This window comes from Nannobrachium achirus (assembly GCF_963921795.1).
Source record: "Nannobrachium achirus genome assembly, chromosome: 6".
NCBI lineage: Eukaryota > Metazoa > Chordata > Actinopteri > Myctophiformes > Myctophidae > Nannobrachium > Nannobrachium achirus.
Window position 1 is genome coordinate 58,734,024 of NC_137815.1, and position 128,247 is coordinate 58,862,270.

General features: G+C 40.9%; 10 protein-coding genes and 1 gene segment (V, D, J or C); 5 read left to right on the forward strand and 6 right to left on the reverse strand.

The window, feature by feature from the left end:
- The first annotated feature begins 201 nt into the window (after nucleotides 1-201).
- Nucleotides 202-12,838, forward strand: LOC308287375 (casein kinase II subunit alpha). Of its 2 annotated transcripts, none has more exons than XM_080728527.1 (13): nucleotides 202-310; nucleotides 3,586-3,886; nucleotides 4,172-4,283; nucleotides 4,991-5,092; nucleotides 7,213-7,263; nucleotides 9,020-9,079; nucleotides 9,210-9,293; nucleotides 9,778-9,888; nucleotides 9,974-10,075; nucleotides 10,249-10,349; nucleotides 10,567-10,715; nucleotides 10,835-10,924; nucleotides 11,258-12,838. In XM_080728527.1, exons 2-13 carry the CDS (start codon nucleotides 3,786-3,788, stop codon nucleotides 11,368-11,370), a joined length of 1,176 nt encoding a protein of 391 aa, XP_080584653.1. In that variant the 5' UTR covers nucleotides 202-310; nucleotides 3,586-3,785; the 3' UTR covers nucleotides 11,371-12,838. The 2 variants fall into 2 exon arrangements, with proteins under 2 accessions (XP_080584653.1, XP_080584652.1); XM_080728526.1 differs by having other exon boundaries at nucleotides 220-416.
- On the reverse strand, nucleotides 11,412-17,207 carry slc2a10 (solute carrier family 2 member 10; the record flags this gene model as incomplete). The annotated part of the gene is made up of 6 exons (XM_080728319.1): nucleotides 11,412-11,603; nucleotides 14,451-14,517; nucleotides 14,625-14,760; nucleotides 15,126-15,248; nucleotides 15,407-16,684; nucleotides 17,201-17,207. The coding sequence occupies 6 exons, from the start codon at nucleotides 17,205-17,207 to the stop codon at nucleotides 11,412-11,414; spliced, it is 1,803 nt and encodes a 600-aa protein (XP_080584445.1).
- A 2,872-nt stretch (nucleotides 17,208-20,079) lies between these two features.
- tp53rk (TP53 regulating kinase) lies at nucleotides 20,080-21,578 on the forward strand (the record flags this gene model as incomplete). Its single annotated transcript, XM_080728320.1, has 2 exons — nucleotides 20,080-20,323; nucleotides 21,088-21,578. The coding sequence occupies 2 exons, from the start codon at nucleotides 20,080-20,082 to the stop codon at nucleotides 21,576-21,578; spliced, it is 735 nt and encodes a 244-aa protein (XP_080584446.1).
- A 1,503-nt stretch (nucleotides 21,579-23,081) lies between these two features.
- Nucleotides 23,082-26,220, forward strand: LOC308287203 (Ig gamma-2A chain C region-like). The segment is given in 5 exons: nucleotides 23,082-23,403; nucleotides 23,823-24,140; nucleotides 24,615-24,839; nucleotides 25,164-25,481; nucleotides 25,883-26,220.
- Nucleotides 26,221-27,116: 896 nt separating this feature from the next.
- serinc3 (serine incorporator 3) lies at nucleotides 27,117-39,562 on the reverse strand. Its single transcript, XM_080728740.1, has 11 exons — nucleotides 39,386-39,562; nucleotides 35,989-36,150; nucleotides 34,563-34,756; nucleotides 33,440-33,519; nucleotides 33,030-33,167; nucleotides 32,148-32,317; nucleotides 31,782-31,872; nucleotides 30,654-30,855; nucleotides 29,862-30,095; nucleotides 27,489-27,802; nucleotides 27,117-27,413 (listed from the first exon to the last, which is right to left on the reverse strand). Exons 1-10 carry the CDS (start codon nucleotides 39,422-39,424, stop codon nucleotides 27,664-27,666), a joined length of 1,449 nt encoding a protein of 482 aa, XP_080584866.1. The 5' UTR covers nucleotides 39,425-39,562; the 3' UTR covers nucleotides 27,117-27,413; nucleotides 27,489-27,663.
- Nucleotides 39,563-42,590: 3,028 nt separating this feature from the next.
- LOC308287204 (CCN family member 3-like) lies at nucleotides 42,591-59,791 on the forward strand (the record flags this gene model as incomplete). Its single annotated transcript, XM_080728321.1, has 5 exons — nucleotides 42,591-42,614; nucleotides 52,173-52,205; nucleotides 53,890-54,106; nucleotides 56,986-57,155; nucleotides 59,510-59,791. The coding sequence occupies 5 exons, from the start codon at nucleotides 42,591-42,593 to the stop codon at nucleotides 59,789-59,791; spliced, it is 726 nt and encodes a 241-aa protein (XP_080584447.1).
- A 1,358-nt stretch (nucleotides 59,792-61,149) lies between these two features.
- Nucleotides 61,150-62,413, forward strand: LOC308286662 (P2Y purinoceptor 1-like). The gene has a single exon (XM_080727757.1). The coding sequence runs from the start codon at nucleotides 61,263-61,265 to the stop codon at nucleotides 62,130-62,132; it is 870 nt and encodes a 289-aa protein (XP_080583883.1). The 5' UTR covers nucleotides 61,150-61,262; the 3' UTR covers nucleotides 62,133-62,413.
- Nucleotides 62,414-72,556: 10,143 nt separating this feature from the next.
- On the reverse strand, nucleotides 72,557-77,567 carry LOC308287556 (serine/threonine-protein kinase 35-like). Its single transcript, XM_080728773.1, has 3 exons — nucleotides 76,892-77,567; nucleotides 75,321-76,066; nucleotides 72,557-73,311 (listed from the first exon to the last, which is right to left on the reverse strand). Exons 1-2 carry the CDS (start codon nucleotides 77,397-77,399, stop codon nucleotides 75,348-75,350), a joined length of 1,227 nt encoding a protein of 408 aa, XP_080584899.1. The 5' UTR covers nucleotides 77,400-77,567; the 3' UTR covers nucleotides 72,557-73,311; nucleotides 75,321-75,347.
- A 1,545-nt stretch (nucleotides 77,568-79,112) lies between these two features.
- On the reverse strand, nucleotides 79,113-92,103 carry helz2a (helicase with zinc finger 2a). The gene is made up of 19 exons (XM_080728323.1): nucleotides 92,091-92,103; nucleotides 91,878-91,985; nucleotides 90,662-91,182; nucleotides 89,932-90,573; nucleotides 88,383-89,172; nucleotides 88,190-88,265; nucleotides 86,353-88,098; nucleotides 84,573-84,792; nucleotides 84,107-84,196; nucleotides 83,871-83,983; nucleotides 83,556-83,708; nucleotides 83,311-83,455; nucleotides 82,844-82,960; nucleotides 82,508-82,694; nucleotides 81,394-81,528; nucleotides 81,014-81,229; nucleotides 80,546-80,702; nucleotides 79,728-79,895; nucleotides 79,113-79,453 (listed from the first exon to the last, which is right to left on the reverse strand). Exons 2-19 carry the CDS (start codon nucleotides 91,983-91,985, stop codon nucleotides 79,305-79,307), a joined length of 5,733 nt encoding a protein of 1,910 aa, XP_080584449.1. The 5' UTR covers nucleotides 92,091-92,103; the 3' UTR covers nucleotides 79,113-79,304.
- Nucleotides 92,104-103,630: 11,527 nt separating this feature from the next.
- helz2c (helicase with zinc finger 2c) lies at nucleotides 103,631-110,542 on the reverse strand. Its single transcript, XM_080729065.1, has 8 exons — nucleotides 110,313-110,542; nucleotides 110,092-110,211; nucleotides 109,806-109,998; nucleotides 108,775-108,921; nucleotides 108,413-108,622; nucleotides 108,062-108,212; nucleotides 106,740-106,907; nucleotides 103,631-104,892 (listed from the first exon to the last, which is right to left on the reverse strand). The coding sequence occupies exons 1-8, from the start codon at nucleotides 110,393-110,395 to the stop codon at nucleotides 104,771-104,773; spliced, it is 1,194 nt and encodes a 397-aa protein (XP_080585191.1). The 5' UTR covers nucleotides 110,396-110,542; the 3' UTR covers nucleotides 103,631-104,770.
- Nucleotides 110,543-110,550: 8 nt separating this feature from the next.
- On the reverse strand, nucleotides 110,551-120,413 carry LOC308287207 (3'-5' exoribonuclease HELZ2-like; the record flags this gene model as incomplete). Its single annotated transcript, XM_080728324.1, has 11 exons — nucleotides 110,551-110,752; nucleotides 110,839-110,976; nucleotides 111,623-111,708; nucleotides 111,835-115,240; nucleotides 115,377-115,452; nucleotides 115,574-116,372; nucleotides 116,519-117,142; nucleotides 117,242-117,756; nucleotides 117,869-117,976; nucleotides 118,158-118,341; nucleotides 119,044-120,413. The coding sequence occupies 11 exons, from the start codon at nucleotides 120,411-120,413 to the stop codon at nucleotides 110,589-110,591; spliced, it is 7,470 nt and encodes a 2,489-aa protein (XP_080584450.1). The 3' UTR covers nucleotides 110,551-110,588.
- Between the last annotated feature and the right edge of the window lie 7,834 nt (nucleotides 120,414-128,247).

Genomic DNA, 128,247 nt, shown 5'->3' on the forward strand with positions numbered 1-128,247 from the left:
AACGGTGTATAAAATATTATATTGTCTCGTTTAAAACCCCAATACATTTTTTTATTATGATTCTAAACGTAGTAATACTGAGTGGCGTTAGCGTACCAACCTTTCCTCTTTGACGTTCTTCGGGAACCTGTTGACGTCGTGCTGTCCCTCCACGGCATCCGTCCCAGCGCGCTCCGCCATATTGTCTCTGAGACAGCAGAAATCACACACCGGCGAGGCGAGGCGAGGCGGGGAGGGAAGCGGCTAGTCGCCAAGCTTTTAAAAAATCGGCTTCACGGGAACAAATTAGATCGTTTAATCGATCATATAGGTAAATATACACCACCACGGCAGAATCCCACTGTAGACGTTTCACCACCGTGTCTGCACTCTGTGGAACATTGCAACATTCGGGCCCAGGGAGGGAAGGAAATCGGGTGAGAGCTTCCGAGCTAACGCAAAGACAAACTTGGGCTTAATTTAACGTTATATTATAACGTAACATTTATTAATTCATAATTTATCATTTATTTATTTTATTTTTGTCGCGTTTCACGTCGACACTTATGTGCCCGTCGGAAATTGTGCCTTTGCACCAGCGACAGACGGGCTCGAGCGGTGATCTGATCCTTTTTTAGCTCGCGCTGATTATCTAGCCGATTCATACTTTAGTCGAACGACGGTGCCGCGCGCCGAAAACGGACGATCTGCAAGCCCACAAAGGGCCGGCCACGAGACGCGTTGTGAGCTTGTAGATCTGCTGTTTCCGCTGCGCTGAGCCGTCGTACGACGGGAGCCATTAGCCGTTAGCTTCTGCCATGGGCCGCACTTACAGCTTATCAAAAGGAAGACATAACGATGGCTGTTAAAGTTGTCCACATTACCACTGGCTTATTAGTGTATTTATTCGCTAATCGCTAACTATCAGAGACTGTGTATGGACTGTTTACATGATTTAAACGTTGTTTTCTTTACACCACCACAGGCTTGGTCACTGGTCAGTAGCTGTCGTTATAAGCTAGAACAGTGGTTTTCAACACTTTTCATATCAATGTCCAATATGTATTCGGCTTTTGAGCCACGGACCACTATTTGATGAGATCCTCAAATGAGAGCCTCTCAGACCCCAAAACGATTTTGTTCACACTTCCATGCTGCTGTATTGGTGTGATAGGAGAGGTAAGGGTCCGTTTGGTTTAATTTTACGCTCTCAAGAGTTAAAGATATATACGGGTCGGGTCCATTTGGTTACCAACTTCATCATTTAGCTGGGAACCACCTGGACCCCCTCAAGGACCACTGGTTGAAAACCACTGAGCTAGAACGATAATGGGTTCATTGGTGTGTTTAGGAAGGATATAACTGTCTTCATTAGATATCTGAAGTCACCCAAGAGATCACCTTATAAGCTGAGTTGGGTTAGCCAAGACAGTTGTTTGAACATTAGTCAGGCGTCTGTAATTCTTTGCTGTTGACGCAGTGTGCCCCTGCATCCTTACAGTAAATCATTCCCCAGCAGCCAAGCATATAGACATGGACAGACACCGTAGATTCGGGCTAATGACTGGCATCTCTGTTCCTATTCTGGTAACATTGGAGTTGAATTGTAACTAAGGTCCTCCTGAAGACCACTGATTAGCAAATGAGAGTTTTAAAGCCTACACAACACAACACGTCCTTGCTTAGTGGAATTAGGATGGTCTGAAGTCTGAACCCATGCTACAATAAGAGATATGTAAATGTAGACATGATGTTCAAACTCAGGTCTTTGTCGGGCAAAACTAACACGATAATTCTTTATTGTGTTATACATATTGTCACATGCGAGTTTTAAAGCCTACACAACACAACACGTCCTTGCTTAGTGGAATTAGGATGGTCTGAAGTCTGAACCCATGCTACAATAAGAGATATGTAAATGTAGACATGATGTTCAAACTCAGGTCTTTGTCGGGCAAAACTAACACGATAATTCTTTATTGTGTTATACATATTGTCACATGCATAGGGATGGGAGGCGACGTGACAATTTCATGTCAGGCCTATTGTGGGCTCTTGCATCCCAGCATCCATATTCTGGGGGGATGATCTCAATGTGTAAGGAGCCTGTAGATCTGCTATTTTTGGCGAAGAGATTTGGTGTAGGTGGGGGGGGGGGGGGGGGGGGGGGCTGCCCAATACAGAGCCAACTGAGTGTATGGACAATTTAACAATAAATTAAAATCTGAGATATGATTATTCTTTTTTTTTTATCACGATAAACTTTAATAAGGATTATCGTCTCATCCTCACACCTGCATGCAGTAGTAAATGTCCTTGATGTTTCACTATTTGATTTCCCTGAACTTTGCTGTTTTGAGGGTAGTTGGCATTGAATGATGTCTTGAGTCTGATAATTTGGGTGAAAACCAACCTTCCTTCTGCAAGGATCTAGCAGCAGCTCTCTTTCTGCTAGCAAAGATTAAAATAAAAATACTTGGTGATACTTTCTTAACAAATGCCTTTGCCAAAGATTTACAAACTCGCAGCACGCTGTGATGCCTTGTCTGGCCCAAGAATAGGGGAGTTAGTGTTTAAATTGTTAAATGGCAATAGCTATCAGAAATGATTCCATGTACTGTAACTATAAACACATGGGTCTTTATTTGTCAAGGATAAGGAATAAATCCAGGCTCTGCCCCTGTCATTTAACAGCATGTCACTGATATGTGATGTGTGAAGCACACAGAGGTATGTCTTTGGAACAAAAATATGCAGTGGTTGCTCTAGCAGCCAAACGGTCGTGTGACCTAGTGTAAATTAGCCAGCAAAAAAGTGTTTCCCATACCATGCAAGTATAGACAATTGCCACTCTGTTAGAGCTGGGTGACATGTATAAAATCAAATATCACAATATTTCGGATCAAATACCTCTACCGATTTCGTGACACGTAACGATAATGTATTTAAAATATATACGGTGTAGTCGGTGCCACATTGTATGCCCTATGGCAGGGGTCGGCAACCCAAAATGTTGAAAGAGCCATATTGGACCCAAAAAAACCAAAGCAAGTCTGTCTGGAGCCGCACAAAATTATAAAAGCCTTATATATTGTCGTTGTCGGGTGGAAACCTTGTATGTCCAAAACTTTGTTTTGTATTTATCATTTAAAAAATGAACTAAACTAGTGAAAACAGCCGATCTACAAGCACACAACGCCTCGCATCGCGAGGCGTTGTGTGCTTGTAGATCGGCTGTTTTCACTACTTTTGTGCGTCAGTCTTGTATGATGAAGCAGGGCTTTACTTTGCGAAAAAAAAAAAAAAAAAACATACAAATTTGAAAATTGGAGATACCAAGGTTTCTGCCCGTCAGTGACGATAAAAAAATCGTTAAAACAAAAAACAAAAATTCCCCCCATCTTTTTTTCATTTTCATACATTTTTGAGAAAGCTCCAGGGAGCCACTAGGGTGGCGCTAAAGAGCCGCATGCGGCTCTAGAGCCACGGGTTGCTGACCCCTGCCCTATGGCTAGCATGGAATAGGACTGTTTCCATGATTTTTTTTTTTCAAAGCCAATTTGTAGTTATGTATGTCTAACTTTGTTCTTGTCTCTGTTTTGTCAGCTGTCCAAAGGTGCCCCTGGTGGCCCCACCCCCCCTTGCCCACAGCCATAGCCCCCTCCCCCCCAAACCCCCTGCCCTATTTGGAACAACAACACAAAACGTCCCCCCCCCAACCTGTCATCCTTGCCCTCCCTCCCCATCTCTCACTCATCCTTGGTTGGCGTCAGCGGGTCCCCACCACCTCTGCCAAGCTGTCGGACATGTCAGGACCCGTGCCGAGCCGGGCCCGCGTATACACCGAGGTCAACACACACAGGCCCAGGGAGTACTGGGACTACGAGTCCCATGTGGTTGAATGGGGGTATGTACCGTACATCAGTTGTTCTCAAACCTTTACATGTCAAGGACCTCAAAATGACATTTATTTGGCTTCACACAGTCCACTCACTGAGTGGGTGGGGTCCATGGACTGGAGCCAGACTACTGGCAGACCCCCATCTAAAAGAATATAATATAGTTAAAGTGGTTGAAATTATAGTGAAATTAACACATTTTGATGGGTCCCAAAAGGACTCATAGAGATTTACATAGTAGATGCCGCTCAAACACTGTGTCCAACTAATATTTGGTTCCTTTTTTTAAACAGAAATCAGGATGACTTTCAATTGGTTAGGAAGCTGGGGCGTGGCAAATACAGTGAGGTCTTTGAGGCGATCAACATTACCAACAATGAGAAGGTGGTGGTGAAGATACTTAAGGTAATTACTACACAGTGAGATGGGTCTTAAAGGAACACTTAAACCTTTCTTCAAACATATCTCCATGCTGTATGTTTGTCCTCCTCACTAATGCTCATTGCTCACTAAAGGACAGTACCATTTCTCTCTAATTGAACCGTGTCAAAGAGGCAGACTATGGCTACCATTTTAGCATGCTAATGTTCGAAGAATTCCTGCCAATTATGTCATTAGCAGGTACATTTTCGAGTAGTGGTGTGCGATATACAAGAGAGATTGTATAGATCGTGATACAGTTTTGAGAAATGAAACCGTTGAAAATGAGTCTGCTCCAAATAGTTGATCAGCAGTAGTCCTAAAGTTGCAATACTCACTTGCAAATATTTTTTTCAATTTGTCCGATCATTAATCGATTATATAGTTGTATAAATATAATGAATCATCATATCTTATTGTAATCATAATAAAATAATAATAATCCTAAAAACCTAAATCGTGATAATGTTTTTGCCATATCGCCCATTCCTAATTTCAAGCTGTCCACAGTCAACCTGTGAGACGCACAGTGAGTAGACAGAAATGGCACCATCTTGGAGTGAGCTTAAATGAGGACTGATACTGTACATGTTAGGAAAAGGTTGTAAAAAAAGTGTACATGTGATTTCTAAGACTTGGTTGCCTTCCAACTTGTCAAACTAATTGTTTCTTGTTTCTTGTTACCAAATCAGCCAGTGAAGAAAAAGAAAATAAAGCGTGAGATCAAGATTTTGGAGAACCTGCGTGGAGGACCCAACATCATCTCCCTGATTGATATAGTTAAAGACCCTGTAGTACGTATACTTGATCAACAACACACATGATTGATGCTTTGTGTACATGAGTGGAAATGACTGGTCAGATTTTACTTTGTCAGGCACTGTAATTCAAGCATGCATTTTTGTTTTTTCATGTTAAGATGGCTGGTACTTTCTAATGACATTAAATATCCTTCAAATTGCTTGATCTCCTCAAAAAACTACTATACCAATAGCATGGGGAGCTCAACAACTGTGCAAGCTTATGGGGTTCACTTGGGCTTTGGAAATATGTGTATGTAAGTACCTAAAGCTGTAGCTAGCTGCTAGTTAAATACCAGTGTCTCCTGTGTACAAAGTTGTCTTCTTATCTGCTTGTAGATAGCAAGCTCCCTTATTTAAAAAAATATATTTGCATTATGAATTAGTGCAATAGACCCATTTATTCCGTGGCTTTTTCAGTTTAACATTACTTTTGCCAGCTCTGGTGGGCAGTAGGAATTTAGAGTTCTCAACGGGCCTAAAAATGAAGGCCCGGCCCTAACTGGGCGGCCCTAGGCCCGGCCTGGCCCTACTAGCAAGCATACATTTTAGGCCCTACCCGGCCCGAAAACATCGGGCATGGTCGGTTTTGGGAAGAATTTGAGAACTCTTATCACAGAGCAAAGCCCCGTTTTCACTGAGCAAAACTTCTGGGAGTTTTTTCAAAAATGACGGCAATTTTGAAATTCACGCCATGTGAAAACGGCCACTTATTTTGTGTCCCGGCAGTTTTGGGGGCCGAAATTTGACGGGAAAATACCTAGTAATTTTTACCTAAAGTACCGTGACAATACAAATTTCCCTCCAGTGAAAACGCATGCCGTGAATTTGCCGTTTTTTTGACAACCAGGTGCATGAAGGGAGCCAGTTAACAGTTTAAAACATTGTATCTGGGATTGAAAACGACCTGAATGTAAAGGAATATATAGAAATAAAGTAGGTCTACAGCTTCACCTTGAATAGGGGATTAATTATTTAGGCTAGAATCGCATTGACAAACACAGCAGAAGTCTATTTCTTTCGTTCTCTGGTCATCCATCGTTTATGGTGTCGCGTGAAAAAAAAACACAGCTAATAATCTACAAGCCCACAAGTGCAACACTTGCATCATGCAGCGATCCTTTCTGAACGGGATGCAATGCGCTCGTAATGATGAAAGCTGGAATCTTAACCAACTCAAAGAGCTGCATTATTAGTTAATAGTTTCTCCTCGTTGCATGATTAAAAGTGTTTTACAGAGCAGCGAGCATCGAGTCTGCATGGTCATCCATCGTTTACAGTGACGCGTGAAAAAAAAGCTAAATCTACAAGCCCACAAGCCACAAGTGCATGGGGGGAGCGTTTCGCTGTTAAGAGCGAGATTTCCCCCAACAGGTTGCATAACGCATGAGCGATCCTTTCTGAACCTTGTGTCGTTGCATGAAGAATATTTTGTTAAATCCATTTGTAGCGTTCAGGGTGAGAGAAGAGACGCACCAAACCGAACTGCGGAGACTGTTTTTTGCAGTCCGTGTGTTGCCATGTCTGCTAATTATAAGCGACTCTGGGCTTGATTTCCATAAAGTTGCTTGTATGTATTGATAGTGGCTGGTTGCGGTTTATTTGCTGTGAGCTTGTAGATTGGCAATTTTCAAGTAGCTAATGCGGCGATGCGTATAGTTTTAAAGTGCTCGTGTGGCTAGATAATATCACTTTTTGGGGCTTATTTTTGTACACCTGGTTGCTTATTTCTCTTGCAAAATCTGGCAACACTGGTTTTGATCCCGTCACAATGGCTTGGTGAAAACGAGCGATACCAGTATTTTTGCTGCCGATGAGGGCATGTGAAAACACCCAAAAAACTAAACTCCCGGCAAGTTATGCTAATTATAATTAATTTTTTTTTTTTTTTTTTTTTTTTTTTTTTATAATTAATATTTATTTTGCCGGGAAAATTCCGGAACTGCAATGAAAACATGCCTTAATAGTAATAAAATAAAAAATCAGCATACATTTTAGGCCCTACCCTAAATATCAATTCGGGTATGGTCGGGTTCGGGCAGAATTTGAGAACTCTAGTAGGAATTCCTTGAAATTGGATGCACTTGACATGCAAAACACATTTTCTCTTTCAGTCTCGAACGCCCGCCCTGGTCTTTGAGCATGTTAACAACACAGACTTCAAGGTAGGACCCACATGTTCTAAAACCATTATTGCAGTAATGGTGTTACCCTAACCAACTGAAACCTCCTTTCTTGGCATACACTCAATGTTTTCCACAATGTGTGTGTATGATTGAGGTATATAAAAGTAGCAGTACTCAAGTGAATGTCAACCATGTTCTTGTTCCATTCTTATTCAATTTCCAATTTTGGCATTTGGCCGACACTCTTAACCCATTACGAGACCAGTTCCACAAATATCCTCTAAAACAGTACTGTGTACAGTGAGCGGTGCTCACTTGGCATGGTATCGAATAGGACAGACTGCATATCTCCTTGTATGGGCTGTTCTGTCCGTGACGTTATTTATCTCCATACATGGAGTTCTGTGCTCATATGGACATTCCGTGCTCATACGAACATGGGGGCCTACACACAAAGCCAGACGTTATGGCAGACAAGCCTGTAGATCTGCCATTTTTGAATAGCCAAAGTATAAAATAATGCTTTTAGTTTAAATCTAAAATGACAGATGCTTTCCTGGTATTAACTGTTCTGCTGCTGTTGACGGCACTCACCGTCATTGAAAGGGTTAATACCATGGCGCCGTTGACGGTGAGGACTGTCAATCTTACTGTATATACAGTAAAGATATTATTACTTACTGTACGTCGCTCCGGTCCCGCCCGCATCGGTAATGTCCGCGATTTGTTTACAACGCACGTCGGGCGTGCACGCGAAGTTAACGTCCTCCATAGTAAATCCATTGAGAGGCCCATAAAGAGACCTCATTTTCTCCAAAAGGGACATTCTTATACAAAGGATGGTCTCCACTCTCCAGTACTGTACACAAACGCTGGGCGCAGCCATGTTCTCTTCTGGGCTCACACTGTCATGTGACTAGATGACGTAATCGTTGCCGTCAAGTGATAATCCAAAAAAACAAAAACAACCCCCTTCCAGCCCTTCAAAAATAATAGCGGCGGCCTATGGAGGAAACGGCGTGGCACCGAGGCACCAAGCAACCTTCAGATTAAGAGGCACTATTAGTGTTAATGGGTTAATCCAGAGCAATTTACAGTAAGTAAGGTAAACTCATACACAAATGCATAGACAGTGCCTCAGTAATCTAGGATCATAGGTAAACCAAGAACCTAAGATCAGTCTAAACGGTGTAATATCAAAACGGTGTAATATCAAAAACGGTGTAATATTGAAACTATACTAGGGTGACCAGACGTCCCAGTTTACCCGGGACAGTCCTGTTTTCAAGCTGCGTCTCCCAGTGTCCCGACAAATATCTCTAAAACACTGTGTCCCGGTTTTCAACATTCACTGCAAGATTGTCCCGGTTTTCGCCAGAATTAAAATAATAGTAGCTGTTTTCAGTGTTTGCATAGACATTTATCATGTTCTTTTCATGAAAACATGCCCACCTAACCAATCAGAAAACATGAACACATTTATTGCGTGTCTGAATTCAACGCTGATCTGTTTGTCAATCACTCACTGCCTGTTTGCAACCCTGCGGTGCGTGAGTGCGCGTGCACGAACGTTAGAGAATGGGCGCGCGCGTGCGCGATAACATGCGTATTGCTTTTAGGGTCCCGGTTTTAAGCAACAATGTTTCGCGTCCCGGTTTGAGTGGCTGAAAATATGGTCACCCTAAACTATACCAACTACAAACGTTATGGCAAATTTAAATCAAAGTGGATGATGCTGTCAGTCTATAGTTTATATGGCTGTAGAAATGCTAATGCAATTTGTTTTATTTTCCAGCAACTGTATCAGACCCTTACCGACTATGACATCCGATTCTACATGTATGAGATTCTCAAGGTGAGCCAGTATAATAATATATGGATATCTGAAGTGTCGGTTGTTTTTGATCCCCTTGAATACATTTAAACACCTGCTTTTCAAATGTCGAGTCTTGCTAACGGGAATCATTTTGTTTTGTATTCTGTAGGCCCTGGATTACTGCCACAGCATGGGAATCATGCACAGGGACGTAAAGCCACATAATGTGATGATTGATCATGAACACCGCAAGGTGAGGGTTTACGAGCAGTACTTGAGTGACAAGCATTTTGTCTTTTTTCTTTTTTTTTGGCAATGGCCAAGACTCAAAATATATTCTTCAATAATGGGAGGCATATAATTGACCTTTCGAAAACAGCCTTTTTATTACTTAATTTAAATCTTTACAGACCCAACATGTATGCATTTTGCATATGGAGGCCAATGGAAAATACTTTTGATGCCATTGTGACGCTGTAGTATGATCAAGTAGGCCATTCATTTACGAAAAAAAAAACAACAGAATATGGAGATACAGTAAGAGGTTTTTGCCTGACAGCAATGATGTATAGTAACAACTAAAATGACAGACTTTCACATATTTCCAGGTCTAAATGGGTTAACCACTGGGGATCGGGTGCTATTTGACATTCTATGGAGCTTGTGCAAGTGTTTGAATGAAACGGGCAGACAGTGATGGTGTCTGTTTGTTAACTACTTACCATATGTTTGTGCAGCTACGCCTTATTGACTGGGGTCTGGCCGAGTTCTACCACCCAGGACAGGAATACAACGTCAGAGTGGCGTCGCGCTACTTCAAAGGCCCAGAGCTCTTGGTGGACTATCAGGTATGACACTCATCAAGCACCACCAGCGGTTGACATTCACGAACTGCCCTTTTGAAGTGTTAATTGAACTGTGCATTTGTTTCAGATGTATGACTACAGTCTTGACATGTGGAGCTTGGGCTGCATGCTTGCTAGCATGATCTTTAGGAAGGAGCCTTTCTTCCACGGTCACGACAATTATGACCAGGTAAAAATGCTGTCCCCAAACTCACAGGTGCAACAGAATCGAGCACATGACACGTTACTTTGCATTGTTGACATATAGAACTGGCATAATATAATGAAAACAAAACATAGCCACTCCTGGTACCTTCAGACCAGCAAGCCCCTGTATGGTAAATACTGCATTTCCTCTTGTAGTTGGTGAGAATAGCCAAGGTACTTGGGACTGAAGACCTGTATGACTACATTGACAAGTACAACATTGAACTAGAACCTCGCTTCAATGACATCCTAGGAAGGTAGGTGTTTTTTGCTAAACATATGCCAACACTACAGTACTGTAAATTGACGTTCATGTATTTTTCACAGACACTTGTCGGCTGATTGATATTACAGTAATGTAAACTTTAGCCTAATGTAGAGGAGCTCTTCTCTGCCTCTCTGGCACTGCATTCTGAGCTCTCTGAGTCCTTTGCCCCTGTGTTTCTAATGCTGTCCTGCTTCTGCCCACCCCAGACATTCTCGTAAGAGGTGGGAGCGCTTTGTTCACAGTGAGAACCAGCACCTGGTGAGCCCAGAGGCTCTTGACTTCCTGGACAAGCTGCTGCGTTATGACCACCAGGCACGACTGACTGCCCGTGAGGCCATGGATCACCCTTACTTCTGTAAGCCAGGAGACTGCAAGTTGCTTTACATATATCACAATGCCGATACTATGAAAATTGAAATATGTCAATGGTTCTAATAGATGCCATTTGCTGTTTTGTTGTTGTTGTTCCCACAGTCCCCATTGTGAAAGATCAGTCTCGCATGTCGGGGTCAGCGAACTTGCCCAGTGGGAATACAGCTGTTAGCACAGCCAACATGATTACTGGTGAGTACGCACACGTAGTGGCTTGGCTCCACATCCCAGATGGAAGTCTCTGAGATTGTTTCGCCTTGCTATTGAGGGCGTGGGGTTTGGTCAGGGACTCGGGGTCAGTCGGTCGCTCGACCATTTTGGATGTTAAAGAGCAGCCCAGCACTAGGGGCCACTAACTCATCTTTTCTTTTCGCTAATTACAATCTAAAATATGAACCCTCGTTGAAAAATGAATTAAGAAAATGGCACCTGTCAACATCAAACTACAGCACCTTAGAGAGATCTTTGAAACACTCATGTTGGTAACTAGCATGTTCTCTGAAACATCTTGTTTGCTTCTTCCAGGCATCTCTGCCTTGCCAGCGTCTACTGCCCTGGGTCCCCTCACAGGCTCACCCGTCCTCTCTGCTGCCACAAATGCCCTGAGCACACCTGTGCCCGCTGCCGCACCTCAGTGATGGCAAAACACTCATCTTATTCATCTCCCACACCTCCACCTTCAGCCAGGGGAGAAGCCAACAGGTGCCACTCTGCCAGTCCTCACCACCTCGAACTGTCTCAGTCTGACTACTTTAATTTCCACAGGTCCAGGAACGCCAACCTCCTTGGGCGGGGGGAGTGTTGCCTGAAACGTGTTTCTGTTCCTCTTTCTCCTCGAATGAACGTGGTAACATGACCTGAAATGAATGTTCTGTGTAATTAACATATACAGGTTATTCCTTAAAAGAGAAGTCCTACAAGCTGTAGTGATAAAACACAATGAGTGTGTGTGTATGTTTGACCTGAGGAAGAGTCTCATCCACCACTGGTGCAAGGTCTCATATTTTAGTTTGACATTACAGACACTGGTCAAAAAAGGTACTTGGTCAAAGGCAGAAAGTAAGATCTTAGTCATTTGGACCAAAAGGAGCACATTCTGTGTATAGTTTACTATTGTAATCATCAACACAAGACCTGTCACGAACTCCTTAAGCAATTTCCATATTTGAACCAGTCTAAGACACCTTACGGAAGACTCAACCTCCACAGCATTTTGGAAGTGTTTGGTGCTGTTCTGTGCTCCAGGTGTATGTGAATACTGAAGCCCTCACTTATCATTCATCACAACACTTCAACACTTCCGCCTGAATATTTTTGTCTTGCCTTTCTACCAAACCAGATAAACCAGTTGTCTTTTGATATGCGACTCCCCAGTTCAGTTTTCTGGATATTTTCTTTTTGTACTGAAATGCTTTGGACTGCTAGATATGGTTCTTTTTTTTATGGTTTGAAGATAATACTGATACTGTTGTAATCTGATCTCACAAGCTGTCCATTCAGGTTCTTTTGAAATGGTTTCCCAAACGTGCTGCTTTCCAGTTCCTCGAACTGCTTCAAGTTGCTTTCCTTGAACTGCTTCAAGACATAACCAAAGTTTACTCAATCGCTTGGGAAGAGGAGACTGACCAAACTTGAGTTTTGTTTTTGTGGGAAAAAGTTCCATATGGAGATGCTGAAATGCAGGTTGACAATAATTGTTCTAGTATCACAATATTGCCGAAATAACCTGTATTGGACTGAAATGCAGTTGGCACTGGTTTAACTTTTATTTAAATGGGGTTTGATGGTTAAGTTGTGTTCATTCACAAATTGGCTATAATGGACACTGAAAGAAGCATTTAACTGGAAGGGTTGAATTGTTCGCAAACCTTTTAGTGCCAGAGGGTGACATTGTGACTTTTAGATCCTGCTGTACATATGTATCCTTTTGTTTTTCATTTGAAATCTGAAAATGCAAAGATGCAAAGAACACAATACATGTATACATTGACCAGATAATGGAGTTGTATGAGTCCCTACATCACTGTATATATTTTTATGTCCTTATGTAGAAGACCTAGTATTTGAAAATATTTGTGTAAATAAACACGTGTTTTATTTATCAAATACATTTTGACTGTTTTATCTAGGTCTTTTTTTTTTTTTTTTTTTTTTTTTTTTAACTACATATTTCTGATAGCTAGGTCTTTTTTTTTTTATTCTGGGCCACAAGAATCTTAAACTACATATTTATGATGGCTATGAACATCACTTGCTGTAAAAAAAAGTAGACCTGAACTGGTTTACATCATAATTGAATCAAAAGATTAGAATTAACATGGTTAAACCCTGATATTATGTACAGGGGGAATGCCTCTCCATAAACCTCTGCTGATCAGTACAAGGCTCAGAAAACTACAAAGATTAAATGAAGAAAAAAACAGTACATATTTTGAAATGAAATTTACCTTTAGAAATAAAGTGCAAGGTTGGCGTAAGCATGAACAGTTATTTAACCACTAGGCAATCCATTTAAGAGTGCCAAGAAAACTGTCCTACAAAGCAAATGGAGCATTCTCTCACGCTTACTCCCTCCAATCATATACGTACATAATCCTAATGGAATAACATTGCAGTCTATTTAAAAGACTGACTCACTTTTAAATGATCAGTATCTCTCCCTGCGACCACAAATAACAGATCAGTCAACAAACACCCTCCCCAGCCACCTCCCGTAGTAGCAGTTATAGGTATGTTTCACTCCATGTAGGTTCATATGTATTATGTTGGTAATAGTATACTGTATCTGGGTTCTATTGAGTAGTTCATATGCCTTGTTTGTAAGGTCAGAGTCAAGTTGTTCTGGAGCCAAATACAAAGCGATAATGTAATAACCCATTTGAAAAAAACGTCACATTTATTAAAAAAATAAAATATGCTATACACAAAATGACAGATGCTGTCCCAAATTGAAAGTTATAACAACGTATCGGTTTAACTGGTAATCTCTCTACAATTGCACCTGTTATAAATATCCTTTATGATGTGCAAATAATTATGCCAATTTAATTTGCAAGATGATGATTTCTCGTTGATGTCATGGTTCTGATCCGACAGTGCCACACCTTCATTACAGACAGCTGTAATGTTACTTACTTCAAAGCAAACTAGCAGAGTTTTAAATCAATATTAAGACATCAGTGTGTAGGAAAACAAATGAACTGCACTGTGTAAAACCTTCCATGTGTTCCAGTGCAGTACATTATGGCCATGGCATGTTTAGACTGCAGTCAAATCCAGTCAATCTGATTTATTTCTCAAATCTGATCTTTTGGCCCGACTGTTCGCACAGTGACCTTTGCAAGTGACTAGATCGGATCTGTCACAGATTTGTGTGTTCAGACGTCAACCCAAAGCCGCCCTGCGTAAACATATCTGCTTTGGTTACTGTGACAACGATGTCGGCGCCATGACGCAAGTGACGTTTTGGACAGTTTGATTGAGACTTGGGGTGGTTAGATGAGGTAACTTCTTTCAGACTGAAGCGCATCTCCTGAAATCACATTTGAAACCACCTCTGAATGTGGCTCAAGTCGGATTTGTAAGAATTGGATTTGTTTGTGTTCAGACTTATTTAAACAAACAGATTCCAATCTGCATATGGCACAGAGGCTGGATTTGTCTGCCAGAGTAAATGGCATGGCTGTCATAGCCCTGAGCAGCTTGCCTGACTGTGTACTCTCTGGTACTTGACAGATGTGATTTTCCTGCTTATGAAACCACAGCATTCCTCACTGGAGTGTATCCTGCAAACAAGAAAACATACATGATGCGTCAGTCAGAAGATGAACAACCAGTTGGACAACCAGATAGATTTCTGTGGTAGCAGATTGAAATCAATGTAAAGTCTTACCTATTTAAACTGAGTTCCTTGTTGATTTCTGCCAGGGACTTGCCCTTGGTCTCTGGGAGCAGAAAATAAAAGAAGACGATGGCAACCAAGGCAGTCAGCCCATACAGAAGGAAGGTACCTGACAGGCCGATGGAATCTGTGAGGAAAAACAAAGTTGACGTCATTTGACCTGTCACTGTTTGAAGTTATCAACTTATCAGTTGATTCTGCAATGTAACAAATAGGGAACTGGTTCGATTCCTGGCTTGGTGTCAGTGTTCAGCGCAAGACAATGAAACCCTAACTGCTCCCAATGAGTAAGTTTGTGCCTTACATTTTGACTCCACTGTGTGTGAATTGTGAACATAACGTGCATTAGAACATTATAGACCACTTTTTGCATGAAATAAGATCAAAATTCAGTTTATTTGTAATATACAGCAAAAGATCCCGGCACAATATTAGTGCAAAAAGAAAGGATTATGGTATGATGAGAACAGAAAAAGGACATTGTCTACTCACCAATGACATTCAAGAAAGAGAATGTGACTATGAGGTTAGCAGCACAGTTAAAGCAGTTGATAAATGCAAATGCTCTTCCCCTCACAGCAGCAGGAAATATCTCACTCAGCACAAGCCAGGTCACTGGTGAAAGAAAAATATTGTGGCAAAAAGGTCCAGTCATTCACTGAGAAAAATGAGTGCAATAAGCAAACTATAGTAACCACTTGTAAATAGATAGACCATGTGTTATCTATATAAACCATTTGTATTCATGAGCAATTTTAAGGTACAATACACACTTGGTCCAAATCCAATGGAGAAGGCGCTGACAACAGCCATCATACAGATGAGAATGATCCAATTTACTACTCGGCCATGGGCATCTGGCGGAAGAGCAACTACTAGGTCAGTGCTAGCAGCTCCAATTTGTTTAATGCCATTGTCCGTTACCTCCCTTATTTCTTTCCCATAAAAGAGTATATGACTCTCATTGTCAAATACAGTGTGATTGTCAAGAATCAAATGTGGCATGGTTGCGTTTCCGATTAAGTCCTGAGAATCACAGGGTTTCTCTGTGTTGAGCACAGCGCGTCCGCTGAGAAGTCCAATGGTTATTAAGCATACCGACATCACAGAGCAACCGCCAAGGAGCAGAGGTCTCCTGCCCACCCGGTCAGCTAACATCATGCTGATCACAGTGGCAATCACTTTCACTGCCCCCAGGCCCACAGACGCCAATACCGCTGAGGCACTGCTCTGGAATCCCACAGACTGAAAGATGGTGCAGGCATAGAAAAGAACATTCGGCTGCCCTGTGAACTGCTGAAATATAACCAGTCCAAGCCCAATGACAGTTCGAGTCCTCATGTTGTCTCTGCGTTGGAAGAGGTACATAATGTTGTACTCTTTATTTTTGTCAAGTCGGTTGACACTGGGCTCTGTATCGTCCAAGTCTTGATTTCCATTTAGGCTCATTAGTCCTCTCTCAGTCTGGCCAAAATCCCTATGGCTGGAGGTTTCGTCATTGCTGGATGGAAGAAACAATATAGACACAAACTGAACCAAAGTAGGTACTATGGCTAATCCAAACATAACCTTCCAGCCTCCACTGGTATCAGAGAGGACATAGTTCATTGTATAAGCTGCCAGGATGCCCACAGTGATTCCAGCTTCATACAGAGTTACTAACATGCCCCGGCGTTTGGCAGTGACCATCTCAGACACAAAGATACAGCAGGCCATGGAGGATATGCACATAGCGAACCCCACAATGATACGGCCCACCACAATCGTCAGGTAAGAGCTTCTGAGCAGCAGCAAGCTTCCAGCCAAGATCAACACATTACTGAGGAGAATAGAGTTCCTTCTGCCATGCTGGTCGATCAAGCAGCCACCCACCACCGAAGCCAGTAAGGATCCCACCAGCAAGGCACTGACCAAAGCCTCTTGCTGGACACACGAGAGCTTGAACTCAGCCTGGAGTTGGAGCAGTGCGCCTGAGATGATACCCAGTTCATAGCCGAAGACCGTGCCACCTAGTGTGGACACCACACTGGCGAGTAACAGGACGGAGCAACCTAGGGAAGAGGATAGGATTTGAAGTTTAAAAGAAAAGAAATCACATCATGACTGAAAACTGAATATATTTTATATATGATTGTTTTCTTTTCTTTTTTTTATATACATAACAAGGTTTTGCTTCATTATTTTAGGGCCATCTGATCTAAATGAATGCTTGTTTCACCTTTGCAAATGTCTGCCACTTTTTATTCCCCAGACCTAGGTATATGTCTTTGATGTGCAATTGTGCAGATGTCTATTGACAAAATGCTAACGAGACTGGCAAAACTCTACAAACCCTATACAGAACACGAGCATTACCCTCCAGAACAGTGTTCATATCTTTTCTATAACCAAAAGTATATTGTTCACAAACTTCACATCAAACATTTGTTTAACTGCAGATGGATGGTAATGATTGATCAATTTGATTTGCATAAACATGGTACAGTTGTTTCAAGTGCCAAATATCGGCCCTGGCCTAAATCAGGACAGAAATAGGAAGATTATTTGTAGGATTTAAGACAACTTACCCAGCATTATAGTCCCTCTTCCAACAATTCACATTTCAAGAGTATGGACATCCAATCTGGGTTCTTACCAAACACTTCCTGTAAACAAATTAGCAGAATAAAACATAATCCCATCTGCATGATATGCCCAGTGTTGTGTCCTGCTGTCTCTCAGATTAAACAAGGCAGCACAAGAGCTCATTGCAGCCCCTAGTAGCCATGACAACTCTCTTGTTGATTGCCATGATTTCATTAGGGAGACCACTTCAGATCAGCTCAACAAAACCCACTGCTTTGTGTAGCACAGTCACTACAGAAGAACATAGATCACCTTTTTTTACTTTATGGAAATACACAGCTGGTCATCATGCGATGATGGAAATGTGACTCCAAAATATAGCAGTTCCATCTTCAGCAGGATTAATATAGTGGTGTGATTTACAACCACATGGTCTTGACTCAGTTCAGCTTCAGTCTATTGTCTGTAGCTTGTGTGACTTGCAGGCAATACCCTAAGGCATAGCAACAGAAATAATATGAGCACTTTACTGGAATGAATTCAGACCATTCAGTGCCTACATGTGTGTGTAACACAAAAAAACATTCGCCATATCTTCTCCACGATCAAGAATAAGAGAGAGACACATAGATAAGATCTAGAAATATGCTACCTATAGGTTACATAGGCTATAATAGCCTATTGTGAAAAGAATTTGGCCTATATTTTCTCAATTCTTGTTATTGTTAGGATATGATGATCGCCTGTATGGCTTTGGGGCCATGGTCTAATAGTAAAACAAATAGTAATAATAAAATAAATCCTCAACCAGTGAAAGAAAAATAACCTATATATGCATTTCCTGCTACCTTTCTTGTTGAACTGTCAGATTGTCCGAATAATAGTCATAAGTCATCACTGCCACTTTTATCATTGGTCAAAAAATAAATGTGTATCTGCACAGTCAACGTAATTCCAGACCAAAAAAAAACAAACTATTATCTAAGTGTCTCGAACCAGCAGACAGGACACGAAAAGAAGTATTTTCTCCATCGTCGTGGTATTATTGGGTCTCAGGCTCTCAGCAGGTCAATTAACTGCAATGGAAAATATATTGCACGATTTTGAGACGGATTCGACATAAATAATTCAGTGCAAACTCACCATACATCCCGGCCTGTCCGGATCCTGCCGTTTGACGAAGATGCTCTTGTGCACAACTTGAGCTGCCTGGCTCGTTCCGTCAGGAAGTTGGAAGCTACGTGGCAAAGAGCGTCTCAAATTGCAGTAAAGTTTTCCAAGTTTGACGCCAGGGGCCGACAACATTCCCACTGACACATTCCTCAAGACACCCAATGAAAGCAATGAATGAAAGGACAAGGATGAACCTGACATTTACAACTTTTTCACGCAGTGACGCAGCCTTCCTAACATAAATAGTTGTGTAATGTTACTTTTTAAGGTAGCAATAACATACCACTGATAGACAGTAACACTGTTTTCAGTTTGACCCGAATAGAAGGAAGCCTTGATTAGTAGACCTATCATTGAGAACACCTGTCAATGTGGGCAACATTCTTTTTCATCACATATTTATTTTACATAGAACTTGATCTCGCATACATAGGATAAATGGGGGGCCAATTAAAACATAATATAGCCTATCTTTAGAATGACCTAAAATATGGTATGTACAATTGCTTGCTACACATACTTGCTACAAAACCTGTGGATAGATAACCTGTCATTATGGGCATAAAATAGCCTAAGTTGAATGATGGTACATAGGCCCACACTGGAACCCCAAATCAGATTTTTGGCCTATCCAGATTGGAATCAGATTGGTTTGATCAAGTCTGAAAAGCATAAATCGCCTACACATGTTTAGGTTCCTCTTATAAAATAAATAGGCCTAACCCTAACCCTAGTAACTAGGCCTATATTTATTTTAAGGCAACAATTAGCTCAGCACATTGTAGATGTTAAACTGTATAATAATAAAACTATTATTAAGAAAGCAGGATTCTAGGACCCCCCTTCTATATCTTATTGTTTAGTGCTTTACTACAATGTGTTGTTCATCCTGTATTAAAATGCATTGATGCATTAATGCATTGATGTCAGACCATACAGTCTATGTGTCAGACTGGACACAACAGAAACTTTGCCAAACAGATTTGCACATGTGGCCCCTGCATGGGGGCCATCATATTAGCTTGAGTTCAGTGTTAGCCATGCCCAAATATGGAGTCCAGGTCTAGATGTTATATGATGTAGATCCGTGATACACAGACAGGACACCGGTCTACATAAATATTTGCAAATAAAATACAACTGCTTTGCACTGACGTGTAATTCTCCTCCACAACTGTGAGTGGCAGTAATCGGAACAAGTAGCGTCCGGAGTATGTATGGGTGAGAGGCGTCTGGCCCTTTTATATATACTCTATGGTCTGGCCGTTAAGCAAGCCTGTCCCTGTTCCGGTCTGGTTCAGGTCTCCCCCAAGCCCCCTGTGATTGGCTGAACCGGACGTAGGGAGCGCTCGGTTGTAGTCACTTGGACCGCGCGAGGTGCACCAAACGTTGCGTTTATCGTGCGCTTGCCCAGGCCTTACGGCCTGGGCATAAATATAACGATTGCATTCACCACGGCTTCGTAACTCGCGCGGCGCTCCGCCGGCCGCGCGGCCCTGGCCCGCTCTTCGCGGCCACTCGCGCCTGGGCGCTCGGGGGCGAAGAGCAGGACCAAGGTCCGCTGGCCTTCGCGCCGCTTGCAATGTCGTGGACAGTAACTGGCTGGCGTATCTAACCATAAAACGAGCGCTCCCTTCATAGACTAGATTGCGAATAGCTTCCTCGCGGGTGAGAGAACCAAGGAACTTGTAGAGAAGAGAACACAAACATGGCCATGCAGGAGCAGACATGTGATATTCCTTTTCAGGGGAAGTTTCCCGAGTTCCGTAGTCAAATAAATTTGTTAAAACAAGGAGCTGAGGCTCGTGTGTACCGGGGCACATTTCTGGGTAAGCCGACCATTGTTAAAGAAAGGTTCCCCAAAAAGTACAGACATGCCGTTCTGGACGAGAAGCTGACACACCGCAGGACTGTGCAGGAGGTGCGCTCCATACTGAGGTGCCGAAAAGCAGGTAGGCCTACACTGAAGTCAAGCCGTTCAGTCCCTATTCCATAGTCTTTCTGTACCAGTGGTGTAAAAACTAACAGTAGCCTAGTCACAATTTTGTAAAAGTATCAATAGGCCTACTGCACTGTAGAAATACAATGTTAACAAGTTAAAGTCCGGAATTCAAAATGTATAAAAGTATTGGCATCAAAATGTACTTGAAGTACCAAAAGTAAAAGTAGGCCTATTCACAATGTCCCATTTCAAGTTTCAAATGTATACAAATCCTTTGAAAATAGCAGATCTACATGCTCACAATGCGTCCATCACATGGCATTGTGAGCTTGTAGATCTGCTATTGTCAAATGGCCGAATTTTATATGGATGAAGTTTTTATTGGAGGTTTTGTAATAATGATCAAAATCTACAAAATAACTAGTAACTAAAGTTTTCAAATAAATGTAGTGGAGTAAAAGTACAATATTTGGATCCAAGATGTAGTGGAGTAGAAAAGTATTGGAAATTGTACTCAAAATTGTACTTAAGTACAGTACTTAAGTAAAAGTACTTAGTTACTTTACACCACTGTGCACTTATATGTGCAATATACGTCTTCTTGCATCAATTAAAATGACATTTCAAGTCCATGTTGGTTTTGGAGGTTATACCCAACCATAATGCATAAGTGTTCTATGACCGCATTATACATGCAATGGAATATCAGCCATTCCAGAGCTAAAAGGGCTGCTTATTAGTGCTTAACGTCATTACATTTCTCTTAATTCCCAGGTATTCCTGTACCAGTCGTCTACTTTGTGGACTACACCACTCACAGTATATTCTTGGAGGAAATCGTGGGGTCCATGACGGTCAGAGACCACGTAGCTTCCAGCCAACAGCCCCAGTCCCAAGCAGAGCAGGACCTGGAGCAGTTGGCCAACAGGATTGGCCAGGTCCTGGCCAAAATGCACGATGAGGACGTCATCCACGGAGACCTCACCACCTCCAACATGCTGCTGAGGAGCAGTGTGGAGGAGAACCCAGGGATCGACCTGGTGCTCATTGACTTTGGCCTGAGTTACACCTCCGCCCTGCCGGAGGACAAAGGGGTGGATTTATATGTGCTGGAGAAGGCCTTCCTGAGCACCCATCCCAACACTGAGACACTGTTTGAGAAGCTGCTGAAGAGCTACACAGCCTCGTCCAAGAAGTCCCCAGCTGTCATCAAGAAACTGGACGAGGTCAGGTTGAGAGGGAGGAAAAGGTCCATGGTGGGCTGAGAACATACATTGAAATCTTCATTATTCTTTTTTTTTTTTTTTTTTTGTAAAAAGAAATGGGCATGAGTTTAATAGTTCTACTGTATATATAGTATATGAATTGTAATTATTTTTTTCATCAGTCACAGATCAATGTGATTTTTGTTTATGATAATCAAACATATAATTTTCCGAATGTCTGAGTGAGTGTCTGTCGGGTATTTCTTACATTGATGCTCCTACATATTATCATGCAAGCACCAGTTAAAGTTACTTTCCATCCCTCATATACTGTGTGCCCATACAAAACAGAAAGGCCCATACAAGAAGATATGCACGTGTGTCTTGTTTTTTACTTTTAAGTAAACTATTATTAATGTTACTACTATTTAGGGATGGGACGATAGTCGTTATTATCGCGATAAAAAATACTCACAATAATCGTATCGTGGAGATTGGAATTTATCGTGAAATAATTATCTTCCTTATTTAACGAGCTGCATATCCGGTACCATTTATTTTATTTTTTCAGCCTCTACCAAATCTCTTTGCCAAAAAATAGCCTATCTACAAGCTCACAGCTTGCGAGCTTGTAGATCTGCTATTTTTTGGCAAATGTTCCGCCCCAGAATAATGGATATTGTGGATATTTTTATTATCGCGATAATATCGTAAATCACAATTTCTTTGGTCACAATAATCGTGACATGAAATTTTCATATCGTCCCATCCCATTCCCTACTACTATTATCTTTATCATGACAAACCCTCAACCCCAATAAAATGCTGCATCTGATGACTGACCATTGTCACTATTGATTGTCTGTATATTTGTTCATTAATCAAAAATGGAATAGCACATGATATGAGGCATAATTGGATGAATTGGAAATAAATGAAATGAAGTAGAATGTATTTTAAAAGATTGCTGTTGCTGTTGGTATTTTAGCTTAGTTTGCATGTGCGTCATATCCTATTCTCTTCTCTTAGTGTTGAATGGAGCATTCCACTCACGTGATGTTTTATTATGAGCCTGAAGCTGTGTGGAATGAGGTGGTTGACACTACAGGTGTGTCAAAGTTTACTTTCACAATCTCTTCAACATGCACTGAAAAACTGATTCCAGAATTCCAATGGAACAACGGAAAACCATAATTATAATACAAGTAATAGCTGTTCTTTTGCACTTAAAAGGTAAGAATGACAAAAGTGTATTCAATCATTCGTTATTATAAAGAATTGTTAGCGAATAGGATTAATGAGCAAAGGTCAGAGCACCGGTGTTACTGCATTATTTGACCTCATTAGCTGCCTGCTGATAACATTTGTGCAGAAGAAAAATGCTAGGTTAGTTTGCATCTGTCTTCATTGTAATATCAAGGTTTAAAGAAAAAAATTCCCTGTATATTAAATCCTGTTAAACATGCTTTTTCCATTGAAACGCATGCAATGCCTATTGCACAGCACTACAGAATAATATATTTGTATTGTTATTGTTACACTGCAGGTTCTCCGGTTGAGACTATGGGGACAGTAACTGTCTTAACAGGGACAGATGTGACTCTAAGCTGCCTGTTTGACAAATTGTCCAAGCGTGTGAAGTTGAGCACTCTGACGGTTGAATGGAACATGGTTGATAAGCACTCAGACAAGCACATAGTGTACACTTTTGTGGATGAGAGTGCACATGTAAAGTGTAAAGGTTGTCTGGTGGACCAAATGGGGCTGCTACAAAGCAACGCATCTCTCCAGCTGCGTAATGTGACTCTGGGGGGTGAAGGTGTTTACACCTGCAGAATCATAACACCGGTGGTCTACACAGAAACCGTTAAGCTGGAAGTGTTGGGTAAACATTCATTTCTTACTATCTACTTTTGTCAGACAGCCCATCTTGCTGTACAATCGGTTTCATCTTTGAGTTCACTGAGTCTTGAAAATTGTCTTAGCTCTTGTCTTAACTATTTTGTACAGCACACTAAGAATTTAATTTTGTCTGAACTTTAGAGAGAGAGAGAGAGAGTGTGTGTGTGTGTGTGTGTGTGTGTGTGTGTGTGTGTGTGTGTGTGTGTGTGTGTGTGTGTGTGTGTGTGTGTGTGTGTGTGTGTGTGTGTGTGTGTGTGTGTGTGTGTGTGTGTGTGTGTGTGTGTGTGTGTGTGTGTGTGTGTGTGTGTGTGTGTGTGTGTAAATAGCAGTACAGTATGTAAATATTTACAGTATTTGCTCTTGCTTTTTATTCAAAATAGACTGCACTGTTTTTGTTCACAGCCCGACCTTCAGTGTCACTCCAAGAAAAAGCTGTAGTAACAGCGGGAGAGGAAAAGACTCTGTTGTGTGATGTCACAGATTTCTACCCAGAGAAACTTGAAGTGACATGGCACATCCAGAGAGGCTCTCTGACGGTCCCTGCAGGCACCAACTCAAGCTCCCATGTCTGCACAGAAATGGCCGTTCTTAACCCAGATGGCACCTACAGCATTCGCAGTAGCATCACTGTGCATTCTTCTGTAGTGGAGGGCAGAGACACCCACATCCTCATCCTCTGCCAAATCAAACACACAACCTACAGGGAGCTTTACAGGAAAGGTGTTATGCTGACAGTACAAGGTTTGGTTTCATAATTTTGTTCCCAGCAAATTGTTCTCAATGACAGTGAATTGCAATAATAGTCATCATCTTTATCATGTTGTTATGCTATCACCTTTCTCCTGCAGCTTCAAGGGAGCCGCATTACAATGCTGTTACACTGATAGCTGTTACCAGTGTCATTAGTTTGCTGATGGTTCTCTCTGTTATCGGTGGGACACGGCTTATCTGTACAGGTACAGTAGCATGTGTCTACTTCATGATCATGCATCAATGTACTATGTCATGGTACATAACACTAAACATACTGTAACAGTGTGTATTTTCAGTCCATTTGGTTACATTTGTACATTTTCAGAGTGACACATGGATAAATTAACAGTGACTTTACTGTGTATACATACTGTACAATGCAGGTATAGTTGTATAATGTGTGTTCAGTGTGCTCAAAGGCAGTCATGCTTGCTTCCATAGGTCCACCCTGCGTCTCTGACATCATTACACCGAGCATCATCTACACCAAGGTGCCAATAGAGCTTAAATGTACCATCAGAAGGGTTCGACTGAGAGAGCTCAAAGTGAAATGGTACAAAGTGGCAGCCAATGCAGACTTCATCCTGGTCCCAAACAACCAGTCAGAATCAGATCCTGTATTGGTCATTGAGGATCTGAGTGACCAGGCGATCCTTCAGTCAGATAGTAGACATGATCATGTGTCCATCCTGACTGTCTGTCTGACTGTCAGTGATGATCAAACTACATACCGGTGTGTGGTGAAACACAGGGCCAAAAACATCACCAGAGAAACCACAGTCAATACAAAAGGTAAAACAGATTCAACATTTCCTCAAAGGAAGTTGTTTTGTATGAAGCTCTGATCATTCGGTCCGTCACGGGTGCCGGTTGGGAAATAACGGATGGACCCAGATGCATAAATCTATACTGTCAAAAATTACAAAAAGGTAATATGATAATGAAGTTAGAGTTTATTTAATTTGATCCCATTCACACTCTCTACTCCAGTGGCCCCAGAGTTTCTACATATCTCCAGCATCCCGCAAATCCCTAGGGTGGAGAGGCTGCTGGTACTGTGCACTCGGGTGGAGAAATTTTACCCGGAGGACATTCGCCTGGAGTGGTCCAGGAATGACGGGGAGCACGTTTGCACCGTCACTAACTTTGGGCCTTTCTCAGACCATGAGGGCCTCTACAGTGTGTGGAGTAAGATCCAGATGGTAATGGCTAGAGAGGATGAGATGGCTGTCTACAGTTGTCGTGTGTATCACTCCAGTTTCCCCGAACCAGGATACAAAGATTCTTGGTATCATATCAACACCCACGGTATTTTCCAGCTAGATACTTCTGTACTTATGTTATTTAGGTAAACGAAGTGTGCTGTTTAACTACTTGTAGATAGTAGAGCCGTTATTTACAGATGCCAGGTATCCTACTTGCTATCCTAGTTACTTTTTGCACATGTATCTTGTTTTCTTAACACTCTTAATTCCTTGAACATTTACTCAGTTGGTGGTTCATGGTGATTCATGCTAATCATAACATTTATTGATTATACGTATCTCTGGATTAGTGTGTCTGCTAAATGCCTAAATTGTAATTACTTGCATGTTTTGTATGAGCAAAGCCTCATCAGAGACTGAACACATGTGGTCAAACCAGTTTCAGTAAATCTACTATTTCTAATAGTTGGCATCTACGATGTGGCTCACATCTGTTTTTAACAGGAAATCCTCCAAATGTGATGTTTGTCAACTGCGAGCCCTCATGCCCTCTTCTGGGTGAAGAGTGCACACTCAACCTCTGCGTCAAAGACTTCTGTCCCGAAGATGTTTCCATTACTTGGTCCAAGAATGGAGAGATTCTCACAAGTGCCTTCAATACGCCTCCCAGTCTCAACATCAATGGCTTGTATACCATGTGGAGCTTCCTAAAGGTGATCCCAAACAGGGAGGACCAGGGCTCTCAGTTCAGCTGCAAGGTGGTCCACAGTGCTCAGAAGGAAGCTGAGGAGAGGACTTTCACACTGACACATCTAGACATGATAACCGCTGGATTGGGATAATAGGATGGTTATGAACCGTCACATTCCTTAAATAGTTAGAAAAGGTACACTGTTTTGCTTGGTTTTATACATTACATCACTGACTTAAATGGTAATGGAGAATGTCTCTTTATTGTACATTATGTTGATAAATGGTGCTAGCTAGTTGTAACGTAGCCATGTTTTACTCAACAGAACCATAAATAATCTATCTTAAATACAATATTATGCTCAACAAATACAGGTAGCACAGGGGCAGCAAATGCATGCATTGTAAAACAAAATTAAATCAAGACAAAAACATCAACATTTGTATCAGAATTATTTATTTTCCCTCTTAGATTCCATCAATCTAAAGAGTTAGGATGCTATGTAAAATGTCTATATAACTACAAGGCATGTGGTCATTACTGTTGTGTTCCATTTAATTGGAACACAACAATGTTCAAATAACATTTGTACTTGTTACAAATGTCTGTATTTATTTAGAATTGTTCAATGCTTTTGGATATAATTTTCTTTGGTTAAAATACATTCAGATTGGATGTATTTAGTATATTACCTATTCCAGTCACTATGTAAGGATTTATTTTATATTCTGGCAATTACAAATAATAGAAAATCTAATATTTGGCAGAGGCTTAAGTTGATTGTGAATCATTATGTCAGGAATGTAGTTTCAAACACAAACTGGTTTACCACATTCATGTATTTAACACTGCTCTCTATTCAACAGATCACAAAAAAAGTATTTACGCATATTGTATAAGGCATTGGAAGGCATAGCAGCAAACTATCAAGATACTATTACAACAAATAAATTAAACGTAACTAATACAATAAAGAAATACTTTGAAATACATTTTCAAAGTTGAGTGAAAGCCCATTTCACATACCCTCATTGGCTTATGTACACATTTCTTTTGTAATATAAACTACAAAGCATGACTCTAAATAAAGCTATTTGTGACAAAGCAAGTGCATGACTGGAGTGTTAAATAATTGCAATAGTACTTGGTCATATTTGTCTTTGGACATATAATGGGTTCATATATCAATATTAAATATTATATCTGGAATGTATTTGTAACAAGGAGGGTTGTTTATGCTTTCACCACTGGATGTCCATTAAATACTATATCTATGGGTGAAAGTACTACACCTAATGCTTAATTTGTACTTTGTCATAAGACGGTGTCAAGCACTGAAAATAGCTGATGTACAAGCTGACAGCGCATTGCATTGTGAACTTGTAGATCAGCCATTTTCAGTGCATGACACTGTCATACGACAAAGTATATATTGGGCACTATTACATCACTAATGTCACCAGCAATAAATCAACATCTACAACATTCGGAAAAAAAGTCCATTTTGACATTGAAATATAGGCAATATGGTCATGGTTTATGTGAAAAGTAAAGAACCAGGTCTGTGTGGGACAGACTGGTGGCTGAGCGCAGTTCAGCTGAAATCGCGGTTGGTGAGCAGCATGGGGGCCACCAGGGTCCAGACGTACAGGGCCAAACATACCCAGCTGGAGGTGATCTTTACCCACACTGCTGGCCACTTACTAGAGATGGCACTGTAGTCTGCATCAGGGCTGTCAAGCACCAAACCAGAAAGAGAATTCGAAAGGTGATTAGTTTTTAAGATTTAAGATTCGGACAAAAACAACTTTCAATAATGCAGCGGTTCTCAACCTGTGGGTCGGGACCCCCAGCGGGGTCCCCAAATTATTTTGGGGGTCCCCAGATGATTAACTTAATGTGCAACATTGTTTTCTCACTCAACAGTAAACAAACCAACATAAAGTGTATGTGCATAGAGGGTATCTGCACATTTCTCAAGTGCCAATTTAAGGACTTTCTAATACCTCTAAAACAACAAATTAAACATTGGTCAAATTGTCAAATATTGGAGGCAGAAATTGTGAAAATAACCGATCTACATGCTCACAACGCCTCGCAACAACGCAAGGCGTTGTGAGCATGTCGATCTGCTATTTTCACAATAGAATCGTTTTATACAAAATGTAATTCCTCAACTCTTAGTGATGGTCAGGGTGGTCCCCAGTTAGAATATGATTATTTGGGTGGACTAAGCGGAGATTGTAAATAATCTCTCAGGTTTTATTCCGTTGCAGGACTGACATTTCTAAGTCACGTGACGTCTTCTTCAGGCCAGGCCCGTTGAAAGAGAGACTTACTCTTTGATCTTGCTGCGATGCAACCACGTGGTTCATGTATCGCATGTGTCCATCTACATTCATTATGAGGACTCAATGTTTGGAACTATGCAGTAGTGTTTGGAAATATTGGTCACCCGATGACAAGCATTCATTCGGCATTCTATTTGTTCTTGCTGTTATCTCAGAGCACACCTAAACAAATTCCAAATCAACTCTAAGCTGTTTTAGTAATACATGATTGAATATTGAATAGTATATGAATATTCATTCATAGTTTACAGTGTAAATCTATGGAAGTGTAATAATAGCTCTTTTTCTCAATGGCTCTTTTTCAGACCAAAGAAGGTGTCATGTGCCCTGCTCACTGTTCAGGCTGAAGGCGTCATGTGACTTTTTCAGACTAAAAGACGTCATGTGAGTTTGAAGCTTCAGTCCTGCAATGGAATAAAGCAGTGGTTCTCAAAGTTTTAGAGGGTTCCACAGAGTCTCCAGCAAAATTAATAAAATACCATCTAAATCAGATTGACATATCCACTGCCAGAATTAATGGGACAAGAACAGTTACAGGGGCGATTTGGTATAAAGCCATTGAGATAATTCATTTATAATTCTTATTTAATCGAATTAAAACATTGTTTTGTTTTATTTGTATCTCTATTTTGTTTCTATAAACAGTATATAGTATTGCTTCTGTCTTGACTATACTGTAGGCCATGTATTTATAATATTGTTTATTACTTTTGAGTTAATTTTCCCAAATCACTTGACCGATCAGCGAAAAAGTTTCTTGTGCACAGTACCTTTTACCACTTTAACCTTTTACAACTGTTTGACACCATAACGTCAGTATATCTCTACTAGCAAGAGTTAAGCACAGTCATGCCCAAAGCTTGCATTTTCTGCTAGCCTCTTTCAGAGCCAAGCTGTCAATAAGAGTGTCATAACAGCCCTCTTGTTTAATAGAAAATAGGTCAAACCCTCACTGTCTAAAGCAGCAACCTTTTTAGGCCACGACCCCCAAAATATTTTGAACTGGATACCCCCCACCCTGTACAAGCACTTGGGATTGTAGGAGTTGGCATTGCATTTAGTTTGACTCAATCGATTCTATTGTGAAAATACATCTACATGCTCAAAACGCCTCGCGTTGCGAGGCGTTGTGAGCATGTAGATCTGCTATTTTCACAATTTCTGCTGCTTAATATTTGTCAATTTGACCAATGTATGACCAGAGGTACTAAAAAGGTCTTTAAAGTCCTTAAATTGTCACTTTAGAAATGTGCAGATACCCTGTGTATACACCTATACTGTATGTTGGTCTGTTTACTGCTGATTGAGAAAACAATGTTAACATTCAGGAAAACATCTGGGGACCCCCCCAAAATAGTTTGGGGACCCTCTGTGGGTCCCGACCCACAGGTTGAGAACCATTGGTCTAAAGTCTGCTGTTGATGGGGGAGAATATACCAACCTGTACCAGTTGGTGAGAGTCATCATGATGTAGAGAGAAGCCAGGAACAACATGAAGTGGAAGAAGGAGTAACTATACTGGACCATGTCCCTCTCATTGTCCTCCACCCGCCTGGGCCCCACCTGGACATCTTCAACTAAGTCTGTGGTACTGCAGCTGCTCTCAGCCAGGCTGGCTGAGTCACTGGAGGCCATGGTCAGTTTATTCACCTGGCTGGTGTTGGATGAACGGATGCTGCAGGAGAGGACATTGAACATGTCCAGTTAGAAATCTAACTGCTCATTGTAACAGTATGCAAAACACTTCAAATTAGTCATGTGAAAATTAATTCATTAAGACAGTGATTCTAAAACTTTGAAATTTGAAGGTCTCCCCTTAACTTTGACAGTGTACAAATGGAACCAAATGGACCCGTTAGGGTTCATTTAGTTCCATTTGTACACTGTCAAAGTTACAGACTTGTAAGGGTCAATTTAGACCCCCATAAAGGAACCTAGAGTCTGTAGAGAGTCCCTGAAATCCACTTTGAGATAAGAGATTAAATCCCTTGCATCAGATTATGTCAGGTTGAAGAGAATCCTATTTCATCATGAAACAATTTGTGAAGAAAAAGACTAATTGCATTTTATATAATCACAGTTGTCAGTTGTGGTGAATGCAGAAAAGCAAGTATTGACATATTGGTTTTATATTCCTAATTCAAGGACTATTAGGCCACATGACATCTACCTTTCCACATAATTCAGTGTTGATGTATCACTAATCCATCCCATCCAATAGGAGTAATCCTACCTGGAGTAAATAATGCAGAGCACAAAAATGGCCAGCCCCACAATGCTCTGGGCATCCCACCACGGGATATGTGGGGAGTTCATGATCGGCTCCTCTGTACCGATAATCACCACGGCCGTCTGGTTTTCAATCTCCAGAGGGGCCAGTGTAGGGACAGCAATCTGATGGAAGATACTTAGCAGGCTGGGGTTGCATTCCCGATCTGGAGTGGAGTGATTGGGTAGAGAAGGGTTGATGTTTTCTTTTTTTGCGCTTTGTCAACTTTTGTATGTATATATTACTGTGAGAAAAACACATTTTCCAGGTCTGGAAAACAAATGTATAATTCAATACTTTTCCAGATTATACCTATCCAAGCACCCTGTTGAGTATGTATGAGTAAATTCTTTGATGGTATAATGTTCTAAAGAACGCCTTTGATTAATAACATGATAGTTAACACACAGAGCTAAACGAAAGAAAACAGGCTTATGTCTTATGGAGTGCAACATTTCACTTCACTGCATTGTGAGGAATGTTTGGCTACTCGACCACCACTTTAGCACTGCAATTTACAATCATTCATTCACTCTTTCACACTTTTTCGTCAACCACAATTTCCATGTGTAGCAAGGCATACTAGGCATGAAACAGAGTAGAGTCACTGGTCAACTTATCTCTCTCCCTCACTTCCCCTTGCCCCCATTCTTCTTCTTCCCTTTATCGTATGGAAAAAACTAAAACTAATTAGCTTGCACCAAAACAAATTTCACCCACTGTTTTACACCTGTAAACCTGTGATGCGACAATAAAGTTGATTCTGATTCTGAATTGAACAACCGCTTATGCCTGAGAACACCTGAGTGCCTTTCTCTCATTGGTTAGACTAGAGACTGCCATGTGTCCATTGGCCACAAGGATTATTTCAAAGCCACAGCAGTGTAGGTAATATCTGAGATAGAGAATATAATACTGATAACCTCTGGGAAAAGTGTAAATTAGATTATTGTGATTGATTATTATACAATTTTGTTCATGATTCTTGTATGAAGCTAGTGGATTCTCTCATTTTAATGTAGTTTTCCATGTAGTTCACAGAGTGTATCAGATCAGAGATTTCCTTTTCAAACAGAGCTTAAAGTTTCTCACCAGGCTCATTGGTCATAGCAGACCAGGTCAGATACATGGTGTACAAGGTGATGATGGAGGACTGCAACAGACCTGATCGTGGCTGAGATTCCTACACATGCAGAGAAACAAACACAAATATTTTAATTCTATTTAGGAAAACATTAGAGGCATTCCCACCACAACTTCCTAAACCTTCTAAAAATGTTTCAGACTAACTTTAATAATCATATTGCATTGTATACTATAACTGTAATTTCTGACAGATCGTGATCATTTGTCTACCTTGTGCAGCCTAACAATTTAATCAACCACTTTAAATAAAGCAATTACATTTGAATTCACAAAGAAATCAACAACATTACAATAGCAGTTTCTGTGCAGTACCTGTACTTTAGGTATTATGGAGATTACAGAGGCCCCGATGCATAGCAGCATATTGAAGCTGATGAAGAACTTATTGATGAGGCAGCCCTCAGGCTGAGTGTAGAAGACGAACAACAGCACAATGGTAACAAACGATGCAATGTAGCCGAGGACTGTCACTGCCATCAATGCTACAAACAGAGGACAGAACCAAGTAAACATTTAGCATATTGGTTTCATATGTACAATATACACCTGTTCAATACCAGCATACTCAGTATCAGAGAGAAAGTAGAAAATAACAATCTGCAAAGCCTTTGATTAAGGTTTGTTTTGGTGATACTTGATGACCATGATTTAAAGCAGTGGTTCTCAAATGTTTCATGTCATGTTTCATGGACCCCCATACCAACATGATTTGTGTTAAAAGACTTTCACAAACATAACACATTTTTCATTTCTTTCAAGACTTTAAAACTAATTTCAGATCTACAAGTACAACGCGTCGTAGATCGACTGTTTTCAAATAGCCATTAGGGTTAAAGTGGTTAAATAGATTTTTATGTTAGCCTACAGTATTTTAAGAATTTCTTCTGGCAATGCCCTTCAAGGACCCCTGAGGGTCCCGGACCAAACTTTGAGACCATTGATTTAAAGGTTGACTTTTGATATTTATTTACCATAAACCTGTCAATTTATTGTGAGGATATGTGACAATCTCACTGTTGTCACATAATACTTGCCACTCTATTTGTCGAGAGCTCAGTCTCTAGGAGGCTTTGGTCAAACAGCGCATGCATAGGGAAGTATTAAGTATGCTAGGGTTCATATGGTTACAGTACAGATTTCTGTCCATTTCTTCTCTGACAATTTCTCTGGTGAGAGGAACTATGGGAAACTGACCTGCGTACCAGCCTCTGGCATTTTCAGTTTCCATCTTCTCTACCCAAGATTCATTCCATGAGTGGGCGAAGTCCACCAACAACACCAGCTGGATCAGAATGAAACAGAATGCGCCTGAGGTGCCCACCGCAAACCATGCTGCAAACACAGACACAGGAAAACACAGAATCTAAATAATGATTTATAATGTAGAATCCAACCACAATATTCAATTGATGAGGTATTCATTGTTCATGTTTGCCTGAAAGGTGTTCATGTTTGCCTGACACTGGTATGAAAAGAAAAATATATACAGTATCTACGTGCATGAAATTCACACACACACACACACACACACACGCACGCACGCACGCACGCACGCACGCACGCACGCATACAGGCTACAGTATATATTCTAATATAAATCTTACTGTGAGTGAAAGGCCCCTCAGGAATATAAAAGGCACCAACAGTCACTGCTACCATGGCAGCAATCTTAAAGAACCAAAACCTGGTGAAAGAGACATAATGAATACTAATTAATAATATTATCAGTGATTATTGGCGAGTGGTTAAAAGAGCCCAAGTTCAAGCACTTTAGGTCGGACTCTCACCTTGAAAAAAAATAGAACAACCCTCCCATTACCACTGTCAACTTATCCATGCTTGTGAAGAAACACAGAACGTATTGTACTCCTACTCCTCCTACTGTGAGATGGTTTAATGTTCTCTTCACAAGGTCCATGTGTTGGGTCACAAATAATACAATACAGTCCTCTGTTCCACTTTCAAGTGACATGCATTTAGTTTGAACTCTTATCTATAAACTCTGTCTATATAAACTACTGTACATACTGTATGCAGATGTCAGGTGGCTACATTGCTGTTTTTTTATTTGATCAGTGATTGACCCATGCAGAATGTCTCTTTTGCAGAACATTGTGAAAATGATTTGACCATGCCAAAAGTCAAGTCACGAGAGAATCGTCAATAGAAATATGTCCCATGCATGCTGAATGCTGATTAGATAGCTCCAAGATGTCTCGTGTCATAAATACGTGAAATGAGTTAGCTGGAAAAAGTTAAGAAATGAAGGAATAGTATGAAACAACACAAATAATTCGAATAGATTTTTATAATCAACTAAATCCATTAGTCTTATTATTCTTTGTCGTGCAACCAATACTTGTTGTATTCATAAAGGTCGGGCCCGGCACAAGGCAATATACTACGCCCCGGGCAAAATAGTTAATCTGTCATCACCGTCCGCATACGTCAAAATTGACAAATTATGGCAAGGTTTAGTCAGGCTCTGAGAGTAGGCTCTGTATGGTTACATGTACTGTAGCTAGGGTTGTTAACAATTAATCGATATTTTGCATCCCTAACTGTAGCTGGTGGCGTCATAGCGAGCACAGTAATGAATAAAATCTATTTTGCCTGTGGTGGCAAAGCGCCGAGGGCAATTGCCCTGTTTGAGTTGACTTTTTTTTACCATTGTATCACAAAGAACAAACAAAATATTTTGATGTTGATCTCAGTAGAATTGCTTACCCATTATGGAAGGCAGCACGCGGGTCCCTAGTGTTTTTGACCTTGATCATGGCAACAGCAAATGCCAAGAAGCACATGCTCATGCCAAAGCACACCCGGTACACAGCTTTGTAACCCACAATCATCTCACAGTTGACATCGGCTTGGAGACCAGGGATGGAGGAGCCTGCTCCGTCTTCACAGAAACCTGGAATCTATGGTGTATCACAGATACAACTTATCAAAGATAAGACTAATTCTACAAATCAAATTGACGCTTTAAAATAAATATTTTTTGTCAAGTGACACAGTGACGTGACAAAAGTATAATTATAAATGAAGCCTATTCAATGAGTCACCACGGGGAAGCTAAGCAGCCTCCTCAGTGGAAGGGATCGTGAGAACGGATTGTCTTCATGCTTAGAGTTTACAGTTTAGGCATTTTTAGCAGACGCTTTTAATCCAAAGCGATTTACAATAAGCAGGTAATACTAATACATCAATATAATAAGCAAGATAATATGTCAGTACATCAACAACAATACAACAAATACATTAGAATATTAATCTAGAAAAAATAATAATAACATAGGTAGATCACGCACCTAATCTTCTAAAAATGTCTAAAACCTAAAAAAGAAAAAGAAAAAAAGAGAAAAGCTTCATGTGTGGTCATCGAGGGAAGGGCAGTGTTACAGTTGTGCTATGGGTTTAGGTGGAGTCTGAAGAGGTGAGTACCACGGTGGAAGCTAGGGAGTGAGCCTGTATAAGTGCGACAGCCAGGGAGTTTATTCCACAGTTATGTGTCTTTTTATCATTATTATTATTATTATTTGAACATTGTACCTCAAGTGAAGATATTTCAAGAAGTTCTATTCATTTTCTCAGTGCAACTAACTTACTAAATATTATACGTCAGGGGTCTTCAACAGGGGGTCCGGGACCCCTAGGGGGTCCTCAGAGTTACTACAGGGGGTCCACCAAATCTTCCAATCCTTTTTATATTAACAACTTGAACCCTAGTGTCCATATTCTGAGAACTGGAGCCAAAAATAGCCGATCTACAAGCTCACAACTCCTCGCGCTGCGAGCTTGTAGATCGGCTATTTTCGGCAAAGAGGTAGAGGGGAAAAAGAGCAGACTAAGTACAGAGTAAAAGGTCAAGTTTATTAGGTAATGTCGGCTCAAGTGGTTAAATATCTGAAAACACAAATTGACATGAATCCAAAATACACTGATGATTGTGCTGTCAAACGATAAAACTACTGTATATGGAATCTATGAACAGGTTGTGGGGGTCCCTGCTTCATCTCTCTCTCTCAACTAAGGGGTCCTTGGCCTGAAAACGTTGACCCCTGCCCTGTTATACGTAGATCAAAATCAACACCTCATTACACCTCCACAAAGGCATGTAAACCCTGCAGCGGTGTGCTGCGTTTCATCATACCCTTTTGAGCTGATTCTCCACTCCTGGTGACAGCATGATGCAGGCTACGATGGTCCCTAGCAACAGGATGAAGGCGTAGATGACTCGTGTCACCGTGGAGTTTCGGCTGTTGGGACAACATTTGCACAACAGGCATGTGGCACCACTGCAAAGACACGGCACCTAGGAAACACAGAGATGGGACGGAGAAAGGTTGAGCGCCAGAAAGGCTATACCCTACTCGTAAACATAAATCTTAAAAAGTGATCCTTTATAACAAAGAAATTCACCTTATTGTTTATTATTTTACACCTATTTGTAAAATAATGCTGCTTGTAAATGGATAATGTCAGATGGAAACACCAGAAGTCCAAAACTGTTACTTTTCAGGATTCAAATTCAAAATAGCAGATCTACAAGCTCAAAGCGTCGCTTTGCACCGCGTTTCAAGCTTGGGATCTGCTACTTCCGATGCTTTTATATGATGCTGTAGTATGAGCATTAATTTACGAAAAAAAGACAAAAGGTTAGAATATGGAGATAAGAGGTTTCTGCCCGACAACAACGATATGGAACTTGTTGCTTGACAAAATCAAGCCCAGTCCAGAACAAAGATTCACAATGCAATGACTTGCAACTTTACAACCTCTTGCAACAAAACCCTAAAACTGTGGTTTGTAAATGGACAGTCCACACCCTGGCGCCGAGCTGCAACCAAATGCCGTTTCCACATATGTGATAAACAGCAGACTGCACGGTGACAGACAGTGACAGACACAAAGTGAAGAGCAGGGATAGTTTACCGTTTCCATAGCACGTCAACCTATTATATTATAATTTATATAGCCTACTCTTGAATAAAAAGATAAGATACACTCTCCAGGCTACAGTCTTACTTTCTTATTTACAGTACAGTGGTACACTAGAGTAGTCCTCTACCTCTTCTATTGGATACTAGGCTACTTACAGACTGGAGCCTCTCTAGGCGTGTATTTTGCAGCTAATTCCATGAGTTCCGCTATAATGGCTATAAAGGGTATTACTCAGCAGGATTGAGGAAATGTCCCATTAGAGATGTCGCCCTGAAGAATGGAATAAGTTTCACTTTTAAATTCAAGCTCATCCATTTACCCCAGAGGCCTGATTACCAGCGCACTGTACTTCCAATGTTAAAAAAGACCGTAAAAGGACTTATTTGGGATGTTCCTTTTAGGCAGGGTGTTTAACTGTACTTGTACTGTACTACATTTCTATTGTATTGATATACCTGTACTGTTCTCCATTTTTGTCTAATAAAATAATCAATCAATCAATCAATCAATCAATCAATCAAAAGAAACTGCATGCCCTACAAAGCCTAAGTGCAGTAGATCTAAGAAACTGATAAATATGTCTTTAAAGTGTTTTGACTGGCCAGTTAAAACTATTAGTTTAACAGTTTAACTAACAGTAATTAGAATTTTGCACTTATTGTACACGTATTCACAAAGTAAATGTCTCTCAAAATCATGACAGCTAATATGACCTTTGACCAAAATAAATAACTCTAATTCAACCAAAACATATTGCTACTGTAGGCCTACTTATGCTGTGAATATGGGCAGCGTAGAGCCCCCTACTATCCGCATCATTCTGGTCTCTCTCCTGCAATGCACCTTAAGACAACTGCCTTGAGTAGAATGTGGGACAGCCTGTAAGATTGTAAACAAGTTAATACCCCAGTCAGACACTCACGCCAGCTTAGGTGAGGTCAGCTTACATAGCCGAGCAGGCAGGGAACCAGACGTTAATGATGTTAATGTGTGCCAGGCAGATACCAACCATCTATGGTGTAGGGGAAGATGTGTATTGCTCATAGGCTTGTTAATTTTCAATGACCCCATAACTCTGTGAGTGTAAAAATGGAACCAAATGGACCCTTAAGGTCCCATTTGTACACTCTCAGAGTTACAGATCTGTAATTGTCATTTTAGGGCTGGCTCTTTATGTGTTTGCCTATGCCTACTAATTTTGTAAGTCTGTGACACAAATAGAATTTTGACCAAAATGTCCACCACAAGGCAGCATGGCGATGACCCCTGAGCACATTCCCTCCTTTCCAAGTGCTGTAGTGAGCCTTGAGCCTTGACCGCATTTCAGAGACAATAAATGATATACAGGTTAACTTATCTCTGTGCTGCCACAAGCTGGCCTTAGTCCATTAATGACTACATACATGGCTCTTGTACTTTACCCATTTATAATACATGCAAATAGTATTACAATTGAATTTATTGTATTGACTGACAACTGACTACTTTCCAAGCGTCTACTCTTATTTATCATAATTGTCATATCGTTCCAAAACAGCATTTGTTCTTTCTGTTGGTTTGCGTGATATACTAAGTCTAATTGTGAACATGGCGTGTGTTTTGTCATGACAAGGCAACATAGCACAGTTAATCCCATTAATCATGTGTAAGCTGATAACCAGCACGGTTTGATTAACCCTTTGCTGTTGATGATATGATTTTGTAATATATTATATATTATATATAGGCCTAGGCTATCCCCAACAATTCAAGTAAGTGTTCAGTGGGTACAGTGAGTGGAAAGGTCATATAAGGTATAGTGTTCTCTTCCTGTGTCTGTGTAGTAGCATGATGTTAAATTATGTGAGGCTAGAATGTAGACAATGTGGACTGAAGCCCTCCCTATACTGGGCTATACTGGTGGTATAGTGGAAGAAACACTTCTTGGTGATCCAGATGTTTTAAGGCATGTATAGCCAAATAAAGTGATTTGTCTTGGAAGTATGGGGGAAAGGGAGACAGGATTCACTGTATGTGATGTTCATTGAGTGATAGTATCCTACATATTATTAGGCTTATACCATGTGATTTCATTCTTATATTACATCTAACATCCCTTACCCTTAGGCCTTAGCCATAAATGTAAGGTCTAACTACACCTCGTGCTGTTTACATTTCTGACAAATAAAGCATAAAATAATAAATGTATTATTATTATTAGGCCCTATACATTAATAATAATTGAAATAATAATAATAACAATAAAATGCCTATAATTTGACATTACAGTGCCTCTGTCAAAATAGCCTAATGTCAAGAAGCTTTAGGCTACAAAACTGTGCCTAATGCCTCATTCACACTACAAAACTGTGCCTTATAGGCCTGATAATTTGCTTAAATATATCGCAAAGTAGACAATTAACAAATTATATATTCAGGCCATTCAGTCATTGTGGTAGGCACCGTTTAACATTAACATTACGTTACCTGTTGCCCTACTGCGCAGTGCGTAGTCCTATAGCTAGGGACTGGGTAGCCTACGATCACACAACATAAGATTATTCTTTATAATAGCCTAATAATAATTACCGTATTATTATTCCACATTTGCATGAGCAATAACTTACCCAACTTGCGATAGAAAAGACCCCCAAAACAGCTCCCATAATTGTCCAGTTTCGGAGCGCACAAGCACGAAATCCGTGTTTGTTACCGTATTAACGATGAGCGCTCTGCTCTGTCCCTCCAGGTTGGATACAAGTCACAAGTCACAATCTGTTTCAAATCAACTGTCAAACAAATGATTGTCCATAGTCAACAATGAACATTCAATTCACTGTAACATAACGCAGCCTACTGTAACTGTAACGTTACAGTGCATTCTTCATAAATCTGTGCTGCGCAATCTAGCCTACGTCATGTACAATGACGTCATTACGTAGCGATCAACGCAGCCATAAATGTGGTTCTGAATCTGATAATTAATATCTCATTTTTCATCGATAATAAATATGCAATATGTTTTTTTTTTACTTTGTTTATTAGATTTTCCACAGAAGCATTCAGTATCAAAAGTTGGTATTATGCAGATAGATACATAATATAGTGCCTACCGCCGTCCAGTGCAATCCATTCTTGTAGGTACTAGGCAACTTGCGACAAGCTTATGCTATAGCGCCCCTGTGTGACCATTAAAGACAACTACAAACTGAAAGAGGTCAGGGTAAGGCTAATAAAATAACAGCTTTTGTTTCTCTGTCCAAATAAAAAAATGAGAAGTTTTAAATGTAAAATGAAAATGCAGAAAACGGGCCCATTCTCTGTCCAAATTAAAAATGAGAAGTTACGAAAATATCGAAAACAGGCCCATTTGTTTTACTAATTTATAGCCTACTGACTGACATGATACCATGTCATCATGTCAGTATCATGATACTAACCATGATACCGACATGACACTGACCATGATACTATTACTGACATGATAGGCATTAGGCCTACTGACATGACACTGACCAGCCGATATCCCCATTGTCATATCCTTGCAGCGACATGAAACTGACCATGATACTAATGATACTGACAGGGGTGTCGCACCAAATTCTGGGCCCTGGGTACAAGGATTCACTGCGGGCCCCCATAGAATGTTCTTCAATCATATAGGGGGAGGGGGTTTAACCCATTTAGACTGGGAATACATTATTTTGTGCTTATTGAAAAATATCAGATATACAAGCTCACAGCGAGTGCCACGCTGCAAGCTTGTAGATCTGCTATTTTTGAAAAATTGTGATTTATTTTTTGAATAGCATATGTTTCTATGTCAGTGGTGCTTAAACTTTTTCATGTGAAGGACCCCCATGCACACATTTTCATGACTTTTCAAAAATAGCAGATTTACAAGCTCACAGTGCGGCACCGCTTGTATATCTGGTATAAAATAATTAAGGCCCCCTCCACCTTGGGCCCTAGTAACTCAGTCCCACTTTTTCCCCGCTTGTGACGTCCCTGGCAGTGGATACTGACATGACACTGACACGAAACCGACCATGACACTGATGTCAATTTTGTCAATGGATAAGAACCTGCAGTTTGTTTTGACAGCAGATGGAGCAGACTCAGTAACCTGTGACCATGCATATGTCAATTGCAGGATTAGGGATTAACTATTAAAAAAAGGTGCATCTTGTAGTGGAGGTCTTCGCCAGACTGGGTGGCCTAATGGGTAGCTGCAACCCAGTCATGCATGGGTTGCAGCCTGCAGGACAAGAGGAGGAAGCTGCATTTTTATAACATGCTGTATGATTAAACGTTTTGTGTTTTGTGGTGGCCCCTATGGGCAGAAAAGAAAGAGGGCGCTCCATAGGTGCATGTGGGGTTCATGATACATGGCGTTTTTGTTTGAGGTTCATTGTCACATGACATGACTCATAGAGATGATGAGACAAAAAAGGAATCCAAGGATTTGTTTTAGTGACCCAGAATTAATGCAACCTGTGCCACGATGACTTGGAGTGTCTTTCTTGGCGGGAGTGTGCATGCAAAGTCTGATTTCCAGCTGCGTCCAAGATTATCTGTACACACACATACATTCAGTTCTGTTAGTTGAATAGTCACAAATATGTCTTTGCTACCCAGCCTGTCAAACAACATCTAGTATGAACAAAATAATTATGAAACAAGCTGTTGCTCTCTTGTGAAAGTTCAGCTGCAATGCATGCACTTCTCAATGGGCCACTCTCTCAATAGGCAACTGCCATGTCTTTATGTCCAGGGAAGTCGGTGGACATGGAATCAGGAGGATTGATGCCTCTTGAATACCACAGGACAACTTTGTCTTCTTGACACTGGCTTCCTGGGATGTCCACACTGACAACAACCCTGACCTGCCGGTGAACCCTTATTAAACGAGAGAGAGAGAGAGAGAGAGAGAGAGAGAGAGAGAGAGAGAGAGAGAGAGAGAGAGAGAGAGAGAGAGAGAGAGAGAGAGAGAGAGAAGAGAGGGAGGAAAAAAGTAGTAACTGAAAACAAACAGATCTTGCCACCTCATGAGAAAGCCTCTGTTTGAGGCAAGCTGCATACAGCTTGTCTTCTATTACAGCTGTCACTCAAAGTAATAGCCAGTTTATAGTAATGTCAACATTATGTCACTGTACTCACATTGCTTTCATTCCTGTCTTGAGCAATACTTGTTTTGTCCTTCTTTAACTTTGCTGCTAATGGTGAGAGGTAGGAGGAGTGCAGTTCCCTTTTGACTCCTGTATCTTGTGTACTGGCACTGGCACCTCTCCCGTGTCCTCTGAGGGCCCTTGTATTGGGGCTGTGGAAGAGGACAGCAGGAGCTGATTGAGTCCCCCTGAATGAGGATGCAATGGAGGAGGATAAGGGGGCTGTTTGGGGTCTTGTTCCTTGCTTGCCCAGCTTCTTGTTCATGGCAAATGCAAACGTCCTCCTGTCGTCGCTCAGTTGGCGCAGGCGGCTTACCTTCTCCTGCTCCAACGCCCGGAGTGTCTGCAATGTAGGGTTGAGAGATCAGTCGAGTCTGATGTGCTGGAGAAGCCTTGAGATTCATTATAACATTATACTAGTGCCTGCATCTTGGTGTGCAAAGATAAGATGATGAATTTGAGTTTGTACAATATGTGTTACTTTACTTTTTGTTTTTCAGTGTAAACCTGTGTTGTGTTCTCTTCTTAGACCAGTGTGGGCTATCTCTGAAGGATCTGAAGAGATCTTGACAAACATTATAGGGGGCTGTAAATGAGTGACCTGGCCTTCCTGTTACCATGGGTACCATTCAAGTCCCTATTTCAGAGACATCATGTTTGCCTAATGTTTTACCAGCCTGGCATCAAGGTAAGTAGTAGTGGGGCTGAAAATAGAGGCCTTTTCTCGGACACAATGTTCAATGGTGTGAAACTGTCACTTAATTCAGAAACAGGAAAAACGGATTCCTGAAGGTTGGCAACTGAAAACAATTATCAAAATGCAGAGGTTTTGAAATCAACCTTTGAGTCTTTTGGACTTGGGCTTGATTTATACTTGGTTGAGTGACCCTAAACATAGTCAATCAACCAGCTCAAAGCGCCACATTGCACCGCTTTGTGAGCGCGAAACACACACACACGCACGCACGCACGCGCGTGCGTGCGTGTGTCACTTCTGTGACTTGAATGGTTAAATGTCACATTGTATTCACTTCAGTTTACATTAGTAGTTAATAACTATTTAGATTAGATGACACTGGACAGTTGACAGAAGCCCATTAATAAAAAGCAGCTTATTTGGCCAATATGATTAGTTAAGGCAAAACTCTTGTACATTTAGGTAGTGTTTTCACAAAGCCTAATAAAATATATTACAGCACCTTGTTTTTTTTCTTCAATTAAAACACAGTTCAAATGAAACATAATCCCTACCTTCATTAGTCGTTTCTGTTCCTTTGCGAAATTATTGACAGTCTGAGAGGCAGTCATCAAATCCGAGGCACAAAAAGAGTAAAATGGGTCATTTTGACAAAGAAACGAGAGGGATAGGTTTGTGTCCATTTTGTCAATGGATAAGAAGCGAAGAATTGTAACTAACTCTGCTAAGAAGTGCTAAGAAGTGCACTTGTGTACCAATAAGGTCCTAGAGGGGGCCACTGATGGAGGGCGGGTTTACCTTTAGTCCAACCCTCCAAACAGATCTCAGGTTTCTATGGCTCTCTCTCTCTCTCTCTCTCTCTCTCTCTCTCTCTCTCTCTCTCTCTCTCTCTCTCTCTCTCGCTCTCTCTCTCTCTCCCTCCCCCTCTCTCTCTCTCTATTCAAAGGGGCTTTATTGACATTGGAAAAAAAGTATGTTTACATTACCAAAGAAAGTTTGAAATAAAAACTATCAAAACGTGTCTCTACCAGGCCAGGAGTGCCTACAAGTGCCCGCAAGCATGTCGACGTCTCATTAGTCTTGTGTACAGTTAGGGTTACTAGGTTTGGGGTTGGAGATAGTGTTCTTTCTAGTTTGGAGTAATGATACGTTGGAACAATGCTACACACCCGCACCATAGAAGACAGGGAAGCACCATAGAAGACAGGGAAGCACCATAGAAGACAGGGAAGCACCATATGAAGCACCATAGAAGACAGGGAAGCACCATATGAAGCACCATAGAAGATAGGGAAGCACCATATGAAGCACCATAGAAGACAGGGAAGCACCATATGAAGCACCATAGAAGATAGGGAAGCACCATAGAAGCAACAGGAAGCACCATAAGTAGTAGTAAGCCTTGCTGAGCCATGGGGCCCTTAGGGCAGGAGCCTTTTGTAGGCTATACGGTGTGTGCGTTGCTGTTCGCTAGCGAGCCTGGCTCTCTGGCTGACTGGTAACGTACATGCCATTGGATATTTGGGTCCCGGGTTCGCCTCCCGGCCGAGGCTACATTGGTGGCAGCGTTAGGTACTGTCGGGTGCTCCGTCAGTTCCTTGGTCGTTGTAGACCTTAAGCATGGTAGAAGTGTGAGGTAGCTTGATGTACAAGCACACCCCCTGGAAATGACGCTAGTAGGCCTATGTCGCAGCTCAGTGGCCTTGTGGTTAGAGTGTCCGACCGTGCTCAAGCTCTCTAATGAGACAGAGACGTTTGATCCCCGGCCAGGTCATACCAAAGACTCAGACTCAATGGGACTCAGTGCCTCACTACTTGGCACTCAGCATCAAATCTCTGCGACAGATTAGGAAGCATCATAGATTACAGGGAAGCACCATAAAAACACAATAGTAACATGGAAGCACCATAGATAGTAAGTGCCATAGATGACAGGGTAGCACCATAGGAAGCACCATAGGCCTTTGGCCTGGTGGAGACAATTAAGAAATGTACTGTATGTTAAATGGAAATGAGAACTGTGTTGCAACATTGCAACACTGAAATTAAATGTAATTTGTTTCAACTAAAGATATACAAATAAAAGTACAGAGGAATTGTGATATTGTCTTTATGACTGTTGTATTCCATTGGATGTCCTTTTCTGTCACAACAGCTCTAATCTGAGTTCCCAGATGAATTTATTTTCGCCACTAGGGGGCGAAATAAATACATCTGGGAACTCAGCTCCATGTGTTTTCACATTGCCATACAAGTACTTTGCCCAGCAGATATGGGAGTGTTTTTGTTATTAGCCATGTTTGTTCAAACTCTCTTTGTGTATTTGTAATCTATGAGTCTCTCTCTCTCTCTCTCCCTCCCTTCCTCTCTTTGTCTCTTACTGCAAAAGAAAAAGAAAAAGGCTTTCTAAAGTTGCAGAACCAAATCTGATCTGACAGCTTGGGAAAGCAATATCACTGGTGTTAAGTTGAATTACCGTAATTATTGTCAAGATCATTTTTTTAAGTAAGCCTTTATAAGTAATAATTTCACTGAAATGCATTTGTCATCAGTATCCTGTTTAGATTGGTCTTCAGGATGATGTGTTACACTTCACACACTATAGATACATTTAGGAGAGAAGAATTCAGAATGTTCTACCTGTGCATGAGTTTATCAAAATATGAATAAGCTGTTCAAGCATTTAAACCCTTCACCATAGCATCCTATTGACCTCTGAATCTGTTTAGATTACATATCCATTCTTGTATTTCATTTCATAATTCATATCCTTGAGGCTTATACTGTATTGCCAAACTTGTGCTTGATACGATGTTCTTATATTTTGTTGTGTCTATGTAAAAACACGGAGGGGTAAAAATGCTTCAAGCGTCCTGTATAGCAAAAACAGCTTTCAAAGTTTCAAAGCTGCCTCCTGGCCCACGCGACTTTTGTTATTGTAACAGCAGATGTGCTTTCGCGGAATTTGGCTTTTACATTCCCTTCTTGTTGTATCACTGCAAAAGAACACATCCAAAGTTGAGGAAAATCTATTTACAGAGTCTGGGGAAGCGAGTGGTCTGTCTTTGGTGCACATTATGTGGAGCAAATACCTCTTCGTCTTAATAATAAGGTCTTTGAAAGAGAAATCAAAAAATGTGAATCAAATTAAATGCATCATGAACAACAAATAATTTCCTGGCATCTTTATGGAGATCTGTAACATTAGTTGTACAGTAGCTACGGTACATATGACCGCAGGGTTTGCAACCCCACAATACAAGTGAGTGAGTTGTATTCTCTGGGCTGAACAAGACTTGTAGAAACTAGAAACCTGCCGGACATACAGTAAGTCATTGCCTTCTTGGAAAGAGGTGTATTAATACAAATCTGAGCGTGACATTGTTGGATCCCTCTGGTTAAGAAGGTGTGTGGATTTGGACAACTCAAGACATGAAGTCAAGGATTTTCACAGTAAAATATTCATTACAACACACATTCAGTGCAGCATGCAATTATTGTAAGGGATTTTTAAAGCCTACATTATAGTATACCTACTGGTTTGTGGTTTGAAGTGGGTTCAAACATTTTACCAAGAACCCTATCACAGTATAATTAATACTAATGTATTTTTATTTACAAATAGGGAAGAGCTGTTCTTTTTGTGTTCTCAATTGTATCGTGAACATTAGTGAGGACCAATTTATATGAAGATACGTTGAAAAGTGGTGAAGTAGTCCTTTAAGCGTTTTCTATCTGAAGCAAAATTGGACTCTAGTCCAACCCTCCAAACAGATCTCAGGTTTCTATGGCTCTCTCTCTCTCTCTCTCTCTCTCTCTTTCTCTCTCTCTCTCTCTCGCTCTCTCTCTCCCTCCCTCTCTCTCTCTCTATTCAAAGGGGCTTTATTGACATTGGAAAAAAAGTATGTTTACATTACCAAAGAAAGTTTGAAATAAAAACTATCAAAACTAGAAAAGTGTCTCTACCAGGCCAGGAGTGCCTACAAGTGCCTGCAAGCATGTCGACGTCTCATTAGTCTTGTGTACAGTTAGGGTTACTAGGTTTGGGGTTGGAGATAGTGTTCTTTCTAGTTTGGAGTAATGATACGTTGGAACAATGCTACACACCCGCACCATAGAAGACAGGGAAGCACCATAGAAGACAGGGAAGCACCATAGAAGACAGGGAAGCACCATAGAAGACAGGGAAGCACCATATGAAGCACCATAGAAGACAGGGAAGCACCATATGAAGCACCATAGATTCTATGGTGCTTCATATGGTGCTTCCCTGTCTTCTATGGCATAGAAGATAGGGAAGCACCATATGAAGCACCATAGAAGACAGGGAAGCACCATATGAAGCACCATAGAAGATTAGGGAAGCACCATAGAAGCAACAGGAAGCACCATAAGTAGTAGTAAGCCTTGCTGAGCCATGGGGCCCTTAGGGCAGGAGCCTTTTGTAGGCTATACGGTGTGTGCGTTGCTGTTCGCTAGCGAGCCTGGCTCTCTGGCTGACTGGTAACGTACATGCCATTGGATATTTGGTTCCCGGGTTCGCCTCCCGGCCGAGGCTACATTGGTGGCAGCGTTAGGTACTGTCGGGTGCTCCGTCAGTTCCTTGGTCGTTGTAGACCTTAAGCATGGTAGAAGTGTGAGGTAGCTTGATGTACAAGCACACCCCCTGGAAATGACGCTAGTAGGCCTATGTCGCAGCTCAGTGGCCTTGTGGTTAGAGTGTCCGACCGTGCTCAAGCTCTCAAACTTAATGAGACAGAGACGTTTGATCCCCGGCCAGGTCATACCAAAGACTCAGACTCAATGGGACTCAGTGCCTCACTACTTGGCACTCAGCATCAAATCTCTGCGACAGATTAGGAAGCATCATAGATTACAGGGAAGCACCATAAAAACACAATAGTAACATGGAAGCACCATAGATAGTAAGTGCCATAGATGACAGGGTAGCACCATAGGAAGCACCATAGGCCTTTGGCCTGGTGGAGACAATTAAGAAATGTACTGTATGTTAAATGGAAATGAGAACTGTGTTGCAACATTGCAACTCTGAAATTAAATGTAATTTGTTTCAACTAAAGATATACAAATAAAAGTACAGAGGAATTGTGATATTGTCTTTATGACTGTTGTATTCCATTGGATGTCCTTTTCTGTCACAACAGCTCTAATCTGAGTTCCCAGATGTATTTATTTTCGCCACTAGGGGGCGAAATAAATACATCTGGGAACTCAGCTCCATGTGTTTTCACATTGCCATACAAGTACTTTGCCCAGCAGATATGGGAGTGTTTTTGTTATTAGCCATGTTTGTTCAAACTCTCTTTGTGTATTTGTAATCTATGAGTCTCTCTCTCTCTCTCTCCCTCCCTTCCTCTCTTTGTCTCTTACTGCAAAAGAAAAAGAAAAAGGCTTTCTAAAGTTGCAGAACCAAATCTGATCTGACAGCTTGGGAAAGCAATATCACTGGTGTTAATTTATTAAGTTGAATTACCGTAATTATTGTCGAGATCTTTTTTTTAAGTAAGCCTTTATAAGTAATAATTTCACTGAAATGCATTTGTCATCAGTATCCTGTTTAGATTGGTCTTCAGGATGATGTGTTACACTTCACACACTATAGATACATTTAGGAGAGAAGAATTCAGAATGTTCTACCTGTGCATGAGTTTATCAAAATATGAATAAGCTGTTCAAGCATTTAAACCCTTCACCATAGCATCCTATTGACCTCTGAATCTGTTTAGATTACATATCCATTCTTGTATTTCATTTCATAATTCATATCCTTGAGGGTTATACCGTATTGCCAAACTTGTGCTTACACACCAATACGTTTGTATTATTATTATTGTCTCCACCAGCCGAAGGCTGAGGGAGAGTATGTTTTCCCCTCCGTCCGTCCGTCCGTCCGTGCGTGCGTCCGTCCGTCCGTCCGTCCGTCCGTCCGTGCGTGCGTCCGTCCGTCCGTCCGTTTGTCCGTTACCAGCTAATCTCCGGCGCCGTTGGCCCGGTCGCTGCCAAACTGTGCACACACACTCCCTCGACACCAATTCAGAACCTCTGCCCCAAATATTTCACATGGGCCTGTTCTAGCGCCACCAGGAGGCCGACTTTTGCAAAACTAACTTTTGCCAGTACTCCTACAGATTTTGTCCAAAAATCACGTAAATCAGTAGACAGTATCTCTACAGTCATGTGATCGACATGGATGTGTCAGATTTTCCATATTCCATCCTGATTGGCTAAAACTGTCTTTCAAAGTTTGCAGGATTGGTCAGTTTTGAATAAAATGCCTGAAATCCTGAACGCAGTGTGCGATTTTGGTGAAATTGTGCATGCACATTCCCAGTAGGCAGAGGAATAAATGCCACTTAAGAAAAATCAAATCAGCCTCATGGTGGCGCTATAACAGGCCGATTCATGTTTTCACCTATTACTCCACCGATTAGTGTCAAACTTTGTATGCGCACTCCTTAGAGGCCAAGGTAAAACCTTTTCCCTGCATTTTTTACATCAGCCTTTTATAGCGCCATCAGGAGGCCGACTTATGTAAAACACATTACATGCCTGACCTGGTGGAGACCTGTGCTCGGAAGAGCACTGCTTCTAGTTATTGTATTATTTTGTTGTGTCTATGTAAAAACACAGAGGGGGAAAAATGCTTCAAGCGTCCTGTATAGCAAAAACAGCTTTCAAAGTTTCAAAGCTGCCTCCTGGCCCACGCCACTTTTGTTATTGTAACAGCAGATGTGCTTTCGCGGAATTTGGCTTTTACATTCCCTTCTTGTTGTATCACTGCAGAAGAACACATCCAAAGTTGAGGAAAATCTATTTACAGAGTCTGGGGAAGCGAGTGGTCTGTCTTTGGTGCACATTATGTGGAGCAAATACCTCTTCGTCTTAATAATAAGGTCTTTGAAAGAGAAATCAAAAAATGTGAATCAAATTAAATGCATCATGAACAACAAATAATTTCCTGGCATCTTTATGGAGATCTGTAACATTAGTTGTACAGTAGCTACGGTACATATGACCGCAGGGTTTGCAACCCCACAATACAAGTGAGTGAGTTGTATTCTCTGGGCTGAACAAGACTTGTAGAAACTAGAAACCTGCCGGACATACAGTAAGTCATTGCCTTCTTGGAAAGAGGTGTATTAATACAAATCTGAGCGTGACATTGTTGGATCCCTCTGGTTAAGAAGGTGTGTGGATTTGGACAACTCAAGACATGAAGTCAAGGATTTTCACAGTAAAATATTCATTACAACACACATTCAGTGCAGCATGCAATTATTGTCTCCACCAGCCGAAGGCTGAGGGAGAGTATGTTTTCCCCTCCGTCCGTCCGTCCGTCCGTGCGTCCGTCCGTCCGTCCGTCCGTGCGTCCGTCCGTCCCTCCGTCCGTCCGGTTGTCCGTTACCAGCTAATCTCCGGCGCCGTTGGCCCGGTCGCTGCCAAACTGTGCACACACACTCCCTCGACACCAATTCAGAACCTCTGCCCCAAATATTTCACATGGGCCTGTGCTAGCGCCACCAGGAGGCCGACTTTTGCAAAACTAACTTTTGCCAGTACTCCTACAGATTTTGTCCAAAAATCACGTAAATCAGTACACAGTATCTCTACAGTCATGTGATCGACATGGATGTGTCAGATTTTCCATATTCCATCCTGATTGACTAAAACTGGCTTTCAAAGTTTGCAGGATTGGTCAGTTTTGAATAAAATGCCTGAAATCCTGAACGCAGTGTGCGATTTTGGTGAAATTGTGCATGCACATTCCCAATAGGCAGAGGAATAAATGCCACTTAAGAAAAACCAAATCAGCCTCATGGTGGCGCTATAACAGGCCGATTCATGTTTTCACCTATAACTCCACCGATTAGTGTCAAACTTTGTATGCGCACTCCTTAGAGGCCAAGGTAAAACCTTTTCCCTGCATTTTTTACATCAGCCTTTTATAGCGCCATCAGGAGGCCGACTTATGTAAAACACATTACATGCCTGACCTGGTGGAGACCTGTGCTCGGAAGAGCACTGCTTCTAGTTGTAAGTGATTTTTAAAGCCTACATTATAGTATACCTACTGGTTTGTGGTTTGAAGTGGGTTCAAACATTTTACCAAGAACCCTATCACAGTATAATTAATACTAATGTATTTTTATTTACAAATAGGGAAGAGCTGTTCTTTTTGTGTTCTCAATTGTATCGTGAACATTAGTGAGGACCAATTTATATGAAGATACGTTGAAAAGTGGTGAAGTAGTCCTTTAAGCGTTTTCTATCTGAAGCAAAATTGGACTCTTAGGACTTAGAGCATCCTCTTAGAATGTCTGTCTGTACAGATGCATACTTGAGAATAAAGGATCATGATAGACTTTTTTTGTCATTAGGGTGTTACAAAACACCTAAATCATCTAGTGCAATGAACTCAACCGTGACCCATATACTGGCCACAAGAAAGGCTTTGCAGGAGCCTGAGCCAAGGGCACAGAGTAGTGGAGGAAATGGTGGAGCAACAGGAGTGTGGAATTAGAACTACTAGAATTTCGGGCCCCCTTCGGGGGCCCTCAAATCTAGAGCTCGGGCCCCCTCCGGGGGCCCTCGCCGTATACCAGCAATGAAATGGATTTGTAATGGGCAAATATGGGTAGTTGAGAAAAAAATTTTTTTTGAGAAAATTTTTTTTTGAGAAAAAATAGTTTTTTGAGACAAAAAAAAAATTTGAGAAAAAAAAAGTTTTGTGAAAAAAAAAAAAGTTTTGGCCTAATTGTGTTATTATTATTACTATAATAGGCCTGCCAATGTTTTATTTTCATTATTTCAATGTTTTCATTTTAGCAACACACACACACACACACACCCCTACACACACACACACACACACACACACACACACACACACACACACACACACACACACACACACACACACACACACACACACACACAGACAGACAGTATGTTGCTGTGAAGAGGTGAGTGGGCCGAACTCTAGATGTGAGTGGTCCGAAGGGCCGCCAACTTCTTGTAAGATACAGGCTCTCGGCTAGCTAGGCTCTCGCTGCGCGCCCGTCACTGCTGAAGCAAACTGTAACCTGATACTTTCGTGACGAAAATTGCGTAGGAGAAGCTCTGGGGAAAGATTTGCATAGTAAAGCCACACATTACTTTTCTACAAAGTGTACATCTTGCGAATACAATAGGTTCAGGAGAAGCTGCTAGGAACATTGGGATAAAAATGCGCGTTTTTTGTGCAAAAGGTGGAGTCTTTAGATGCAGTGTAAATGTGATTCTATCGCGCAGGATGCGTAAAAATATTTAAAGAGCGTCGCTGTGGGTTATGGCTGCTGAGATTTTTGAATCCTGTCCAATAAGTATTTACACTGCAGTCCACCGTCTGTGACATCAGAAGCTAGACCTTTCTAAATAAATGGAAGGAGGATGGCGCATTGCTAAGATCAGATTTAATAGGAGATCAACAGTGAAGGAGAGGAAGAGAAAACTAACTGGCAATAATGGACAGTGGGGGACTCCGTGCAGCTTGGCTCCTTGCTCCTTTGTATCATCACTCAGGTGAGGGCTGGCAACCTTGATGCTTCCTCAATTTAGCAATTCTCAATTATTTTGGCATATTAGTATTCTAAAACCTTTTAATCATTTCTGTATCAGACATTATTGAATGTTTCTATATCAGTATGATTTCTGTATTAGCACCACAGCCAGATCAATATACAGGCCTCTATGGTCCTGCTATGATGGGAGGTTCTTTGCAGAGTATGAGAGTAAAATGGCATGCTGTTGTCAGAGCTAACACTCAGACATTCTGTGACTTGACTGGTTGTTTGTACAAGACTACTTGGTTCGTTTCATAAGATAATTCATATTAAGTGCCTGGAGCTTGAGAGTCTGACAGTTTGCTGGCTTCTGTGAATATGCCTACAGTAGGTGTAATAATTCTGTTTTGACACATTCAACATAAACATGCCATACTGTGGATTATAGGAGTGATCACACCACATGATTTGGAAACTACCATCAGTGGGTGGGTGGACTTTATTCCACCATATCCCTCTTTCTCCTAAATTTGTCTTAGCTAAGTCAACATACAAAAATGTGATCAGCTAAGGCACAATTGTAATGACAGTGTCTCTATAGCTGGACCACAAGGTGTTTAACCTCGTGTTGCCAGGCTTTCCACCGCGGAGGAAAGCCTGGTATTCATATATAATAATATCATAATTATATAAAAAATAATACCTGTGATTGATGTTGAGGTATTTATGGACATCTTGTGTCATATTTGTGTAAACGCCCATGAGATAAGAACACTTTATAAACTCTTGCATTTTGTACCTAGTCAGAGGGGGAACCCAGCATTGTCTGTAATCTGTAACCTCTGTCCACTGTCCAGTTCCTTTGAATACAATGGTCTATCATCAAAATGTCTGTCCGAGTCTTATTTCTTAATATCTCATCAGATTTTCTTAATCTAACAGTGATTGTTTAGTTTCCTTGTACACATTGTGACACACTGTGATGAAATGCTGTGATTTGCGTTCTCTTTGATCAAGATAATTGACTTCCTGTTCTCCAAATTGTCTCTAACATAACTTCCTGCTTTATCCACACACTTCAGAAGCAAAAGCAGGTTAAATGTTCAGCACAGTGCCGCTGCAAGAGTCATTTGTGTCTCAACATCCTTAGTGATGCAAAATTGTTGATGGCTGAAGATACACACATCTTGTTTCAAACCGGATGCCCAAATGTCATTTGATTTAGTCTGATCCCATTATCAGATAAAGCAGGGGTCTTCAAGAGGGTGTCCGGGACCCCTAGGGGGTCCTGAGAGTTACTACAGGGGGTCCTGCAAATCTTTGAGTCCTTTTTTAATATTAACCACTTGAACCGTAGTGTCCATATTCACAGAACTTTAGCCAAAAATAGCAGATCTACCTGCTCACAACGCCTCGCGCTGCGAGGCATTGTGAGCTTGTAGATCGTCTATTTTCAGCAAATTGCTTTGGTGTAGAGGGGGAAAAGAGTAGACTAAGTAGTGACTTAGTCTAGAGACTAGTAGACTACTGAGTGAAAGGTCAAGTTTTATAAGTATTGACGGTTCCAGTGGTTAAATATCTGAAAACACAAATTGACATGAATCCAAAATACACTGATGATTGTGCTTCATCGCTCTCTCAACTAAGGGTCCTTGGACTGAAAACATTAAAGAAAAACATGAAAGCCATGTCCTACCTTTCAGGTGTGCTGCCAGTCTTGTGGCTGGCCATGCCAGTGCCAACGACCTGCACCCCGCTGCCCTCCCCCGGTCCCCCTGGTCCTGGATGGGTGTCGCTGCTGCCAGGTGTGTGCTGGACAGGAGGGTGAAGCCTGCACTGACAGGATGCCCTGTGACAGCCAGAGAGGGTTGCAGTGTGACTACAGCGCCAGCTATCCCGGAGGTCCTGGAGAATGTGTGGGTGAGGGCATACATTTATTTCCAGTGGAGCTGTTTTAGGTTAGATCCAGCAGTGTTGGAAATGTATTTCTGCTTGAAATCTTTGCCGGATAAATGCAATAAAATTTTGATCTAACAAAATATCAACCCATGGACACAAATAATGTGTTTTCCACGATAGTCATACGTTATCGAACTTACCTGAATAATTAAGTAAATTACAACAGTTAAATGATTAATCACTGTGCACGGTGTAATGTTGTGTCCCCCCTCTGCCTCTTGTCATTTCTACTATGTATTTTGTTACTGATGTTTTGTGTGTGGCTGTAGCAGGGGTGAAAGCCCAAGACAAATTTCCCTTGTGGACAAATAAAGTTTACCTTACCTTGAAGGACAACTTTGTTTTTTTACAACAAGGTTTCATATTTTAGATTGTAATTAGAGAAAAGAAAAAGTGAGTGTTAAAATGTTTTCATTTGCTTCGTTCTATTGTTTTATCACGTTTACTGTGCTAAAATGTGGGGCATGCGTACGCATGGGGGCATGCGTACAAGTGGCTAAATACGGGGCGGCATAGCTCAGGGGTAGAGAAACTGCTATTAGAGCACGAAGGGTATAAATCCCGAAGGGTTCCCAGTTCGAATCCGGGCTCCCCCTGAGTTAATGTCGAAGGGTCCTTGGGCAAGACTCTGAACCCCTAATTGCCTCCGGTGAGTAGGTTGGTGCCTTGCATGGCTTCCTCCGCCACCGGTGTATGAATGTGTGTGTGAATGGGTGAATGTAATGCACAATCTATGTAAAGCGCTTTGGATTAAAAGCGCTATATAAATGCACCATTTACCATTTATGTATTTTTAGACACAAGCCAGCAGTTTCTTTATTGCTATTTACAGTAACACTTCTAGCCCCCATAAGTCACATCCAACCATGAAAGGTTGTGTTGTATCTTGAGAATGGGCTTATTCTGTGTAAAATGACATATTTAGCCACTTGTACGCATGCCCCCAACCACTGAAATAAGAATCTCTAAAACAATAGAAAGAAGTAAATGAAATCATTTTAACACTCATCTTTTATATTATTTTACAACCTAAAATATGAACCCTTGTTGTAAAAAACTAAAGTTGTCCTTTAATAAGATATGAATGTTGCAAATTCGCTCAATGAGCAGGTTTACAGTATATCTATCTAAACAGAATCTTGACTGGGAAATGTGTTGTAATCAGAAATTGACGTCATGTAACATGACATATCAGAGGAAATGGCTTAACAACATATTTCTTCGTTTCTACTATCCTTGCATTGTTTTGTCTTTTATCCTCAGTGGGAGGGACTAAGACAAAAGGAAAAGGCACAAGTGAGGGAAACAACAAGGATTTAATTTCTAGACCTGCGATAAAGGTTTTTGTCATGTTTTCTTGGGGAGCACATTCTCTCAAGTTCATGAGACCAGAGAACATAATTATCTTTCTAGTTTGAGATGGACTTGTACCTGAGGTCACGTAATCGCACCCTGTTGCCCCTTTCTAGCTTGAAATAGGCATTACCTTTCCAAAATGAGAACATAATATTGGAAATCTATACTTCAAGTTATTACCATAAATGTTCTCAGAACTAATTACAAAATAACGGTTGTTTATTCTACTAATATTAACCTAGCGCTGTTACTTTACGAGAGCATTATTTCGCCAGCAGTGTCCTGTATTTTACAATTTACATCATCAACTATGGGATTAAGGTGTCTCACTGGGAATAACAGTACAGCACTTAGAACACAGTCATTGATTGGCCCGGTTACAGTGCTATTTATAGAAATCAATGTGTATACAAGGAAACCAATGTTGTTATTTCAATAGTAGAAACATTCTGTGGCTAAATTCTCTGGATAAATACTGGCTTCAAGGCTACTATTTTCAGCAAAGATTTTCAAATCTATCAACAATAATAACATAATGTTCCACTTAGAGATGTTACCGATCAATCGGCAATGGATCGGATCGGGCCGATCAAAGCGTGATCGGCGATAATCGGTGGTTTAGATCAAAAGGAAAATTCACCGATCCGATCCGATCGGTGCATCCGATCAACCAGCCGTTCAATATGCCCACTTGAGGCCATTTTGGGGTATTGATTTCCACAGTGCTGAAGGAATAATTAGTTACTGCTATGATAATAAATACATAGTAATGCTGGTAAATAACTATAAGGCAAATATATAAATGAATTCATGAGTGAATTAATTAATTAAAGTTAAAACATTAACATTTAGAAAATATAAATAATATATAAATAATAACTTGATCGGATCGGTGCTCGGTGATCGGTTCCAAAAAACCTGATCGGACCATCCCTGGTTCCACTAGGTAACAGAACAGCACTTGGATCGCAGTCCTTGATTGGACTAGTTACATTGCGATTTATGGAAATCAATGTGTATAAGGAAACAATCAATGTGTATAAGGAAACAAAATCTGTATTCAAAAGCAGATTGTCTTGCAAGAAAGACTGGATTCAAGCCTATTTTTTAGAAAGACTTTTCAAATCAATCTGCAACAATAACATGACTATGATCACAAAAGTAAATGCAATACATGCAAGTAGATTTTTATGCCGTAGCCTACTGAAATGAACTGAATCAATTCCTCAAAAATGAACAGTGCTTTGGATATCAAGTACTACAGTGCTACTGTGAATTGTAGTCAATGGGCTAAGCATGCTAGATCACAAGTATGGTCCTTTAATATCAAGTTAAGTAGAGTCCGTACCATGGACACTCCATGAAATCACCCCCTCTGCTCTTAATGCCTCACCTCGCCCTGGATTTGGCACCTTGGGCATTCCGTATGATCCTCACCCACTTAGGTGAAAACATTTCCTCTCCACTCCCTTTCCTGCGGTCAGGTCAGAATGCACTGGGTTGTGAACTGAACGGAATGAGGCTTGAGGAGGGCCAGACATTCCAGCCTTCATGTGCCCAGCTGTGCCACTGCCTGGGTGGAGGAGTGACCTGTGTGCCCCTGTGCACCGATGACCTCCTGATGCCGCCTGCCAACTGCCCCAAGCCCCACCTTGTTCGCTTGTCAGGACAGTGCTGTGAATGTGTGAATGTGTGTCTAGGTCTAATGGCAAGAAATATAACTTCAACAATGACTGTTGCAACAAGTAATAATGTTGATACAACTACATCAATGATGATGGTTACCAGTGACACACTGTTTACATGATAGGAGCCAATGGGTAGCCAAATCCCAAATGTGAGCGCTTTGAATAGATTTACTGAATGTTTGACACGATACAGTCTGTCTGTCTGTGTTTTCGTCATCCAATGGGAAAACCCTTGAAAAAACACAGGGTGACGTCATCCGATGGTAAAACCCTTGAAATAGCACAGAGTGATGTCATCAACATGGGTGATGACTTTGACCTTTCAAATTCACCAAAGGCCAAAGATTTTGTTGCCAAACAAAAGACCATATGACTATGTGGACTTCCTCTTCTTTTCATGGTGCGTATTTTTGGTCCAGCACCTGCAAATATTTTGGAGATGTGCGTGCTTCCTCCTCTGCTCTGAATACATTAAAACGCCCATTATTTTTTCTGGTGACTCATACTACCCACCTAATACGTGAGCAACATTAACAATTTAACATTGTTAACTGCTGCAGTGTTAATTTATCTCTGAGAGGGAACAAATGGAACCAACATAATTCTCTGCGGTAAACAAACACTCTAGCACCAAGATAAACCGGTTCCAGTGGTTGTCCTAGGATATCTGCACCACCATTCCATCAATCCCTGGCACTGCTTTGTTGCACGGCTTGCACCTACTGCACACTACATTCAACCCTGGAAGCTGACTGTGGTTTCCTCCTACTCACAGAGGATGCACAGAGAAACACTGTGGCTTTTTCCATGTTCCATTCCCACCAAGACTGGCATGCCTGCCTGAGCCCGCCCCGATTCATACTTCATCACATGAAGGTGTTGCGTGCCCGGAAATAGCCGACCTACAAGCTCTCAACACATTGCGGATCCGACACATTGTGAGCTTGTATTTCTGCTATTTTGGTCTCGTGGGACAGACAGAGTATGAATCAGCCATGAATCAGTGATTTTCAAGCGAAAGGTGTGTATAAATTTGATCTGAATGACTCAGACTGTAGGGGAGGGTGGGGCCCGTTGTGCAGTGGGGCCAGTTGATATTCTTCATTTAAACCAATAATATATCATATAAAATACTGCCAATCAGTTTTCTGACATCTTTGGACAGCCCCTTCCTGTTCATGACGATTGCAAACATGTGCCAAGCTCATTTCACTTCATTTTGGGACCAGCTCTCAAGCAAGCAGGTCTTTTCACCAACAGCTTGTTGGCTAATTTTCGTCTAGCTCTTTGAATTCAGTCGTCAAACAGTCACAATATACCTAATTTTAATCATCTATCGGTCCTCTATTATGTCATGTAAGTTTTAACCCTCTGTATCAAAAAGCAATATGTTATTTTAGGTCTTACAGAGAATTTAGTCAAAAGGGGTCCGTTGTGCAGCCCCTTCAAAGATATACAACTGATTAGCATAGAGGCTAAAGAGACTTCTCTCATCAGCTGGGCAGAGTTTTTGGTGGAATTTGTCTTTTCTCATTTTAATTTGTGTCTAATGCCTGCAAAACACTTTACTGCCACTAGTTAGTCAATAGGCCTATGATATGATGAATTAGACTATGCTTATTAGGCTACATGCAGTGTCTCATGTGACATTTCAAATCTCTTAACTATTTATTAAATCATTCTATGAAAATGAGACAGATAATTAGGCTTTTTGCAAGTATAGGCCTACTTCTTATGAATGGAGAGACGACTGCACAGTGAAGATGGTAAGAGGAAATTAGTTTTGCCCAGAAGTTGCAACAATGGCCAACCTGACTTCATGGTTAATGAATTACATTAAGAGTAAAACACAAGTTAAAGAAAACATGTCTCTGAACACATACTATGAGTTAAAAAATATAATAAATGGTTAACATAACCGTTTTATTTAATTTAGAATAAGCAGAACAATTGGCCCATACAGGGTCACAATCGACCCCGCCAACGGGGTCCATTGTTCCGGTGCACATATTATTTATGAAGATAAATTGTGGCTTATAGGTTTGAGATTGAATCAAATAAACACCACCAATAGTTGACAGACATCTCAAAGTTATTAACTTTGCATTTTTGTCTCAATTGAGCAAGTATTTGTTTAGTAATGGAGTAAAATGTAAAAAAGGTCACAACAGACCCCGCCCTCCCACACCCCCAGTTACTGTGAAACAGTGATTATAAGGCAGAGGGGGGTTTCATAACGCATGGTACGATTGTGCATTATGGTGCTATTAATCAAGGATCGTTTTGTTTTTGTTTCGTTTTTTCCTTTTGTGCATCACAGGGATCAGGCATGTGCGTGAGCAGCTACAAATCTTCCATCTCTGTTCGCCTGGAGCATCAGGGTTGCTGGAGCACACAGGCCTTCCGTCCCAGGTTCTGTGCCCCGGCGTGTCCCCAGGGCCACTGCTGCAGGCCTTACCACACTCGGACATTGCGCGTGGTGTTCCTCTGTCCCCAGGGCAGGCTCAGCCATCACCAGGTCATGATGATTGAGTCCTGCTCCTGCAGCAGCTACAGGTGTCCCCAGAAACCAGTGGTCAGGGGGTCCTCAGCCTGGTTGTAGAATAATGGACATCCAGGTTGAAGACAGAAAAGTGGACAATAAAACAAGACAAAAAAGGGGTTTGGTCAGTAATGTGAAAAAACTGAACAAAAGGTTTAGTGCATGCGTGCGTGTGTGCGTGCATGTGTGCGTACGTGCGTGTGTGTGTGTGTGTGTGTGTTTTGGGGGTGCAGGGCAGCTTTAGAATGACTGATGTGTTGTGAGCAGCGATGACGGACATCTGAGACAGCAGGGTATCCGATGGACATCACTGTGTGTGTGTGTGTGTGTGTGTGTGTGGGGACTAGTGTGTGTGTGTGTGTGTGTGTGTGTGTGTGTGTGTGTGTGTGTGTGTGTGTGTGTGTGTGTGTGTGTGCATGTGTGTGTGTGTGTGTGTGTGTGTGTGTGTGTGCGTGCGTGCGTGCGTGTATGTGTGTGTGTGTGTGTGTGTGTGTGTGTGTGTGTGCGTGCGCGCGTGCGTGTGTGAGCGTGTGTGTGTGTGATAGAAATAAAGATCTCTTTGAATTTTGTAAAACAATTACTAAAGCAGAAAATGACTTTTGTGGCTGTAGTTGAATACATTCCATCAGTTTTAGTATACTATACCAGTAAGACTCCCTAATCGGGAGATAAGCGACCGTTGGTCGCTTATCTCCACAAATATCACAACCTCCACCTCTCACGTCATACGGGTAGCCATAGTTACACCTGGAATGTTGAATCTCCATATATGGAGATAACCTACGCATCACACAAAGTCTGACCTCACCAGCCCATACTTGGGCATGGACGACTTATATCTCCATATACGGAGATGGCCATATATGGAGATACGATGACATCACAGAGTCCACAGCTGATGATGTGGCGTGATGTCATACAATACACAAACAAGCCCTATATACTGATGCGGAGATATGAGCAGGGCAAAGGTGTGACGTGTGACCGACCGACGGACGGACGGCCGGTGGAGGTTTTCATAGTAAACTGCTCCCTGACGGTCGCAATAAATAGACCTAATCACTATTCACTTTAAACAACAGTATGGAAATATTAAAAGTAAAATTTAAAATGAAATGTCTGCATATTCAGTTGTTTATTAACTTTTATTACAGCAATACTAATACATCAGCAGGAAGAGGGCGGGTGTCAGTTAAACTTTTGGTTTCATATTCAGGAAGTTTTTTTCTGATAAGAGAGAGGAGAGAGAGAGAGAGAGAGAGAGAGAGAGAGCGCAGACTGAGGCAGAGAAGGCTATATATGCAAGCTGCATGTGTGGTTGATATTTTCTGTCAAGTGTTCAGTCTGGACTGACGATTAAAAACGGAAGAAAATGTTAGACCACGGAAGCCTATCGAACTTGACTGAATGTGAAAAAATTAATCGGCCTTTTACGCACGCGTTTTTACCCGCGGTGTTTGTGATCGTTTTCCTTGTCGGGACGATTTCCAATATCTGGGGGCTGAAATGTGTGTGTACAAAATGGGAAAAGATGGGAAACATCAACATTTTTATGCTGAACCTCGGAATAGCAGACTTGCTGTACCTTTTCACCTTGCCATTTTTGGTCTCCTATTACGCACTCAACCAAAAATGGATATTTGGAGTAACGTTCTGCAAAGTAACCAGGTTTTGTTTTAACCTCAATCTCTACGGCAGCATCGGCTTCCTGACCTGCATCAGCATCTACAGGTACCTGGGCATCGTTCACCCAATGACAACCAGGGGGAAAATCAGCAGTCGCCACTCTGTCGCAATAAGTGCCCTTGTCTGGTTCTTAGTGTTCATTCAGATACTTCCAGATATGTTTTTTGACAAGGCTCCAAATAATTCTTCAGTTGCATGCTTCGATACAACGGTGGACCAGCAGATGAGGCAATACCTGCATTACAGCATTGGATGGACAATAACTGGATTTGTCATCCCATTGCTTATTATTTTAGCTTGCTATGGGCATATTATACTAGCCCTTACACAGGACAAACACAACACTTCTGACAATAACACTGTTTTGAAACAGCGGTGTTTGAAACTTGCTGTCGTTTTGACAGTATTGTTCTCCATTTGCTTTATTCCTTATCACCTATTTAGAAATCTAAATTTAAAGACGAGGATTTTGAAACTCGATGGGACGTGCAATGCCACTTTTGATGACATCTACATTGCCCATCAGATTGGACGCGGTCTGGTTAGTCTAAACAGCGCAATCAACCCTTTGATTTATTTAGTGGGGAATGATGATTTCCTTGTGCGCTTTCAGAAGGCAAGCAAACAAGCCAGACGATCTATTGCTGGTTGGACAAGTGCAGTCATCTACCGCGAAGCGGAGGCCGAACTTTCACCTGCATTCACACCACCTTGAATAAAACTGGTCTTCTCTAAGTTCTTCTAGCCACAGAACAACATTTGAGTCATCTGTTTGTTGTCTGGCTTTCCCCTGAGGGAAACATACCAGCCATGACTATACTGATGTAGGCTAATCTTTTGCACTTCATAATGTTCATGATCCTATAATCAAATTGTCAAAACTAGGCTATGCTTTTAAAACGGCAGACATAGCTCAGTCACTTGTCTGCTTGCATGTGATGTTAAAGCATAAAAGTGACAGGGGTGAAACTCATGACCGTTTTCTGAATGGTTTTTCGTTTTCAAAGGACAAATTCATTACGTGTCTTCTTAATTAGTGGAAGTTTTAAGTAGGCCTAATATAGGCTTTCTTTTTTTTTTGTCTTTTTTTTGTCTACTGTTTAAGTATTACAAATGCATTCTTAACCTTGAATGTCTTATAGCCTAAGCCTACATTTTTATATTTTGATGCTCTTTCATTTTATATCTTCGTCAGCTTTGGTGTTTTAGCCAGCAGGGTTGCTTTGTGTCATGGATAATGTACATGTACAATTGTAATGCCTGATGTCATTGTCAATGTGTTAAACTGACCACACAACACCATCAATGACGTTGTCCTATCCCTCCAGTATAAGAATACGAATCAGATAAGATAATGAGTTCCTCTATTTGTTTCAATGCTGCGATTGTGCTATTTTGTCAGTTATCAGTTGCTGCCCCCCCCCCCCCCCCCCCACACACACACACACACACACACACACACACATTTTGTAAATAAATGTTTTATAGTTCTTATGTTTTCCTATATGTTGAGAGCATGTTGGCATTGCTGTAGATTATTAAACTGAGTACAACCTGTATGATGATTAATGCTTAATGGTGATACAAGGCTACACAAAAACGGTTGTCAAATAGTTCCATACATTTTTGAGAGATGACATTATGACAATTGCAGTGTCAGTCATTATTATATAAAATAATATGAATTATTATTAATACATAAAATATATCGATTATAATTGTATTACCAAAATAGAAGATTTATGTATAGTTAGTTTTTGTTTTTTAAATATAATTTGTTTTTGAAAATACATTAAAACATTTGAATACATCAGGGCATAAATGGTTAAATAATTGTAATATTTCTAACTTTGATACCCTGTGAGCCCTAAGAAATATGAGTAAACTAGTGTAAAAAGGAAAGTAAAAAAAAAGGGGCAAACTATAGACAAATTATGTAAGTCCTCAAAGTACTTTCAACTGAAAAATAATATTTAAATCAAAGTACCGGTAGTCTTTACTGCTTTGTTTTTCCCCCGTAGGCTACTGTTGCATTCCAGTCTACTACTGGTCACATGTTTTTCAGACAAGGCAGTCGACAGTCAGGGAGTAAAGTTACCTCACCTTGCTGCAACTGCAGAGCATGACCTGGTATTTGACCTCATGGATATGCTTCATGCTTGTGCAATGTGCATGCATGCACACAAGGCCATGCACTCGATTATCAAATGCAATATTTGAAGTAAAGGACAATCATATAGTCAAAACCTGAATATTGCATGGCCCTTAAAGCTGATTCAACCCATTTTTACTACATCCACAATATGTAATTTTGCCATGGTGTTCCACACAGCTATAGGCTTGCAGAAACAAGCCAAATTCCACTTGTAAATAAAAAACATGTAGAAACATGTCCTTTGAGGGCAGATAATGAAAGAGACAGCAAAGGTGAGATCAGGGGAATAACACAGCAAACAGTCTGCCCGGTCAGGAATCAAACCAGGGACATGCTGAAGAAGGCATTTTGCGGCCATGCTTTGTGCCCTAACCTTTTGGCTATTGTGTTGCACGCTGTATTTTATCATTAGATTTTTCATTAGATATAGATAGATCAGAATTAAAAGTTATGTCCTTTAAAATTACTTGACAGTTGACATTTGTCTCTTCTGCAAACTTCACACACATTTGACAGAATTCCTCTGATGGCCAACGCCAGCTTCTGATTTCCTCAGCTTCTTAGGAAAGACAGATTTGTAGGAAAGCATGTTTGAATCCAAATTGTGTTTTTGTGTGAAACTACAGCAATGGCAGCAAACTACATCATTTTAAATCTGTCAATGTCATTGAAGTCTTGGTGACAGACAAATGCATAGGAAAAGAACCCTAGAGCTCAATGCAAACAAAAACAGAATATCTGTTCTTCGGCCTGTTTAAAGAGCTGCTACCTTTTAGCCACAGGACCTCCATCAGGCAACAATTCTTCTTAAAGGGGCATGACACCTGGCCTTAACCATTAGACTGTATTTAGATTGTCTATAGCTCTTAGATAGTCAAAGCCACTAATTTAGCAGCGTGTGTAGTTAGTCTGAAATAACACAATGTAATTGCTATTTAAAGAAAACTCTGTGCCCTTTGGGCACTGCACTGGCCTACTCAGGAACAATGCACAAGTCATAATTAATGCAAGTTGGGAATGCCTTTCCCAAACAGTTATGTGATACCCACTGAATTAAATGTATCAACATGTTACTACTTCCATTACCATATAGACACCTGCCATATGGGGAGTTCAATAGCATAAGAGAAAGTGTTCTTCATGTGAAAAGAGAACTGAAACAATACCTTAAGCTCGACTCTGACAGATGTTGTGCCAAACTATTCACAGGACCTGGCTGGGAGTTGTACTTCACAGCTTTGCTTCAAGCTTTTCCTGGGAAAGAACTGTCATCTATACGAACAACGGCAGAGAAAACCCCCCAGCCCAATTATTATAAATGATAGCATAACAATGAGACAGGATGTTATGGCGGGTCAGTGCAGTGGACATTCAGCTGATCAATCTAGATTTCAAATAATGACCGAAATGAACCCGGGTCATATCCTTTACAGAGCTGTGTGGCTCTTACAGTTACATTATTATCAACGTGTCCTGCAATGGACAGCAGGATATCCAAGTTCATTAGGAGAAATGAGTCATTACATCTGCAGCAAGGCTTCCTCTGATTTAGGAATGAAACTAGTCTGCTGTAAACAGGAATACTTTTCACAATGAGCATACAGCACTGCATGAAAACTTATTTTGGTGTGACATGTTTGCACTAACATTTTCTCAGCACACACTACACCAACATAGCCAACACTCAATATCCAATATCCCAGAGATGGGCAAAAATACATAAAAAGTATTTTAGGAAAAAAAGAAAAATCTAAACACTCTAGCCTACTTGGTCAAATACTGGTATTTCACATAGTATTTGTATTTCAAATACTTTTTTTTATGTTTTTGCCCATCTCTGGTTGCAGACTACTATTATGCACTCGGTAGGGAAGAGAAACCAGCTACATCGATTGTCAGCATTATACCGTTACCACATCCCTCTAATGAAGAGGAATCAACTACACATTTCCTTTTAGTTTGTGATAATTAGTTTCAGATTCGCTTCATGCACGTGCACGCTCTTCTCTGGATCCAAAATGTGGGAACCACACAAGTATCAAAATAATAAAGAGTAGGGCTCACAGTGTTAATATTTTCAGCAAATTTGATTATAGTCTTATAGTCACACCATTTAGTCTTGTCCTGTTTTAGTCTTCTGAAATTGTTTTAGTCTAGTCTAGTCGACTAAATATCTTGGCTGTAAAGCCATTGCAACTAAATACAGCAAATCAATACAATACTTTGTATGTTAATGTTCAAGTAACTCTCAAAAGAAATAAACTGTTAGGGCTAGGCTAGTACAATGGGGAAATCTTGCTCTTTCGAACGACCGTCATTTCGACAAAGGAGCATCGGGAGGGTTAGCGACTCACCTCACTGAGGTTAGGTTTGGGGTAAAGGCTAGAGGTACAGTACAAAATCTCTGCTCTGCAAATAATATAATAACAGTATCAATCACATCTGTGTATAGCATTGTTAATTTTTACAGCAATTAGTCTACACATTTAGTTTTAGTCTTCTGAAATAGTTTTAGTCTAGTCTAGTCTTATCGACAAAATATCAAAATATTGTAGTCTTAGTCAACAAAATGAACACTGGCTCACAGCCCGTGTGTGAGTGATGCTCCAGAACTTTTATTTAGGCAGCTGTCAGCAGGATACTTTGTCTACAGTACGTGGCTTTATTTTTTCTTTGCAACATCTTTTTGCACAATGCAAATTGAACGTCATCCACCTTCTGATATAGCATCATATCCTGGCTAGACATTGCATATGACTTTTAGACACACGTTGCTTTGTTGCGTGCAAGACACTTTCAACTTCGTCAGCCAGCCTCTCCCTGAGTCTCCCAGGCTTCTTCAGGGGAGAAAGCCACAAAAGTATAAAGAATAGGGCTCACAGTGTTCATTTTTTCAGCAAATTTTGATTTAGTCTTAGTCTTTTGAATAACACACCATTTAGTCTTAGGACTGTTTTAGTCTTCTGAAATTGTTTTTGTCTAGTCTAGTCTATTTCCCTTCTGATATATTATCATATCCTGGCTAGACATTGCATATGACCTTACATAGCTTTGTTGCGTGCAAGCCACTTTCAACCTCGTCAATGAAATGAAACTAACTAACTAACCAGCCTCTCCCCGAGTCTCCCAGGCTTCTTTCAGGGGAGAAAGCAAATGAAAATGTAGATTTCAGGCTACTTTCAACACAAATGGATGCCATCTTGAACACAAGCTATACATTTCAACCAGACGTATATGGATCGATCAGTGTTTGTTTCCATTCAACATCTAGTCTCTATGAATCCAACATGATATGGGTCGTGTTGAGGAGGGAAATCAAACTTGGAAAGTTTGATTTTTGAGCTGTTCAGGTGGCACATGGTATTTTTTCTGTTTCCAAAACAGGTGGTTGTTTGGGTAGTTCACAGAAATCTCTCCTACACACTTCCTGGCGCCTGGCGTTTTAATGACAGCTGTTGTTGGCCTAGCTGTCAGCTGTACACAAGAATCGCTACAATCTGTCCTTTGCTAGGGCGGAGGCTGAGGTGAACCACATGTGATGGATGAGGAGAGGCAGACCTCATTGGTGGCTCTAGAACTTGGTCAGTATTGGGGGAGACATATCAATTCATTCATCTGAACTTTTCATTTAAATATATTGATGCCAACAACAAAACATTTAAGTTTGTTTACATTCAGTGCATTGTACATCCCCCTCCACTGGACTGGAGGTGTCCCCACGCACACCAGGTGGTACATTCAATCAGAACAGACATCTTACAACCAGCTTTTCCAATGATGAATTTAATCAGAACTCTTAGCTGCCATTCGACTTCTGGAATTATTTCTTTGTTATTATTGCTTTTAGTTTTTGTCACCCTTTCACTGCTTGCTCTTGATGTTCTCACACAACATCTTATCCCCAGGAACAAGCTGAACAACCTCCCCATGTGCCCCTTTGTCCCACTTTCTTTTGCTGATATGGTCCTGTACCTTTTTAACATTGTTTGACATAATCATCTGATTTGCTTTTTATTTCGTATCCCAATTACTGACTAGCTCTTCATTGTTATTTTGCACTCTATGTACATGACCATTTAGCCATATAGGACTTCATTTCATTTTGGAACTACATGTTAATAAAAACACTGTCATAAAAAAACACTAAATAAGAGAATATATTTTGTTAGAATGGTGTTCCATCCCTCCAGTAGAGTATACAATACATACCACGGTGTACTGAAGCTGTTCTGGTGGCTCGTGGGTGGCCTAAGATCTTGCTAAGACACTTGTTTTTCCTGTATCCTGTATATATCTGTGTGTGTGTACTATTTACTACTATTGCTATTGCTTGTTTCAATGTCAATATGAACCCAATAACTGTCTTAATGGCATTGTAACAATAAAGAATCTTGCTCTTTGATTTGATAATGCTAATATATTACCACTGGGAGGCACTGTTGCCGCTTTCTGGTATGGTTTAACATGAAATTCCTCAGGTCAGCTCCGAAAACAAATGGAAAGGCTTGTTGTGCATGTTGACAGGATATCTGATAAATTAATCTGTATGCAGACTGTTTCTATCTTATCAACGTCATTATATGCATCTGGGCCAATTGGGAATTGAGAGTTGGGAATGAATGCCTCGTCTGTTTATGAAGTATCTTCTATCCCAGCTTTTTGGGGAATATTTTTGTTTTATAAACAAAATGTGGGAAAACCAAAAAGAAAGGGACCCATAAAAATAACATAAAAATAATAAAAAACCCACTGTTTGGGGAACGGTGCCCTAGAGCCCCATCTCCATTTAATCCATACTACCCTGGGCTGTCTCTGGTCTGGTCTGATGTCACACCCAACCTCCCTCCCTCTAATATCCTCACAGAGGGCCTGCCAAGGTGTCCATTATGGCCCACGAGATGATTTGGGGAAGAACTAAGAAGAAAAAAAAAGAGATAAATAATGACCATTATTATTTATCTACAATGACAGCTTATTATATCAGGCAATTCACTCACTGCTGTCCCTCACTACCACTCTGTAGCATGCAGCTTTGTTGTGAAAACAAAAGAGGATTAACGCCACTTCACTGCACTCAACCCCCACTCTGTGACCCAGCAGTCTGTGTGTGTGTGTGTGTGTTGCTCATGGGAATATAACATAACATGTACATCAACAATATATATCTTGGCTGAAAATTAAGTTTCAGAATAATTTTCATCTGAAATCATTTGAGTAAAAACAAACATGTTTCAGAAACCATCTGCAAGCATCACATATTGACACATGCATGCACACATGCACACACACACACACACACACAGGCATCATAATTAACCCTCACAGGTATGACGGCTGTATTTAAGTAGGCAGGCTATTGGAATAACTAGGAAACTAGACTAGTAGTTCACCCCCAAAATGACTTTTTTCTATTGATTAGCCTACTCATGCCATGGAGACTTGAGTTCAATAATATGTTTTGAGTTTTTGCCACATTCCTAAGTCAATAATTTAACAATAAATGTACCCCCATTGGCCATTCATTCCAGATGAGTCATCTGGAATCAATGGGGGTACATTTACTATAATAAATTATTTGTCTTAGGAATGCGACAACTACAAAAAATATATATATATATATATATTATTGAACTTAAGTAATCAATAGAAAACAGTCATTTACTGGCTGTACATTTTGGATGATTTCTGGCTGCGAGAGGGACATGCATGAATTGATCCGTTTTTTTTCTTAATGTATAAATCAATTGATCTATTGTAACTGTACTAATAGACCTCTGGGCACAGCATTTGCATTTTACTGTTCTTTGACAGTATATGGTAATGGAGGGGCAGCCATTGTCTCCTGGCCAGTATGGTTCCACCATGTGTTGTGCTCCCCCAGAAGGGGGTGCCAATTGAACAAGTATCTGAGGTGAACACCTGTGAAGGCAAAAGCTGAAAATACCATATTTCTCATTCAGTGATAACAATATACAGTATAACAGTAGTGCTAGTATTTTCTTAATAAAAGAATATACAAAACATATTACATAAGAATAAGGACCACAAATCATGTAATAACATGCCAATGTATGTATTTCAATCACTCTGTCCCATTTTGTATAATGTATTTAGGCATTTATCAAAATTTTAAGGTTTTACCCAATGCTGAAGACCCGCATTTGAATCCAGGTGGTTACATAAGCAGTAAGAGTTACATTGTTTATAGGTTGAAAGGGGAAGGTTTTCTTTATTATGCCAGAGGGTGTAGATTACCAATTGTCTGGTTTCATTTTCCTTCCCACTTTCATGAACAACAGTGTCTCCCAAAGGGAATTCTCCAGGCTCAAGGCTCAGAGCGCAAAGCCTAATACACTTACACGCAATCACGCATTGATGGCAGTAGTGGCAAACACGAAATTTATCAGACAGTTATGCAGCACCATACATATTTGTACGTTTGATACAACTTTGTGACACTTGTTTTGGCGTAATTCGCCTAACCGATATCCGGTCTATTGTTTTACAGATCAGCCAATAATTATGTCCCATTGACCTTTGAGTTAAAGAGGCTATATGTTCATGGAACCCCTAAAGGCAAGAGGACTGTGGTCAACTCTTCAAGACTTAAAGTTGTACTATGTAACTTTTTTTATAAAACAAATCTTAAAATTCTCCTAACTATTAAATCACAAAAGTTTTAGAAGATCCGCGCCGTGAATTTCAGCCTGTAAAGCCTTCTCTGTATGTAAACTGAGATCCTTGCCGTGGACCGGATCTCGCGCCAAAATTGCGTCATCACACTACCGGCCAATCACAGCGAGGGTTATACAACTGCCGGCCAATCACAGCGCATCTTGAAGTGGGGTCGCTATGGCAGCCATATTTGTTGTCGCCCGTTTGTACCATCCCTTCTCTAGGTAATTTCGCCTACCAGGCAGGGTGAAGGAGTCGTATCTCTGGAATTACTGAACGCACAGGAACAAGGGACCCCTTAAAAGATAGATCTCAGCGAGGTGGAGGCAGACGCGGGGGTCTGAAGGTACGAAAAACGTCCGAAAGACGCGGACGCGACCGCGGTTTGCTATAGGGCTAATGACCACTAGTTGGGCATCTTACACAGTATGGCTTTAAGGTTAGTTGGTTGTCAATATTCTCTGGACTACCACTAATCATAAAAAGGAAAACATTTATAAAACACAAAATGATTCCTGTCTACACGCTTTATTGAAACAGATACCTTTTACAACATAAGTAATTAAAAAACAAAACAGGGAAATAATTTACCGGACATTCAAGGTCCATTTTCCTACTTCCATCCCTCTGAACATGAACAAAAATGTGGATCATTGACCATATTCACAAAATCATCATTTTGCTCTTACCCAACCAGAGTATGATTTTAGAGCAATTTGGCCACTGTGTGTATATGGTTAATTGCACAGTGTAACTAGTAAGGGAACGTTGCATAGTAGTGCTGTCTGCATTCTGCAAATCAAGCGAAACCTACCATTCATCAGAATTTAGTGCTACACATACAGTATGTAGTAGCGTTGCTCAGGTGCAGCAGGCAGGTATATCTGGGCAGCCAGTTCCAAAATCAACCATCAAGGAATCATCCCTATTATAGACCGTTTACGGTCTTCTCTCAAGACTCCAATCAGTTAATACAAATCAAGACGCTTTTATGGTTAACAAAATTCAAGTTCAAATCAATGGCCTGACACCAAGAGGCCACTCAATGTCACACCGTATTGGTCACAATAATTTACACACTAGTAGTGGAACACAGAAGAGCAATGAGGTGTTTTTGGGGGGACAAAACTACAAGAGACTTAGTCATTGCAAATTGTGACCGTTTGTTGAGACAATTAAAGTGGGTAAACATTTGCTAACGTGTAAACAAAGACATCCTGACGGCCAATTTCATTTTACTCCATACTTTGGTTAACTTCAGCGTTATATCAAAGTATGAGGTAAGAGGAAAATTATGGTCAGTGGATCACACACAATAAACATTCCAAGCATCTCAGTCAAAAAAAAAAGTACAGTATTTTCACAGCCGATCCATTTAATACATTTGGTAAAACAAACCAAAATAAACAATACTATCATCAACTAAATATAATTACCCTTTAATTGGCATATGATTTTTGTTCCACCAAAGAGATCCAAGAAATTAATTTGCCTGAGGAAAAAACTTTTGATTCAGTAAAGCCTCAGTAAAGCCTATTCAAAATAATGTGCATAAAGACATGAGGTAGAATAATACAAAGACATTTCATGTTGTAGATCCCATTTCAAAATCAGTCACATTAAATACTTGGGTTAGCCAAAATGCTATAGGGTTGCCCAATACAATTCTCATTAATTTTCAACAGTGTCACAACATTTGGCCTTGGGGCAAAATATCTGTACAGTTCTGTCTTTTTACATTCTCTATGCTCCAAACGTTTCCATATGGACACGATTTTAAGTATTAAAGAACAGTCAGACAACTCACAAAATGACTGTCCATGTAGGCTTGAGACTGCTTTAGTAGGGATTCGTTGTAATACGGAGAACTGGAAAAATACAAATTATAACATGGATTTGCTTTAAAAAAAACTAACAATGCTCCATTGCTCCTCTAACATGAGCCAGATTGGCAGTAATAGTAAACACTAATAAGCTCTTGAAAACAAAATGGATTTTAACCCCTCCAAATACTGCAAACACTAACCACTTTTTACACTGCAGTTGGAGACCGTTCTGAACATGGAATATTTGAACCTACTGATTGGTGAATCTAAGGCACGGTGGGCATAAAGAAAGAAAGGGAAAGATTAATGGGTGACAAGGACTTTCCACTTCCATGATGTACATCACAAGTTGCGCTTAGGACGCGCTCACACATGTGCGTCACGCATCATCATCTTATCGTCTGAGAATGGCCACTAGGGGCGCCGTACTAATGCATTGTCAATGGAAGGTTGTTTGGTTTTTTGTCGTTGCCGTGTCTCTAGCTCAACCGCAGCCTGTACGCTCTTGAAGAGACACGGCAACGACAAAACACCAAACAACCTTGCATTGAGAATGCATTAGTACGGCGCCCCCAGTGGCCATTCTCAGACGATAAGATGATGATGCGTGACGCAGATGTCTGTACGGCGCCTTAGAAAAGGCGCTTTTTCAAGGCATCGTGAGCTTGTAGATCTTACTATTTTTGGCACCAATACTGGTGTGCAACCAAGTATAAATCAGGCTTAATCCTTGAGGTAAGTCACCATCTGTAGGTAATAATCAATACTGGGAATTTGGGAATTTAATTACTTCTCCAAAATGGAGAGTTGGGCAAGATGATACAAACTAAATGATGCAAAAAGAAAGAAATATAAGTGAGAACAACAGTGTCTCATTCAAAACTTAAAATTAAACAGCTGTGCAAGTGGCCATGCTTATGATTGAAATAGGCAACAACCACTATAACAAAAGAAATAGTACATTCACTTAAGACCAACTGTGTCCACTGAGCAGCAGAATGTTAATAACAGCAGCAGATATCAACAATTAATATTTATCTTACAACCTTTCGGTACAAGTTCAACACTCCCTTTATCCAACTGGATATAAACCCACCACCGTAAACATGAGAAACAAAGATAAGTTCATTTCTAAATATATGCCCACTGTAGCATGGCCTTTTGTTGCTTTTGCGGTGCTCTGTTTGTGGGACATCCAGTCCCTCACCGATGTCACAGCTCCAGGAAAGAGGACGTGTCTATGGGAAACACAGAAGCAAAGATATACTGGTCAGCAGCCGTGTAAAAAATAAAATAAATAGTCCAGACTCTGGTCAGGATAATTGGGAAGACTTGTTAGAAGTCTTACGACCATACAATCTTTGGAGGGGCATTCCCAGTTCGAGGCTTTTTGGTTGATGTGGATGGATAGATGTCGGTAGGATGCTCTATATGAAAACAACATTTTCCTGGCTCAACCTAGTCTTCAGCAGCCTGTATATAAACTTTCAGCAGATGTGCTGAGTCAGTGCAGCGACTCTGCTGCAGTCCATTATGTCTGACTCATTTGCAGCAGGATCCACTGCAGTGAGCCCTGTCTAGCATACACTGGCACACCCATTGCATGCAGCATGAAAATGCAGATGATGCCCGAGGGCAGTTAATCAGGCCGGGTACACATTTTAGTGTATGGGAGGGGCTTACAGTACATGTACAGTATGTATCAACATATTTGTTTTTGTAGGCTAATTTCTGATTTGGGCCTAACTATAGGTTAGGCCTAAATGGGTTAAAATGATTTTCCAAAGACTGAGCAGAAAGTGAATAAACGTAGCTACAACTCACACAATAAAACAAACAAAAGCAAGTACAGGCAGGACTGGGTGTAGCTCAGTGCTGTATGTACCCTTTATCTTGCACAAACAAGGCAGCATCCTGAGTCGAGTTACTCACAAGATTATATTATGTACTTGTATCGCATGTACAACTGATGCTGTGCTGTGGAAACTCTCATTCCATGCAAATAATAAATGCATCAAATACCAAGGCTTCAAGGAAAAGAAAGGCATCCTATCGTTAAACAAAGTAGACAAACATTGGTGGTTAGAAAGACTGGATAAAGAGTTTGGCAGATGCATGGGGTAAATGGACAGAAGAGGGTTGAATACGGCAGAGGTCAGCTTGGTAAAAGGTCAAAAGGTGGTTCTTTAGTTTACAGCCAATACTTTTCAGTCACAAGGTCTTACGTGTAAGTCTACCCCATCCCCCACAATGGAATGACATGACACACCTTGTGCAAGTAGGAAGACAGCATAATGTACCAGTGAACTTTGCACAGAAAGAATGAGGACACTTTCTCCTGAGAAAAATGTCATGTAATAATCCACTCACTTCTCCAAAACACAGGCATTTTATCTGAGCGCTGATTTTGTCTGACAAGTGACCAATACAACAGCCAGTATAAGAGAAGAAAATGTTGATATCATCAGGATGTCTAACATGCCAAAACAGATGTCACAATGTGTTATTCTACTACTAACTAGCCCATGGTAAACAATCTGACTACCGATCTGTTGCTGATTGGGAATGAGCTTCCATGTAAAATCTGACACAGGCTGTCAAAATCTACACAAATAGTTTTCATTTTACCACTCACATTTATGAGACAGTCATAAATGGGACAAAACTTTACCCCGGAGCAACACAAAATGGGAGGAGATGGAATTATGATTCCCTCTGTGTCATAAAGCTGAAATATTAGATAAGTCACAAGTGTCCTACTTCCGTGTTCACAGCCACCTGTTTTTCTGGAGGAACTGATAATTGCTTATTGCATGGATATCAAACAAACACATTTTAACAAACAAATGGATTGAATTCTCCCCTTCTGTGCTTGAAACAAAGCTACCTGCTTTGTTTCAGTGGCTCTATGAAAGGAAATGTTCTATACTTTTTAGGGTGTTAAGAAATTTGAGACTAATGACAATCCTAAACCCAATGCAGACTTAACCTTAGTCAAGCTTTCAGAATCGTCAATAATAAGTGCAAACAGAAGGAGATGAAATAAATATGGACTCAATGTAAGCTTGAAACAAAGACCAGAACAGCCTTTATCATTAACAAACCTTAGGGCGAATCCTTCCTCATCAGATTAAGAAGACTTTACATTGAAAGAACACACTTATTATGTACAGTAAATCGATTAGCAAAGGCTGACAGCAAAACATGAAGCACAACAAATGACAAATATGTCAAGTAAGATGAGTACCTGTTAAGTCCTGGAGTTAAACGAAGATCACGCAGCACACGTAACCTGGTCCATTCTGGCCTGCAGCTCAAAGGCATCTGGTCGGTTTTGAGGATTGGCCGCCAGCATGTCCCGGAGGAGCCTAGTCACACCGTCAGACATGGATGACCTCCGTTTCTGAGGGATGTTCAGTACCATCTTTGGGTTCTCTAGAAGTGCCTCTCCTACCGGCACAATTTCGACACCTTGCCGCACATATGTACCCAGCAGCTCCCGTTTGGAATCGGCATCAATGAAAGTAATCCTCTCCAACATGGCCCAGATAATGATGCCCAAGGCAAAGATGTCTGCCTTGGCTGTGTAGTGGCCCTCCCACACCTCCGGCGCCATGAAGAAGTCAGATCCACACGCCGATGACAACCAACACTTGTTAACGTTGACACCTGTGTTCTTGTCCTCACCTTCTTGGTCCTTGGTGGCATTTCCAAAACCAGCACAAACTTTACTCAGCCCAAAATCTGCCACCTTCAGGACCGGCGATCCTGACCTTTCTGAGATGAGGATGTTGTCAGGCTTGAGATCCCGGTGGACAACTTTGTTTTCATGCAGGAATGCCACCGCACTGGTGAGCTGAACCATGAAGCTGTTGTTGGTCGTCGGGTTGGGCCGTCGAGATAAGATGAACTGGTTGAGGTCACCCCCTTCACAGAACTCCATAACAAACCACAGGTAGCAGGGGTCGTCTGCACAACTCAGCACTCTTTCCCCTGCAAAGGATTCAGAACAATCAATCAATGTCTCAAAACAACATATTATCCTAGTTGTGGAACAAGAAAATACCTGGTTTAAATGGGGTAGAAAGATGGTAGCATACTGCTTTGACAAGGCAAGTCTTAAAGGCAGTCATTTGCCAATTCATACGATGCATAACTTTGCCATGGTGCAGCATACAACAGCATTTTACAATACAGTACAGCTCTTGATTGAATTACTCTAAGTAAAGAGAACTTGTTGCATTTGTTATCCTATTCCTAAGATGATTAACTTTTCAACATTCCAAATATCATGGGAGAAAATGCAGACCAACTAGTCGCCAATGTATTTTTCTTTACTTCCTGTTACTACCAGTTTATTATAGGTCCTTGTGTCCAAGAATAGGTTCAAGAGAAACTTTTAAAGTGCATTGTGACTGCACTGTACTACTATGAATGAGAATGGTGGGGGGTTACAGCTGGCCTGGCAGACTCCATTTTGGAGACTACCTACCCCCACTGACTGCACACAATTCACATCCCCCTCCCCCCCCGTGAAACTTGAGCTCCCACCCTGTGACAACAATTCTACGTGACGGACAGTGGACATTCTCACAAGACAAAACAAGGCCGAAAGCCATATATTAGTCAGAAAACCAGTGGTGTAAAACAGTAAACTTACTTATCTAGTGGGGTAGAACTTAAGTATTGGAATAAGTCCAGTAAAGTACAAATACCTCAAAACTGTACTGTACTGTAAATGTAAATATACTTTCCACTACTGAAAACAAGGCCGAAAGCCACGTACTTTACCGTCAGACTCAGAAACCCCAAGCTTACCTTTCAAAGACGTCTCCACCAACCGCAAATACTGTTTGGACTGCTTGTTCCCGTGACTCATCTTCTGAGCCATGCCGTTCCGTTGTAACACACATTCTTCCAGCTGCACGACGTTCTGGTGTCGTTTCTCCAGGCTGGCCAGGGCCCAGAACTCCTGCAAGGCCAGCTCGACGTTTTCCGGAGCGTCGCATTTCAGTTTCTTGATCGCGACTCTCGCTCCCGACCTGCGGGCCACCGCTTCGTAAACCACGCCGTAGCTTCCCCTGCCCACCTCGCGCACTATGCTGTAGCGGGGCGCGGTGACCCTCCTCTCCGAACTGCCATTAAAGCCGATGGCCTCCTCGTCCTCCATGACATTGTCCTCCGTGTTCCCCTCGCTCGAAGATCTCAAGATCTTCTTCGCCTTTCCTCTTTTCGGCGTGCCTGCTCCTCCACTCTGTTCGCTGGATCGTCTCATACTCCTGGCGAGACACCGCAAGGTCCGCATGTTGTCACCTGCACGATCCATGGTAGCGTTTTATCTTCACAATGCCAGCCCAGACATAGGGACATGGCACTCTTTCGTCGACAACGACGCAGTGACCGTGTGTGTGTGAGTCCCCCCCAAAACACCCTGTCGGCCTGTTGAATTGCGCGCAATGTTTTGTTGTAGAAGCGGCGCGTACTGTGTGTGTGACTGAACCATAGCGGACTGAACTGTGTACAGTTTAGAAACAGGAACAGGAACTGACTGCACAACTTGGGGCTGGACTGTACCATTCACCAAAACACGGGGGTGTTAAACAGATAGAGGTTTGTACACTGGTTCACAATTCACAAACACTGTTTTTATGGGTCCATTCATGTTTTTGTTTCGTACAGTTTGTTTTTGATTATTATTTTTTCAAAAAAATGTTCAATATAAAAAAATGGAAAAAGTTAAAACAACGTGACCATATCATAACGTGACTACCCCCCCCCCCCTATTATCATCGGACAGAATATGGTTAACCCCCATCATTGCCTGTGCGAATGGTTCCGTCTCCCCAGCGCGTGCGCGTCTAGCAGATTACCAAGCATGTTTAGGAGTAGAGCGCTCGTTTTATGGTTAGATGTCACAGTTATTGTCCACGACATTCAGTTATTGTCCACGACATTGCAAGCGGCGCGAAGGCCAGCGGACCTTGGTCCTGCTCTTCGCGCCCGAGCACCGCAGGCGCGAGTGCCCGAGTTACGAATACGAGTTACGAAATACGAAGCCGTGGTGAATGCAATCGTTATTGGGCAAGCCCACGATAAACGCATTCTATTCACCGCCTCTGCGCGGTCCAAGTGACTACAATGGAGCGCTCCCTACCTCCGGTTCAGCCAATCACAAGCTTGGGTCCTAAACCATGTCCTTAAACAAGCTTGGTAATCCACTAGACGCCTCTCCAGCGTGGCCATTCACGTGCGACTAAAGGCACGCGTGCTTGCCCTTCCTCCCTGGATCTCCATTGGCTGATCAGCCATGGGAGGTAAACATCTCACATCTCTCATAACCTCTCATAACAAAGCAGCCATTGTCGTCACAGACCAATAGAGATCTCTCTAAAAAACTATTAAAAAAAACAACAACAATAGATCTCTCTCTATTATAAAACGGCATAACAGATGCACTTTTCAAAGAGAATAAAACAAGTTCAAGTTTATTGTCATGTACACAGCATAGGTCTCTACATCACAAATATAAATGAAATTCTTGGTCTCGGGGCCAACTCAACTTTGCAAAGTAAAAAAATAAGTTGGTGATTTGATTACACAGCATAAAAATAGAATAGAATGTACCTCCAACAACAGTAGTACATTGTTACATAAAAACAAAGGAGTTTAAAGGAAAATTTGTATAAAATATATCAAACACATGTACTGTCTGTAGTGAAATATACAGCATGCGCAAATAGTATAGGTACAAATATACAATTTTCCCCAATCTAGTTTTCCTCCAGTCTATTGTGCTTATTATCAAATATACAGTAAGCCTACATGAAAGCAACGTGAACTAAAGGTGAAAAGGGGATGTAATGTATGTATTCATATTTTAATGCGAGAACTTGAAACATAGTAGTAGTCTTATGCATTTACAGGTGCTATGCCCTCTTGTGTACATCATCAGAACTACATTTGGTATCTCAGACAGACCAGTTCAGTAAAGCACACAACACTTGCATGAAGTGTTATAATTTATAGGCTACTTGAAATGTTTAATTCAGTGGAATCTGTATTCATAAAACTGTTAACTGAAATATCTCTCCATACCATATCATAACAGGCAGTTTTCTATGGCATGCGTGTGAATAAGACTTATCTTACAAATACAAAGAATAGACTTTTTTTTGCCACAACATCCTGATTTATCCAGAATTCCTGGTGATTAGGGTTTAATCTACAGTGTTTAACAGTGACGTTTCCTTGGTTTACAGGCTTTTCGTTGCATGTTCCTAACCTGGATGTCCATAGCCGAATCCAGCACACAGTTGTGTTCCCTGTAATGCCTCAGCAACCTCTTCCACAGTGAACTGCACTGCAACAACTCTCTGTTACCTGCAAAAGACCAGTCAAAACAGAAGAGTGTTCATTTCACAACACACAAATTATCACTTGCGGTGTAACACAGACATATGACAAAATCAATTGAATCAAGTTGTAATGACTCAATAAATGGGCAAGGGAGGGTAATTTCTTAGGTCATATTTTAAATTAACATAAACAATGAGCTCAACCTACTATTTTGAAGAAATACCAATATAGGCCTACTTACTCTCTGACACCTCGTTCAATGACAAAAGTGATACATTGTGACAAGTGTTGTTCTTACCAATGATACAGAGCCCGTGCTGCGCTCGAGTGATGCCCACATTCATTTGGTTAGGATCCATGACAAAGCCAAGCCTCTTGATGAGCAATGCCTTGGTAGGATACGGATCAATGTCATCTTTTGGGCACGAACGCACAGTGGATATGATCACGTAACGCCATTCACTCCCTGTTGTAAAAGAAGAATGGTAATATGCTTAAGCCTGATTTACAGTGTATTAGTCGTACTGTATATAGAGTTCTGCACTGAGCAGATCTACATCTACTGTGACTGTGTACCGGTATTAGGACATTGGATTATTGTAGCCTGCCTTTAGTCACAGAGAAATACCTTCTTATTGTCTATTGTACTTAATGGCAGTCCAAATGTAGCCATACCTTTAACCCCTTGAATGCTAACATCCCTATTCTGGGCCAAATATTTGTCTCATAATGCATCGCCGTAAAAAGTAGGGGATGTAGTCAGCAAAGTACATATAAAGGGGTTTAAAGGAGTAGTTTTATTTTTATTTTTTTGTCACATTCCTAAGACAATAATTTGATTTCAATGAATGTATACCCATTGATTCTGGAAGGGGACCCAAATGCATTTGGGTCCCCATCCATAAACAATGTCTGCAAATTTACTATAATTAAAATTTTGTCTTAGGAAAGCGACAAATATAAAATAATTTTATTGAACCCAAGTCTCCATGGCGAGACGAGAGGTATCTCATTTTTGGGGGTAAACTACTCCTTTAAGTGGTTAAGTTGTTGTTACATGCTATATATATATATATATATATATATATATATATATATAAAAAAAAATAACCTTACCCTGACTTTTTGCGATAGTGGTAACAGTGACACCTCGGACACCCTCCCTGGTCATGATTTCATTGATCCTGGCCACCTGGGCGTTGTAGGGTGTCAGGATGGCAATGTTTTCTGCTTTCACTCCTCCTTGTTTGATCAGCAGTGAAGCAACATGCACCTAAAAGGTTGTGTAACAAAATGTACTTAAAAAAGCACTTTAGGCCGTAATAGACAAAACACATAGAGAAAGCCTTTTTATGATCCATTTATTGCTTTAATCCTCTCCTGATGTTACTTTTTTGTTTCTTATCGTCTTCATATTAACTGTCTTTGTCTTACCTTCTCTTGGCAGTTTTTAATATATTTTACAAACTTTTAAACCTTATACAGTAGTAGCTGTAAATTGTTTAGAAAAATGCAAATAAAGTGTATAATTATTATTATTAATATTATTAATATAATTATGACAGAGATTTCCCATAAGCCCACCGTTTGTTCTGCTTCCTTTACGTTGGCCTTGGAATTCTCATTGCCATGTTGTGTGGAGACCACCAGGCCAATCTCCTGTCCATTCACATGCCCAAAGATGATAGGTGTAGGGTACTTCAACTTATTGAGAAGCACGCTGGTTCTTTGCACAGTTGTGTCAGTCTTAAGTTGGTCATTATAGAACTCCATGGAGGGGAACTTGCATATACCCTCATGCTTAAACAACACACCAGCAACAAATTAGACCACAAAAGAACAACATTCAACAAATGCCTTGAGCACATAATTGCTTAAATAACAGGTGTATAAAGTTGAATATGGGAGTCAAAATGAGTGTCATGACCCATTTTATCACATGGATTGCTTACACACCAACTCACCATTCTGTACTGGGTGTCAAGCATCAAGGCCTTTTCCATGTATCGCTCAAACAGAGATTTGTTCATTCCGAGTCTTGATACAAGATCGCAGTTGACAATGGGCTGCAGCTGCTTGTGATCACCCAGTAAAATGATCTGGAAGACAGGGAATCATCATGGTCTCACCAAGGCTTGTTTGCATCATTGATTGGAGCAATAATGTACATTACTCATTACTAATAATGCCACTATTTTAGCGTGAGCAGTTTACCTTCCACTGGTCTGTCCACTATGACGTATGTTTTTTTGTGGTGTATTTTACTCTATATTTTTATGCAAAAATACTGCAAACAAACCCAATTTCCATGTGGGGCAGTTATGAATTGTACTGAGTAGTGTTACCCTACAATGTCATATCTAAACAACCAACATTCAGTACAAAGCATAAGAAAACTATTGGCATTTTTTCCATATACCATTATGCATGCAGGATGTATGTTTTAGGTGTTTAGGTGCATTCAATCCCATTATTCTCCATCTAAATGTTTGTATTAAAGATCTATACAATACATGTATTTATTACATGGCTTGGTTGAATGCTTGCTTCTGATAGGTCAATCACTGAATTCAGCGATGTGTTATTTCTGGATAATGACTAACTCTGACCACTGTCTAATCAATGGCTCAAAGAACTTGGCTGCGCTGCTTGATTTTGTGCCATATCGAACATGATAGCCATGAAAACAAACACACAATTTACAGCTAAACATTGCTCTCAAGAATGTTTTTGAAAACATTAGAAGCGAGAAATAGATAATGCAGTAACCGAAAATTGATTCTATTTGATCAGCACTTCCTGTTGTTTTCCGAGGTGACAGTGTAGCGCTGGACGGACGGCTACACCTGGTATAAATTAATGGAATACTTTCATTAGCATAAGCAAGGAAATACTTCGTTTCATTTTTACTTTTGGGTCAATTTATTCATTACATAGCTGTGTAATAAGCGGGATAATTGACGAAGAGAGGTCATTGTTCAGAAATAAACCCCTGAAGGATGATTAATCATCTGGGTTTATTTCTCAACAATGACAGTCAATTAACTCTTACATAGGGACTGGTGTTAAATTACTTACCTGTTCAGGTTGATGGGCGACAAGAGGGATGAAGGCTTCAGGCTCTGTTGCCATGGCACACTCATCAATGATGATCTGCTGGAAGTGTAGTTTAATGAGTGGATTGGATGCAGAAGTGCAAGTGCAGAGGACAATGTCATGCTTTTGCAACTCATGGCGCTTAGCATCATATAGGAGTTTCCTGTAGCTACAAAAAGGAAAAGGGAAAAAAAAGTATATCTGTTAATGGCAGGAATAATATCAATATCTTACTAAAAGCACGTATCAGTATGACTGTATGAGTGCATTGGAAGAATACAGTCAAAGAAATATGACTCAATGACCACATGAAGATACCTCTCTATCTCTTCATCAGAGAGGTCCTCCTGCCTTTTAATTCTTGCATCAAAGGAAAGTATTTCAGAGGAATGCGGATTCTCGGGCCCCCGAATGAGATGATGTAATGTGATGGACCTGAGAAGAAATGTTATACTTTCATAATAGATATGATTGATATTTGGATAGTACAATGGAGAGTGACAGGAAACAGGGAGAGCGAGACAGGGAGTGACACTCAGCAGCCAGGCTCTGGAAATCGAACCCGCGACTCAATACCAGGCTGCGTTAGAGCCTAAAACATGTGGTATGCCCCTTAACTACTAGGCCATAGGCACCCGGTCAGAGGCCTTTGACTATCTTACAAATGTGAGGAAAAAAAAAACACTGCTCATCAGTTAAGCAGCCTCCGCACTTTCAACGCTGTGCAAATATCCTATTTTACAAATACAATAATCTGGCAGTCTGTTGTGAAAGGTGAATGGTACCTAAGGTCAGCCTTTGGTTTCTCCTCCCTGACATAATGGCGGGACAGCCTCAGGTTGCTTCCTGGATAGGGAAACTCCAGCATCTCCATCTGGTCGCCATAAACACGAAGTGGTCTCAGCACCTCCCTCAGTTTCAGAAGTTGAACTTTAATAAATGCATGGACATGAGTTAGTGAAGACTTAAACCACACTGATACATGTTGAAAAGGAAAACTCATCTGGGAATTGGAAAACGTCATGCTTACCAGCAACAACATCCACAGATTTATTTGATGGCCCACAGTACAGAATGCACGTCCTCATTGGAGTATCGTTGTCAATGCTCAGCCTGGGGATGGATTGGTTTAACTGGAAGAACCAATAAACCAGGTGGACTCCAACAACTGTTTTTCCTGTCCCTGAGAAGCACAAATCAACAATTTTCACATTAACTCTCACACTTTCATAGCATTTTCAAAAAACTATTTTAGATAGAATATTAATGGATGAGTGGCGTAATATAGCAACCAGAAACGCTAACAAAACCAAACGGAAACAACATCAAATGACATTAGGTTTACCTGGAGGTCCCTGAATTACAGTGAAGGGGTTTGTGAGGGCTTCTCGTATGGCTTTGATCTGGCTGTTATTCAGCATTGGGAAACTGACTGATGGATGATCTTTTATCTCAAATCTGGTAGGCATCTGTTTTTTGGCAATAGGTCCTTCAAAAGTATTATACAAATAATGTTAATGAATGAAATTAAATATTACTAAACCTGAAGTATTACTAATAAGTAATAGTATTGAAAACCACAAACTACCTGAGATGATTCTCTTGCCCAGAGCAATGTTCTTTACCAGTTGGTTTGCTTTTCTGAGGTTTTCAATGGCATTTTCTTTGCGTCTATAAAACAACAAAGAAAATACTTATGGTGTTGAATAAGGCAATGCATATTAAGCCATCAGACACCCATGTGATTTCCCCTAACCATCAATGGGATCACAATGGGATCACAATGGGTCAGATGGCTTAATATTTTTTAGTACCAATTAATAAATGCCAATCTATAGAGCAGTGAAGTCAGGACGTGACTCGCTCATCTCCCGGTTCATGGAAGTAAAGTCAAACCGCTTAGATCAATTTTGTTTATGTTTGGAACACAGTTCTTATATGACGCAATATGAAAAAAGTCTATGGGAATTCAGAATGGGGGGGAAAACGATAATGTCAGATGTCAGACTTCACTGCTCTATTGTTTCAAAATTAATTAAGCACTTACACATCAGGTAACATTTTGGGGATCAATTCCACAGTGAATTTTGAACTCCTTGAGATTTTTCCATTAGGAAAATCCATGGGCATATGATTTATCCGGAAGTGAATCTCAACATAGTCTTTTTCCTCCTCTTCTTCGCCTGTTACCTTGGTGGTAATGCCATGAGCAACCCAGGTGAGATATGGGACCTCCAAGAGGTTAGTGTTCTCTGCTTCTTTCTGGGCTGATGAAAAACCCAGATGGACACTATAGTCTAGATCCCTCAGGCGAATGCACAGGAAGACATGTCTGAGGTCACAATTTATGGCCCATTGTTTTTTCTTCTCAAGTGGTAACTGGAAGGAGCCCATGAGATGGCTGTCCTTGTTTTGCCATGTCAGCTCGACATCTTCAATGACAATGCTTTCATTTTCTGCAACAGCACTGGAGGCGGCTTCCATCTCACACAATGGTTTCCATATTTTCTGATACTCCATGTATGTGGGGTATGTTGGCCTTGAGGAATGGAGTGCATATTTTGAGAAACAGACAGTCGGGTTCTTTGAGTGGTCTAGGCAAATCTCAAACCTGTCATGTACAATAAGCATCTGGATCACAGGCACTAACATTCCCCTCACAGTGTCTGTGCCAAGCTGCACCTGCAGTGTATCACCTGGTTTTACCGCCAGGGACAATCCAAAATAGTGGTCAGGATTTGGATTGGTCTTAGATGGCTGTAACCTATTTTTAGACTGACATCGATTTGAACCCCCCTGCTGTTTAACCTGGAAACTGATGTCCTGGAGACTCTGACACATGCTTGTGTGGTTTCCTTGTTTGACTGATGACAACATATCCTGCCACATGTCCACCGGGACTGTTGTGACAAGTGGGCTGGGTCCCTCTTGTTGCAGATCAATGTGGATGTGCTCATTAGTGAAGGAGTAAACTCTTTTCAACCATTCCAAAACCACTGAATTGCTGTGTTCATCATGTTGCGGCTGGTCAGCTAACTGCATATCCCTGTAGCATATTTGGATGGAATCTGGAATGGACTTTCGGTTCAATGGCAGAGACACACTTAAGTTCTTTCCACCTGGGGAGGCATCAATGACAAAGGCCACCTTTCTTGCACTTTGATCATTAAGCTTGGCAGCAAGTTTCAGACTTTGAGCCGTCTTGTCGTACTTGGACTGATGATCAGATTTTTGTGAAAAACTCAGACAGCAATGGCTAATGTCCTGTTCTGTGTACTCCACTGCTGTGTTTCTAAGTGCAGAGTGCATAACTCTCTGAACAATAACATCTATATACCGTCGGATGGGCGAGGAGGCCCAGGTGTAGCAGTCAAGCTGAAGATCATAGTGACCAACTCTGGATAGCTGAGTTGAGTTGGAGCGTAGATTACTGGCTCTCCGGGTGGACCTTCTCAGCTCAATCAACAAAGGCTGTAGTTGAGGGTAAATATCAGATGTTGTCACTAGATCCAGAATCCTGGGAATGTCATGGCTTGTAACAGCTGACTCAAGACATCTCATGACAGAGGTTAACACAGAAAAGGCCTCTGAAGACATCACCTGTTGATCATGATGAGCCATGTCTCTCTCAGCCATCTGGTGAGAAGACCCCTGATGATGCTGGGAGTCTTCTTCCTCTTCAGCTTTATCTTGTGTTGCTGCAGCACTGTCGATATGCTCAGTCCAGCAAGTTAAATGAATTGACAGGGGAATTAATGCACTAAATCTTTCCTTTAGTCTGCAAAGCCTTTTTGCATCTGGTTTGTCTTGACACCTAAGAGGGGTACAGCTCCCCATGTTGTCAATGTTCAACAGCCATTCAGCGACAGCATTATTATACATGATCATCAGGTCTTCCACCATCATGTGTGCACGTCGCCTGCCAATAACATCATCCTCATCAGCCATCTTGTAGCACCAGTCATCGCGTTTCCTGGCCTTCCTGTGAATCTCAGAGAAGCGACAAGCAATGGCAACACAGTCCTCCAAGGTATCAAATCTTTGGTTGTCTGTGTTGGAAATGTGGAGAATATTTTCAGCTTCATCATATGACAGCTTTCTGTCTGAGCGAATCACAGAGAGAGTGAACTCCCTTTCCTTGATGCAGTTGGTTTCTTTATCAATCTTCACCATCAGTGATATGGCATTTCTCTCAGCCTCGGGTAAGAGACTGAAAAAATCGGAGGTCAAGCTATCTGGGAACATGTACGCAGGCTCCCTGACAGGCCCAGGGGGATAAAATGTGGTTCCATTCTGCTGTGCATATTTGTCTATTTGGCTATCTTTGGGTACAAGGCTAGCAACATCAGCAATATGAACTCCTATCTCATAGTCACTACCCAAATCTCTCACACTAATTGCATCATCAAGATCGTTAGAATGTGCAGGGTCAATTGTGAAGGTTGTGATTTCTCGATAGTCTTTACGGTTTTTCAAGTCTGCACACATATCACTTTCAAGGAACTCAGGAGGGGGAACACTATGGAGTTGATACTCAATATCCAACACGTCAAGACCAGCATCTAAGGATGTGACTTTAGGGAGGACTTGTACAACAATTCCCAAGGGATATTTAAATCTCTCCCGCCACGTCAAGACTTGAACAACGAAGAGATTGTTTCTCTTTGATTCTTCATTTATTTTCACAAAGCTCTCAGGCCTATAGTCTGTAAGACTTCTTCGCACAGCAATGTGGTTTGGTTTGTCCTTCCAACATGGTGTGTAAATCTTTGTTATGCACTTGTTTATTGGTGTCATTACTCGGAAATCATAATTCTCAATGGTGCACACAAACTTCTTGGAAGCCAATTCTGAATGCAGCACTCTTGCAACTTTCCCAGTTTGAGGACAGCAGTCAGCATCTGTTATCTCCACATCCACCTGATCCCCAGGGAATGCATGACCAATGTTTGCTCTTCCCTTTATATCGATGCGGAGGGAGGTATCATCGATGGGTATGCAATAGCCTGAATCAAACCTGTCCATGAACAGGGTGCAGCGTTTGTAATTACTCAAATGGTGCTGTGTGGAGTTATGCTGTTTTAATCGAAGGTCTTTGTGTTGGCCTAGGTCATGGACACGTTGTTCATCTTGGATAATATCCAGTAGACCCTCTGATGTTACATCTACACATACATCTTTATCTTCGTCAAGAAGCTCCCTCAATATGGGGTCATCAATATCCGGTATCTCAGATGTTGATGATTCACTGTCACTGTTGTCAACTCTGGAATCTTTAAGGAATTTACAAATCTCTATTGCCTCTTGTGCCAAAACATCTTCGGTAAGGGTTGCTGGATGTACACTTTGTTTGCTGATGCAGTGCTCTATGTAGTCCTTCCAGATTCTGGAGCACTTTCCAAAGTTGCAGAGAGCAGCAGCATCTCCAACTACAACCACTTGGGACTGAGCCCTGGTCATGGCTGTGTTTAGCACACATGGATCATTGAAGAATTCCAGATAATGTGAGTCAGATAATAGAAGTCTGTCACGGGTCTGAACAGCTGTCATAACAATTATTCTGAACTGTTTGCCTGTTGAGACATAAAAATAAAGACATCAATGACAACAATGTTAGAGCATAATCTTATTCAAAATGTGCTTTATAGCTCTCTCTCCAAATACCTTGAACATTTGCAATATTTTCAACTGTCACACCCCGGAGGTTTCTCTTGCGAAGCTCTTGTCTTATTAGTGAAACCTGTACATAAAGGCAAAAGAATATGATATCAACTTTAGACCATCGTTTATTATGTTCTTTTTCCACTGCATTGGCTATTAGAATGTTCATTAATGCAAATGACAGAATATATCTTACCTGGCATCCATCTGACAGAACACATATTGAACTTTGGTCTTGCTTGCCCCATGTGCATGGCCAGGTGCTGAGAACATTCTGTATGATTTCAGCAACCTTTGTGATTTCCTCTCCATTACACCATGACATAGAAGTGGTATCTAAGTGACATTCCCCTCGAACATGGTGGAACTCGAGGACATGACTGTTTGGATGCGCTGGAACATTTCCTACAGCCTTAATGACATCAATTTTACCAACATAAAAATGTGTGGCAACAAAATCCACTATTTCTTTTGTTGAACGGTAGTTCTCGTTGAAAATGATTCTGTGCTTCAGAGCAGCGTCACTCGCTTGGCTTTGATAGAAGTGAAACAGTCGATTCAGAAGCGTGTGATTGGAACGCTGATGGTCCTCCACTGAGAAGAGCTTGGGTCCCATCTGCATGTGATCTCCGGCTAGAACAACTCTGGTGTTTGGCCCAGCCAGACCAAGAGGCATCAGGGCTTCACATTCCAGCATCTGGGAGGCTTCATCAATCAGAATGTGGGTGAAGTAGCCACTAGGAAGCTTCAGGTCATGCAAGTGTTGTGCCATTGAAGTAGTAGTTATCACGATTCTGTGACGATCTATTGTGCCTCTATCTGGTAAAGAGAATATACCGTCATTTGACAGATGACAGTACTTCAAAGTGACTGGATCAGTTGTGGTGTACTTTTTTTCCTCTGCCTTTATTCGAAGTGGTTTGGCTTCAAGGTGACCAGACTGGACATAGTCATGGAAATGCCTTGTTACATACAAGTCAGCAGAGCTAAGAAAAAAAGAAGACAATGGACACGTTTTAATCATTGGATTATGGATCGCAGATGGACATTATTTCATTAATTCAGTGCAACGGTCCATATTTTACTGATAATTCAAATAAGTTGTAGGACTTAATGTAAATAAATTACATTGTCACACTCTAAAACGTACTATTTAACTGCTACACTCTATATCTGCTTCCAAGTTCCAACTGCTTTATACTGAGCTCTATCGATAGTTTCTTCCTATACAGGTATGCTTACCACTGCTTAGGTCAAACCTAACGCTACATAAAACAGAGCCCCCAATGGGAGGCCATAGAGCCCTTTCCTATTCCTCCCACTCAACACTCCCACTGACAGGTGCTGCCCCAGGCTAGTCCATATGCAGTGACAAATATCACCCGGCTTTCCTCCCACGCGCATGGGCCATTCGTGTTGGTGTTTGTACTCAAAGGTGGGATTCGAAGCCCGGCCTAGCCGCTGCGATGACAGGTAGGTACTTGCTCTTTGAGTTTAATTACTAATACTTTTACATAGCCAGGATCTTTTTACTATGAGGCGACAGTGCTAACCACTATGCCATCTTAATAATAATGATTAATTTACAGAAACCTTGCATAACTAAAGTGAATCATATACAGTAAACATCCCTTCTCTATGGTACCAGATTAGCTGGTACTGTTACAATTGCTTTGTTGACAAGTTTGCAGGATATGACAAAAACCTTTAATCACAAGAGTCACAGTCACACCATTCTGAATTACCTGTTTGTGTGTGTGCAGATCAGCACTTTATTGTGTGGCTGCAGAGACAGTTCTTTGGCTGCTGTTGCAAGCATGAAGGTCTTTCCAGTTCCAAATGGTCCGTATATGAGGAAGGGGGCATTTTTCTGGGTTCCCTCATTTGCAGCAATGATAGCCATTGCTGCTTGCTGTTTAGAATTGAGACTGGCGGGATACTGCTTTTTGCTTACAAAGGAATGGAAGTTCTTGATATTAGGCAAAACGTGGTATGTGTCTGGGAGTCGGTCTACAGCCTTATGCATCTCACAGAACCTGAGGCGATCCAATCGGAACTGAATCTCTACATTGCATGGTTTGCCAGGCTGCAATTTGAGCTCTGAACAGCACGCTTCAGGCAACTTTAAGTGCATTTTGTTTTCACTTGTGGTGTCCCTGAGGATGATGGCTTCATAGACCTTGCTACTCTGACTTTGAGCTGAAGAGATTGGGCCTATTAGAGCAGACTGGACACCTCGTTTCAATAACTGTCCCTCAGTGGTGTCTGGGGTGAGAGAATAGGGAACTTCAATGGCACAGAACATCTCCCCTGGAAGAGCGAATTTGGCTCCATAACGAGGATCGTCAAGTATTGTTGACAGGGTAACAGGTCCTCGGATATTCATTCTAATTTAGAAATGAAATAGAGAACAATTTAAGCAGAGTTCAACATTACAGATATTGTACAATAAAGAAGGTTAGGTTGTTCAGTTACCGTGAAATAATCTGGTCCTGTGCCAATTCCTCATCATACAGGAAGTGATGCATTCTCTCCTTGTAGTTTTCGTGACTCAGAGGTGTTTGGTTGCTGTTGGCTGGTTTGTAAAGAAAACTAATCTGAGGAGGCTTGTACTCCTTTAACAGCTCTTCCTGATCTTCCGTTCTGTTTATACCAGTACATGGGATGATGACTCGGTTTCCACAATGCCAGCGGTCACAACTTTCAGAGGACGTACCAGGGTTCACATGTGGTTCTGCAATGTCAACTGACGATGGCTGTCCAACCCTAACTTTGAGCTTTTGCAGCAGCACTGGCCTCATGTCAAAATCCAGCACTAGCCACTGTTCGTACAGGCCTGGGTTGAGGGCCTCAAAGGACACAGTGATGTCATAGGTCATGTCTGCCTTTCTGAACTGTTTACCCGAGGCATAGGTGCAGGGCATGGGACTGATTTCTCCAAGAGAGAATGAAGCTCCTGGCTCCTGTTTCAATAAAGCAACTTCCACAAGTTGTCTCTGCAGCAAGACATAAGCACCAGACACCTGTTATGACATCATCTTGCACTACCTCTGGTGGATACTTATTGTAGAGCCCACTTACAGTATTGAGGTTCAATTATTTTATTTAAAATGTTAAATGTTTTATCTTGATGCAATTCCCACTTCTCACTATTGACACATATTTGATGCTACTATAAACATACACTGTAGCAGTGATGTCATTACGTGCGCATCCCGCATCAAAAACCCATTCAAGTCGCCCAGGGACTCGTTCATGTCATGGTCCTGGGGTCCCGGGGATGCGCCTCCATTGGAGTCCATGTTAAAATAATTTACCGGGTCGCGGTAAAAGAAAAACATTTAAAAATTCCACAGACACCACCATTGTTCATGGGTGAAAGCATCCTACTTTACCCTACGTTAACACAAATAAAATCCACGTAGAAAGTCTTAAACAGGCGATAGAAACGTCATGTTTTAGTAGTTCTAAGTTCAAACATTAGCCAAATTGTAAAATAAATATAAGAAATAGGCAAACATTTTGAAAATAACCGATCTACAAGCTCACAGCGCTCGAAAACATTGTATTGAGGACTCATAAAACTTTTCTGGGACCCATTTGAATGACCACCTCTGGGTCCCGGGACCTATTACATTGAAAGACTAGTAACATCACTGCTGTAGTATGTACTTTAACGTCCAAAACCTACCTCTGACTGGATTTTGAAATGCCATTTCGTCTGCATATCTTCCATTTGACCAAAGGCCATCAATTCCTTATCACAGTGCACAGTAACACCGGCAACGACCTCTGCCATCTGAGTTACAAAAAGAAAAGTTTATCCATATATTTAGCAGAATGCTGCAATTTGTGCAAGGAAATGAAAATTACATGTTTGTGTGTGACAAACAATGGTTCGTACTATTAAATTTGCATTGGTGCTGTCTCTGTACTCCCTCAGGAGGTTGCTCTGGTAAGAGAGTAGACCTTGCTCTTCAGCTGCAGTGATGTTCTTTCGCAACACTTTGTCTCGTCTTCGCCATTCCTGCAGCTCAGCTTCGGAATGAGCATCCGCACATGCATCCCCAAGTGTGCATGAACAAGCCCTACAACAAACACATATGGTATTACATTTGCTATGATTATATTTATGGACATTGCACAATCGGCACACATCAGCAAAAATGTACAGTACCTTTCACACAATTTGTAGGCTTGATTTGTAGGAGGTGGGTCTCGAAATTTCCATTCTACTGGTTTGCTGTTCAACTCGTTGACTCTGGTGCTGTGCTGCAATGTATTGCAGTGGTTCATAAAGCACCCCCTCGAGGTGAATGTCTGTGCACAGGCTGTGCAGGCATACTGCTGTGTCTGAGACGGGTAGGCTGCTGGCCTGTGCTGCTGTTTATGGGGACGGGTCAGAAGGACTGAACGATTAAAATCATTCTCGCTCTCCGCGGTCCACACAGTCATCTCCACCTCACTGTGCACAAACCAACATGCTTGAGCACCGTGTTGGCATTGCCTCCCATTTTTGACATGGTTACAGAAAAACCACGAACGGACAGTCTTTTCAGGCTTTGGCCTAATCTCCACCACTTTGTCCCCATTGAGAGGCCGGTAAACGAGAGCTGCTTTCCAGACATGCTTGTGTCTGGAACAGTGCAATGAGGTGCTGCTCTTCGTGGAGACAGATTTGGGTGTGCTGTGGAGACAAACAGCACAGAGTTCCATGAACTGCCCTGGGAACTTCTGATGGATCTTCTCCTTCACAGTGGATTGAGCCCCATGGTTTCTTTGTCTGGGAGGCAATCCTTGTTTTAGCTTTAACCACGTGATGAGTTCTGTATAAGTAAAGCCTCCTTGCTTCAGTAAGTTCCACACTTTGGCCTCCTCTGTGCTTCGGGCATACGTGCAACGGTTTGAATGTTCTGCACATCCCTTTCCCTCTCTGTAATATCTACATTGGAAATACTTCTCAGGTTTTGGATAAACTGGTATGGGAGCTATATGCCTCCATTTAACTTCACCGTCTTTCTTCTTGGCTAACAGAACCGATGAATCACAATCATGCTGAAGGCTAATAAGGGAGTAAGTGATATCTGATGTTGGCTTGCTGCAAACTTTACACACAACTTTGAAATCATAAATCTGCAGGAACTGATTGAAGTGTCCATCACATTTCTCTGGAGGCGCTGCTGCCATGATGACATCTGATGGTTTTGTTCACTGTAGAGAATATCAGACATTTTAGATCATGTATTATTTGACTTGCAAAGTGTGAAATAAAAAGGGTGGAGGCTTAAGTAAGTAATCTAATCTATGTAAATGATCATCATGGAACAAAAACTGGTTTATAGAAGGTGTCAACATTTTATTGCTGTACAAATTACTGATACAAGACTTACATTTTGGAGAGGATGTCAGGCATTTGCAAAGACCTTTGAGAAAAAAGTTTTTGATGCTGTTTCTATGTCTCCTCTCTATACCAGTGGGTCCCATTCCAGCGTAAAAGCCATGTTCATTTGTACATATATAACTTATAAACTTATATCAGTATTAGTATGTGTAGCCTATATGATGAGAATGTGCTAATACTGTTTAATTACATTATTCAGTTGTGTTTGGGATTAAGGGTGCAACAGTTAATCAAACAAATCAATTATAAAACATAATCAATCAACAAAAAAATCAATTATAAAACATAATCAATCAATTTTAATTAAAAAATCTATTTTTGTGGTCTGGTCTAAATGGGTTAATTATGGCCTAACTATGGATTATAAATTATTCTTTCCTAGGGACCCAGACATGAAAACATCTAATTGTGTGTCATAAAGGTATGAGAAATAGATTCATAGTGGAGATGTTGAATACATTACGTAGTCCTAGTCTTATTTTATTTTGAAATAATTTAATTGAGCTAATACTACAAATTAAATGACTCCTCCTTTGACTTGGAACCAATTGGAATACATGTACTCAAGAACATCTAGGGGTCCCTGGACCTCACTTTGAAAACCAGTTTCCCTAGACCACACATGGGCAACTGGCGGCCCGGGGGCCACATGCGGCCCCCACCTTCATTTAATGTGGCCCACAGGTTAATACCGAAATACTGATATATTATTGATTTCAGCTGTTACAATTCTAAACATGACCTGCTTTAATTCCGTCAGTCTATATTAGTAGCTTAATCAATGACTATTAAAATGTATTTTTTGTGTCCAATGTATTTGTATTTAGGTTCATAAAGTTAACATGAGTATATAACTAAACTAAACTGCGTTTGAAATTAAATCAAAATGTTACATTTCAGGATTCCAATTAAAACATAACAAAAACTAATTCAGGATTCCAATTCAAAAGAAGCAAATATATACGATGCGTTTTGAGCTTGTAGATCTGCTATTTTTGCTTCTTTTGTATGAGATACTGGTATGACAAAGTAGAATATAGCAATATGCAATGTGGCCCACTGGAGTGAAGGTGAAAATATAGTGGCCCTCGCCATCATCAAAGTTGCCCACCCCTGCCCTAGACCTATTCAATGTATGTAACTTCATAGTTACATAATGGTAGCTATTCCCTCAACCTAAAACATTAGCCTTGGCATCAAACTATTTTAGCAGCTTACTGCTCAAGCTCAACACTGTCCTTGTGAGCTCACCACATAGAATAGAGATATAAAATTACATACATTTTAAACATAATCTTGCACTTGGCCTGGTTGTTGTGGTGGTTTGCTTGTACTTGGTGGATTGGACTCCCTCACTTGGTCATCAAGCATTTAGTAGGCTATAGTCGATACAGTATAGCCTACTACTGTACTACTGACCTTTTCAAAGTGTCTCATTTAAGTCATTTTCCTATATTTATTTTTAAACAACAGCTGTTGTTGTCCAGATACATATGTTAAATACCAGGAGTTGTATATATACATATATGGCTATATGTTACATGGTGCACTACCTTTAACTCATTCACTACCAGGATTAAATTAATTTTATAAGCCCCGACTACGAGGCTCTTACCGTATTTTCAATCATCAGCAGACGTGCATGGAGCCACCGTGTGTCATACGATGTCCAGCCGTGTACGGGAGGATCTCTTGTAACGCTGGGAGAAGAACAAAGTGACAGTGGTAGTTAAACGGTGATAAAACAATAATCTGTCATATCTCATCAATGGTAGTGAGTGATTAATAGCTCTCTGATAAAGACCAGTGGCATTGGGTTGCTAGGGAACTGATGTTCACAAACACTGCAACCATGACTGCACCTGAAATAAACCTTTACCCATTTGAATGTTCATGTTGTGGTCACTCAAGTGTGAAAAGGTTTGTGCCTGTTATGTACTTTTACTGCTTTAACAATTTTTATTTTATGTTCTTTTTTATTTTATGCCTGTGTCTTCCGTGAGGAAGAAGCCCAACAAATCCACGGTGAGGCCTTTAGGAGGGCCATTCAAGCCGCAAGCGGAGCCTGCAGCACCACCTTGCCCAAATTTAGCTTGCAGTACTACCACTGGCCAACCCTTGCGGCCCAACCACCTGCAGCAGCTGAATGGAATGTTTGGATCGGGAGTCTGGTGCAACGCACAGGTTCTGAACCTGGTGAGAGCAGGAGAGGACCTGGTGAGACGTAGGAGGAGCCCGGCCAGGAGTCAACCCATAGAGCCTAGTTCTTCCATGCGCCAGAGTGGCGCTGCCCCCAATCCCGGCAGAGTAGTTCCGGTGCAGCACATTGAGTGACCCTGGTCTATCCCTAATAGGACTGATCGTGGATAGCTACTGGGACGTAAGTCGGGACTTGATCAACCCCGGCTGGGTCACCTGGGCGAGGGTGTATGATGTTGCGAGACCCGAAACACCCGTCGACCCCAGGCTACATCACTGATGATACGTCCCAGTTCCATCCTTGTGATGTTTTTTTTTCATTTAATATGAACACAGGGCTGTGATGTAGAAATCCTACTTAATTTATGGACTCCATAGCAGAATTGAAACTCTCAAAAGATCAGTAAACCTTGACTCAGATATGATGTTAAAAGATAATAGAAAACATTTATTTATAGTGCTGTAAGTTACACAACATACCGGTACATCCTTCACCAACGACAAGACTGACCTCCCCTGCTCTGACTCAGTTCATAAATGGCTAAGAAAAAAACAAGAACACATTCTTCTCTACAGCTCTAGTTAAAAGCCAAGAACTCATTATCTCCTTGACTCCTTCACACAGCCATAAAACAAATGGTCCGCTGACTCTACCTCTCCTCCCTCATCCTAGCTTATCAGCAGCTGTGTCTCAGGGTCATGTTCTGAAATATACAACTGGTGTTAGATCCAAGTTCTCAGCACTCAGACTCAAACTAGCAAATGTATTCATTACTAAGCAATATAGGCCTATAATTGCACCTCATAAGCTGACATAGCTAGTTGTTACTTTGACCGGGTGTGTACGCACACACACGCACGCACGCACGCAAGCACGTGCGCGCACAAAACACACACACACACACACACACACACACACACACACACACACACACACACACACACACACACACACACACAGAGAGAGAGAGAGAGAGAGACTATACAAAATTATACATCTCTGAAGTCTGAACTTCTAGCATTAGCCTATCAGCTGGTAGCCCTGAAACATACAGTCATGGGTCTGCTTCAGAGTTCAGACTGGTTTATCAAGCGTTCTCCATATTTGCCCTACTACGTGTACATAAACGTTCATATTTCAAATATAAAGTGATTGCCCCCGGGCCACGGATGTTACAATATTGTACGGGCCCGCAGAAGTACCCCTATCTTCCGTATTGTTTAATAAAAAGTATTTTAATTCCGAAATGCCATTTTCTATTTCTTTTCAACTACGCGATCCTATCGGGTGGGAGGTGTACTGCACTCTGATAGCCTACGTTAGATCCTTTTTAGAAAATGGTCGCCAATCGGATCGGATTAAAATACGTTTTATTAAATAATACGGAAGACACAAGTATTTCTGTGGGCCCGTATAATATTGTAACATCCGTGGCCCGGGGGTAATCACTTTATATTTTAAATATGGACGTTTATGTAGACGTAAGGGGCAAATATGGAGGACGCGCGATAAACAAGGTTGAAGCAGACCCATGACGGTCGTGAGAGATGACCGTTGGTTAAATACATTAAATGTATTCTAGATTTGCATAAATTTTATGCAAATCCTAGAAATCCCCTAACAATCGCAGAACGCAGATACATTTCTCATGACTTATTAGGGCGCCACCACTAGGCTACTTTAGTTACTTTCGGAATAGGCTACATTAAAAAAAACAATAGGCCTATTAAAGGCCTATTTCTGAATTATGTGATAAAACTACAACCGTTAACCAGAGAACTGGGCACTTGAGATAAATGGGGGCGTTTCTTCCCGGATAACTGGGCACTTCAATTTGAGAGGAAGCAATTACATACAGTGGAAGTTGTGGAACTGATTTTGATTGATTGAAGACTTTATTAGAAGTTTGCATAGGAAAAGGTACAGTTTCATGACGGTACAGTTCACTGGTACAAGGTCTACTAAAAGGAGATCCATGAAAAGACTAAGCTTATTTCCACTGGAAACCATTGAAGTATCTCATATAACTAACTAATTAAGACTTAATACATGTATTTTACCACTTATTAATTATTATAACTCGATGGCATATATACGCAGGGTACAGCACCGGTAGTAGTAGTCTATCTTGGAAAAACTTGGGGGGAAAAAAACAACTTACCATTCTGTGACCGCGGAGGATTAGATTTGCTGTCTTTTGAACACACACTGAAAAACGCCGTTATATCCTTGCTTCACCAGTGCCTCACACTGATAATTGCACTTTGTCTTTATGGACTTTGGCTATATATAGGCTATATGGCCATCAGTTTCCATTTAGTCTAAAAGGAAAGTATTAAATGAAAATAAGTTGTCATTTCCCCAAAGGCTGTCCGACTCGAGTAGCCTACAGTGCAGATGATGTCGCAGACAGCTGACCAGGAAGTGATGATGTGCATGGTGTTGTTGGTGAAATGTTGAGTTTCATTTTGCGAGAAATCATGGTAACGGTTTCGTCGACTCCCACGGTCCCACCTTATACTTCCTCAATTTATTGCCATGACAGTGCAGTACAGTATGATAGTCGAGGTTAGGTTAGGCTACCTTAACAGAGAAATGAAACTGAACCAGCAATGCACTGTGTTATCATCATCCTGCTGCTCATCTGATGAAACAGTGATGTCTCCAAGCCATATGCTGATTATGCTCCAAGTAACCAGTAAACCGTTTAAAGGGACAGTGCAGTATTATCATTAACTTATAATTACTCTTTTTATATCTATACTATTCACATATTTCATGAGATAGATATATGTATGATAGTTATACATGTATTACACAATTAATCCTTAAAGGGGCACTCCACCACTTTTCAACCTATGTTCATATAATTGGTCCTCACTCAAAAATAGCTTTTTTTTTTTTTTTTGAGCGGTGGTCACAACGCTCCTATACGTGGCCGTGTGTGTGGGTCTGTCTGTCTGTCTGTCTGTCTCTGTGTCTGTAGCCTACAGTACCTTTTATGACCACACATGTTAAGGGAGGGGCGCTGTTGTTCAGGATAGGCCAGGCACACTCACACACAAACGTTCAGGCCAGGCACACACACACACACACACACACACACACACACGCGCACACACACACACATACACACACACACACACACACACACACACACACACACACACTCTCTATTGGTGCTCTCTCACTTACTCACTCACTCACTCACTCACTCAATTCAATTCAAAAACACACACACACACACACACACACACACACACACACACACACACACACACACACACACACACACAGGGGGGGACGGGGGGTTGGTGGGTCACTCACTCAATTCAATTTCAATTCAATTCAAAGGACTCACTCACTCACTCACTCACTCACTCACGCACACACACACGCACGCACGCACTACACCACGCACTACACCACGCACGCGCACACACACACACACACACACACACACACACGCTGTGCTTTGTTTTGGAGAGCCACGGTTGCCAGATTCTGTGAGTGAAACAAGCAAACAGGTCTATGAAAATGAGCCCAAAGGTTTCACCACTTGACCTCTATTACATTTACTATTTTCTAAAAGCATGTTGAAAGCAAGGCCACATAAGCAACTATACTTCAGAAACAAGCCCAAATAAAAGCAACCCGCAACTAGAGACTTTACAGGAAAAGAAGACCAAAGTCACTTATATGAGCAGACCTGGCAACATTGACATTCCACACATAGGTGTTATCTTAAAGTCAACAAACACCACTGGGACCAGCAAGCATCATCATTTGTATTCACTCTCACAACCACATCAGGAGGACAAGGACCTTTCTCTGCAGCTACCAGAACAAATTATGCTTTTTCTGCAAGACTGTTGCGCAGCCTCCACGACCACCGCTCAGTTCACACGGGTGTGATTTTTCTCAGAGGAGGGCTGTGGGCAGGTCAGAAACCCATCGTCTTGTGACATCATCGATTGCCAATCCAGCTTATAGAAACTGCAGGCTTTCTATTTCTGAAAAGTTGCAATTTTAAAGTGGAAGCCATTGTTCTCGCGATAATAAAAATCTAAATATTTTTTTCAAAAATATTGATTACATTTTGTTTTGTGGAAAATGATGATGTCACAAGACGATGGATTCTGAACTTCCCACAGCTCTCCTAGGAGACTTGGACTGAGTAGAAAAAAATGTTGATATTTTATCATGAACATTAGTGAGGACCTATTATATGAAGACAGGTTGAAAAGTGGTGAACTACTCCTTTAATCATAATGATTCCTTTATGTTTGAGGTGTGTGACAGTTGACTGAACTAATCAGAATCAACTATATTATTGTCACTTCACATGATCACAGGGTGTAAAATAGTGGATGATTTTTTTCCTTTCTTTTTTTGTGCATGCTTTCAACATTTGTAGTTACAGGAAAATGTGGAATATGGAAAGAGTGAATGAAGAAGAAAGGAACACAAAGTAAAAAAGGAAGTCCATAGTCCAATATAGTCTACATATAACTTATGTATATTGGACTTAGTTAAATAAATGTAACATAATGTTTCATACACCTGAGTTGGCATATATGTTTGCTCAGTAAACCATGTTTTTGAGCTGTGCCGCTCCTATGTCTGCTCTGGCTTTGTATGTAGGTCCCTAAGTTTTCTTGTTGGCACATAGTAAAAGTAGGCTATATATAGTTCTACCCTGTTACAGTACAGTAAAACAGGATAATGCTGTATTAATAACTGGTTATTATTAATAAACCCATACCCAAAAAACATGAAATACATGTTGGATAAGGATTGATTGATATCAATATAAAATTACATTTTAGTGTTAGACAACACTTTCAGTTTAAAAGTGTCAAGGTTATTTTGTTTTGATCTGATAACTAATGCACGTGACGAGATGTCTCCACTCCAGGTCTGTACAAAGATATTGAACAGGGAAATTATATCTCAATAAATGTCAGACTGCCCAGGACACAGGATAACAAAATGATATTGCCAACTAATGCCAAGCCATGATATCTGGCCTGGCTACTGGGCCCAACAACACGAAAACATCTGATATCCATTGTTATGTTTAATTGTCCAATCATAATGTGACTAATGTATTCTGTAACTAACTCCATATATCAGTGAAGTTATGTTTTGTATAGGCAGAGAAGCTACGATGGGTGATTTTGCTCTACTGTACTTGCTGTACTGTACAATTTGAACTCTGAACTATTCTTTCATTACAACTAACAGAAAACGGACTTACACTGTTGTGGACTCATTTCTTGTGTGCGAGTACTTTAATATTTTGAGGGGAAAATGTCTATTCATATGGAATATAATAATATTTCCATCAATACAGTCGATCTATGATGTCAGACTAATTTGTCAACATAATGTAATATGACTTGCTACAGTTTATGACATGACACACTAGAATATATGATGAAAATCACAATGCAGTGAGATTTCAGTCATGTAATTCATAAAAGATTATGACTTATTATGAGAACAAACACATTTATTTTAAATTCATGAGATCAAAATGGTTTTCACTTTGGGGACAGTGTCTTACAAAGTTATGCATCTCAGATAGTGGTCTGCCGTCTGTTCTCCTGACCAATTCACCCTTTGTCAAGTCCCGCCCATTGTCCTGCCCCTCTCCACACCCATTGGTTGCTGTGTCTTGGTGGGACATTCAGTGGGACATTCCATCCACTACCATTTTAATTCAGTTGCTTCATATTGTTATTCTGTGTGCTCAATTCTAATTTCAAACTTTGTTTCAGTCAATTGGAGCTGCTCAGTGGCAGCATAGTGAATCAGCATGTTTTTAAATGTTTTTATTTCTCCAAAAATTATGTTTTAGCTAATTCAACATAAAAAAGGCGGGACAAGGCAGATAGAGCCTGCTGGTTGGTCAGTCTGGGACCAACCAGGAGGCTAACAAAGGGTGAATTGCTGACGGTGAAGGTTTATTATACAAGTGTGATAAACAATAAAACTGGAGATTGGAGACGCCTCAAAAGGACATATTTACAGTTGGGTGTTGGCCTGCAGAGTTAAGCTCTGATGCAAGAGGTTGCAGTGGACTAGCCTCAGAGAGAGGTCAGAGTGTTATTAAATCAAACACAGGATGTCTGGTTAATTGCTTGAGTGTTGAAGAGAGAAGGTAAAACTGATATGTGACAGTCCATCTGTCCTTAAAGGGGAAGACCACCCATTTTCAATATTGAACTATGTCATTAATATAACTTAGATGAGTTGTGTGGAAATAGAAGAAAAAAAGTTCCCCCCCTTCTGTGTTGCCTAGAACTGGAAGATTGATTTTGGGGTTTGTATTGTAAAGTACAACGGTGTGATGTCATCAAGTTGTACTTTACAAGTTCTACCCCAAAATCAATCCTCCAGTTCTAGGCAACACAGAAGGGGGGGGAACTTTTTTTCTATTTACACACAACTCTTAAGGTATATTACCAGTAAGACTCCCTAATCGGGAGATAAGCGACCGTTGGTCGCTTATCTCCACAAATAGGCCAAAAGTTTGTTTTACCAATTATTACACTCTATGTGAACATTTACATCAACAAATCCCAAGTACTGGTTTTTAGGGGTGTTGAGTGTGGCGCAGCAGCGTGTCATGCATTTTCTGCAGGGCCTTGTCAATGGCTTTGCGTTCTTGCTGCTTTTTGTTGTTGTTGATCCTCTGGAAGCGCGCCCACTCGTTTGCGTGCAAATCAGCTGGATAGAGGCACAAGCCTTGCAGGGAGGTAACTCTGGAACAGCCAACGTAAGTGACACCCAAGGAGTGCTCATAGGTTCCGATGTCAAGGCGCACTTTGTCGCAAGTCCAACCTTGGCTCTTGTGAATGGTGACAGCGAAGGCCAGAGAAAGAGGGATTTGGGTGCGTGTGCAGACGTCGGCTGCCTTCATCCACCTGTAAGTGTGCGGCGGAATTGGCAACCAACTGTTTACCCTAGCAACCAGCTGTTTACCATAGCAACCATGTTTTTTACCCTAGCAACCAACTGTTTAACATATGGAGTTATATGTTGTTCGTGTCCAAATATGGGGCTTGTGAGGTCAGACTTAAGGGATATTCCACTTTCAAAAAAACTTTTTGTCATTGTACGGTCTAATCAGGCTTGTATGAACACCCTGAACAGTTTTTAATTTTCTTCATTCAGTATTTAGATATTTGATGTAAATGTTATCTGGCCCTCCAACACGCCCAGGCCCTCTCCCCACACACACTCATTGTAACTTCAAACTCCATTTTAACCATGATAGATTCATTAAAAACACCCTTATGTCTCCATATATGGAGATATGATGACATCACACAGTCCTCAGCCGATGATGTGGCGTGATGTCATACAATACACAAACGAGCCCTACAGTATAAAGGGGCAATTCTTGCCAGGAAAGAAGCATTTCTTCGACTCAGACCTTATCGCCAGGGTTCGGTAGGACCATATCTGGATTCTGTTAGTGTGGATCTCCTAACAGGGCATCATCTGGGATACAATCCCTTTTATGCCCATATATGGAGATCCCTAACATAATCCCTTTCATGCCCATATATGGAGATCCCTAACAGAATCCCTTTTATGCCCATATATGGAGATCCCTAACAGCATACCTTTTATGCCCATATATGGAGATCACTAACAGCTAACAGAATCCCTTTTATGCCCATATATGGAGATCCCTAACAGAATCCCTTTTATGCCCATATATGGAGATCCCTAACAGAATCCCTTTTATGCCCATATATGGAGATCCCTAACAGAATCCCTTTTATGCCCATATATGGAGATCCCTAACAGAATCCCTTTTATGCCCAGTTGGTTGCTAGGGTAAAAAAACATGGTTGCTATGGTAAACAGTTGGTTGCTAGGGTAAACAGTTGGTTGCTAGGGTAAAACCATGGTTGCTAAGGTGGTTGCTAACGTACACTAACAGACCAGCAACAACAGACTGTTGCCACAGCAACGTACACAAAGGTTTGTTTACACATGTGGTGTGATGTCATACTGAAGATATATGACATCACACCGTACACAAACAAAGGTGTGACGTGACGGACGGACGGACGGACGGACGGACGGCCGGTGGAGGTTTTCATAGTAAACTGCTCCCTGACGGTCGCAAACATAGTTCAATATTGAAAATGGGTGGTCTTCCCCTTTAAGTGGAATAGATATAGTAAATAATATATCAATATAGATTTTCATGGTACACATGCTTGAGTGCCTGCATGGGAAGACACTGTTTGGCCGCTCCACCATGGTTTGCAGACGTCCCTCATAATATTCCACTGATGGGAATTTGCATGTCTCTTCATGCTATGAAGGTGCATAATAGTCATCGACTACAGCGGCGTGCAATCAAGTATTAGCATCCAGCTCTCCACTTACATATAATACATTCAATCTTGGGCTGAATACAGCATCTGTACTGCAAAAGCTTTATAAAAAAAGTACATATTTTCTCAATTCTTACAAAAATGTATGAAGATCAAGTTAAATCACAATCGAAAAGACAAATTTCACAGTGTCAGTAATATCAAAATCAGCAAAAGTGGATGATAAATTATCAACATGTTACTAAAATATTTAAAACTATTGTGCTGGTTGTCACGGCTGTGTGCTTGGACCATTTCTGCTACATTGGCAGTAGCAGATCACATTATGGCTGATTTAAACTTGGATTCATTCTGTGTCGCTTGGATTCATTCTGTGATCAGTAGCAGATCACATTATGGCTGATTTAAACTTGGATTCATTCTGTGTGGCTTGTGTACAAGCTCACAATGTTAGCTTGTACGTATTGGGTATTTTCAATGTGAAACAGCGGCATGCAACCAAATATCAGCATGCATGCAGCCCTCCAATGTGCAACAAAAACCACGATAGAAGACTTCAAACAATCCTTTCAGCCAACATCCGCAAAGGCTGTGTATTGTTAGATCACAGAGAAAACAATCTATCTGGCTACTCTTGTCCTTCGCACAGAAATGTTTTCGGCTTTTGTGACGGAGTTATTTGCTGTGTAGTGCTTTAGGAGTTGTCTCCAAGCTGGACTGCAGTTCAGTAATTCCTGGTTTCCTTTTAGGGAAGAGAGGGAAAAAAAAAACATTAACATGAAGCAAACACAGTACACATGTAGGCAGGCAGCAACATTACAGTTACGATAAACGCAAGCAGAGAGCTAGCCTGGTATGGCCAGACAAATATCAGTAGGCTGGTAAACAGCTTCTTTCCGGAAGCAGTTCGATTCTTAAATAAGTAGCACAATGCAATTTATCTTATTTGTTGAAAGGTGTTGCATACTTTTTATTCCTTTTTACAACTGATGCACTCAGCCGATATGCTGATTGTACCAATGTCTTATGTGTTTGTGTATGTCTTCGTTTTATTTTCTGTGTGTGGCTTGTGAACAAGAAATTCAAATGCATTTTAATGTAAATTTTAATGCAAATAAACTTGAAACATGGAATCATGGAAGGGGCGGATTCAAAAATGTCTCGGGTGATAAATCCACCCCATATTTGCATACCTCACTAGGGAGTGAAATCCAATCACATAGGCTACTTTTGTTGTACAGTTGAAAACTGTACAACAAAGTATGCAGCGCTTAAGTGGTTAACTGTTTATAGGTAGCCTAGTTAGGATGCGCTTATGAAATAGGGAAGTTATGACTGATAAGGAAGGACTTAAGGGCCTATTCATAGTCCAGGTGAAATGATAGCTCTTCACATTTTTAGGTGATAACAAGTGGAGGCCATCATACACGGTGAAGTCCTATCATCGTGACCCTGCCTCCCTCTCGTCAGTGGTGGAAAAAGTACTCAAACATTTTACTTAAAGGGGCACTCCACCACTTTTCAACCTATGTTCATATAATTGGTCCTCACTCAAAAATAGCTTTTTTTTTTTTTTTTCCCTCAGAGGAGGGCTGTGGGCAGGTCAGAAACCCATCGTCTTGTGACATCATCGATTGCCAATACAGCTTATAGAAACTGCAGGCTTTCTATTCCTGAAAAGTTGCAATTTTAAAGTGGAAGCCATTGTTCTCGCGATAATAAAAATCTAAATATTTTTTTCAAAGATATTGATTAATTCTTTTGGGGGAAAATGATGATGTCACAAGACGATGGATTCTGAACTTCCCACAGCTCTCCTAGGAGACTTGGACTGAGTAGAAAAAAATTGTGATATTTTATCATGAACATTAGTGAGGACCTATTATATGAAGACAGGTTGAAAAGTGGTGAACTACTCCTGTAAAAGTATCAATACTGCAATCCAGAAATACTCTGTTACAAGTAAAAGTGCAGAATTCAAAATGTACTTGAGTAAAAGCTTGTGAGCTTGTAGATCTGTACTTAGTTACTTTACACCACTGCCTCTGGTTCATATGCGCAACACCCGCCCACTGACTTCCTGAAGCACTGACTTTGGGCAGCAACGGTGGCCGTCTGGCCGCGTATCATTTAAGGTAAAACAATATAACGCATGGTGGACATGGTTATGTTGCGCTTCAAGTGACATTCAAACCACTTCTTGTACTATTTTATTTCGCCTGCTTTGTCTTCCGTTCCGTCTTCCGTGTCTCAACTCTCGACTCCCAGAGCCAATGCTCTGTCTTCTCCCACTCCCAGTTTTCATAAACTGCCAGAGGAAAGCAAGAGGACCGCCTACCCAACTTCTAGACCAATCAGTGAACCAGGTGAAACAGGGTGATTGTCTGATAGTAAAAGCATTGGAGATGTGTCTGTGCGGCGAATGACGTAATGTTGTAGTTTTCTGACTTTAAAGAACGACACAACGGTGATAGCTGCTCACTCCACCCTGGACTATGAATGAGCCTTGATTACAGTTTACTACTGTAGTACACAGTAGTAAACTGGAAATACATTGTTGTAAACTTCTGATACACTGTAATATCTTACCAACAATGCACAGTCCTTCTTTGGCCCTGGTGATGCCTACATTGATCTGGTTGGGGTCGCCCACAAAGCCAACCTGTTTGGACAGCCAAGCTCTGTCTGGCTCTCTTTCAATCTCCACAGAGGGCAGAGAGCGCACAGTGGATATGATGACATACCTCCATTCACTGCCTAGAACACACAATATTGTACAGCAGTTTCATTACAGTACATTATTATACTTTCATTGACAATTTTCTGAAATCGACTGTCTGACACTTTCTTACATGCACAGCAGCATCTGCTGGCCTTCATTAGTGCATCAAGCGAAAGTGACATATATAGCTGGCTGGCTGATAGCAATCATTAAGACGCTAATGCTGTGTCTCATCATCACTGAATCACAATCAATTGTCTTATTAAAATTGTCTTATTAAATAAAGACTTAATTTTGACTGTGAGCACAGAGTCTGCTTCAGCCGACTCAGCGCCATTCAAGTTACGTCCTGATGGGGACAGAATCGTAAATCATCATGTCCCCCGTCAGCATGCAACCTCAGACCAGGTTGTGAAGTCATCAGTGCTGTTTGTTGAGACTGTAGGTCGCAGTTAACTATCAGAACCGCCACAGCTTGTCTGTGTCCCTCCGGACGGGTAACTCCTGACACTGTGGTTCCCCTGACACATCACTGTGACATCACAGGTTACATCACAGTGATGTCAGATACTCAGAGCAGGGATCTCCATATATGGGCATAAAAGGGATTCTTTTAGGGATCTCCATATATGGGCATAAAAGGGATTGTATCCCAGATGATGCCCTAACAGAATCCATATATGTTGCAGACAGATGGCCAAGACAGATGGCCAAGACAAATAGCGCGACCTCGCCCATTTCCAGTAGTTTCATTAAACAATTGAGATGGCATACAATAAAAACCATGTCAAACTGTGTAGACTGCCGACTGTGGCTTTGACCAATATTTAATCTGTGACAGAAGATTAGCTTGAGTTAACTCTATGTTGGCTAATTAATTGTTTGGATAAGTAAATCTTGCTGAGCCACAGGAGCCTATCTCTTGCTTCTGTAGCGTGATGTACAAGTAGGCCTACATCCCCTGGACATGACGCTAGGGTCCCATATTTATATTGTTTCGATCAGAGAATTGAACCCTGACTTCCCAATCTCAGGGCGGACACTCACAAGACCACTGAGCTGATTCATATGGCTATGGGGATTAGGAATTTCAAAGCCATACAGCTTGTTTATGGAAGAAAAAAATAAATTAACGAAACAACTGCTGAATAGAGAAAGGTTAGTAGCTGGTACAAAGTTTTACAGTCACCTTGACTTTTTGTAATGGTAGTAACAGTAATTTTGTCCATTTCCTTCAGGCAATCTTTGATTTCTGACACTTGGGCATTGTAGGGAGACAGAATCACGATACTTTGTTGTTCTATACGGGATTTCTCAACCAGTTCTTTAGCAAACTTTACCTGTGCAAAAACAAACACACACACACACACACACATACACACACACACACACACACACACACACACACACACACACACAAAGCTAAAGTTAATAAGACATAACACACTAATAGACAATGTATAGATGACATTCAGTTATGGGGATATACTACAGTTTAGCACTGAATAATGCCGAAACAAACGGTGATTTAATACAATACCACTATATCTCTCTCTTCCAAGTTGGCTTTGGAGTTCTCATTGCCCTTTGCTGTGCGCACAACCTGACTGATCTCATCTCCTCGAATGTCTCCAAAAATGACTGACTTTGGCTTTCCGTCAACTAAGAAGACACTGCTTGGCCGCTCCACCATGGTTTTCAGATGTCCCTCATAATATGCCTCGGATGGGAATTTGCATATGTCTTCGTGCTATGAAGGTGCATAATTCACAGTCATTGACTAGAATACTTTTACTTAGTCGACAATATTAATATTACAATATTAATCGTCCACCTCACTAACGAATAAAGTAAAATTACCTACAGTAATAATATACTTTAAGAAACATGACATGGTCTCACCATTCTGTATTGGGTGTCCAGCATCAATGCCCTAGTCTTGTAGAGGGTAATGTAACGCTCAAACAGGGATTTAGACATCCCTAACTTCCTGACATGGACATTTTTGACAATGGGTCGCAGCTGTTTGTGGTCACCAAGCAAAACAATCTAAAGGGATAAAGTAAATTAGTTATTATTCAATCATGCACCACATCTGAATGACATCCAAAAAGACTGCTCATGCACATTAAAGCCCACATACAGTATAATGGTTTAATGGTGCATTAGTGTGACAATCAACTCTCAGTCACCTAAATATACTCAACATTGAGACCTCAAACAACTTAGGAACCTTAAACCTAATTTATACTTTATCATACATTTGGTATTCAGCTATTTTAGGCAAGTGACACTGTCACTTAACAAAGTGTACAATTTACATGTATGAGGCTTTTCTTAATTTTGTTTCTAATAGCCATTCAGTGTTCTTATGTCCTGCTTATTAAATGCTAATCATTTAGGCCTCAATCAGACAGTAGTGCGGCAACACTGTTGGTAACTTGGTAGGGTCTGAATGCAGAGCATGACATGCAAATTAGCCCTATTTTTGGGGAAACAGGCAAACTGGTGTGAAGTGCAGTTAATGGCGCGGCCACTATACAGTATATTATATCCGTGCAGACATAAAGTGGTCACTGTCACTGAGCAGACGGGGCAAAACATGCCACTTTACCTCCAGAAACTGTGACTTTGCACTTCCACTGCAAGCCTCACACCAACGCACCAACAGCCCCAAAACTGGGCCCTATATTTCTATATCTTAGTACGTATTTATACACTCATATGATTAGAAATGTGTATATTAATTTCACATTTCAACAAATCTTGCACATGCTTTTAGACATACTGAAGAACCATGATGAGGTCAACAGTCAATTGTCAAACTGAGCCAGACACTGTTGGAATGAAAGCAATATTGATTAACAACAATCAAAAAACAACAGATCCAGATAGAAATAACAGAATATTTAGTCTGAAATAGTTCAACACACCTTTTCTGGATTGTTGCAGACTAATGGAATTAGGGCCTGCGGTTCAGTGGCCATAGCACTTTCATCAATGAGTATCTGCCGAGCACTGACTGTGCTTTTCAAGCTGGGGGTGGAAGCTGCTGTACATGTGCACAGTATGATATCATGTTGTTTAAGCTCATACTTCCGAGCTTTACTGAGAACATTTATGTAGCTACAAGGGAAAGAATCCATTCTGTTAAACTGTACTCAAAGAAAATAAAAATAGAAATGTCCCAAATAAATAAGTTGAACAGTGTGAGCTTACTCTTTCACTTCTCCGTCAGTCAGTTCTGGTCCTTTTTTTATTCTGTGGTCAAATGCTTTTATCTCCTCTGAATGAGGGTTTTCTTTATTCTCACGTATGCGATGATGCAGTGTGATGCTCCTAAAAATAATCAATTGAAGGAAAATATGAATTAATGTGAATTATAGATCAAAAACTAATTCAAATTTGTATATCAAACTTGAATACTGTGGTTACAATACCGGAGTTCTGGCTTGGAGCACTCTTGGCGAAGTGACCTGGGAGAGAAGTTGAGGGTGCAACCTGGATAAGGGTAGTCCAGCATCTCCACTTGTTGGCTGTAGACTCTGAGGGGCTTCAGAGCATCACCAAACCTCAACAGGTACTCTACACACAAAACATTCAAAGATGTATGTATGTACAGTAGTATTCACTGCATTCATCAAGAGTTAATGCAATGCACTTACTATAAACAATATGATTCATTGAAACTAAACAAATACAGGAGAAGAAAACATTTACTTACCTGCAACAACATCAACAGACTTGTTGGAAGGACCACAGTAGAGAATCACTTCTTTCTTCTTGCTGTCAATCGGGTCAACGATTTTCCTGTTTGTCCTGCTGTTCAGCTCAAAGAACCAGTACACAATGTATACTCCCACCACAGTCTTTCCAGTGCCTATAAAACATAATTATGAAGACAGTTTAAAATGGCTGAAATTAATCCTGAGGCATCAGAGTATGCAGCTTAATGTTACATGTTACCTGGTGGTCCTTGTATAAGTGTGAAGTTGTTGTTGAGAGCTTTTTCCACAGCATCACATTGAATCTCGTTCAACTTTGGTAGTCCTTTTGGTGGTTCTTTTTTCATCAGCTGCCAGCGGGGGATTGCGTATGGTGTCGCTTTCAAACAAAATGTAAGAAACATTAAAACTTTGTGAGGTAATGATTGTCTTTGTCTGTGTGGGAGAAAACAAAAAACACTTATATGGCCTCCTCCTGGTCAGGTATAGGTACTGGTCTCGAATCACATTAATCTAGGATTTTAGAGCTAAACTAGTAAAGGCTACAATACAGTATGTGGTGGTCTGGGCTGGTTACCAGCCTCCAATATCAGCTTGGTGGCTCTCTAAAGAGACAATGAACAATGTTGGATGACAGACAGATGCTTTTCCATTTAACACCAACTGTTCACTCTAATTCAATGTTGCACCTCATCTGTCACACCTTTAGCAAGGACATTGACGGTTTTGGCTGTTTATGACTTATTGATTTGGATTTGGGAAGTGTTTAATATTTAATTCTAGACAATGTGATACTACAGTGTCACACAAAAGTTTAGCAAAAATAGCCAATCTACAAGCTCACAACCCGCCGCAATGCCATGTGTCGTGAGCTTATAGATCGTCAATTTCATGACAGGTATTAACAAAGCTTAAGATGTAACTAAATAACCACACTGGATCCATTGGAACACACATTGTTTTGATTTGGTATGAATTTCTAAAATTATGTCACTTTTGACTATTGTCCAAACAGATATGCTTACCTTCTTTTGGAATGAAATGTCCAAGAGCTAGCTTCTTGACAAGGTCACACGCAGACGCAATGTTGATGACAGCATTTTCTTTTCGTCTAAAGACAAATAAATAATAAAATGATATGTTCAAAATTTGAAGTGGGTTTAGTATACTCTATACAGATAGCTTTAAATAGCCTAATATTGAGCTGGTAGATAACCAATTTACAATTCACACTTACATGTCTGGTAGCAGCTTTGGCACTAGTTCAACTGTGAACTCAGTTTCTTTCTGAAAAACACAGTCTGGAATGTTGTCCATTGGCAAATGTTTGACATAGAAGTCCACTTTCTTTGCTTTGTCATTGGAGCACTTAATGTCTTCCATTTTGCATGTGACACCATGGGCCACCCACGTGAAATCGCTAGGGTCCACCTCTACAGAATGGTCAAGAGTTGCAGTCAATGGCAAACCTCTTTTCCGTATGCAAAGGAAGCATTTCGGAAGATTGAATTCAATGGCCCATTTCTCAATGCATGAGAGGGGTAGGACAAAGCTTCCTTTTAGGCATTCCTTTTGCTCTTGACTGAAGTTTACCACCAAGTCCTCAATGACTATGCTGTCACTTTCACCCACTGCAGTGGCAGCAGACTCCATCTCACACATAGGTTTCCACACCCGTATATAATCATCGGCGTCCCTATAAGAAGACTTGGATGGATGGTATGCATATCTTGAGAAACATTGGATAGGGTCATGGGCATGATCCACACAAATCTCAAACTTCGGTTTGATGAACACCAGCTGAACAGTGGGTGTGGGTTGCCCTCTTTTTATCTCTGATGTCATTTGGACCTGAATGGTGTCACCTGGCATCAACTCGACAGCAAGATCTACATAATGCTCTTCTTCTGAGCTGCATAAGCAGGTCTCAAAGTTAAGCTTTTCGACAACACCTAGTTGTTCCTCTTGCTTTGTATCAGCACTCTGTATGAGTGACCTTGCTCGATCCCAATTTTCTTTGTCAATTGCTTCAAGAATGGCTTTCCAGGTTGAAAGAGGAATCTCAGTGCAGGGACTGTGGTTTTGAAGCCTTTTCACTTCATCGTGGATTTGCTTGATGGTAGATTTGCTGGCAGAATAGATTCGTCTTCTCCACTTAAGAGTTGTAACATTTGTTTCATGAGATGGTTGCTCCTCCAGTTGTAAATCTCTGTACATGACTGGTAAGCTGTCTGGAAATATGCCCTTGTCAAAAGGAAATGACACCCTGAAACTCTCTTGTTCTGCATCTGCACTAACAACAAATGCTACCTTTGAGACATTTTGTTTCTTCATGCTCACTGCAAAGGAGATCATCTCAGCCTTTTGTTCATACTGCTTTGCGGTCTTGATGCTCTCTTCAGAATGTTGACACAACATGTCAATTTCTCCTGTAGAGTACTGGACTGGAGCACCACATAATTGTGTGTGCAAAAGCCTCTGCAAGATGATGTCAATGAATCGCCTTAACGGTGAGGAGGCTTGTGTGTAAGACCTTAATTTCATCAAACAGTGCCCAACATCTGCTTTGGGCGATGAGTGTGAACGTATTATGTAAGATTTCCCAAAGCACTTTCGGAACTGAGATACTGCTGGTAGAAGCTGAGGGTGGATGTCATCTGTCGCAATAAGATCAATTAGTTTGTCTTGGTCATTCTCTGTTTGGGCAGCTGACTGAATTTCATGCCACACTTTCGTTAGGACACGGAAACCTTCCTCCCCTGGGAATTCTTGGTCACAGTCCAGCACTCTGTGCTTCAAATGAAAAGATAATGGTATGAGATGTCCATACATCTCTTTCAACTCTTCAACCTTTTCAGGAATTGGTGGTGCCTGGCATCGAAGGGGTGTGCAATTTCGTGTTTCTAGTGCATGGATCAAAACGTGAGATGTCCATCTGTTGAACAACACACTAAGCTCCTCAATCATCAGATGGGCTCTCCTCTTCCCAGGTAATCGATGGTCATCAGGACGAGCATATGCCCAGTCTTTAAGTCTAGCTCTTCTTTGGGCTTTTGCAAAACGATAAGCCACTGCGACACAGTCTTCTACTGTATCAAACTTGGGTTCCCTCCCAGATCTTTCCTTGATGATGTCCTCTGCCACGTCATAAGACAGCTGTCGATCAGAATTGATTAGAGAGAGCTGGAATGTTGGCTCTCCAACGATCTCATCTGTTGCCTTTTTTGCTTTTATTATTAGAGAAATAACACTGCGATTGCGACCTGGCAGAAGACTACACTCACTGCTGAAGGATTCTGGAAACAAAGAGATGGGCTCTGTCCCTGGGCGGTAATATGTGGTACCACAACGTTTTGCTTCTCTGTCTAATGCATCCCCTGGACTCACAAAGCTAGCCACATCTGTAATATGAACTCCTATTTCATAGTGGTCATCATCAAATTCCTTGACGCTGATGGCATCATCCAACACTTTGGATTTTTCCGGATCAACAGTGAATGTCTTAACCTTGTGTAAGTCTTCTCTTCCTGTGCAAGTGTGGCTCCACTCAGTTTCTGATCTGGGATCTTCACCTTCTGAATATTCGGTGGCAGATTCAACTCTGAATTCTGCATCTAGAATCCTTAGCCCATCCTCCAAAGTTCCAATAGGAAGAACATCTATGACCCTCCCCAGTGGGAATAAACATTTTTCATTCCAACAAACAACTTCCACCACAAACACATGGCTCTGTTTGTGCTCTACACGGACACTCTTGTTGTTCCAAATCCAATGTGTGTCACTATGGTCCCATACAGGGATGAGATTGTGATCCTTCTTGCTAACCAATATGCATAGTTTGGGAGCATTTCTAGCAAGTGGTATCATCATCTTTCTGATGAATTTTTCCTCAGGGCTTTTCCTCCTTTTGCAGTGATCTTCATCCTCAAGTGTGCACACAAATACACGGGATGATTCAGCCATCTTGGTGACCCCTAAAACTTTATTCTGTGTAATGCCGTCACAGAATTGTCTCTGTAACACCACTTCATCTCCATGAAAGGTCTTGCCCAAGTTCTGCCTGCCTTTCAGGCTTACACGTTTGGTGGGGTTGTCAAATGGTATGACATAACCTGTGTCAAACGACTCCATAACCAACCGTCCCCGGACATACATATTTGGTTGACTTATACTTAGCTCCCTAAGGTTATCTTTCTCAGCATATTTGATATTGTATGTAGGCTCATCTTTTTTCAGAGGCTCAAATTTGTCTGAACTGTATTCTGCTTCCATCGTGGCAATGTCATCTTCCAGTTGTTGGAGAATTGCATCAGTGTGAAAGCTGCTGTCATCTGGCTGTTCTATTCTTTGGAACCTTGAAATTTCATTGATCTCTTTTTCAAAGAAATCTTTGGTGAGGTGGTTTGGTTCAACACTTTCTTTGTTCATGCAGTGGTCTATGTAGTTCTTCCAGATTCTTGAGCACTTCCCAAATGTGCAGAGGGCAGCAGCATCTCCAACCACAAACACTTGGGACTGAGCCCTGGTCATGGCTGTGTTTAAAACACGAGGATCATTGAAGAGCTCAACACCAGGTAAGTGAGATGATGTTAGGCTTTCACGTGTTTGAACAGCTGTGATTATAACAGCCCTGAATTGTTTTCCTGTAGACAAAATAAAGACACATTTCAGAATCAGGAAAATGACATTAAATCAGATATTATTACCATCATTAATACATTTTAAGGTTCGATTTAATTATTATTCATTAGTTATCTTATCAAGATACAAATTTATCACCTTGCACATTTGCGATGTTCTCAACTTTGACTCCAACAAGGTGTCTTTTCCAGAGCTCCTTTCTGATTTGTCGAACCTATGAAAAATAAGAAATGTTTCAACTGTTTTCCCTGCTCAGTATTATAAATGATCAACTTATAGCCATTATTCCAATGATAACAACAGTCAACAATAAAAATCAAAGTGTCCTACTTTACCTGGCATCCCTCTGATAGAACACAGATAGAGCTGTGGTCCTTGTTTCCCCATACAGATGGCCAATGTTCCACAATATCTTGTACTATTTCAACAACTTTTACGACCTCTGCATTATTGTACCATGACATAGAATCTATGTCCATGTGGCACTCTCCTCTTACATGGTAGAACTTCAGGGAGTGGCCATCTGGATGCACTGGAACTTTTCCAACAGCCTTGATAGCATCATTCTTGCCGACATAGAACTGAGTGGATACAAAGTCCACTATTTCTTTGGTTGAACGATAATTTGCATTGAAGATGATTCTGCTATTTGTGGCAGCATCACTTGTTTGGCTTTGATAGAAGTGAAACAGCCGATTCAGAAGCGTGTGATTGGAACGCTGATGGTCCTCCACTGAGAAGAGCTTGGGTCCCATCTGCATGTGATCTCCGGCTAGAACAACTCTGGTGTTTGGCCCAGCCAGACCAAGAGGAATCAGGGCTTCACATTCCAGCATCTGGGAGGCTTCATCAATCAGAATGTGGGTGAAGTAGCCACTAGGTAGCTTCAGGTCATGAAAGTGTTGTGCCATTGAAGTAGTTGTTATCACGATTCTGTGACGATCCAGGACAGACTTCGTGGGAGGTAGAAAATATTGTCCATCTTTTGAGAGATGGCAATATTTCAGAGTGACTGCATCGGTGGCATTCAAAGAATTGCCATAGTTTTTTGCCTTTATTCGAATTGGCTTCACTCCATGGTGTCCATGCTTGATGAAAGGATGGAAGTGATCTTTGACATAGAGATCTGCAGAACTAAAAAGAATGGTTGCCACTGTTAAAATATTGTTGTTAAAACAATAATTATAAGCAGTAATTTAAAACTACATATAAATGAATAACCATGCCAAAAAAGAACATCAGCCTAGGATCGATTCTACATTTTGAATATGTATAACTACCTGTTGGTGTGCGTGCAGATCAGCACTCTGACATCAGGTTGCTGAGAGAGCTCTCTCGCTGCGGTAGCAAGTGTGAATGTTTTTCCTGTTCCAAATGGTCCATAGATAAGAAGTGGTGCCACACCTTTTCCCACATCTGAATCGCCTGTGATGAAATTGATTGCAGCCTGCTGCTTGGCATTCACCTTGTCACAGCTGGTGTCATTCACAGGAACTCCACATCTTTTTAAGTCTGGCAGGACTCTCTCTGTATCTGGTAGGCGATCTACAGCTTTGTGCATCTTGCAGTACCACAGACGGTTCAGCTGAAATTGCACCTCCATCTGACGTGTTTCATTGTTTCTGAGGTCCAGCTCTGAGCAGCATCTTTTGGAGAGTAGTAAGTGCATTTTGTTCTCAGTCATAGTATCTCGTACAACAATGGCTTCATAAACCTTGGACTTGTTCCCAGCTGAGGACATTGTTGCTATGAGAGCTGACTGGACACTTCGTCTCAGTACCGATCCCTCTGGGGTGTCTGGTGTGAGCTTACAAGTAACTGAGACAGTGCAGTACAGTTCTCCATGAAGAGCCTTCATATCTTGAAGAGTGTCTGAAATAATAGCTTCTCCACAAAAATTGAGTCTAAAGTAAAGAGGAAGAATATACACTTGTTTTACATAATGCTCATATATTTAAGACATTGTGAAAGGACTGTGAAAGATTCATTGATAATCATATTACCTTGAGACAACTTCTTCCTCTGCCCTTTCCTCATCATACAGGAAGTGATGCATTCTCTCCTTGTAGTTTTCGTGATTCAGAGGTGTTTGGTTGCTGTTGGCTGGTTTGTAAAGAAAACTAATCTGAGGAGGCTTGTACTCCTTTAACAGCTCTTCCTGATCTTCTCTTCTGTTTATACATGGGATGATGACTCGGTTTCCACGATGCCAGCGTTCAAGACTTTGAGAGGACGTACCACGGTTCACAGGTGGTTCTTTGATGCCATCTGGGGTTGGCTTTCCGACCCTAACCTTGAGCTTTTGCAGCAGCACTGGTCTCATGTCAAAATCCAGCACTAGCCACTGCTCGTACAGGCCTGGGTTGAGGGCCTCAAAGGACACAGTGATGTCATAGGTCATGTCTGCCTTTCTGAACTGTTCACCTGAGGCATAGGTGCAGGGCATGGAACTAATTTCTCCAAGAGAGAATGAAGCTCCTGGCTCCTGTTTCAGCAGCGCCACATGCACAAGTAGCCTCTGTATATAAACAAAAATGTAATTAGCTAACAACAACAAAGATGCACTTTTATTTATTAATTTGTTTATTTTTAACTCATTTTAAGCTTATAGAAATGTGGGTAAAATGTACCTCTGTGTTGACATGAAAGTTCCAGTGCAAGCTTGCATCTGCCTGCTCACAGTCCACATATAACTCTTCATCACACATAACACTGACATCATCAACTTGGTCAGACATCTGTTCAATAATTCCAATAATTTATTTTCATTAGTATTCATAAAAAATAAATGCAATGTCATCTGCATCTATCTATCTATCTATCTATCTATCTATCTATCTATCTATCTATCTATCTATCTATCTATATAAATAATGTATTGTTATATATTGGACAAAAACATCTGGGATTCTTACTTACAACATATACTTCGTTGCTGCTGTTTCTGTATTCCTCTAAGAGCTTTTCACCATAGGGCATGAAGCCTTGAGCTTCAATGTTAAGCCTTATCTCTTGTTGTTCGTTGGCACGCATCAGCCACTCCTCCAGTTCCTCCACAGAATGGGCTTTTAGACAGCTGTTTCCATACTCACAAGTGGCTGGCCTTGAAAGAGAAGTAGAAGCATAATTAAATGCTGTATACTACAGAGTGAAAGGCCAAATATGGCCCCAAAAATGTCAATATGCCTCAGAAATCAGAGGATAGATCACACACAGTGAGGAAATCATGTGACTATTTGAAGTTAATTAATTGGCATATAAAAATGGTGATAAATAGCACTAACAGTGGTTCTTTGACTCATAATTATTGGGGAACCTCTTTTGGTGCTATGTGATCCCTAATCTTAAAGGTGCTATTGATCGATTGATAGACGTTTTTTAATGAAAAAAGATGTATACTGTATGCAAAAAAACATATTGCACCAACTTTTGACAGATGTGTGTAAACATGTTTTATGTTATCCAATATCCTGTCATCCTTTCGACTCAAAAGGATAGTGATAAAATATATAGGCCTATAGTGTATTTGCATCATAATCCTTTGAGTGTGTGTGTGAGTGTGTGTGTGTGTGTGTGTGTGTGTGTGTGTGTGTGTGTGTGTGTGTGCGTGCGTGCGTGCGTGCGTGCGTGCGTGCGTGCGTGCGTGCGTGCGTGCGTGCGTGCGTGCGTGTGTGAAATGAAAGGCACATTTGGGGAGCTATAGCACCTTTTTCCAAATGGTAGAACCATGGTATAGAACCATAACGTGCCTAAACAAAGCTGAAGAACCAGTAGAGAACATGAAAGGTGAGCAGAGAACCTTTACCTGTCACATATGGAAAACCGCTCCCTGCTGCAGTGGGGAGGGGGCCGACATCCCCACTTGATGGCGGTATCGTCAGATATCATCTGGGCATGCTCCAAGGAGGCACAGTGCTTCAGGAAGCTCTCCTGAGAGGACAGGACCAGGAGGCAGGCTTTGCAGTAGATGGACACCTGGCCGGGCTCAGCCTTTCTGTCTTGGCTCAGCAGAAGGAGCTCCGCACGAACGAGAGGCCCACTTTCTTCTGCCTTCCACACAGCCAACTCTACCTCGCTATGGGCACAGTGGCACTGGGAGGGCCCATGCCAACAGGGCATGCCGCGCTGGACGTGGCTACAGTATTCATATCTGCAGTTTGGGGGAAGGGGGCGCACCTGGCTGTACACTTCCTTACCCTGACTGTGTGTTACGTGATGGACTAAAACTGGGTTCCAGGCATGTATGGCATTCGATGAGCAAGTGCTGTTTGAGCTCCTAACTGTCATTTTTGGTGGACTGCCTAGAAAACAATATTGACAGAACTCAAGAAATTCACCTGAAAACTCTTTAAGTATGTTTTCGGCTAATATCTGTGGCTGTGAGGCATTTTTTTCAGATTCAGTTACAAGTCTAATCAACTCAGCAGTATCTATCCCTCTGTCGTTTTCGAAGTTCCATACCGTGGCCTCCTCCATGCTTCTAGCAAATGTACATTTCCTCCCATGTTTTGTGCAACCAGAGCCTTCCTCAAAATATATGCATACTTGATAAAGGGTACTTTTGCTTTTAAGTGATGGCCGGGGTGAAACGGGTCTCCATAGGTTGGAGCCTTTGGCTTTGGCTAAAAGCAAATCTTTGCCACAACAGTGACTAACTGACTGAAGAGAGACGGTTATTTCTTTCTCTTGGACAGAACACAAGGAACACGCAGCTGTTACGTCTAAAACTGCTAACAGGTCGCTCAGGGTTTCGGGTTTATCTAGTTTACCAGTGTTTAGCTCAGCAGCAACTATCTCAGTTTGAGCTATAAGCTGGCAGAATGATGTGTGGTTTAATCCCTGGCACTTTTCAAAGTTCCATGCTGTGGCTTCCTCATCGCTTCTGGCAAAGGTACATCGGTTCTTGTGTTTTTTACAACCAGAGCCCTCTGAAAAGTACCAGCATACTTCATACAGATTTGGATTTGGAAATGCGGGTCGTCGAGAAATAGGCCTCCATTTGTCACTGGCCTTGGCTTTGCCAATTAGAGTATTGCGTGCACACTGGTGGCTGGCAGATTTGAGTAAATATGTAATTTCATTCTCTTTGACTGAGCAGTCAGCGCACACAAGCTTAAAGTCATGTGTTGATAAAAGATGTGTTAATTTGGACCCATAAGCCTGTTTATTTGCCATTGTGCTATTGTTGGCATTCTCATATCTAATGAATATAGTCTAGCTCTGCATAAAACAGGGACTTATATTCATATGGATAAAAAAGAAAATAAGAAAAGTCCTCCTTAGATTTCTTGTATCTGAAGGAGACAATAGAAACACACATACACACACACACACACACACACACACACACACACACACACACACACACACACACACACACACACACACACACACACACACACACACACTGTGTTAGAACAATGAGCAGCAAATACATTCTACAGTTTTCACTGTAGAATCAAAAACATTTTTGATTCAAGTTTGATAATATGTTTATACCATTCAGTTATCTGAATGGACATTTCCGGAAACAAATGGCAGTACATTAGTATAAAATGCCTATCATTTAAGTTGTGATATAAGGTGGTTAATAAAATAATAAAAACATGAACCCAGCAGTGTCAGAGGAATCGAACCCCAGTCTCTGGACAGGTACTTTACCCCTACTCCACCTGGACTTGTGACAGTAATGTTAATAACTGCAACAGCTGCAATTACCTGTCAAAATGCATGCAGCAAAGCAAAGCTCACATACCGCCCTTAAAGTGCTGTATAAACACAAGTACTGGACTTTCCTAATTGCAAAGTGAGACATGCATGATGAGTCACCCTATATGTACATTCTAGAGTAGACAATAGGGCAGGTGTCAGCAAGTAAGTTAGCCTCAGACCATTTGGATGGGTCAAAACATAATCAATACCTAATTTGATAACTGTAAATTGCAAGATGACCTTATACAAAAAATATTATTATTATTATTATTTAAAGCTATACTGTGTAAGTTGCTCAACTAGTGGTCAGTAGCGTCCGCGTCTTTCGGCCGTTTTTCGCCGCGGACCGGGCCTCACACCCCCGCGTCAATCCCGCGTCTGCCTCCACCTCGCCGAGATCTATCTTTAGAGGGGTCCCTGGTTCCTGTGCGTTCAGGCATTCCGGAGAAACGGAGTGTTTCACCCGAGTATAGATAGAGACACACGGGCGCCTACAAATATGGCCGCCCTATTGTGATAGCTAGCGACCCCACTTCAAGATGCGCTGTGATTGGCCGGCAGTGTATAACCCTCGCTGTGATTGGCCGGTAGTGTATGATGACGTAATTTTTGCGCGAAAACCGGACCCCGGTCAGGATCATAGAAAACATATAAAGAGAAGGCTTCAGAAGCTGAAAATAACGGAGTGGGTGTTCTAAAACTTTAGCGATTTAAGAGTTAGGACAATTTTAAGATTTGTTTTATAAAAAAAGTTACATGGTATAACTTTAATTATTTATTATCAAAATTGGTTAATAGGTGGGAGATCCGGCCGGACGGCAGACCACTAACATGGAGGCCGGCCAGTGGCCCATCACTATGACTCAGCAAGCATGACATTTTCTGGAGGCCACATCCTTGAATGATGCATTTTTTTTTAATCAATCATTTACAGGCGTTCTGTACCAGAATTAAAACTGTTTCACACTCACAGCCAGAAAGAAAATAGTGCTACAAGTCACACTACCCATCATGGATTATGCTGTAGTCTATCAGACTGCAACTAAAACCAATCTTCTAACTCTAAATACCATTTATAAACACTGTAGATTTGTTCTCAATTGCCCATACATGACCCATCACTGCACCTTATTTGAAAATCTCAATTTACCATCTCCCACAATAAGACGACAGCAGCACAGTTAATATGAGTTTTGGACAAAATCTAAAGCAAAAAGTGTGTTTTTAAAGAACATGCAAATTGGCGAAAATCTACAGTAGTTCGGCTGAGCTATATAGGTGGACTATACAGGGAGTTGCATAATGAGCCAAGGAATTCATGGCAACATACATTTTTGCACAACCTACATTTAAACAATAATACTATAAAGCAGCCTCGTATAGCGACTAAGGAATAGATTAATACACTCAGCCTTCACAAAGCTCTGAGAAGTTTTTACAAGATGTCTTGGATTAGGCTTTTGCAGGCAAACGTTATGAGAAAACGGTAATTTATTATTCACAAATGTAACCCCCCCCCCCCCCCCCCCCCAAAATAAATAAATACATAAATACATAAATAAAAAATAAAATAAAACATTCTTGCATATTTAAAGGAGCTATAGTCAACTTTTTCTTGAAAAACGGATGCTAAAATAAAAATAATGTTTCGAAAATATTTTATAAAAAAATAAGCTTCATATATGTGTTTCAATTAAAAGATTACCACAAAAAGCGGAAAAATAATGATAAAATAATCATTTTGGTCCTTTGTTTACATTTACAGGGTCCGTAAATGTAAACAAAGGGCCAAAATGATTATTTTATCATTATTTTTCCGCTTTTTGTGGTCATTTTATAATTGAAACACATATATGAAGCTTATTTTTTTATAAAATATTTTCGAAACATTATTTTTATTTTAGCATCCGTTTTTCAAGAAAAAGTTGACTATAGCTCCTTTAACAATACCTGTTAACACTTGGACCTCTATGAAAATACACTTGGCTTTATGTGTGTTTAATAACTAAGCCATAGAATCATAGATCATAGGTGCACTCATCATGCATGTTTGCACTGAGGAAATGCCAAAGTCCATGCAGAAACATTTTCACTTTTGACTGATTGAATATTTTATTATACGGAAATGCAAACTGCACTAGTACAGACAAACACTTTGGTCTTAAATAACACAAACATTTGGATGGGTTAGCATTCCACGCTCGGGTGGCAGTGCTGTAGAAGGAGAATTTGCCCATGTTTACCATGTTTTGTGTGTTACCAGATCGCTGTTGTCGCTCCCTTTTTTATGCGGGTATTGAGGGCATTGAAGGCAAAGTCGTGTTGACTTGAAAGCCAATCCCATTATTAATTACTTAAAAGTACAAAAAGCTTTTATTCAATTAATATAATATCATCATCATTGTAACAATATAGCAATAAGAATGGGGTGATATTATGAGATATATATATTATTAATTAAATAAAAGCTTTTTGTTAAAACCAAGTTTCTGCCTATCTTTATATTGTAAAACGAACATGTGTGATACTTAAATTAGGTAAAAAATATTTCCCCAGGTGTAGTCTGGCACTCTGGCTATTATATCCGCCCTGTCACACCTGCCCCTGCATGGCAACAATGCTTTCATTGTGAGCCTGCTAGGCAACAAGTAGGCCTAAACAGCAGTTTATGTAGGCTACTATAAAACCATGACAAAACAAAACAAACAAACCTTACGCACGCACGCACAATTACAATGGGCCTGGTGTACAAGATACACTATATACACCATTAAGATACCCATGTACTTTACCTTACAAAATACTTCCAAAACATCAAGGATGTCCACAATTACAACAAGAGGCAACTCCACAGATTATGTTTAACCCAGATTCGGCTCAAACAAAGGGTCAAATACGTTCTCTGCTATACCTCTAAAATGTGGAACGCCCAAAGGCCTTGTAAATCACTAACTTTAAACCGCTCTGAAAAAACACTTACAGGCGGCTGCTATTGAAACAGTAAACTTAGCTTAACCTGGCCTGACCCTTCTGTTGTAAATACCATATATCTTTGCATTGTGTTTTTTCACAACTGTTTTTTTCCTGCATAGTACTGTGTTTTATTGGTCTGTCATTCAATGTTATATGAAAAAAAGCCTCTCAATGTAAATTAGCTGGCTTTCCGGAGCTTATCCTTTTAGTTGACCTTACCAGTGAACTGTATGAAACTGTACCTTTTCAAACTTCTAAATACTTCAATCAATCACACACACACACACACACACACACACACACACACACACACACACACACACACACACACCACACACACACACACACACACACACACACACATTTTTTTTGATTGATTGAAGACTTTATTAGAAGAAGTTTGCATAGGAAAAAGTACAGTTTCATGATGGTACAGTTCACTGGTACAAGGTCTACTAAAAGGAGATCCTAGAAAAGACTAAGCTTATTTCCATATAGGAAACCATTTAAGTATCTCATATAACATTGAATGACAGACGGATAGGACACAGTACTATGCAGTAGATATAGTCAGGAAAAAAGGGGGAAACAATTAAAAAATCACACCCGTGTGAAGTGGAGCTGTGTGTGTGTGTGTGTGTGTGTGTGTGTGTGTGTGTGTGTGTGTGTGTGTGTGTGTGTGTGTGTGTGTGTGTGTGTGTGTGTAGATCATGTGTACCGTTTTTTGTGACATTTGAAGAAAATATGTAGGAAAAGGAGCAAAAAGTGTGTTTTGGAGAAAATTCAAGATGGCGGAAAATCTATCCTGGCGCAAATGGGCGTGGCCTATATGGGGGGATGCGTCTTGACCCAAGGAATCCAGGGAAAAAAGAATTTTAATTTTCCGATCCACGGTTCAAGAGTTACGGGGCAAAACGTAAAGTGGGCCGTTATAGCGCCACCATGAGGCCGAGTGATGTAATTATTTTTCGATTCATTCTTAAAATCATTATGAATCTCCTCTCCGAGGTTTGAAACTGTAGCTCCTATGGTTTACGAGAGAAAAATACTTGAAAGTGATTTCTTGCATTGTCCCATTATAAGTCAATGGGGACAATTAAGCGTCGTTTTTTGCCGATTACGTCGGCATGGTAAGGCGGATCGGAACGAAAGGTAATAGAACACCATTCCCGGCCGAGCCGCACATTTTGATGTATATATTGCGCGAGTGGCGTAAATGGTGCGGCACTAGTTACGCGCCGAAGTCAGGCTACATACACACAGACAGACAGACAGACACACACACACACAGACCCACACAGCCACGTATAGGGAGCTGCACACAGCTCCAAAAATTAAAAATGTAAAACATCATACAGTAGGTAAATACAAAGAGGGGTCGGGGGAGCGTGGGTATAGGGCTGACACACACACACACACACACACACACACACACACACACACACACACACCACACCACACCACACCACACCACACCACACCACACACAAAGTGAGGGATATTGTCTTTTAACTGCTGTAATTGAATAAAAATAAATTTTAAAACAATGCTGAGATATCTTATGATCCGCTAGATGGGGTGCTTAACAACCAAAACAACAGACAAGACAGATTACAGTCACATGACATGTTGCAATAGGCTATCATGTCACAACTGTCTGTCACTGTGGGAAATTGTGAAGGACGGTAGCCTACCACCAAACAATGACAAGAATTGAATTTTAATCATTTTTGCCCAGCTCTTAATTAACCTAAAGTAAATTATAGCTTTTTTGGTAAGCAATGCTACTTAGCCTATTACATCCCTTTTCCACAATCTGCTTCTTCTTTTATTTTACTTTCATTTTTTTCTGCAAAGTAGGCTATAGACCTACTATACTACTGTGTTCTATCCGTCTGTCTTTCAATGTTATATGAGAGTGGTTCATGCGTAAACAAAAGCTTAGGATATCCTTTTAGTTGAGTTGACCTTGTACCAGTGATTTGTCATGAAACTGTACTTTTTCCTATGCAAACTTCTAATAAATTCTTCTATTAATAAAAGTCAATTTGGAAGTCAAGTTCGCTGGGAAATGGAATATAATTTTGTTGAACTACAGGCACAGCGATGTGCGGTCACCGACGCACGGAAATTAGGCTACATGGAACAAATTTAACAAGCACGGAAATTACGATATGATGATGGAGTAGCCTATTAATTATAACAGTAGGCCTAAGTTAACTTAACTTAATAGTCAATTGCAACTTGAGAGAGTGGCTTTGACTTTAATCGGTTTAAGAATAAAGTTTGTCGATCCGCTTTTCTCTTCTTTCTACAGAGATACAAACACCGTCGCTATTTGTGCGCACTAATAGGATATAGGCTACTGTAGCATCATTATCCACACTCACCTCACTATGCTCAGGAATCGAGATTGTTGTAGAGCCCAATATTCTCATCGATACTTGATAAAACAGTATGTATGAGCAGTGCGCTCATCATGTGTCTAGAGTAGACTATTTCCTCGAGACACACCCACACGATGTAGGTCTATAGCCTGAGTTTCGTTTCTGTAATTTTGGCGTCAGTAACTGTAGCCTACTGTAAAAAAAAAAAAAAAAAGGAAAAAAATAGGAAGGAAAAAAACAACAACATCTGCTGCTCACTATATTGGTCAGATGGGGACCTCGGACATCTGGGCAGTGGACGCACCTGGCTATTGTCCAAAATGTTAAAATATTAAAATATTAGAAAAATGGTCTGTAAGAGTAGCCTATACATGATTATTAATTACACGAAGAACTAACATTTCTACATTAGGCTAGGCCAAATGTAGGACTATGTAGGCCTATAGACTATCCATCATTTTGGGGCAAAGAGAAGAATTGTCGAAGAATAAAATTAAGTCTGATACATAGCCTAATAATGATGTACAGATGCATGTGCATAACCCTAACCCATAGTCTATATACTTTTTTGGAGCTGTGTGAAACACAGGCTCCCTATACGTGGCTGTGTGGGTCTGTCTGTGTGTGTGTATGTAGCCTGAAACTTCCTAAACTTCGGCACGCCACTAGTCCCAACAGTTTTTGCACCACACACTCGCGCCATATGTCAAATTGACCGGCTTCATCGGGAATCGTGTGCTATTACTTTTCTAAGAGAAAAGTTGTATCGTTTAATTGATATTAATTTATTAGTGAATTAATTTTCCCCATTGACTTATAATGGGAATGGCAAAAACTCACATTCAATTATTTTTTTTCTCGCAAACCATAGGGGCTACAGTTACAAAACTTGGAGAGGAGATTTATAATGATATCAAGGATAAAAAAAAAAAAAAAATCGTCACTCGGCCTCATGGTGGCGCTATAACAGTCCACTTTACGTTTCGGCCTGTAACTCTTGAACCGTAGGTCGGAAAATTAAAATTCCCTTTTCCCTGGATTCCTTGGGTCATGACGCATCTCCTCATATAGGCCACGCCCATTTGCGCCAGGATAGATTTTCCGCCATCTTGAATTTTATCCAAAACACACTTTTTGCTCCTTTTCCTACATATTTTCTTCAAATGTCACAAAAATCGGTACACATGATCTACACACACACACACACACACACACACACACACACACACACACACACACACACACACACACACACACACACACACAGCTCCACTTCACACGGGTGTGATTTTTCCTAAGAAGACTAAATGAAATGATCAAGTTCATCTGGCATTGTTGGATTGTGCCCCAGCAGCTGGACTGTGACTGTCTGCACACATATGGGTCAAATGCAGAATCTGCAGGTGACACATTTCCCCAATGTATAGTAAACCTTAACCAAATAATGCTGCAATTGCCAGGGCATAGCAATAGTGCTTTACTGGTGCAACTAAAAACTGAAAAATTTCCATATTTATGCCTAGAATCAAGCCATACAGAATCCTGTTGAATCATGACAATAAAAGCTTTGACAAATATATTTTTTAAATATTTAATGATATGATATACTACATTTCATAAATACACTTGTTTAGTGGTTTTACTTTTTTTTCCCTTTTTTTCACAGAAGCAAAGGTTTTATGGTCATGATTCCCTGGGATCCTGAATGGTTACACATCTCATGGCTTGATTCTAAGCTTAAAATAATTGATATAAATATTTGTATACCGTAAATCTCTATGGGAAAAATGAATGGGCGACATCTTTTGGCACCAGTAAACCACGCCCACTGCTATGCCCACAGCTATAGTGTAGATGTGTCTGTCTGCTAGAACAGGATATAAAAGAATAAACCAGAAAAACCACTTCCTTTTTTTTTTTTTTTTTTTTTACAATAT

Bases quoted from the DNA above. Each gene is read 5' to 3' on its own strand.
- LOC308287375 (XM_080728527.1), top strand. From the start codon at position 3,786: ATGTCAGGACCCGTGCCGAGCCGGGCCCGCGTATACACCGAGGTCAAC. The intron at 9,080-9,209 runs GTGAGCCAGTAT...TGTATTCTGTAG, and splicing joins ACATGTATGAGATTCTCAAG to GCCCTGGATTACTGCCACAG. The intron at 9,294-9,777 runs GTGAGGGTTTAC...ATGTTTGTGCAG, and splicing joins TTGATCATGAACACCGCAAG to CTACGCCTTATTGACTGGGG.
- serinc3 (XM_080728740.1), bottom strand. From the start codon at position 39,424: ATGGGAGCTGTTTTGGGGGTCTTTTCTATCGCAAGTTGG. The intron at 36,151-39,385 runs GTAAGTTATTGC...TGTGTTTCCTAG, and splicing joins TCTTTTCTATCGCAAGTTGG to GTGCCGTGTCTTTGCAGTGG. The intron at 30,096-30,653 runs GTAGGATTACTC...CCTCTCCTGCAG, and splicing joins CTCTGCATTATTTACTCCAG to CATCCGTTCATCCAACACCA.
- LOC308286662 (XM_080727757.1), top strand. From the start codon at position 61,263: ATGGGAAACATCAACATTTTTATGCTGAACCTCGGAATAGCAGACTTG.
- LOC308287556 (XM_080728773.1), bottom strand. From the start codon at position 77,399: ATGGATCGTGCAGGTGACAACATGCGGACCTTGCGGTGTCTCGCCAGG. The intron at 76,067-76,891 runs GTAAGCTTGGGG...AATCCTTTGCAG, and splicing joins GGTGGAGACGTCTTTGAAAG to GGGAAAGAGTGCTGAGTTGT.
- helz2a (XM_080728323.1), bottom strand. From the start codon at position 91,985: ATGGCAGAGGTCGTTGCCGGTGTTACTGTGCACTGTGATAAGGAATTG. The intron at 90,574-90,661 runs GTAACTGAACAA...TTTCTAAATTAG, and splicing joins CAGGACCAGATTATTTCACG to AATGAATATCCGAGGACCTG. The intron at 80,703-81,013 runs GTGGGCTTATGG...ACAACCTTTTAG, and splicing joins TAAAGGAAGCAGAACAAACG to GTGCATGTTGCTTCACTGCT.
- helz2c (XM_080729065.1), bottom strand. From the start codon at position 110,395: ATGCTGGACTACCCTTATCCAGGTTGCACCCTCAACTTCTCTCCCAGG. The intron at 109,999-110,091 runs GTAAGCTCACAC...TTTCCCTTGTAG, and splicing joins ACTGACGGAGAAGTGAAAGA to CTACATAAATGTTCTCAGTA. The intron at 106,908-108,061 runs GTGACTGTAAAA...TGTGTGTTCTAG, and splicing joins TACCATTACAAAAAGTCAAG to GCAGTGAATGGAGGTATGTC.